A 109,936-nucleotide genomic window follows, 5' to 3' on the forward strand; every position below is an offset into this window, starting at 1 on the left:
ATAAATTTTGCTGATTACAGATTGAATCTAAGTTTTAAAAATTTATTCTTCGCTCTTCAGTAACAAAATCTCAAGGAAATTATATCCGAATTGTAGACTCTTATCTTGTTTCATATCATAATTTAATAAATTGTATAATTTATTTCTTCAATTCTCTCAGAGCAGCGCAATAGTAAAGTTTTCAAATTGTTAAACTTCATTCTAAAAAACTTAAAGTTCGGAAAATGTTTAAAACATTTATTCTAGCCTCATAAAGCAGACTTTTATAGTTTCAATAAAGCTGTGCACATAAATTAAGTATTTTTGTACAATTAAATGGGTTGTAAAATGTATAAAGCTGCTTACAATCATTAGTTCTCCAAGGAACCCCAAAGTTATCAAATAAAAACGCTTAAATATAGTTTAACATTCAATAAAGTTAGGGTGCATCCACCCTCTGAGATTCTAGAGCTTACGGACAAAATCGTATCGAAGTTTTCTCAGAGCTAATCCCAAAGACAAAACAAAGGCCTAGGCTTAGTGGCAATCCCAAGGCTTTCCCCAGCACAAAGCCCCCAACAACCCAGCGGTGTTTTCTCAATGGCTAAATCCGAGATTTCCCATTCACCTCCCCCTCTCCATGCAGTATTGAAACCGCTCGAAACTCCAGTGCAATAAGAGGAAAGAAGGCAGCGCGATGAAAAAGCAAACAAAATGTAAGCGTGATGATAATTAAAAATAAAATACCAGCAAGAAAGAAACAAAATTTACGCGTGGCTGCAGCCGTGGCCGAAACCGAAAACGACATCGAAGCAGCAGCAGAAACAGCAGCAGCAGGATCTCCCTGGATCCGAACGCAGCCAGAAGAAGCTTCTGGTGGCTGCCTGGTGGATCAACCGTGTGGCCAGAGCAGACCAAATCAATAAATAAAAACCAATTACAACAAAAACGAAAAGAAAAGAGCAAAGAACAGTGAGCGTGCGAGCGAGCGAGCGAGCTAAGAGTTGATATAAGAAAAATAATAATCAGAAGAGTAAAAATCATTCACAACGGCGACCATAACGAACTCCGCCCTAGCGATGAGCCAGCTGGGCACCGTCTACGCCACCAAGCGGAGGCGACGGAACGGCAAAAGGTGAGTCCCCCCCTCGAGTCACCAGATACCAGATACCGATTCCCCAACCGAAAGATACACACTCGTAACTGAGATACAGATATTCGTACAACAGATTGAAGACCAGCGCCCAGCGGGAGGCGGTATTCCATGGGACTGCTGTTTGCCTGTGTGTGTGTGGTGTGTGTGTGAAAGATTTCAATCAATACGAATGAGTTGCTGCACTTGCCACTTACCCACTTGCCACCTTTTGAGGCGCCACCCGCTGACGAGCTCAATGGCTGGCCCTATCAATCTCTCGCATGTATTCCCCAGACCACCTTTCAGCTACTGGTTTTTTCTTTTTCTACAATACAGAGATTATTAATGATCTCTGGGGCAATCGTTGACAAATCACTTTTGACTCCTGACTTTGGCCCTTGGGCCCTCATCTCCCATCCTCCTACCACGTCCAAGGTATTCCTTCAGTATTTCTTCAAATTGATTTGCATTATGCATGTCGGGGGCAGGGTAGCGTGAAATTACAGTAGCCACAAACAGTTCCACCAGATGATAATGATGATCATGATGATAATGATGTTGAGCCCCCCCTCGGGGCTCTCAGGGCTCTCAGGGCTGCCTGTTCGCTGGAGGAGATCGGAATCTCCAAAAGGTGCACATTTAATTTCTGATAATTTTGTGTACTTAACTCCCAGCAGCAGCAGCAGCAGCCAAGAAAGAAAGAATGGTGTTTTTCATCATATATAAATATATGAGAACACACGCATTATGCTAAAATTGTGCAGGAATTGCCACTGCAGACACGCCCACACGCTTTGCGGGTCTTTGGGCGTCTCCTTCTCCGCTTGCTCCTTCGATACGAAGTACTAGATGTACGACACCCATAATCATGAGCCACTGATCAGCTATACGGCCCTGCCTTGGCCTCGAACGGAGTACAGGTGGAGTGGAGCTACAGAAAAGGCGAAGATGTACATTCCAAATTGAATAGATGAGTTGAGCGATAAATTAGCATATGAAAAGATCTACTTGAGCTAAGGAATGTATCTTTTCCGTAACAAAACGGGTATTAAAAGTACATTTAGTAGAAATCAGTTAGTAAATGGAGATGATAACTACTTTAAATATATGTATCTTCCAATAAATGTTTACTTTTGGATATAAAGAACATGTCTGAAAATATATATATAAAATAAATATATTGGAAACATGTTTTCCATTTGAATTGGATTTAAATGTAATATTTCATAGATTCTGGGGAAAAAGTTACCGTTTCCACAATCTTTCATAGATAAATGGTAGGAATATTTGAATAATAGAGGTGCCAATTCCTAGAGAAAGAAATTCTCTTCCCGCTTCAATATTGCCTACAATTCTATCTCATTTTAAATACCTTTCGAAATGCATTAAAAACTTTTTCTAAATGCAGAAAATTCAATTGAATAGATAACTTTGCAATAAAGAATAGCCACAAACTTCACCAAGTTTTTAATTTATTTATTGAAATTGTTGGCCAGAGCCATGCGTCGTATGCGTAATATTTGCATGCGTTGCAATTATTTTTAGGGGTAGCAGATACCGAAGGGCAGCTGTCCTCTGCTGTGGCACTTATGGGCTCAATTAAAATGTTGTAAAACACAGAGCAGAAGCTCAGAGGAACACACATTCTCTGATCAGTTCATTAAAAGCATTAAAAAAATATATACGAAAAGCAAAAACTCCTATGATGGAGGGGTGCCCGGAACAGGGCACAGAACACCATAGAGAGTGAGATCGCGGAGCCCCTCTCGGACCTGCCACTCGCACGTATAATTGCAGGTGTGCATTGCAGCAGGGAGAGGCAAGGTGACAATTTTGCGTCAGTCGAGCGAGTCAGAGTCGCGCGGTGTCAGAGTCCCCAGTCCTCAGCAGTCCGCAGGGTGGGGACCTTTTGTTTTTTTCATTTTCATTTTCATTTTCGTGTTTTTTTTTGCAGTAACTGCAGTAGAGTAAAGTGTAATTGTTTTTTGAGTTTGTTCTTTATCAAGGAACAGCGAATTATGCGGCTGCCTGTCGATGGTGCAACGAATTAAGTGGAGGTTTATGTTTTTGGCAGAGTCGAGAAGTCTGCAGGGACTTCAACACAGCAAAAGAAAGGGTAACGAGCGCGTTTATAATTACAATTCAAGCTTCAAATTTGCCTTTCCTATCGAAATATCCTATAAATTCTATGAATCATTTTCTGAATGATCTAGAAATATCTGATACTCCGCTTTCCTTGCTTGCGCTGCAATCACTTCAGGTGCACTTTATAATTGGAGGCCAATGCATCGAACCATTTGCTGAGAGTTGCTGTTGGCCCTTGCCACAAGTAGTTAAAGTTCGTCTTGCCACAGACCACTGCCACCCCTTTCTTTACCCCTATATAGACGAGGGACCTCTCTCGCGCCGTTGGGTTCCACTTGTTGGTTGTTATGGATATATGAGGTCCTGCTTTTGCTTTATTGATTATCAGCTTGTTGTTTATGCTCTGCTCTCTCTCTCTCTCTCTCTGTTGTTAATGTTGCACATATATATATGTTATATATCTACAGATACAGATATATATATATGGGAGTGTGTGCTCATATTATTGATTGCGGCAGCTGCTTTCCTTTTGCAATGCTTCCTTCTTGCTGCAGTTCTTGCGGCAAGTTCTGTTTGTTGCTGGCTGAAATTGTAATTAGCCATGTTGCAGGTTGCAATTGTAATTGTTGCTGTTGCAGTTGCAGTTGTATCTATTGTTGCATTTGTTGGTGTTGCTGCTGTCGAAGCCTTTTAAATAGTGTTTAAAGTTCAAGCACTCGTACTTTATGGACTTTGATTGAGTTGCACCCCTTGATGGATGAACTTGTGGGGCAAACGGTGGAAAAGAACTCATTTCTGCGGTAAAGGAGAACCATTTTATAAGGAAAATTCATTTCAGCATGTGAGGCACATATTCTTTGGTAGTATATCGGAATAATTTAAAGACAATAGAGGGGGGATTCTTGCTACACAGAGGACAACAATTTTTAGAGTAAGGCCAAGTCATATATTTAGGTGATCCTCTCGTATTTATTTGCTATCCACAATTTTTCGCCTTTTCTTCATTGGGGCTTTTATTATGAAGTCCAAATTTTTCCTAAGACATTTTTCTTCCTTTCTGTTACTTTACTTTCCTGAGATATTCTAAAACGAATGCATTCTATAATATTCTTGATCTTTTGCTCATTGTGTGGGAACCAAAATGTTTCTACCCGCGGAAAAAAATTGTATCTTCTTTCGCTAACAATGATAGAACTCTTTAATGATAGACTACAACCTATCGGAGATCTTGTATATATAGAATGATACCTCTCTGTATCCTTTCTATATGCTCATTTCTTTCTTCTGGTCGACTTTAAATCAATTTCTAGAAACCTTTTCTTAATCTTTTTTGCCCCAGAAGCCATTGAAATTTGTAACCAAAATAATTTCTCCAAGCAACCGCTCTCCCTTGCTCTGCCAAAGATCTACTTTCAACCGACTCGTATCTGAGATCAACCCCCTCATATATCACATTCTCCCCCCCTGTCTTCATTCTGCAACAAATGCATTTTTATAATTTTTGATGAATTACCTTTCGGAGTCTATGAATTTTTGGTATTCCCACAAGGCCCACAGGCCAGAGGAGGGAGGGAGGGAGTGGGAGATCCTCGCAGTGGAAAACCACAACCCACTGCCTCTGACATATGCCGCTGCCTCTGTGCCGCAGCTAGGAGAGCAGGAGCCGCCGATGACCATATGGCCAGGACCAGGACCAGGACCTTTTGCCTACTCGTAAATTTCGAGTCGCAGCTCAATTTAATGTTGGTCAAAGAACTGACCAGCAGGCAGGATGCCAGGACACATCGATGGGCGTGGGGATGGGGGAGGCAACACATGGTGGCCCATGGTGGTGTCGGTGGTTCTGCTGCTGCTGCTCCTGGTGCCCTGTGGTGGTGGGTTGCTCATTAGTTGCGCCTGCGCCCTTCGCATGGGGTTAAAAGTATCTCTCGTATCGCCTTGAGAGCCACTAGCGGGTTATTCTATTTAGTTAATTACACTCGCCTTGCCTCTAGAAGGGTGGGGGGGTGCCACAGATCGGTAGATATCAAAAGGTTGAATGACATTTGCCGGAGGGATATTCTGTTTTAGGGGCTAAAGAATTTTTCAAGTTTGTTGGGCATATTTAATGGAAATTCTTGACAAATTTTCAGTGAAATTTCCTTGTTTTTGTTTCTCTGAATATTTATTGCCCTTTTATATTTACATTAATTGGATGCTGTTGGGATGTCTATATCTTTTTAGATTCTCTAGATAGTTCCCGAAGATTCCATTTTTATTTTGTGGTTGTTAATGCTCAATAAATGAATAGCGTATCAATCATTATAAGGACTGAAACCTCAGGCTTTCTCATCTATGTTTTATATGACACTTTCCAAGTAGAACCAAATCTTGGCATTTTCTTATCATTTCTGAATAACTAAATACTTTTATTGCTATTATTCCCCAGGGTATAAAATTCATCAATATTATTCATACGACAAATTTTCTTCTTGGTTCTTCCAAGAGATGCCCATCTGAAGGATTTATAATCGGGCGATTCAATCTATAGCTGGTATTGAGTTCCGAAGAATTTTTTCTGGAAATAGAAATTAAATTTGTATTTTTCGAGACACATTTTATAGGTCTATGCTCTAAAATTCACAACTAATCGCAAATATTCCCTTTGCAGTTGCCCTTCCCCATTTTTCTATTCATTGAATTCCTGATTTTCACTGGACGATTTTCCATTGGGGACGTGGGGGCTTTAAATGCTTTTGCTGCCGTCTTTGGTTAACCGTTTTTTCCATTGCCAACAGTCCGCCGCTTCAGTTGCTGGCGATTATCCATATCCCCCACCCCAGCCCCCATCTATCCGAGTGTGTATCCAAGTATTTCTCTTTCTCTATGAGTGGGTATCTGTGTGTGAGTGCTTGGCATGTGTGTGTGTGTGTGTGTGTGTGTTGGTAATTAACACCATTGCGTAATGCAGCGTATCGAAGCCTAAATAGTGCTGCTCCATATGCCAGTGGGGTATGGGAATGAGATTTAGGATGAGGGGCGTCACTGATATCAGCCATTAAATGTAGCTATCCATCCTTTTCGCTCTCCATCACCATCTCCCTCTCTCGCTCTCGAATGTGGCAGCAACTTTGTTGCCATTTATGGGGTTCTGTGTCTGTGGTCTCGCATCAGTCACGTTGAAGAGGTGTTGAAAAGCTTACGTCCCGCTTACAAGCGGTTTAGTCCAATCGATTGTCAGACTATCCTATCCGTCTGGTCAGGGATCAGGATCAGGCAGCCAGTCGGGATCTGGGCTAGGGTTTGGTGTCAGTGAACCGCCGCCAGGCCCAGACAAGCCCATGAAAAAGGGGCAGCTCTCACTCCCTCTTTCCTCTGTCCTCTTTCTCTCTTGGCCAGCCGCTAATCCATAAGCCACCGAAAAACTATGCTGCTTTTGACCACCTGCTTTTGGCCAACCCCGAGGACCAGCCAGGCCTAGCCCTGGTTACTCAGCGCGAAAGCAAAACAAAAGAATTTTGAATTAACCCAAAGCGTTCCATTAAAATCCACCACCGACCGCCGAAGGTGCAGTTCCAGTTCCCGGTTCCAGGAGCTGGAGTGTGGCAGGACCAAAAACCAGGACGCACTGTTGCCTGTACCCTGTTGTTGCTTTTTCTGTTTTTAGTGTGCGCTGAAGTGGAGCGCGAAGGGGTCGTGAGTGGGGCGGGGGGACCAGTGCCCAAGTCCGAGTCCGAGGCGAGTGAGGCGGTGGGTGGGGTGTCCTGCCCCGAGCAGGTGATACTTTCAATTCCCTTTGTTGTACATGATACCCTCCTGGCCATAATGGATCGTTTAACTTTGTGAGTGAGCTTACAAAAGGACGAAGGGTCTAGGGGAAAATGTTTAGGATAAGCAGTAAAGATTGTAGGTGTTAGAGTATGATCTTTCATTTAAGAACCGATGGACTTCCTACTATTATCTCAATCGTAGTCGGATCTCAATAGTCCCAAAAGGTAAAAAAAAAGGTTAAAAAAAGAGTCTTAGGTACACTTAGAGAAAAATGGCATAGTATAAAGCAAAAACACGAATATTTAAATGAAATATTCTGTTTTGAAATATAAAATATAAACATAGTGCAATGAAATATAATTTACTTTGGTTGAATTATAAATTTATTTAAAAGTCTATTTAATACGCCCCATATTTTATACAAATATAAAACGCCGTAAAATAAATATCTTATATTAAATTTATAGGAATAATATTTATGCTACATATGATTAAATCAAATCGATTTAAATCAAATAAATTTACAAGTGAAAAAACTTTTTTTTAAAATTTAATTCTTTGAGAAAATATATTGGTAAAAATATGTATAAAATTATGTATAAATAATGAACTTTCAGGACTTTTTATTCTGTTTTTATGTACATTGTACATATGAACATATCTCATAGATTCTGTGAAATAGGTTTATAGAACAGTTGAAAGCGTTGCTTATCTTTTTTAGTGAAATGCAGAGAATGATATATTGTATACTGATAGGAAGATATATATGTTTTTATATATATATTTAATCCTTATCCTTGATTAGCTCTCTCCAAAACTGACCGGAAAACATCCATCTGTCTATATCTTGAATATGTATTCTTATAATATAGATATAACTCATATTCTTTGTTCTTTATTATCCCCCTTATACCCTCCATTCCCTTGACTCCCTTGCCAGTATGGAAAAATCGAAATCAGAAATAATTTTTAATAATTATGCGCTTGTCGTGGCACACACGGGGGGGGGAAGGCAAGGGGCGGATGGGGGGAATGATAAATGATTAATGCCAAAATGCCAAATGCGCATCATTAGCGCACAGTAGCTATAGGCCGTGCCCCCCCTCTATCCACCCCTGCAAGGCCTGCTCCCCGTCCCTTCGCCTCTCCCCGTCCCCCACCCTCTTCCTCCAATCCAGCGCCCCACTAAATATAAAGGCCGCGCCCACCATAGAAAGCAGGGTGGAACCCGAACCCCGAACCCCGACAGCCAGGCAGGCAGGCAGGCAGGCTGCTTTTGCTACCTTTTTGCCTATACCTTTTCTTCTCCTTCTGTTGCTGCTGCTTCTCCTTCTTCTGTATTTGCTTCCCCTCTTTCTTCTTCTTCGCCCTCCTCCTTCTCATCATCCTTTGGGCTTTGGCGTTCGTTCGCAGCTGTCAAAAGGTTTTCAAAGTTGCCTTTGCCCGGCGCTTTGATGTCGCCCCCGACTGTCTCTCTCTTTTTGTCTTACTCACTCACTCTCTCTGTGTTAGTGCGAGTGGGTTGTGTATCTGTGTGTGTGTCAGTAGTAGATACATTTTTTTCCACACACAGCGGCTTTCAGTGGGGTGGAAGGGAGGGGGGAGCTCCAAAAGAGATTCCGCTGCGCGAATCGCAAAAATGTTTAATCGATAAAATAAATGAGTTGCCTTTTGCCACAGTTTTCTTTGGTTGTTGTTGTTTTTTGTTGATTTGTTGTTGCTGCCCCCAGTTGTTGTTGTTTTAGCTGTTGTTTTAGTTAGTTAGTCCACATATTGTTATTATTAGAGCCTGGGGGCCCCATAGGTGACGTTTATTCGGGAAGAGAACTCTTCTGAACCCAAAAGTTCATAAAACTACCAAAACAAACACACAGCTATAACTGTACTGCTTTATGCACTCAGCAAAGGACTGTATCTGACGGATACGAATTGTTTTTGCCACTAAGATCATAAAATATTTGCAAGTGAAACGGAGAATAGCTCGATATTAATATTATGGGGAATCTATGGTGGATTCAGAACAAGATATACGAATTCTAAGGGCAGGTCCTGTTAGATGCTTTATCTATTTGTGAAATACATGATTATCCGATGAAATTGTAAGCAATTTTTGTAGAGAAAAAGAAACTTAGAGGTGGAGGAGACTCAGAAGAGTCCATCAACCATAGATTTACATACCCTATAGGGTATAGAGTCCTCCTCTCTGAGCGTTACCAATCTCTCCTCGCAATCATTATACTCTCTGGATGTTTATAGCAAACAAAGAACAGCTTCATCTGTCAGTTTGGTATGCCTGGAAAATGTCACAATTAATTGAATTTACATTTTGGCATATTCGAAAATGTCAAAACAAAGACAAAGAAACCAGAGTTAAGCGCCATTTAAAGAAGCTGTCAACATGCTACCGTGTGGCAGAGAGGAACCACTTAAGGCCCAGATCCCAGTCACACACACACACACAGGCAGAAAAGGGGCCTCCTAATCTATGGACCACTTAATGGATCTGCGCCAAATTCACGCATAAATTTCAGGCCTCCAGCATCCCGAAAAAAAAGCTGTTAAAATTAACGAGGAGCACAGACAGAGATAGAGAGTGTGCAACAGAGGGAGAGGGAGAGGGAGAGAGAGAGACAGCTTCTTCACAGCTCCCAGAGCCAACTCATTAATTTTGTCAACCGAAAAGGGGAGCAACGAGAATAAGGAGAGAATGAATCGCAGTAGCTGAAACCAAAAGCGACTACAAAACGATCGCGCAACTTTGTCAAGATAAAGCCAGGGAATGAACAGCAGATGAAGGGGAGGAGTATCTGCAGAAGGAGGAGGTGTATCTGCAGGAGGAGGAGGTGTATCTGCAGGAGGAGGAGGTGTATCTACAGGAGGAGCATCTGGAGGAGGACTGCAGGACTGTTGTCTGGCAATGGGAATATCCAGATTCCCAAACAGACTCGCTCGCTCGGCAGGTTCACGGCCCGCGCTAATCGTCAGCGAAAGGCAAAGAAAAAAGGAAGAAAACACCTCTTGAATGGCCGAAGCAACCGAATTAAGTTGTTAAACGCATTATTTGCATATTTCCGAATGCAAGTGTGTGGCTGTGGATGCCGCATTAAGATGCCACAAGTGTCTCCTCTGTGCCAGCCTCATTTGCATATTAATTGTGTAAACAGAGGTCGGGGCCTCCTCTTCCTTTTCGCTTAATGAAGTGATAAATGTTATTCCGATTACTTCACAGGCGGATAGCCGCCAAGGGGCAATCGTTTTGATCTATGAAAAGAGGATTTGTATCTCTGTATCCCTGTATCCCTGTTTACCGTGTTTATTTTGGGAACTTAATGGCATTATCCCATGGTATCCCATGAATTATCCCGTATTCCTTGTCTTTCAAGCAACAAGTGCTTTTCGGGTATGCAAAATCAAAAATTTAGTTGCAACAAAAGTGAACGCTGATGACCCATACTTTGTTGTTGCTGGTGTTTTTACCATTTGTTATTTTTGTGCCTTTTTTTTTGGACACGCTACTTGGCGTTTCGGTGTTTCGGTGGCAAAAGGGTTGATTGTGTGAGAGGGGGGCAGGGCGAGGGCGAGGGCGAGGGGGCACTGCGAGAGTGGGGCATCTATCAGCTGCAATGGCGGCACGCAGCTCTCGACCAGCACGCATAGGCCAAAGTCAAAAGAGGAAGAGCGAGAGAGAGAGCGAGACAGAGACAGAGAACTGATGAATGAATGAATGAATGAATGAAACGAGTGTGTCTGAATGAGTGTCTGCCCCTGACTCTGGGTGTCTGTGTGTGTTTACAGCGATTTTGGCGCCAAATCGAGCATGCTATGCGATCAACATGGAACATGCTGCGTATGCGTAATGCCTGGCATGCAACACAGACAGAGCACAGAGCAGTGGCATGCCGTAGACAGAAGAGTCACGTGGATGCCATGAACTCCCGTGCCCCCCAAAGGATTGCGTGTCATTTCTTTATAAACACATCCAGAAACAACAACAGGCAGGGGAGTGTGTGGGGCCGGGGGGGAGGCGTATGCAAAGCAGTTGATAGAAGGGGGTGGGCGAAGGTGATTAAGCAACCATCGACACTTTTCAAATGGGGAAATATTTCAAGAGACAAGTTTGTGTTTTATGGAAAAGCTTACACAAAACTGAGGGATGCGGTAAGAGCCCATTCCAAGGGATATTCTCAGAACTAGAAGTATCTTTTATCTCTATAATGTGTCCTTGAAACCTCTACCATCTCAGAACAATAGACAGTAAAAAATACCCACTGTATCTGTGCTTTGTGAGAGCTATTGGAGCGTTCAAAGAAACCCTAAAGAACCTAAAATACTCCCTTAATGTACTCCACCTCTATGTATCTGTGGCATGTGAGGGGCGTGGCTGCGTTCTGCAGGATTTCGAGATTCTATCTTCCGTGTTGGATCTCTCTGGACTTTGCTTTGCCGCGTCCGTCTGTAGTCTAGTGGGCGGGGGGGAGGCGAGTGTGCAGCCTTGCCTTGGACCTTGCAATTTGTGTCAACCCAACACACACCTGTCTCTCCATTACCCAGTCCGACCCCCAGCCAACCCCACCGCGCCACTTAGGGGCAGGCAGACCATGGAAAAAACCCACAATCCCAATCCCAAAAGTCGTCCGCATTGTAATTTCTTTAAAAGCAATTCATTTCATAATGGGAAAAGGAAAGAAGAAATGTGAAGAAGAATGCCACGCTGGAGCAGAGAGAGAGAGAGAGAGCAAAATGAGGGTGAAGAAGGGGAGGGGGTGCAGGGGGGGTGCTACGAAAATGGCGAAAAATAATACATGGGGAAAATGTTCAGAAGGAAGGACGACGGACAATAAAAATGGCTTTTTGGGGCTGAAGTTTTCGCAAGGAGCGTACACACACACACACACACACACACACACAAAGATACACACACACACATAGCTATGCAGTTATCCTTTGTTCGCTGGGATTCCTCTCTATACTTCTCTCTCTATGCCCGTACCTTTCTCTCTATATATCTTCCTTTCGTTCTTTCTTGCCTTCTCTGTCTCTGTCTCTGCCTTGACGTTTTTATGGCCCCCAGACAAAAGGTTGAAGCCACCTTTCACCTTTCTCATTCCCCCCAAAAACTCTCCCTCAAACCTCAGCCCTCCTCCTCCTCCTGCCCTACCCTCGAAAAGTTCTTTACTTTTTGGAAAGTTGTTTATGGAATTCATTTTATTCCCATTCCGTAGTCCTCCTCCGTCTGTAGCCGTTCTCTCCTGCTCCTCCTCCTGCTCCTCCTCCTCCTCCTGCTCCTCCTCCTCCTCCTGCTCCTCCTCCTACTCCTCCTCCTGCTCCTTGCTCCTTGCTCCTTGTGTAGTCTGTATGCCCTTGCCATTTAGTTTCTTTCTTTTCGTTGTGCCCCGACGACTCCCTTTCCCGTTGTTGCCTTCTTTTTCTTATAGATAATAAGAAAATTATACATTTTATGCCGCAAACTTAGAGCGAGACAGAAAACGAGAGAGACTCTGAGAGAAAAAATCCAAAAAATAATACACCGCATTGCCCCCAATTTAGGTTTTTATGGGGCCCTCAATTTTGTTGAGCTGGAAATTATATTTCTATGTCGATTCCTTTTGCCTAATTTCGCAGTGCATTCCAATGCGTCTAACGGTTTCGCTGCCATCATCAATATAATAACCAGATCGGATCCCAGGAGACCTACGAGTATCCCACTATAACTGGCGAGATTTTGCGAGTCGTTTAAAGACCTTTTTGGGGAGCGCACCAGACACTGATCATTTTCACAAATTTCTCCGTAATTGGACATTTAATTAAATTAATTTTTGGCTTTTATTTGAGTGCTGCAGAAGGAGAGGGAGAGCGACAGAGAGAGGTATACCACGTTTAGAAACGATTTGTGTGGAGACAACTGTTTGTCCTTTAACGGAATACTTAGGGATGCCTAACCCCAGGTTTGGGGCTGGAATGCCAATAGACCTGCAAAATGGATTAAATTATTATCATTTATCATTGATTTTTGGATAGAGAGAGGAGATGGAGGCACCACATTTACCCAAGAGCGAACCAGAGAGAACTCCACTTATCCTTGAATACTTATCTTATATCCTTCTTTTATCCCGCCGTCAGGCTTGGGCGAGACATTGGCATTCCTTTAGCCGGAGGACAACACCTTAGTGGCATGATAATGGCACTGGGATTGGGGATTGCGATTGGGGCAAGGGACTGGCGATAGCGATTGCGATAGAGGAACTCGGGGATTAGCCGACAGAAACAATTTGAGGCAACATGTCGTCCAGTTTTGTGACATCAAACGGACATGCCACTGACAATTACCCGAGAGCTCAGAGCAGAGCAAAAACAACGGAACCAGCCCCCCACCCCCCCTCCATATGGATACTGGATAGAGGAGAGGGGTAGTGGCAGAGGCAGAGGCAGGGGCAGAGGAACCTTAGGAACCAATTAACTTAACGCGACAATATCCTGCAACAGTCCTGGAGCCCAGGTCCTAGTCGAAGTCCACACATACACGTAGCGTCTGTGTGTGTGTGTGTGTGTGTGTGCAGCCAAGCAAAAAGGTTTTCAAAAAAACAGCAAACAATGGAAAATGTTCAAAACAGTGACAAAAAAGCAACGCAAGAAATGTGGATGGATGGAGGGATGGATGGGGGGGGGGAAGGAAGAGTAGGGGATATGGATGGGGAGTGAAGGGGGCTGACCATGGAAGGGGTCGCCTCATAAATTACAAATATAATTACATTTAATTACCGCAATTAACTTTGTAATAATGTCAATGAAAATGATGAGACAAAATATGATTAAAAAATAACACACACCGCGATGGAAAGAGAGGAACAGCCACAGAAAGAGACGGAAATATGCAAAGAAACAACCAACGAAAGAGAGGGAAAACACACACACAAAGATACAACCAAAGAAAGAGAAGGATATACATATGTGGCTTATAAAGACAATCCTCTAGAACTGCTGGTCGGTTTATCCGCTTATGACCGGAGATAATGATGAATTAGCGGCAAAGCTTTTGTAAACCAGAACGAACCAACCATCCAACCATCCATCCAACCATCCAACCATCCATCAGGCCATCAGTCCACACACAAGCTAATCCAAACTCATCCAGATTGCTGCAACTCCCCTACCAATCCCCCTTTCCCCCCGTTTGCCACTCCTCGAGTCCCATCATAAACGGATTTTGCATTTATGAGTGTTCCCCTCCCCCCCCCCCCCCCCCGTTCCTTCGCCTTGGACGGATTGTATCCGTATCACTTTCAGTATTTGGATTTGCAGTGGTATTTTCCAGACCGCTTCGGTTTCTGGGCTGGGTTCTGTTGGGTCCTCGAACTTTTATGACATTTAATTGGAGTGCTTTCTGATTGCGGCCGACTTCTTATTCGTTGTTTATGATTTGATTCATGGAAATTATTAGAGGTAGTCTCGGTGTAGCAATGGGGGAAGATGAACTTCTTTGAATCGCATTCTGATACTTTAAATGTTTGCATATTCAGCTTTGGAGTTCTGCTTCGTTTACTATTATTAACTGATTCGAATGTAATTTGGTTAATGATCAATTTATTTGATGTTTCTTATGGTTTTTAGACATGAAAGGCTCTTAGATTTTGTGATGAAAATTGGTTTCGAATAATAATTTCGATACAGATTCGATTCGGTAGCTGTTTGTGTCCATGCGATACATTTTGGATCACCAATTGTTGAATATTAAACAGCATCCTTAAAACCATTTAATTTATGGGAGTCTAACAGCTGTTTTAAAGGAAACTATCGCTAACGCTTCGATAAAACAACTCTTGTTTATCGAATGTGTGTTTATCGAGATTTGTTATTTATCGATACCTACAGGGATACCTTTTATAATAATTAAACCCGTTTTGGTTGCTATATTGCTGGGTGTATTCAATATTCATATAGATACATTTCAGGTTTAACGATAAATATTTCGACTATTATTTCGATTAAAAGCAGATCCTTAGATAGAGATTAATTGCCCACCCTAAAAGATGATGTCTCTGGAGATGTTGTTAAACAAACGATAGCTAATCGATTGACCTTCGATTATCTCTTTCGATTAACATCCGAAAATACGTACTTTCTCACCCAATCTTAACGGTAGCAGAGGGCATGGAGTTGTGCAACCCGCAGCCACATCTGATGGTAGATCGTCTAATGAACCAGAGATCAAGTGGGCATAGCTAATCGAAATCAACCCTCGACCGAGAGTCCGTTTGTGCTTGGCAATCCTTGCCCGTCCCCGTGCCATCATCAGGGGAGGATATTCCGAGGGTCCGTCTGTCTGTCCACTATACCTATATAGTTCTAGGGTAACTGATAAGTGCAATTAATAATTTTGACCTTTTCAAGTTCGCGCCGCCGACGCCGGGCCACAGCTGACGCGCGTTCTATATTTTATGGAGAGGCAACTTTCCATTTATGCATGAAAATTGTTTTCCCGAATTTCCCTTTTGTTTTTACACCCTGCTGCTATGTATGTTCTCTGATGTTCTGTTTTCCCTCTGCTTGCAGCCTGAAGCCGCCGCCCAAGGATGGCGTCACAAAGAGCAATCCATCAAAGCGGCATCGGGAGCGCCTCAACGCGGAGCTGGATCTGTTGGCCTCCCTGCTGCCCTTCGAGCAGAACATCTTGAGCAAACTGGATCGACTGAGCATACTAAGGCTGTCCGTTAGTTATTTAAGAACCAAAAGTTATTTTCAAGGTGAGTGCGGGATGGAGGAGAAATAGAAAAGGCCAGCCCCCTCCCTCCCAGAAAAGGTGGGTTTCGCCCCAAACCCCTGGCTTTGGCTTCGATTCCATTTGCCATACGGCGCGTAACAGTTTTTGGCCTATTAAATCGATTATGCTTGGGCTCTCGGCGAGGAGACCTTCTCCTGGCTTGGGCTTGGGTTTGGCCTAGAACATGACTCATAAATGATTCAAAACTAATTTCAACGACGCGCCAGGAGGTCCTCTAGTCTGCTCTCCCGAAACAGAAGCAAGAAACAAACCCGAAAGAGAAACAGAAACAGAAATACAGACAGGACATGGAAAGGACACACGCACGTGCTGTTGACGGATTAAGGCAGACAGAACGGAAGGAAGGAAGGAAGGAAGGAACAGGAGCGGTTCGTAGAGGGGCAGGACCTCCACTAACATATGTATCTACGACTTCCCTCAGGGGTGCTTTAGACCATGCTTTAGGGATGGGACGGATGGATGGCTGAGTGGAGGGGGATCTCGAAAATATTTCGTATAATTTAAATTAATTAAAACAAATGCAATAAACTCTCGACTCTCGGGCCTTGATGGCTTGATTAACGATTCGCTCTCTCTCTTTTGAGGTCATTCACATTAAGCTTTGTTTTAATGAAAAAAAAAACAAGAGAAAGAGAGAGAGGGAAGCATATTTAATTGCTTCATTTGCCATAAAAATTGGCAAAAGACCAGAAGGGGTTCCCGCAGTCCAGAGAGAGAGAGAGGGTAGTATGACAGCTTTAATTAAGTTTAAGTGCAGAATTAAAGCGGGGTCCTGGGAGGTTCCCAGCCCCAGCCCCAGCCTAGAATAAAGACGAAGCCGACAAAAAAAGGTTACAAAACTTGAGTAAATATTTTGACAATTAGCGGTCAAGCCGTAGTTCAGCGTTAATTGCAATGGCAACAGAAAAGGAGCAGCATTTGGACATCCGCTTGCCACGTGCCACGTGCCGCATTGTGCATTGTGAAAAGTCAATATAAACATTAGTTTCCTTTTGCCAATGGCATCCCTGCTGCCAAGCCCTGCTATGCCCAATGCGCAATGCCCAATGGGAACCTCAAAGGACAACGACAGCGACAAGGACTGCAACGACGACGGGTTAATGGACCAGAACCGTTGCGGCGTGTGCCCCGGTGAGTGGCCTCTGTGTCCGTACAGCCGTACACCCCCCCCCCCCCCCCCCGCACACCTTCTGGTATGGTATATCCCTTCGACGTTCCAGAGTCTCAGTGTCCCGGGGTTGTGAGGTCAAAGTTTGTTTTCCCTTTGGTTTTCATTTGTTTGCCCTCACCCGCCGTCCCACCAAATACTAGTAGTAGATGTTTTTCGGATATTATCGGGATCATTTAATTTACAATTAGTGTTTGTTTTGCCTTCCGCACACACACACATAGTCTGGGACTCTCTCTCTCTCTCTGATCGAGGGACCAGGACCAGGACCAGGACAGGGCAATGGGTTTAATTCGGAACGTGTGCCGTTCATGGGATTACCAGGCGGAAGCACTCAAGACGATTAAAATTGATTCGATAAAGGGTATGGGAAGGATATTGAGCGCCGATGAGAACTCAAACGTGTCTCATTCTCATTAGATGCTCAAATTGATGGAAATCCAATGAGAAGAAGTTTAACCCTAGGATCTGCATCTGTAGGTACAAAAACACATGTACAATCCATATAGCAATATAGATATAGATATATCTAAGCATTAGTACGCATCTATGTATCTTTTTTATGTACTTAAACGTTTGTGGGGGATGATGATGACTCCCTTTCTGTAGTTGCTTGACCCTGACTTGCGCAAAAACCGAAAACCGAACCCCAAAAACCGAACTCCAAGTCGCTCTCTCAACGTTTGGCTTTAGTTTCAGTTCGAGGACCACGCCCTCCGCACTCCTGCCCCCATCCTTGAGGAGCGCTTGATGATTTACTAATTCTCTCTTTCGTATTTTTGTGGCTTTTTCTACTACGAGTCCGAGAGTATCTCTGCATTGGGTTTGTGCCTCCAAACTAAATAATTAAAGCGCGCTGCTAATGGCCCATTGTCTTGGCCCTCGAATGGGGCAAAGGGCCAAGGACTCCCACCTTATGGCCACTATTCTGGCAGGGCCATAATTGTTAAGACGCGCAATTTCTACATTTTTAATGCCCTTGGAGGTCGGCTTCTGCCGCTGTCTCCCGGCGCTTCGACGTCTGCCTAATTGATGAGTTGCGTAATTAAGTGGCAAGGGAAAGTCGAGAAACAATTGCTAAAAACATTAGTTGTTATGGCCCTTTTAGATATTGATAGTTCTTGCCTACACTTTTTTTTTACGATTATTATATGTACATTCTTTTCTGCGGTAGCTCTTTTGGGTCACACGCAAAGCAAGCCCCCCCCAGCACCCATTAAATGCCATTAAAATGCGCCATAAAAACCAGTTCATAGGCAAATTGTGTTCCCAAGAAGCTTCCAGTGGCTTCCAGAGAGTCAAGTACTCTTCAAAGATTCGGTAATGTGAGATGGGAACAAATTTGCATTTTCATTGCCGTCTGCTTTGGTGGGGGTCTCTTTTTTGCGTTGGTCGAAAAGCCCCCACCAGAGTTCCCACACATGATTAAAAGATGCACTGAGAGAAAAGGAAACCAAAGAAAAACTTCTTGGAAAGAAACTCTTATTAGAAGATCTTGATTGCCCAAACGCCAGCTGTTCACACTTCTTATGATAGGGTTCTGCCTAGGGTAGGAGATTTCGAAGGTTCCCCTTGCTCGATCCAAGGGAGCAAAACCGGTTTAAATTGTGTGGAAATTCGTTTCTACTTTCCTTAGAGAAACCTCAGCCAGTAGCTAATTTTTGTGGTAAACATTTTCCTGATAATTAAAGGAAGAATGGCTTATTACCACTCAAAATAGGTCTTCCTTCATCTAAACTCTACCATTGCAATACCCCAATGCATGCCAATGCCCATTCGTGTTTTGTGTCTGTGGAATTTGCATAATTTTAGCCAGGAAATGCACTGCCATATTACCATACCTTAAACATCGCTAATCATACGCTTCCTCAACAAAAACCTTCATTTCAATCAACGAATTTCCTTGTTGAACTTTCAAAAGTAAATTCCCCCCACCTGAGACTGCACATTTTCCCTCAGTGTGGTCTTGGGCATTTCATATTCGGTTAATAGATTTGCTGGCAAATCATGTCGCCATTACTTTTGACTCGGCTCTGACTGGCGGCTCTTTCTGGCCGCCTCGCGGCTGCTCGTGGGAAGTGGCAGTTGCCGCCGCAGTGTTGTGGCAACCTGCTCTAAGCATATTATGAATGAATGCATCTGTGGCGGGCCACAGTGGCGTGGGCAGGGGGGGGAGGCACCTAATGGAAGTCACCCACCGATTATCGGCCGCCACGACAAGGTCACTTGGTCACTGTCTGTCCCGTCCTTTCCCTTTGCTGGTATTTATGTTATTATCAAAATTGGCCCACAGGCAAGTGCTCCCAATAGGCCGGTGGGTGGAGGCCAAGGCTTAGTTCTTAACCTAAAAACATACTAAAAGCCAACTCCAATCTGCTGCTCTGCATGCCGCTGCCGCTGCCTCTGCCGTTGCCTCTGCCGTTGCCTTAGCCGGCATTTGGCCAATTTTTCGTACATTGTAACATGACTTTCGTGCGTTGCTCCAGTTAAGGCATTCCCCTCTGCCCCTCCTCCCTGGTATTATAGCCAGACAATGAATGGGTCGCAGGCGGACATGCAATCAGTCAGTCAGGCAGGCGATGGCGATGCACTTGCCTACCAGCTCCTCTACGATACTCTTGGTGTTGTTTCTGGTGTTTCTGTGCCCCAGAAGGCGTCGCATTGTCACGCCGGCCAACTCACAGCTGTTCCTCGCACATATGTGAGTATATAGAGGGGTAAATATGTACTATATAGCCCAGACAACATTGCGTGACTTTACGTAGGTCGACACCCCTCTTCTCCCGCCCTCTCTCTATCCCTCTCTCCCTTTTGGGCCTAGGCTCGAGTGCTACAGATACCACAATGTCTAAGGCCTAGTTCAATTTAAAGTCCATTAAACGATTCAACAACTTTAAAATGTGGAGAGCCCTCAACACCCGATTGTTGGAGTGTTGGAGAACCTTTAACTTCCTTCTCTCTCTCTTTCTCTCTCTCTCTCTCGCTCTGCGGAATGCCTTGGAATGTCAGTTACTCAGTGGAAAGGAAGGAACCTCTAACGAGCCTCCGAAAACGAATAACCATCAAAAAGAACGCCTAGGAATGCCTGGTTTTATGTGAGGAAACCGCTTAGCCCGTTTCAAGGAACTTTTTGCTGGAAAAGAAATCCACTTAAGTGGAAAATCAAGGCTTAAGGCCTACAGAGTTAACTGGAGCTAGAAAGTCTTTAGAAATAGTTCATGGGGTATCTGAGGGATACATTTAAACCATTTTCCTACCATAAATGTGTGCCTTTAAGTGTGGAATGTCCTTATTTATTGTTTTAGATCTGCTTAAAGGTATAAAACATTCAGATATCATAGAATATTGACTGTCAGTCGAAGAGCATCTTCCCTAATACTCTACCAATCGTATCTTTCTTCTTAATAATCAGTCCATCCACAAAATCTTTAGTTTTGTTAAATATCTATCAATGTTTTCATTATTTACCGCATCCTTTGTTCAACCTTTTTCATAGTTTAATCTTTTGAAAAACTTTTGCAGTAACTTTAGAAGATATCTGAAGCCATCTAATGTGTATATCTCTATATATCTATCTACATATTTATCTATCTATCCATCTATCTATCCATCAATCTATCCATCTATCTATCTATCTGTACAGACATGCATTTCTCTATCTACCTTTCTCTTTCAAGCCACATGTTCCACCTCAAGGGATCCCCATTTCTGTCAGACTTCCCATCCGTTTACCACCATTAACCCTTTTTTTTTGTTGTTTGCCCCACACCTAAGGATTGGCGATTGGGGATTGGGTATATCCATCCGAAAAGCGCTGTCAATTATGACAGCTGCCAATGGCTGAATGCCGGAATGCCTGAATGGCTGGGTTGATGGGTTGATGCTTCTGCAGGGCCCTGGCGTTGGCGCTGTCAGTTTTCCAATCAAATCCGCTGATGGGTTTGACATTTCCATGACATATTTGCTTCTGTCGGCACGGAAAATATTTGCCAAAATGTCAGAAACTTTAAACTTTATTTATTATTTTGCGCCAAGCCGTGCCACCGGCCACGGGGCCACGCCCAGACCCAGCATAATTGACGCCATTTGGATGGGAGTAGTGGGGGGGGGGGGGGATAAAAAGCACAGAGGAAAATGGAATATGAGAATGAGTGGAAAAAGAGTGGAACGACTGGAGCTGAGGTGCCGTCAGAGTGCAACGTCATTAGGGCGAGTATCTTTTGGGTCTTCTGCTTTGCCGTTTGCTGCGCACGCTTTTCCGCTCGTTCGCTTTTCCCCAGCTCCAAGCTCTTTCCCTCCCCTCGCCCCGCCGCCCAGACATGTTTTCCCTCGGGGCTCACCGTTTGGGTGGGGTCTCGACCATCGCCATCGCCATTTTTATGTACATCATCGAGAGTCGCTCCGCCCCTGTCCTGCAGCTGAGATTTTGCGCTTTTCCGGTCTTTCCCGGCCACAGATATTCATCCACCGCCTGACCATTGTACAGGGTGGATGGGGGATGGTTTTTTCGCCCCATTTAACGGCTCTCCAAGGGTTGGTTATCCCCGCCAAGATGGCAGAGAGAGAGAGAGAGAGACTGCGAGAGAGCAGGAAAAACAGCAGCTACGGAAAATGTGTCGTAAATTTGCTTTATTTCCACCATGTAATAATACAATGTAAGTGCAATAAAAGCGGACTCCCCCCCCCCCCCGGACTTGCCCCCGTTCCGCCCGTTCAGATTTTGTAACCCAAAACTGAAACTAAGCCTCAAAGGCGGCCCAACCCAAACCAAACCAAAAATCTAGCCTCGCAGGAAAATTAATTAAATGAGTTTATGCACGTAGCAAAAATTCAAATGTACAACCAGAAATATTCATAAAAAGAGCCTCGAAATGAATGTAAACTGAGCCTAATTAAATTATGAATAATTACGGCCGGCTCCCAGGCCAAGTGGCTGTAAAAGGATCACGCCAGGATTACACGCACATGATGCAATTTGTTTGGGCCCACATTAGGCTGCTCCCGCCACCGAAATGAAGAGAGGGAGTGGACTGTGGCAACTATTTGTTTTATCGCACTTTCGCTAAAATGAACAATCTTTCTCGAAAGAGAGGGAGGGAGAGAGTGGGCGGGTGGGGAAAGTGGGAGTGGGAGAAACAGAGCGGAGTCACTTTTGTTAATTTGATAAAAAGGCCACCAAAAAGGCCGAGATTAAACCGAGGCGACAAGGAGCTCCAGTTTTGCGGTTACCTCAAAGGTAGGGCCACAGAGAGGCACAGAGGGTGTGTGCTGCGCTGTGGAAGGGTGAAGGGTCAGCGTGGTTGGGGGAGTGCTTCAGGGAACCGCTAATTGAAATTGAAGCCAAACTCTGAGAGTTCATTTTGTGTACCCTTTTAAGAGGGTATAACGATTTTTGGACAGAAGGATTTCCCAACCTATAAAGTATATTTATTTGTTACCATCATAGTTATATAGAATTTCTGGTTCTACGGAAACTATTTGCTTTGTTCTATCGGTATCTGAGAGGAACTTCTTTGGGTTGAAGGATTTCCGATCCTATAAAGTATATTTTCTTTATTACCATCATAGCTATATCGAATTTCGGGTTCTATCGGTATCTGAGCGGCACTTTTTAGAGAAACTTCTTTGCGTTGAAGTGCAAGTCTCTAAAGAAGAGAACTAAGCAATATTTAAACTAAATCCACAGACTTTAAGCCATAGCCATCATCCTATAAAGTATATTTATTTATTACCATCATAGATATATCGAATTTCGGGTTCTACGGAAACTATTTCCTTTGTTCTATCGAGAGGAATGAGAGGAACTTTCTACAAAAACTTCTTTGGGTTGAAGTACAAGTCTCTAAAGAAGAGAACTAAGCAATATTTAAACTAAATCCACAGACTTTGAACCATCATCCTATAAAGTATATTTATTTATTACCATCATAGATATATCGAATTTCGGGTTCTACGGAAACTATTTCCTTTGTTCTATCGAGAGGAATGAGAGGAACTTTCTACAAAAACTTCTTTGGGTTGAAGTACAAGTCTCTAAAGAAGAGAACTAAGCAATATTTAAACTAAATCCACAGACTTTGAACCATCATCCTATAAAGTATATTTATTTATTACCATCATAGTTATATCGAATTTCGGTTCTATCGGTATCTGAGAGGAACTTTTTACAGAAACTTCCTTGAGTTGAAGTGTAAGTCTCTAAAGAAGAGATATCTATCCAAAAAGATGGTATCTATGTACGAGCCGAAACTCTGATTTCTCCTTCATAATAAAGCCTTGTCCATACATAAATCCTTCCATCTGAATCTCCTGTTATATGGCAACTATACCTTTTGTATCTGATATCATTCCACAGCACCTACTTTTACGAATATCCACTATAATTCGATATGACTTTACACCAAATATAATGACTATATCCTATAGTCAAACCCCGCAACGAAGGATCTGCCAAGGGTATCTAAATCTACGACCCCAAGGACCCTGGCTTTTCCCTCACGCTCCTTGGTTCTTGGGGGTTGCACTTGAGGCAGGAGGGGCGGCTTTAGGCGTTTTCCATGCGTAAATTAAGCATTTTCCTTTGTTTTTATTTTAGTTGCTGTTTTATTTCACTTTTATACATTTTTTATTTCACTCATTTGCGTTGATAAAAATCATAATTTATGACATCAGACATCAGCCGGCGGTGGGCATAATTTTTGGCCAACAAACACCCTCTCCACCTCCACCCTCCCTTTCGAGGGTTTACCCTCCTCTAGCCACCCCTCCCTCGTGGTAGACCCGAAAACCTTTTACTAATATTGTGAAAATATATGAAGTTCCATTTCTTTTATCGTTTATCGCGCATAAATCAATTTTTGTGACAAATTTATTATAAAAACCGCCGCCAAGAAATAAATAAACAAAAAAAAACTAAAGAAAAGAGAGTGAGAGTCGAATGGAAAAATATATGTAGAATGAGTTTTCCTCGAAGGAAAATGGCTGCCCCAGGGGTGGGTACTATCGGAGGGGTGGCACTGGGAGTGCGAGGGGGAGTGGGAGTCGGTGGGTCGAAAGTTCTCATAAAATATTACAATGACACCATAAACAATTTTTAGTACTTTTGCCAAAGCTGTAAATATTTATTGTACGAATATTTGGTGGAATTTCGGGGCTCCTACCAGGGATACAAACAAACACATCTACGGATATATATATGATATATTGGATTTTTATGAAGTTACTATGGTTATGCCGCCAGTCCCCCCCCCACTCCAGTCGGTTTATAAAACAATTGTGGGGAATATTTATGGGCAAGCAATTTCCTTCGTGCCTCCCTGCACCCGCCCCCGCCCTCGACCCCTTTTGAGTGGGGTACATAAAATATTTATGGTTAATAAAATATCCCGAAAAATTCCTACATAAATATTAAAGTTTCTCTGGCTCTCTGCCCCTCTCTTTGCAGTTGTTATGCATAAGGATAAGGAGGAGAACGGTGTCCTGCCCCACATACACGCACACGATGGCTACAGGACCCGGGAGCTGGGCGCCTTCGAGCACGGCCTGCTGGATGGTGATATGTTCCTTCAGGTGAGTAGTACCCAGGAGCCAGAACCCAGTACCCAGTAAGAGCTCCTGCTCTGGCCCTCTCCCCACCAATCACCTACATTTGTCTTCATCAGCCTTTGTTTGATGGCTTCATTGGGGCAGCCAGGATATGCTGCCACCCCCCGCATAATCAATCAGCGTCTTGTTATCCAAGAGAGAAAGAGAGAGTCTCCATTGATAAATGAGAGACACGCAATCGAAGGTTGAGTGAGGGTCAGGACAATCCGATTCCATCATTTCGAATGGTCTGCAATTAATAAGTGCTCTAATTGATTATCCTCCTTGAGGAATGCTTATCTAAGGGATGAAAGGGAGATGGAAGGGATGATATTTGCTTCGGCTCGCTGGATCCCTCTTTTAAGGCCAATCGAGTAAATAAAGGTCTTTAAACCATTTCACACACTTGAAGGTCTAAATGCTTATAAGCGATTTCCCAATCATTCCGATTTACAAACGATCTCTGATTTCTGTATAATTAATAAGCGGCTATCAGGCCGCAGAACGAGGCAACGGCAACAGCTGCACAAATGTGGAACAGCACATAAAAAGTTATGCATTTCAAGTTTATGTGCCACAAAACAGAAAAACAGAAAAAACAACAAGAGTACAACTTCAATTAAATTGTCGCAAAGCACTCCCCCAACAGCCCCCGTGCCTCACCCCCTTGGGGGGGGGGGGGGGGGGGGGGGGCAGTTGCATGTTCTTGTTGAATTAAAAGTGCATGTGTCTCTCTGCCTCACTCTCTCTCTCTCCTGCACTGTCCGAGGCGCCAACATATGCACTTGTCACAGTCATGACAGTTTAATTTAATGCCCACATAGCTCACCGGGCATTGGAGCAGCGAGCAGCGAGCAGCCGGGCCACCAGGCAAGTGCTGCCACACACACGTCTGACACTGCCACTGCCAGTGCCACAACAGCCACAACAGCCACAACCTGGCGACAGACACACACGCAATTGTGCAACAACGCGCATTGCATTGCAACAACAGCCTGCCGCCTGCCACCTGCCGCCTTCTGCCTTCCTTTTTGTTTTTTGGCACACACAATTCAATGTCAAAGTCTCTTAAACTAAAACCACCCCCCTCCTCCCCACTCGCTGCAGAATGTTGCACATTGCAGTTTCGTGTTTGCCTGCATTACGTATACGCAGGGTGGCCGGCCAGCGAAGCAAATTTGAATGCAAGCCAAAAAAGCCACTAAAGTCCCTTGGCCGGCTCCAGCTAATTGTCGAGCTCAAAAACTGCACAATTGTGCATTTCCGTGCATATTTTTAGTCTGTCTCGGAGTCAAGGAGGAAAACCCATGGAAGTGTTCTGTGGGGGAAATGGCTAAATGGGGGAGCAGGGTGTGCAGGGTGTGCATATTTAGTTTTAATACCTCAGGTATTTGTTACCTGTTGCCCCGTTGAAGTTTTACTTTTTGCAAAAGCAACAACAACAGCAGCTGTACGAGTGTGGGCCACATATTATCATTAGAAAATGGCATTTTGTCACGCAGCTCGCAGCCCCCACCCATACATATGTACATATATGGAGTATACAACGTTTAATTGTCTTCCGTTTTCACTGAAAGTAAAACACTTTCAACACTCATTTTCAACTGAACTCCGCTTCGGCTGCATGCAACAGTATTTGTTTTTTTACCTTTATTTGGGGAGGCAGGCGGTTTATCCATCCATACTAACTAGAGACACTCGCAGAGAGAGGTGGGTCCCTCGATTGGGGTGGCCCGTAGCTTTATTAAGCAATTATCCCGACGAATATGGACAAATTGGCCAAACTAGACAGACGACCGTCCTCCACCGTCTTTCCTGCATCTTGGGCTAGGAAATGGTAAAATAATCGCTGCCAACTTATCAAATCTTCAAAGTGAAATGCAAGATTTACACAGAAAACACAGTGATATACCCATAATCCCACACAGAGATGCCTCTAAAGCCACACACAGATGCATGTACCCCCATACACAGGCAAGCACACAGATACCCCATAAAAGTATCTGCTGGATGTCCCCTCCACCACGTACCCCACTCAAAAGACGGGCGTGTATTATTAAAATCGCATTAGAAGACGCCGCAGACGCAAACGCAGACGCAGACGCAGACGAGAGCTTGTCTAAATTGTAGCTGCTGGAGGGAAAGAGAGAGCCTCCTCACACACACACACACATATCCTACAGAGTGCGAGGGAGATGGCCAGAGAAACAATTAGACTGTGGGGAGAAATCTTTCATGTCCGTATAAAAACATAAAATGCCGCAAGAAATGAAACGAGAGAAGAGAAGAGAAAAAGAGTAACGTAACCAATGAATGAAAAAATAATAATAAGAAAAAATGTAAGCAAGATTTGGGTGGAATAACAGATACCCTTTTTGGGGGCCAAGAAAATAAAATATATGTTCGAGGCAAATAAAGTTTTTATTCTTTGGGTGAACAATACAAGTCTTCATAGATCTGAAATTATTTGGAGAGACAAAAGGTCTCTTCCTTGATCAACAGATTGCAGATACTTATACTCGTCTTTAGTTGTAGATAGATATTTATCTGATTGTAATCATCCTGCCTTTTCCTCGAAATTAAAGCACTTATCTAGTCAATTTATGGACTTATATTTGCCATCAAAAGAGCATCTAAAATTTCATTCCATTCCAAGTGCTTCCCTACTCCTCCTCTTGAAATCTTCCTTATATGTAATAAGTTACCCAAAAATAGTGTATTCTCCATATCCAAAACCTCCTCTCTCTCTTTCTCTTGGTATATACTTCTCTATCATTCACTGGCTACTGGTTGAGGCGGATCTTTAAGACGATTATTGATGCTCGTCGGCCACTCGTCCGATCTCATCGCAACTCATCTCCCAGCTCGGACTGATGACAATCCGTACGCCGTATGCTGGGGCCATATCCTTTGGAGGCTGTGTTGATGCGTTTTAAATGATGACGCCACTTAGCATTTATGTCGGCTAATGCCAATGCTCCACCAGCCCCATCGCTTCCCCCCAAGCTGCTTCCCGCTGTTTCAGGCTCTCAGATCAGCTCTCCTCGCCTCCTCTGATGTCGTCTCAGTTTCAGTCTCTGGCTCTTCCCTGGACCTCCTGCTCTGTAATTAGCAGCAATCGCGCACATTTTTCTCCGGCTCAAACGAGGGGGGGAGGGGACGAAGATGGCTGGTGGCTGCAAATTGATATTTAAATACGCCCGTATTAATTACGGGCCGTATTTGTGTGCCGAGTTCTGTTTTCTGTTGGAGTTCCTCCTGTCCTGGCTTTTTTTTTTTTATTAATTACCGCCGCACCGCAACAGAGGCACTAATGGAGCATTGGCAAATTTGTCTTTCGCTGCGAGGTCGGGTTTCAATTTTCATTTTCATTTCATTTCACACGTTGCACGTTGCGCGTTGCACGACGACGCCAACAGCAACACCAACACCAACACCAAACACGACGCTTAACGCTTACCGTTAGCTGGGTCCGTGTGCCGTTGTGTTCCACTTGAGATCTGCAGAAGAGAATCGCATGCGTGGCGTCCATTAGCAGTCCATAAAGCCCGACTTTAAATGCAATCTAAAACAATAATGCGGCCCCCAATAACACAACAACACAACGGAACAACAACAAAACACAACAATGAAAATTATTACAAACTTTTGCATGGCCATATTTATCGTACACTTATTTCTTGTTAGCCAAGTCTCCAGCTTTTGGCGACGACAACGCATATCCGAATAGATAATAATTACAATGGATCATCTCTGGGGCAGCCAGATGCCATAGAGAGTGGAGTTGTGGAGAATGGAAACCTGCAATTACATCCAAAAAATCTTTGCCTCCCTCTCCCTGGCTCCCCCCCCAATCCCGCTCTCTGTTCAGTTGAAACGCATTGATTTAATTGCCAGCCATTTCCTGGTTGTGTTTGATGTGGAACTCCACGCGGAGGGATCGGCCATCGGGCAGCGAGGCGGGGACTGGGGGCACTGCGACCTGTGGCTTGGATGAAATGAGCCGCTTAAGCGCTGATTACGCTTTGGTTGCGGCAAGCGCCGCCACTGCCGCCGCCATCATCGCCGGTTTCTGTTGTGGCAAGGTTCATTCGAACGCGGCATTCCCCCCCCAGCCCCAGATCCAACCAGTCATAGGCATAGGCACTGAGAGATATTATGGAGAACGGTTAATGGCGATTTCGCAGAAAGCCACAGCGAAAACGTATCCTCTGGATTCATCCGTTGAAGATAATTTCGATTGGATAGAACAATAATTTCTCGCTGTGTAGTCAAAACACCGTAGGCTTCCAAGATGGATAACATTTCATTCACGAAAATAGTATGATGAACCCCACAGCAGCTACTGTAATTACCCCTTTCCTTTCTCAGGCCCAGCCCAACCCTCATATCATTCATTCATCTATCCATCTATTGATTCCATACCTGAGGAGTCTTGCCACTTGCTACTTGTCTCTGGAGCAACATTCATGGCCCCAAAAATAAATTTTAATTCATAGTTTTGATTTAATTTTGATGCCACTCATTCTCATTCTCTTGGGTTTTCTTTGCAGGCCCTAAATGGATTTCTAATGATACTGACATGCGAAGGCGAAGTCTTCTTTGCCACGCACAGCATCGAGAGCTATTTGGGTTTCCATCAGGTAAGTGCCATCTCCTATCCGTATGTGTCTTTCTCCTCTCATCATTTTGATTGATTTTAATTGCCGAGGGTTCTCTTGTGTTTGTCTGGTTTTTTGGGTCAAACACTGGCATGCCATGCTTCCGCATGTCTCGTCTGCCAGAAAAAGGAAGGAAACGAGTTAGGACAAAGTCAAACCCACAGTCAAGAGTCGGGGGAACCAATAACCTTCAGGATACATGACTTCAAGATACCCTAAACCAAGTCCTGCGCTTCTCATACATCGGGATTCCTTTGGAAAGTGTGTGGAGCCGTCTTTTCTTGAAGTGTATTGGGACCTGTATCGATTGGGGGGAGGCTCAGTCGATCTGGCGTTGCCCTCAGACAGATCATAAATTAAAATCAGATTGCGCAATCGCTGGGAATTTCCTTCGAGAGGCAGACGAAGGATGCCGCATCGTAGATGGTTCAGTAGCAGGGCGTTTACCAGATTGATTTCGAGGCTGATGCTGGGGCTCTTCCGATTCGAGTCCAGTTCTGGGATCCTCCTTCATTGTAGTGTTTTTTGCCTACTTTATTGTCGAATGGAAATTGAAATCGCAGTTAGCTTTCGCCTCCAGCATCCCAGCATCCTTCTCCTATGGATATTCTTTCTGAATTTAGTTGTAAATGTGTAAAGCGGCACATGCCACGCCCCGTTTGGCAGCTCAATTAAAAGCGTAGCTCCCTTGGACTCGGTTGGGGATTGGGAGGCACGATTGGTGGTACGATTGGGGGCAAATCAGTTGCGTTTGTTTGCTTTTTTGCGCTAAAGAAAGTTTTGTGTGCCACAAGCCGGGAGGGGAATCCCGTACCGGACCCCATTCCTTCTGGATATCTGGATTGCGGTCCCCCCCCCTCCCCCCGAGGTAACCACCTTGCTTCTCCTCCGCCTCCTGCCCTTCTGCTCCTGGCGCGTGCAGAATTTATGTCTCAATTTGTAGCCAACATGGGGCGAATTTTCAATTTGCGCGAATTTTGATTTATACGCCCCGAAAACCCAAGGCAAAAGGGAATCAAGAGAGGGAATACAAAGGGGAAAGGGAGAAGAAACGCAGAATAAAAGAGGGAAAGAGGGAAAGAGGGGAAGAGGGGGAGAGTTACAGAGAAAAGACAAACCAAAGACGAAACAAAGTTAAAATCAATGCGAGAAATCCCTTTTAGAGTTGACTGACCTTCATCTCCCGCTCTCTTGTCCCCCCCCACCCACAGTCGGACATCGTCCATCAGTCCGTGTACGAGCTGGTCCACTCGGAGGATCGAGAGGAGCTGCAGCGGCAGCTGCTGTGGAACAGCTTCCTGCCCGCGGACATGTCCAGCATGCAGCTCTCGGAGACCCTGGCACCGGACAAGGCGCTCTATCTGGAGCGCAGCTTCACCGTTCGCTTCCGCTGCCTGCTGGACAACACGAGTGGCTTCCTGCGGCTGGACATCCGGGGTCGCATCAAGATCCTGCACGGACAGAACCGGAAGACGGAGGAGCCGCCACTGGCGCTCTTCGCCTACTGCACACCCTTTGGCCCGCCCAGTCTCCTGGAGATACCGCACAAGGAGAACATGTTCAAGTCGAAGCACAAGCTGGACTTCTCCCTGGTCTCGATGGATCAGAGGGGCAAGCACATACTGGGCTATGCGGATGCCGAGCTGGTCAACATGGGCGGATACGATCTGGTGCACTACGATGACCTGGCCTATGTGGCCAGTGCCCATCAGGAGCGTAAGTTGCAACCACTACATGGTCTTCCACAGAAGAGCCTTTTGCTGACGATCCTCCTCCGTTTCCGTTTCAGTTCTCAAGACAGGCGCCTCGGGAATGATCGCCTACCGCTACCAGAAGAAGGATGGCGAGTGGCAGTGGCTGCAGACGAGCTCCCGTCTGGTGTACAAGAACTCCAAGCCGGACTTTGTGATCTGCACGCATCGCCAGCTGATGGACGAGGAGGGCCACGATCTGCTCGGCAAGCGAACCATGGACTTCAAGGTCAGCTACCTGGACACGGGCCTGGCGTCCACCTACTTCTCGGAGGCGGACCAGCTGGTTGTGCCGCCCAGTGCCTCGCCCACGGCCCACGCCCTGCCGCCGCCGGTGACCCCGACACGACCCAACCGGCGCTACAAGACGCAGCTGAGGGACTTCCTCTCCACGTGCCGCAGCAAACGCAAGCTCCAGCAGCAGCAGCAACAGCAGCAGCAGCAGAATCAGCAGACCTCGCCGCTCGGCGGTCAGGTGGGCTCGCCGGCGCCTGCCGTGGCTGTGGAGTACCTGCCCGATCCGGCGGTGGCCGTGGCCGCCGCCTACTCCAACCTCAATCCCATGTACACGGCCTCGCCGTACGGCAGTGCGGCGGACAATCTCTACATGGGCAGCTCCATGCCGGCCAATGCCTTCTATCCGGTCAGCGAGAACCTCTTCCACCAGTACCGGCTGCAGGGAGCCGTCGGCGGGTACTACACGGACTACCCGCACTCCGGGGCGCCAGCGTCGGCGTACGTGGCCAATGGTTTCCTCTCGTACGATGGCTATGCCATTGCCTCCAAGGCGGACGAGAAGTGGCAGGAGACGGGCAAGTACTACAGTGGCTACAGCAGCGGCTACGGCAGTCCCACGTCCACGCCCCAGGTGAGTGGCATCCTTTTTGCTATGGAGCTTCCCCTGGCTAACCTTTGTGTAATCCTTGTGCAGCAAATCCCCCTAAAGACGCCCAAGTCCTCGCCACAGGTCATGGAGGTCATCTCCTGCTCCTCGGACGGACCATCGCCGGTGAGTGGTGCCACGCCCAATGGCGCGATTCCCGTGACGCCCAAAGTGGAGCTTGCCGCAACGGCAGCAACAGCCGCCTCCGCTGCAGGCGGGGATCCCTACGAGAGGCAGACGGTGCTGATGTGGGGCACCACCCACTCGAGTGGCGTTCCCCTGAATAGTCTTCAGGGCGGACGCTCCGGATCCCCCCAACGCGCCACGCCCCTCACGAATGGCCTGGGATACGCCACGAATAACAACAACAACGAGCACGAGCCGGCGACGGCGGCCAAGTGGAACGGAGCGAAGGAGCTGGCGGGGAAATCGGCCAGCGCCAGCACGCCGGAGAGCTACCAAATGCAGCACGACGATTCCGGACTGTACTCCGCCTCCTCGCACACGACCTCGCCGCAGCAGCAGCAGCAGCAGCAACAGCAACAGCAACCACAACGTGGCGTTGCTTCCAATGTTAGCGCTCCAAGTATTCCTCTCACACACCCAGTGGCCGTCACGGGCACAGGCACCAGCACGGGCACAGATCATCAGGCGGTGCACCCGTCCAGCTGCCACCAACAGCAGCAGCAGCAGCAGCAACAACAGCAGCAGCAACAACAGCAGCAACAGCATCATCATGCCCACCCGCATCCGCACTCGCATCACCACCACCATCACCATCACCATCATGAGGCAGCGCATCATCAGCATGCAGCAGCAGCAGCAGCCGCGGCAAGCAGCGAGGTATGGACGCCCGCCTCCTACACGCAGTACTCGCAGTACTTCACGTATCATCCGCATCCGCATACGCATCCGCATTCGCATTCGCACCCGCACCACCCGTCGGCGGGCAGTAGCGGACACGTTCCGGCGGCCCAGTCGCATCACCTGCACCACGGTCACGGTCACCGCTAGATAGATTGGGGATAGATTGCACCCAGTATTGAAGCACACAAATCACTGTACTCTGTACTCTGTACTCCACTGTAATCCACTCACTGTAATCTCCACTGTAAACAACACACACTCCATACACACGCACACCAGTGCACCCATGAAGAGTGCTCTGTCGCCTGACTACTAACCGTAACGATCCTCCCTAGATCATACTCACGACCCATCAGCAGCAGCAGCAGCATCAGCAGCAGCAGCAGGTTCAGCAACAACAATCTCTTGGAGGCTACCCGCTGCATCATCCACTGCAGCTGGTGGGAGGACCGTCCTCATCGCCGCCGCCGCCCACAACCCGCTCGCCAACAGCCCTGCCCGCAGTGAGCAGTATCCTCAATGGTGCCACAGGAGCAACCACAACCGATGACGTCTCCCCCTACCAGCAGCTGGCCATTGTCTCCACGCCCCTGGTGATCTGCGCCGAGGAGGTGGGTGTCGGTGGAATGTCCTTGCAGCCGCTGAGCGACAGCAGCGAGACGACGCGCATGGGACGCAAGTCAGCCAAGCAGCAGGTGCAACAGTCCTTGCAACAACAGCAGCAGCAAACGCTTTACCAGCAGCATCAGACGCATCATCATCATTCACATCCACAGCACCATCCGCAACACCATTTGCTCTATCCGGCCAACATTACGGCGCATACAGCCTTGGCCTATGCCCCGCCGACGGCTGGGGGCGCCTATGCCGATGGCAGTCCGCTGCTCTCCTTCTCGGAGGTGACCAACACGCTGCTCAACCAGTGAGAGAGGGACTAGGAGTAGCAGTAGCAGTAGCAGTAGGAGCAGGCGAGCACATTCGTGTTCAACAGTTTTGCCAAAATGTGGACTATGACTATCGTATCTTCCATAATCTGAACCCTAGCACCTAGCAACCAAGCAAACCAGCAATTTGTGGATATATCCAGCGCACACCGAGTCATTTGGCTACTCCTTGGTTAAATCCGAGCAAACAGCAAGAAAAAACGAATTCTATTTATTTTACTGTGATAATTTATAGATACAATTTATTGTATATGAAACTATATTCGTAATACGTATCCGCATCCGTATCCGTATCCGTATCCACACTTCCATAGACACACGAATGGGCAATAGGATTTGGGTACAGCAGCGTTTAACCAGCACAAAGTTAAGAGGGGAACCGAACCGCTTCCCATCCGAGGAAGATCCCTTCGACAATCAATTTCAGTTGTAGTTGCGACCAAAGATTTCTCTAACTAACTTAAACTTATCGTTTAGCATAATACGTATACCCTACGATTCATTCAGATTGCGCCCAACTTTAGTTACATTTCCGTTGAGGTTACAGAACAAAGTAGGGGGTAAATGCCTAATTAGTTGCGTTTAAGAGTGCTTAAGTAGAACCTAAGATAATACCAGATGCTTGTATCCATATTTAATTTAATTTAACCCTAGACGTAAAGCGTAATGCAAGTTAATGTAATTCATTCATGATTCCTATGGTTTAGCATGTAATTCGACTAATCCCTCAGCGGATATATGTATGTATCTGTATATTTAAAGTTTTCTTGAAATTTCTAGTCGCCCGCATAAAAAACATTTACTTATAAATTAAACAAAATACCATACTACAATATACTATCTCTACTTCGATTGTGTAAACGTTTTGCAATTCGGCAGACAATATCAGTTCTGTCCCTTGTAGTCTGTACTACGATGCCAGCACATGACATGGACTTTTGGAATAAGCTAACAAAATCATTGCATACATGTGTTGGATGATTATGTGTATCCAAATCTAAAGAAACAAAATATAAAATATGTAGATACTCTCTCAGCTAATCAACGGGAAAAAACATATCAATTTCAATTACAAATTTATTACGAAACCCGAGTGCACGTAAAGCGCCTATCCAAAACAATCAGAGCGAAATAAATCTAGAAAATAATCAAATTAATCAAACACCCAGATTTTCCATTAGTTCGATGTCTTTGGGATCCTAAGGTGAAACATCCAATCCACACAAATCGTGGATGTGTGACTTGAACTTCGCGCCTACATAACATTTGTATGCCTGAAAAGCTGACAAAAATACTTATTGCCTACTTCCAGGCTGAGTCCCCAAATTCTTCAGTACATTTCAGCAACACTACCTTCGCAACATATATGAACATCACCAAGTTGGCAACATTGTTTTATTCCGCAACATCTTCTTTGCAACATATGTTTAGCCTTCAATAGAAAACATAATTTTACTTAAATTTTTTTTTAAATTAATGCAATTTAGTCGTGCTTTTTAAATTTTTCAATTCGTATAAGAAATGTATACATTTATCGGATGAAATCATTTTTTCTTTAAAAATCGCAATGGAAATGCTCATAAGGCATAGACTGCATGCCTTCTGTCTCCTCTATATGGAGGCCGATCTAGTAAACGGCACCAATCTTCTTGAACCCTGTGAAATTTTGAAATTAACCGATTGGCCGATATATTGCCGAGATACACTACAAAGAATGTTGCACATTTTCGTACAAAAAGAAGATATTAAGAGAGATTTGAAGTTTAATTTTCAGGGATACTTCTTTTAGCTCATGGTAACTCCTTTTCACTACCTTGACTAGGAATGCACCTCGAAAAAAGTGGCCAGGCAGCATCCTCCTCAATCTGTAAGCAATTCGTGGCCCAAGGTGTAACAATCAAGCAAATCAGTATTTTCATGGAGCAATGGCAATTCAACCGCAAGCCATTACCATCTCCAGCTTAATTGGAGACTTTACTGCCTTTAATTGACAACTACACAACGCTGACTCCCCACATAACACACACAGCACCTTTTGATTGACACCTTACAATCATATTTTCCTCGTCTTTATAGATAATGGAAAAGCATTCATCAGTTGCTGGGGCGCGATTTGAAGACCAACATTACGATGTACAAAAGAATAATCATCCATCGGTGCGGGAGCGCACCCAAAACCAAAACTAACACCGAAACCCATCTTGAATAGTAAGCAATCATATGTGGGCTGCGTTGTTTACGCTCAATATTAAATGATGTATTCTACGGTCGTACTCGCACGGATTATCCCAAGACCAAACAGATTTGCGCCTCCAAAGCAAACCAATTAATCACAAAAACACAGATTCCTGTATGCATGCGATACAATTCAAGCACTGAACCAAATTTCGGTTGAATTCACATTGAAAATACTCGTATTGTCGATAGTGATGGCTTTATTGTTGAAGAGGCACTGGCTGCCGCGCAGCGCACTTGACTCGGTTGCTTCGGATGCCCTCCGGGGTACCGCAGGCCATGTGGCTGCTCCTCCTGTTCCATTGCCAAGCGAAGGTTATGTGCGGAACAATAGACGTACGTACGTATATGCTACCATTTTGGCATTTCAGAACAACCCCCTGAAAGAAAATGTGGCATCAAGTGAATGGCTTGGCACGACAAGCGAATGACTGATGCTCTAATTGCTCTTGTCTTCAATCCTTAGCTTGAGGCCGGAGCTGAGCCCCGGCTGGACTGTCCACTGAACCATTTATAGCCTTCCATCGATAGGGTATTGGCTATGAGCTGTACAAATATATCGCTTGTTAACAACAGCCTTATGGCCGAGTTATTGTCTGGCGGACGGGACGGGACGGGCCAGTTCGTGTCTTGAGTCTTTCGTTTGACGCATCTTTGAGATCATTCTCTAATAGATTGCCGCTATAACTGAAAGAGAAACACCAACAGAAACCGAAACTGAAATGGAAATGGAAATAGAAATAAATACAACAATTAACAAAGTGCGCCGTTTGTTTACTTTGATTTACTTAACGTTTTTTTTGTATTTTTTCTTTTTTTTATGGTTTTAAGTTTCATTTTTTCATTGCATTGTTACTGTTGCTTGACCTTTAATAGTCGTGTTGTACATTGTGCCATGGGCGTCTTGGTAGGTCTGCCTCTGCCCCACTCACACCGTACCGTACAGACAGTTGGATCTGGAGATGTTGGTTCAAAAGTGTAGCTGGAGCATCTCAGAAATGCCTGCACAATTGAACTTCAAATCTTTGCTTTCGGGGTGGCAGTGTGTAAGTGCAATAAATGCTGCCAAAGGTGATAATCTTGGCTTATTCATTGCTCTTCATGTTCGTCACTTAAGGTCAATGATATGACCGAGCGGGGCTGACCGCATGCCGGACGCGAACGTGATCATCGCTCAACCGCTCTGACCTTGCATCATTGTTTGTTTGACAAATTTGTAGCAGGCCACAGAAGCGGACCAAACTTGCGACCGGATGCGGCTCGAAGTATCATGGCAGAAGAGAAGCACAGACAGAGACTGGCCGAGATATCTGGCAGGGCTCGCCGAGGTGTGTCCCTTTCCTCTTAGCACCTTCTGACGTCTGTGTGCCGTATGCGCAATATTTTCCATATATAAGTATTACTTGCTGTTATCAATTATGTGCGTGGGGTGTTAAGCCGGTCCACTTTCATTTTTCATGCACAGCACGACTTCCCTCAAGCGGTACAGAAACCTCTTAATAAACGTGTGAATCTTCCATTGGTTTCTGTGTGTTGTTTGCTTCTATTTGCTAAGCCGTAAAGCTCTTGGAAGCTCATGGAAATTGAATGTGGGGGGACCTTGCCTTGCTGAGATCTACTGCCAGAAGAAGAGTCGCCCGTCGGGTCGAGTGGCGACTCTGGCTATCAACATGAATTATGTGGAATTGCACCAATTTGGCAATTAAACATGTGTAGCGTGAGAGAACGACAGAGACGGCCAGTTAGCAGCGGGGGAAAGAGTGAAAGAGCTAGTGCTAGTGAGCATAAATGGCATCTACAAATGTTGCTGCTTATTTGCGGCTGAGCGACCTTCAGTGGAATCACAGCCAGGCCACAGATGATGATGATGATGATGACACACCTATGTACACCAATATATATTGTACATACATATGTTTGCCTCTATGTGTTTGGATTGGATTGAATTTTGTGGGTCCCACACCTTCTTCTTGGTGTTCTTTTGCCATGACTAGTGAACCCCTTTGACATCGCGCTGCTAATTGCAGAAACGAGCAGAGCAGATCCCAAACAGAAATAGAAACAGAAACAGAATTCCAAATTCGTGATATGCAAGAATTAAAAGTCATGGTATGCCGTGACATCAAGACAAAAAGAACACCCAGAATTAATAAAATGATATGATGCTAATGGGTTTTTTATCGCGCCCCCCAAATTGTTCTGTAACATCATGCATTTACGAGTATTTTTACTGGAAGCTGTGTCCATAGCCTTCTCTTATCAGATCGCCACATACTCCCTTCACCAACCCGCCTGAGTCATCATCTCTGATTGCGAATCTTCAGCTTGGTCCGAGCCAATCTTCAAGTGTCGCTTGCCATTAAATTGACCTTAAAAACGGCTTTCCATTGGGATGGATGGTGTGTCAAATGGGTCTCCAGCTGGCTGCTACCACAGCTACCGATTAATGATGGTGGTTATGATGATGATGCTATCGCAAGTCATTGCTCACCCAATTTCAAAATATATTAACCCGCACACACATGTATGTATGTACGACTACGGTACATCGATAAATTGAAGGAAAAAATCGTAGAGTAAATCCGCTCTAAGACAATTCCACCTCTTGGCATTCAGTGTGTGGCTCAAATTTCACTAATAGCCAAACCTTCATACCTCCCTCCCTCCCTCACCAACTCCCCCCCACGCGGCACCCCGCTTGCGGATCAATCGAACGATCGATCGATCGAATTTGATTTTCGGCTGCCGCCGCACTGAAGGTCGAGCTCCCCATCGATTCGTCTTCAGCGCAACTCAAAGATGAATTACATTTACATTTCGTTATTGTAATTGCCAACGAATGTGACCAGCGATACCCAAAACACACGATGAATATTTTGTACACATCATGATCGGGAAAGTGGGCTCTGCTGGAAAGGTCATTTTCGATTTGACATTGTCGGAATCAAATTCGGGGTTAGTCTGAACGGACTCGGGAACAGTTGTGTAGTCAAAAAATAAAACCAAAAAATAATTCCGATTATTTTAAATCTCCCAAAAGTTTTAAATAAATATTTTGCAATGAATCATTTTGAGGAGGGGACTACCCCCATGGATTACTGCGTTGAGGAACCGGAGTCTGGTGTTACCCAGGAGTCGGAAGACACAAGCGGCGAGGACTCGGAGCCACTCCGTGTGCGTGAGATGATTAAACTGTACAACTTTGCCACAGAACAGAACAAGGAGCTGAAGCACGTCAAGTCGATGTACTTGGCTTCTGGCAAGCCCCTGGCCCCCATCTTGGAGGACGGCGAGAGCTATTACAGCGTGACCGGCAGTCTGTCAGCGGATGAGCAAATCAAGGAGATGGAGATCGAGCCCAATAAAGAGTGAGTTGGGTGCGCCCCAGTGTACCCCCAGTGTGTGACCGCATCTTCTATACTTCGGCAGGAACGATGATGTTGCTGCAACAACCTTTTGTATGACCACCAAAGAGGATCGCACATTTTTGCGTGAGTGCCTCCAGTGCAACAAGGAAAAGAAAAATTCAGTGCCCATTGGGTCCCTGGAGAAGAGCTACACCAGCAGCACTACCATTCGGCGCACAGAAAAAGGTTCGTATTCGTGACTTATACTCCTGGTTGAAGGTCGAAGGCTGAAGGATGCCCCAACGCAATATTTACAGGTATTCGCATTATCATTGACATCTTCTGCGAATCTGGTGACAATACCATCGACATGGTGGGAAGTCTCGTGCAGACAAAGATCCCATCAAGTCGCATTCTGACCGAATTCCAGAACGCCACACTAGGATTGGGCATCGAGATGAAGCCCAAGCCCAAACAGTATTAAACTAGCCCAAGAAAACCCAACCAAATTCGATGTTACATACGCACAACCAACTTTTGTGTGTATGTGTGCTATTTTCTTTCTTTCGTTTTGACAGAAAATGCAAACAAAAAGCCACACACAAAAACGAAACATCGAATGACTCCACTTCCTCCAGAGTCCGTCACGAAAACTGAAAACTGAAAACTGTAAATGAAAATGAAAATGAAAATGGCAAAGAAAAACGCCTTGCGAATATGAAACCTAGAAACTCAATGAGGCAACACACGACAGGCGGCAAGGCAAGACGGACCTCAAGCCAGCCAAAGAAAACTACAACAACAACAACAACAAATGCAACACCAACAACAACAGCCTTTGCATCTGCACCGCAGCAGCATCCCTCGCCGCTTTTTCGACTCACGACAAAAGGGCTCTCGAGAGTAAATAAACGGCATGAATTGAAAATGGAAAATGGAAATCTTCGCTTCGCTTACAAAACCTAACCAACCAACCAACCAACAGCCCAACCGCCAGAAATCTGACTGAATGATGCCGCCAAAAGAGCCAGCGAATGAACGAATCTTAGATGAGGAAAATGCTTTCGCAACTTGCCGCCCAATCTGGCTTAGATCTCCACCACTGCCACCACTGCCGCTACTCTCGATTGCTCTATTTAGCCTGCTTCGCTTCTGCTTCTGGCCCAGCATCAAGTTTCAGCCCCAAGTATCAGCGGCAAACGTTCCAATAAATTAGACAAATAAACACCCATCAGTGGGTGAAGGGTTTCCCTAAACGATGGCATTGCAAATGCTAATAACGTGCAATGAAAACTGAAAATGAAAATGAAAACTGAAACGGAGAAGCTGTTAACTGTTAACTGAAAATGAGAATGAAAATTAAGCTGCAATGTTAACGCTTTGCTGACTGAGACGGAGGCTTGCCCACTCGGCCCCAAGCCGATGACGATCCAACTTCGTTAGCTGCCAGAGAAGATGCTGCACAGTGGATGGAAAGACGACTTTAATTGTTTGTTATATTTTAAATAGTTGGTTTATTTAGTTTCTGGAATAGGTAAGTCCCTAAACGGGATCACTCCCAAGGCAGATTCTACTAATCAAATATTCTTTAGAATCCACAAAGAACATTTCTTGGAGGAAACCATCACAAAAATACGATTTTGACTTTCAACAGATCAAGAGTCGGAACAATTTCCACTTTATCGATCTTCACCTGACGTCCCCTGCAATTCAACTCAATTTGATCCAATTTTAGAGACAACAATTCCACTGAAAAGTCCTCATAAAGTCAACTTTGGGGTCTGGGCAAATCTTTAAATTGTTCCTAACCAAATCCAATCTAAACTAACTCAAAATTTGTAGCACATCTGAACTCAATTTAGCTTTTTTGGCCATAATCGAAAGCATTCTGAATATATTTCTTCACAAATTAACAGAATTTTCTCTCTTGCGTGTAGGCGGCCTAGCCATGCCATGCCATGCCATGCCACTGTCGCCCACTGTACTCGGGTGACGAAGCTCTGCTTGGCGCTTCTTTTGTGTTGTATCTGCTGCCTCCGACTGGCTCTGTCTCAGCCTCTGTCTCAGCCTCTGTCTCTGCCTCTGTCTCTGACTGTTGCGGGCGGCCTAATGTGAATTTTAAACCAAGTTGGGTGCACTCGGAGGTATCAGTTCAAAGCGCGACTTCGTGCGACTCGGTTGTGTCGTTCCGCCAAAATCCCGCCATCCCCGAGATACAAAGATACTGAAAAGCATCTGCAGACGCGCGATATTTTGAAGTTGTGTCTGGGCAGGACTGTGTGAACTTGTGTGTGTTGATGGCATGCCAGAAGCGGAATATATTGTATAATTTATGCGAACCGATTTGGTTCCAGTGTGTGAGTGCTCTTGACTTTGTTTGGAGCACTGGAAGCGAGCTGCAACTGCAGCTAGATGCACCACTCGGCACTCCAATCGGCTGCTGTCTCTGACATTTGATCTTTGCAAAGATCACATAGTTTCGTACCTCGCACCGCCTCGAATCTCGCATTGCATTGCATCGGATGTGTGACCATATGGAATATACTTTAGCCACCTACCACCACCTACAGCGGCAATTAGTTTGTTCAGTTTAAGACTGCAACGGCGACACGGGCGAAGGTGAGCCATAAGCTGTGGATCAGCATTGATGCATCTTAATAACTTCCTCTGCGATCCCGCAATCCATGGGGGTTCTGAGAGGGCGCCGAAGACAGTCAGATGCTTTGGAAAACAATTAGAAAAATGCCAGCGATGTCTGAGCCAATGCTTTTTGGCCTGGCCCTGCTATAATCAACCTGTAATGCCAGCTAATTGGCATAATTGTTGTAGTAGATGTTGTTTCTCTTCTGCTATTATTCGCTGGGAGTCTTTGAGCATCTTTGAGTTAGATTCGCAATGCTCTTTCAGTGGAAATTACTGGCAAAAATGTCAAATAGGCTTCGCCTTGCTGGCCACAAGCACAAGGCAGCCAAAAATAACCCAGCAACAAGAAAAAAAACAAAAATAAAACTTAAACCAGCATCACGAGCTCCAGAGGCCGAAGAGGATAAAGCAGTAAATATTTCCCGCTGTCGTTGTCAAAAAGGTCAAGACAAGGAAAATCCACCAAAACTAGATGCCAGTCCAATAATGTTCAAGAGGCTCTGTGCCGAGGCCTGTTGCTTCTGCCTGCCACTGCTGCCCCTGCGGCGTCTGCCGCTGCTGTTGTTGCCACACGCACTTGACTGAAATGGCGGCTGGCCTGGCCGCAACTTGCCCCAAATGTTGTGGTTAGCATTGAGATAGATGATCTCGTTAGCCAATAATATGGCTGAGATTGCATGTGATAGTTGAACTTTTGGCTAGAGCTTCAATCTTTGGATATTAATATAAACTGGGGTACTTGGGATAAATCTACACAATAATGCTCGTTGAGTTGAATCCTTGAGAGAGCTTCTTTCAAAAACAAAGCCAGTAGTCGGTACAGAGGGTGCACTACTACCCTAAGAGGCCTTTGGGATCCCAAAATGGTAGCCTCAAGGCTTCTATTTTTGCTCCGAATCCTTTCCTTGGGCGCCTGTCGAAACCGTTCTGAAGATTTGTCTATTTGAACTGACATGTTTACGATCGCATAATTCAAGTTCAACCACTCAAACCGACAGTCATCTGCCATCATCTACAAGATTATCTCGAAGCAAGATTTGACAGATTTTTCTCTGATGCAGTCATACAGAGTTAGCCAGAGTTAAGAGCGTTAGCCAGCATCAGGAATATATGTATGTGTATTGAGGAGAATGTTAGCAGAAAGATGTACTTGCTGGATGTACTATTGGATTAGTTTGGTAGCCCAAATTGGGTATCCGACATGATTAAGCAGTCAAGTTGTAGACGCTACATATCTCTCGTAATACCCACCACAAACGGACGTGCTTGACCCCATCTGGATACACAAAGTATATAGTTTACAGCATCCGACGGACAGCTCAATTTGGGCTTATTTGGCTAGAATAAATAGCCATAAAATGCATTTACAATTCGGATGGGATGCTTTGTTGGCCACTGCGCCTGACAGTTTCATTGCTGTGTGGTGTGTGCGGCTCTGGTGGTGGAGAGTATCATCTACGGGTGTGGAGATGTGTGGAGTGGAGTGGCAAGGTTGTAAAATTGAATTGTAGGTGGAGGTCGAGACGTGGCGCAGGCCCAGAGGAGATGGAAGACTCCACCACAGTACTTACTGCGAATTCTAAAGATATAACAACAGTTAAAGTTAATGTTTTATAAATTACAATTCATTACAAAACCTCAAATCGACAATAAGCAATATGAAAACGATGAAAATTGATTTCCCCCGCACAACAAAACAACAAAAAGCAACTTAACAGCATTAAGTATTTTCAATTGGAAAGAGAGATATTTTTTGGGAAAGTTACGACTAAAGTAAACAGAGTTTCTGTTACGCAAAGATTGGCAACAAAAGACTCATGTATGGCATTATTATAGGATGGATGGATGGATGGTCGGAAGGGAATGATGCGAGGCATTGTATAAGGCAATTAGCGCTTGCTTAGGGCCCTCCTGCACTTTCCCATCACTGGCACAATGTCTATTCAATAACTGCTTTATTAATGCCTTTTCAGTTGTAAGCCCTCCTCAAGCATATCACCCAACCGGAGCTCCGGAGAGAACGATCATCGAAATGTTCACGCAAGCGATCCCAAAGTATTCGCGGCTCTTGGCCCTGGCTTTGTTCTGCGCGACGCTATTTTTGGGCAGTGAGGTAAGTTTTGACATCTACCCTTAGCCTCGGGGGACTCGGTGGACTCAGGGCGCTATGCCCGATCGAGAGGGAATGTGAGAGATATGCCAGAGATAGCGATGGCGATAGCTGTGCCGATTGTGCACGTGAGACGAGCATTGAAATGCAAATTACGGAATTGTATAAATATTTAAATACTTCATATATATTTTCTGGCTGGAAAGGTGCTTATTAGCGCCTCGCCAGAGATTGTAGTAATTAATTGCTGAAACACTGTAAACACTGGTATGCTATGCCCGATGCTAATGAAGCTCGGACTAAGTATCTAAGTGAGCATTTAGGAGGGTACGAAATGTATTATAATAGTTACTGAAATTGAATACAATCACTTCCACTTGCACCCCACAACCATAAATCCATCTCCGGCCCCAAGATAACGGGCTACCATAATTCGAAACGTGACCCCGGCGCAGTGGTTCAGGGGCGTGACCAAAATGGGGATGCTATCGGAACATGTTTCCTGGGGTCACCCCTACAGAAGACAATGGAGGAGTTTTTCCAATACACATGCAAGTAGATTTGCACAGAGAAAGTCTCAAATTTTCAAGTCCCTTTTAGGAGAACTTTCCCTGCAAACTTGCAGAAAAACTGAACTTAAGCAAACACAAACCAAACTTCATCTTGGGTTCGCCCCTGGGCGGCTGACTCCATCGCCATCTTGATCGTCTTAGCCATCTAGCATTGCTTCCCAAGACACTCTTTGAGCAACGGCGGAAAGTGTTGTAATTCTGCGCTCTTTACGCTTTGTTTCGTTTTTAATTTATTCTCGTGTGTGTCTCCGTGAGTGCATCCACTATTCACACACACAAAACTCACCCACATCCACTTGGGCTCCCTGGCAAAGGTCTCCTCCGAGTATATTAAAAACAAAAGACTCGGATGACCAAGTGACCTTTTTCCCCCCCTCCCACCGAAACTCTGACACTTTTGCAGAAATGGAACAACCAGCAACAGCGAGAAAAGTGTGTTGATTGTTTTCGCTATTTGCATACAAGAAATTAAAACCAAACTCGCGATGCGGATGGAATGGGTCTGAGCCGAACCCAAGCCGAACTGAACTGAAGTGTCTGGGCTTTGGGCTGTTTTGCCACGGACGAGTGGTTAACTAGGCGCAGAATGTGTGTCTTTGCTGTGGCCCATAAATATGCCTGCAAATGAAATTGAAGACCGTTTCAAATTATGGCAAATTACCCAAATAAAAAAAACACAAGCACACGCCACACAATAAACTTCGCGAAATTGAAAACTTTAGTTGGGCCTTGGATTGCACAATCTACAAAACCGAATCAAGCTCTTCTTCCTTAAGTGCTTTTCCATCTTATTTGGTTTGATTGCCATCCAGGCTGCCTTTTTGCAGTTCCAGTAATTTGATTATCACCGTGTCGTAGATACGACCTTATAAGGTAAAGTGAAGCTCAAGCCAAGACAAATTCAGCTTCAACTTTACAAGCTTCTAGTCGGATGCAATCACATGACCTTATGGGGTGAAGAAAAGAAGAAAAAGAAGCATTAAGCGAGTCTAATTGAGTTCAAATTAAGCTGCAAATAAATACCTTTCTAGGAGAATTGAATGGGTGGATGGGATGGCCAATCATTTATAATTGAGAAAACCCTAAGCTACCTCTTACTTTTCGACATTTTGACCAGGCTTACATAAGCATTCCCTTAAGGTGTCAAAGGTGTCAAAGATTTCATAGATTGTATCGAATGGAATGCTGGGAAAATGTACTCTTATGGGTGTTTTTCATTTTTCACGGACCCTTGCGGAAGCTTCTTCTCACATCAGATGTTCGCACCTACTCCCAGACAGATCCACTGGCAGATTTCGATAAGTCATTGGGCTATAATTTGCGACTACCGACGTGAAATTTTTTCTATATAATTAAACAAAACATAAAGAAACATTCACAATATCAACAGCAAGGCAAGTGCAGCAGCAAAAAGTAAAAAACCTAAAAATAAAGTTGACATTTCACACAGCGGCAGCAGGTCGTCTGTTGCAAGCAGCCGTGGCACCATGTGCCAACTTATGACATCACTTCAATTCATCACTTCTGGGCCCGGGCCATGGCAACCTAAGAGCAAAACTTACATACATGCAGCACACAACGTACAACGTACAACGTACAGCGTACATTTTGCAGCCTGCAGCTTGCAGCCGGCAGTCACACATGACGGGGCACGAGTACGCGCAGATGATATCGATCTCTCGCCATCATTTGTTTTTGGCCAGTCTAATAGTTTGGGGCCTGAGAAAGGCCCCCGTCAGGGCTTCCAGCCAATTATGCTTGCCAGCCCTTATCTTAAGTGAGACCCCTGGGGAGTATTCACAGCGGTTCCTTTTATTGTGATGCCTATTTCGCAAAACCTATACTTACAGATATTATCTACATATGATGAAGAACCAGGGCCGAAGTGGGTGGATTATTATCTGTCTGTCTATATAGTATCTATCTGTTAAACTGATGACCCATTTGCTTTTCTCCGTGTAGGCCCAAAATGCCTTTCAGGCAACAAGTCCTGCCTCGCATCTCATGGAGAAGACTTCGTTTTCGTGCACAGGACGACCAGCTGGCTACTACGCGGACGTGGAGACGGGCTGTCAAGTGTACCATATGTGCGATGGCCTGGGCCGTCAGTTCAGCTACACGTGCCCCAACACGACGCTCTTCCAGCAGCGCATGCTCATCTGCGATCACTGGTACATGGTCAACTGCTCCAAGGCGGAGAGCAACTATGCCGCCAATCTGCTAATTGGTTGGTGCTTTTACGATCTCTCTCCAAATGCCACAGGATAATCCCATTGAATACTTTGCATAGGTCAGCGCGACAAGCCCTTTGTGAACGATGAGGAAAATAGTCTGAGAACCCCAAGACCCGACCTCCTGGATCGTCCCTATGCTCCTGACTATTCGGGCGAGTCCTTTAGAAGTCAATACAAGGTGAGTTCATGCAGTCTCGAAGAAGGACATCTAAATAATGCGAATATATCGCCTTGACAGCAACTAACTCCCAACCAGAATCAAATACGTGACGAGTCCTTCAAGGGTGCCAATGTCGGATCTGCAAAATATGATCCACAAATTTCGACGCAGACCCGTTGGCGCATCCCTCCGCCCAGTCGTACCATCCAGCCACCGGCCTACGAGCCACAGATCGAGCTGCCAAGCAGCACAGCGAGACCAAGGATCACCACGACCACCAGTCGAGCGACCACCAGTCGAGCCACCACCAGTCGAGCTACCACTAGGACGACAACAACGACTACAACTCGGAGACCTATCACTGTGAGCGTGTCCACCAAACGAACAGAGGCACTGCACACCCGCAGGCCGACAGCCCTGGCAGTGGATCATGACATGGACGATCTGGGAACCAGTCACAGCACGCGGTACAATACCTCGGCGGACTTTAATTCGGTGGAGGGACCGCTACGGGCCACAAAGAACACCAGCACGAAGCTGGTCAAGTTCGTAAAGCCGCCATCGAAGATCTACGAGCCGCCGTTCCTGTATCCCATTTACAACCAGGATGAAGAGACAAGACAACCAGCTCCAGCTGCCATTGGACCGGTGACCCTTCGCACCTCCACAGCAGCCCCATTCAGTCCGAGTGTCAGCCGGATACACATCAGCGAGACCAGCACCACTGCGCGTCCTCAAAACCGGCCCACAACCTTGGCGGGCTTGCCCTTCTCCTTTGCCTCGCCACCCACGACGACGAGCACGGCAGCAGTTCCTCCACGGAACGAGAACCGAACTCCGGCCCCGGCACAGAGTTTCCGCCTGGTCACAACCACATCCGTGCCCAACATTGCACCGCCAGCACAGCAGAAGCTGCAGCTACCGTTCAATGATCTGTTACCACCATTTGTGGACTTTGTTCCCCATGACATAGCCACCACTCAGGGACCGCCCATCTATTACGAGTGGAAAGTGCCCTCCAATGGCTTGGAACCCCCCAAGCTTGATCCTCCAATCGGCGTAGATGGACGTGAGTACCCCGAGACCACTGGCGACTATGGGGTTGTCCAGGGTAGGGGTAACGCGGACATATTTAATACCAGGCTGAACGACATAGCCAGCCATCAGCAGAAACCAGCAGATCGTGTTCAGGTCCAGGTGCCGGTACAGCAATCGAGCACCAGCAGACGCTTACCCACCTCCAGGTCCATCAAAACCACGGAGAAGTATGATCAGGCACAGCGTCGCTCGGATGTGGTGGGAAGTTCCACGGATATAACAACGCTACGAAAGCAGCTGCTCATTCCGGAGTACGCCTTTCCCCTGGAAGCGATCGGGCGGACGGGCTATGGTCCTGGGGCCGGTATCGGGGCCAGTTCCAGCTCCAGTACCGGAGATGTGTACAATTCCTTTCAGTTAAAGATACCCGAGCATCGTAGCGGATTGGGCAGCAGTTCCAGCAAATGGTTCGGCGAAAATCCCAAGTGTCCGGAGTGCCATCCATCGTTCGTCCTGCCGGGCACCTGCGAGCCATGTCTGAGGAGATAGTCCAGCTCTACATAGGTTCCAATTTATCTATAAACTGCATTCCATTATCCGCATCTGCATCTGCCCCTAGGTCCTAGTATTAGCCCTTGCTGCCCCAGAGCCAGAGAGAAGCATCTTTCACGCATTTAAATGTTAAAGTTATTGTATATCAGCAATAAAGACAATGATTATTGTTCGATTATTAAAGTTAAGCTAATTATGTTGTGAATCATGTATTTTGGATATATGCATGTATGTACATAGATACATATGGCCCCTTTTCGTATTTCAGAAGTTTTCAAATAAGTAAAGAAAAACAAAGCAGCAGGCAGGCTAGGGATCAGACAAAAATGTTATGAGCTGTCTGCCTAAATGGATTTTCAAAATTATTTATTTCCGTGTGTTTCGGGTGTACCCAAACATGGGTGAGAGGTCAAGCAAAAGCGGATACCTTGGTAGTGTAACGATTCCGCCGATAGGAAAACTGGGCGACCAGGATAACTATTGGACTTGGCGCATACTAATACGATCTTATCTGGAGGCTCTAGGACTATGGGCGGGAAACTTCCCGAGGGAGGTAAAAAATGCAAATTGGTTCAATGCGTTGCCGACACGTTGCAATAAATATTTGTACTTGTTCCAGGGCCCCCAAGCCAAGTTCATTTTGCTGAGCACAGTTGAAATTTGGATATTGAGAAGAGAATATGAACATTTCAATTGTAAACAAATTTATCAAGATCTCGAGAAACGGTTTAGTGTACCTCGACCAAAATCTGCCACAACTCTGTAACCATTTAGGAACTCGACAGAATATAATAGACTGATTTTCGATTATTTAAATGGTATATTGTTTAGTATTTGGTGCTTAGTATGTTTAGTCTATACGTATGTGTAGTTGCATTTAGCAAATTAGATGTGCGCGCTTCGCAACATGGTATTTTTAAAAAAGTTGCTCAACATTTATAAAGTTGTGCTTCATTGGTACATTTTTGAATTCAGATGCTAATTTAATTTAAGTTAACCAATCTTGTCGGAAATTGATTTAATAACTGGATAAAAATATGTGGGCAGGGTTGAGGGTTCTATCCAGCTGGTAATATTCGAAGGAATATAAAAATAATTCGTCAGTACATTATATTTTGAAAATGAGACGGTATATTTCGGTATATTTTTGTGGGTCAGACCGTATATCTTATCGGCTGTTCGCTTCTCTTCTATTTTTTTGCACAAACCACTTTTATTTTCAACGTTATATAGAAATCCAATGAAAACAAGTGTTAAAATTAAGCAAGTTAAGTAGAAAACTGATTCATCAATCGAATAAAACTATGTGGGAAAAGCTTGGAGATCTATATAGCTGGGAATATTCGACGGAAGAAAGAATAACCAGGAATTAGTCATCATAACCGGTTGACAACAATGATTACCGGCAACATTCATTGTCATACCCTAGGGAAAAGGATGTTATAGAACTGAGAAAATGTTTGTCATCCAAGGCTCCATCAAGGTATCAGGATCGAGATAAATATATACAAGATACTAAAAATATACATGAATATGTCTAAAACATATCAATTTGAGAAAAGTTCTTTATAAATTTCATATAAAGTTAATGAAATAGGGTATAAAAATGCCTATACACGCATCATGTCTTCAAATACCAGCAACACTGCGACTGTTTTTTTGTTGAGCTATTTTTTTTAAGCCTTATTTTAGCCAAAATACAATAAAAGCAAGGACTAAAAACTAGCCAATCTTGAAGAAAATTTATTCGTCAACGGCCTAAAATTATGTGAGCAGAACTAAGGGTTTTGGTTAGCCAGAATTATTCAAGGAAATATAAAAATTGAACGACTATCGTCTTTCGCTTTTTGTGCTAAATCCGTTTTTTGTATGACCATTTTCGCTAAAACCTTTTTTTACGCAAAATGCAATAAAAGCAAGTACTTAGAATAAGCCAGTTAAGCAGAAGAATTATTCATGAATCGTATAAAGTTATGTGGGCATGGCTAAATGTGCTATATAGCTGAGAATATTCCACGGAAGATCAAAAACGAGGAATATGTAAAATAGAACTTGCATTCGTCAGTATATTTTCGGTATATTTCGGTATATTTCTGTGGGTCAGACCGTATATCTTATCGCTAAATGACAACAATGCTGGCAAAATAAAAATAAAGCAACCCGCTTGAAAAAACTCAACAATTAAAATATATTCGGATTTCATATAACTAATATTTACACGTGCACGCCTTTGCGGAGCGAGATCTTTGAGCTAGAACCAGTGCTTTACGTTCATCTATAGCGACCAAAATGACACGTAAGTAGCATTGTGGCTTGTGATTTGTCCCTTCCACATTTATACTTAAATAAAGAAGTATAACCAGAAGACCGACGAAGATACATCTAGCGAAGGTTCAGGTGTGCTACAAGATATATCCTTAAGCATCTGGCTACACCAACTAGTGTAGGGTCAATTCTTCTTCCACATAAGTGGGTGTAAAATCGATGGCTGGTTTTAGGACATGCGACAGCGACCACGAAGCGTGTGCGCTTCTAACCTCTTTGCCACCGCGATTAGATCATTTAGCACGCGCGACTAAATACGGCTTAAGTTATCAACCGATCGTTTATTTTCACAGGGGGAAACCAAAGAGACCTAGCGCGCCAGAAGAACCAGAAGAAACTGTCGGACCAGACCAAGGGAAAACGTACCGATAATCTAACTGTGGAGCAGCGCAAGGCTAGGTCAGTATCGAGTAAAGTTAAAGTACTACGAGCATTATGATGATCATAACTATTCTAGGGATGCTGAGGTGATGCGTGAGAAACAAAAGAAGAAGGAAGATGCTGCAGCAGCTGGGACCAGTAAATAGAGACCGGCCAATCGACCATCAGGTAGACAGATGCAGGCGTGGGTTAAACACAAAATTGTTAGCGGATAGTCAGTCGTTGTATCCCAGGATCTAGGACCGTCAGCGCCATTGTACATGAGTAACATAATGAGAATTTAATAAATTTCAACGCTACAACTATGCAGCTATTGCTAAACCAAGCAATAACTAAGCAATTCCCTGGTCACGCAACACAAACGGTCTCAATGGATTTCGATTTCAATACCGCCCTGGTTTTCGTTCTCTTTCCTTTTTGCAGTCCGGCTGAACCATAATTAAGGAAATTGATTATTTTTCAACATACCTGATCAAATTATTTACTGTAATGTATTTAATATATAAATTTTCAAAATAAAACATAGTATGCAGCCAAAAAGCGTTGAACTAAACAATCTCAAAGTCTAGCTATTTAATATGTATTGTGTTTGACGAAAATCTATATATACAGGCAGGCTCCGTTGTTCACTTACTTTTGCGGATTACTTTTTCAGCCAAAACGTTTCGTTTTAAGGTGTTCTTGTTGTTGCCCTGGTCAATTTTTCCGAGCCAAATTTGAGGTTGGGTTAAAATAAAATTATTTATAAAGAAAAGACAAAAGTTAAATTACCCTGATACAGGTGTCAAGCTTATGTTAATGCATCAATAAGTCATCTGTTTTTTTCCTTTTGCAATTAAGGTTCGTTTCGTTGTATAAAAAGCAGTTTACTTTCTGTCGGGCCAAAGAGGTCCTGCAAGCTATTGTGCAGTCATTGACCCAATTTATTTTTATCCATTGCCTTAACAAACATCCTCCACCCCACTCAAATCTGACACGAAATTTGCATACAATAGAAGACAGATAGAAGTTCCAGCAAACAGCAAACAAAGGGAACGAAACCAGCTTAGTTGGGGCATGATTTGATAAATATGAAAGTAGCTGCATGGCCCACAAAACTCTCGCCAAGCAGTCGATCGTTGAACGGGCCCAACTGCCAATAAGTTGAATGCCAGCATTTACCATTTTAAGGCAAAATGTCCAAAAACTTGGCGACTAACACTAACGGCAGTGGCTAAGCAAGTAACCAAAAATGGCAGCAGGAGACATGGCGTGATGGCATATCTAAGGCGCATCTTGAATAGGGGGATACGCGGATGTTGGGCAGGGGTCGGTCCAGCCCAAGTAATGTGGATTGAGAACGAGCGGAGCAAGTTTTAATGATGATTTGTTTGGTTAGGATAGTGCAAAGTCTTGTAACCGAACCGTATCGCATCCATTGTTTCTCCAAGTGGTGTTTGATAACTCTATGCCGGAACAATCTGGAAAACTGGTTCTCCCTCAGAGAAAGCTTTCCCAAAAAAGCTTGTCGCTGCCTTAAACTTAGTTTAAGAACCTTGCTGCTACTAAGAGAAAGAACCAGCAGAAACGCGAGCAGTAGATGAGAGCAAAAATCGCTATGCGATCACTGGGACTGCGCTGTTTCGGCCGCTGCCAACGCTGGCGCTCTCTAGCGACAGAGACTCGTGTTCAGTGGCGCAGCGCGTTTTCAGTCGCTTCGTGAATCTCGCCGTAAACACAACAGAAACGCGCGCAAATCGAATTGAAATCGCGTCAAAACTTTCTGAAGAATAATACATGAAAATATCCAATTATACATATATATCATACGAGCACTAATCAATTGCAAGGCCATAAAGAGTCGATTGGTTCCAAATACCTATTGTAACCCTCCCATTCAGCAAAAGTAGAAAGTGTAAGTGTAATTTGGTTTATATTTGGCGATCGATCGCTGCGGGCCACTTGCCAAATGCCTGACATTATCAGCGAAAAAGTGCAGCCAAATGGCAGAACGATCTCAATCGAATGCAAATCAAGTGATAAACGATCGTTTCGAAATTAAAATAACAGGCGAACAGCTCCCCAACGGAGGTGGATATGTGCAGTAGGAGCCCCCCAGCCACAGTAGCCAGAGACCTAGAGCCAGTCCCAGTCCCAGCTGGCGACTTGATTGCTCGTCTGCCTTGGCTCTGTGTGTGTTTTCTTTATTTTTTGTTGTATTTTTTATACAAAACATATTCAATTTCATTTAGCTGCCGCGCAGCCAGCAATTTCAATATTCAAATGATCTGAGTCTGAGTCTGAGTCTGGCGCGTTACGATACGATTTTTCTGAGCGCCGGCAAATACAAATTATGACAAATGCGCTAAAAACACTCTCCACCGCAATACCGCAAAAATACAGAAAAACCGAATATAAATTAAAAAAAAAAAAATAATGCCACCGCTTGTTTTGACTTCTGATTGTCGATCCCCAGATCTCTGATCCGGCCTGACCCAAATGCTATCTCGGCATAGGCAGAAACAGTTTGCTAGCTTTGATTATTGCTTTTGCAAATTGCGATCTATATAGACACACAGCTATATATATAAGGAGCTGCTGCTGCTGATGTAAATGTGCATGATGTCAGCAAAACCAAGATGACATTGAAATCGTTTACGAACTGCCATATCATATCCCACCTTTTTGGGGACTCAGAAGGAGAGAGAGAGGTAAACAAGTCGGCGGTTGAACAGGTTGGAATAAAGGATATGTAGGTCAATAAAAAGTTCACTTCCATGCGGAGGCGTAGACGTAAATTACGTTCTCAAAATGTTAATTGAATCTTTTTAGATATTCCAGACATTGGCGATCCATAAAACTCACATTCAAGCTGAAAATTAACAGTGAGGCGGTGAATATTAAGCAGACTCTCCCATTGAGACACAATTATTAGTGGAAATGATCGAATTCGAAGATCTCCGATCAAGCAAAGTTCAGTGACGCGCATCGCATCCATTAGGAATAAATGAAAAAAAAAGAATTAACAAGATAGAGGAAAGAACAATGTGAAGGTTACAAAATACACAAGGCAACAGATAAAACAGCGACGAAAATATATGACAACAAAAAACAAAAAAAAAACAGACACACAAAAACACATTCTAGCTGAATAAATAGGAATGGCAGAAGGCGTTCGCACACCTACGCTGCCCCACAGTGGCGGCGAATAGTTAATGCCAGATGCCAGATGACGGAGGAGATTGAGGCCTACCACTTGACCACAAATCTGTGTTCCACTGTTCATTGATCGGGTATTCGCAATACAATTGGGTAATTTCCATTACAAAAAGTTCTAAGGTAGCTGCTGGTAGGCTGGCGACTAAAATATGGCATTTTATGGGTCTGTTCTGTTGTTTTTGCTAGATCTCTCAGTTGAATGCTCGCGACCTTGTGTGGCTATTTATAAGCATTTTCGTGTATTTATTTTCTATGTTCTCCTCTCATAAATGAATCATTTTAATGTGGGAGCGAAAACTTTCGCTTTGGGTGGGGAAAACGAAAGCCGAATGATACTCTAGAATTGCCTTTTTGAACGCGTTCAATGTCGCCGCCGCCTCCCTGACCATGAAGAACATTGACAGAACGTGGAAAAGTATCTCGTGGATTCATGCATATGGATCTGGGAAAGTGTCGGGGCAGTGTGGCAGTGCGTGCCGCACCATAAAGGCGCCGCCGCGTAATTGCAAAATCATGAATTGAAATTGAAAGCAAAGCCCCGTCGGCAAAGGCCACTTCAAAGGCTGCTGCGAAATGCAATTGAGTTCTGCAGCTGCAACGGGCTTAATTGATTTATATGGCAAGTCGAGCGATCGGGAACCGAGTGCTGAAAGCCAGAAACCATCGACCAAATTCAATTTGACAAAAAGCTAAGACAAAGGCCGCGCGTTCAAGTGGCAGAAACCAGCAAAATAAATAAAAGCCAAAAAATGCCGCGTGCTTGAGACTTGTCAAATTTGGTAGAACGATTTTTGACCGGTTTGAAACCCGACTTGGCGACTCATCGGAGCAGTTCCCACTTATGCTTTTAGCCTGCCTTAGATTGAGTAATTTCCAGCCACATCGCAGCTCAATTGCAGATACAGATATGCACGGCTTTGCCTTTGTCTTGCCCGAGTATCTTTTGTGTCTGGGCGCAAAAAGTAGCGCACAAGAATGTCAAACTTAATTACGCGTTGAAGCGCAAACTAATTGGTGGATTGGGTTGAACAGTGGGGGTGTGTAGAGGCGTAGAAGGGGTCGCAAAAGTTCGCCCCCTGCGACAAAGTGAACAACAAAAGAGTTGAAAATAATTGGCGCCGGCTTCGCTGGCGGCAGTACCAGATACCAGATAAATGCCAAAAACAATCATGTATCCGGCAGATACAAAAGTCAGACCCCTGGACACGCGCTCACTGCACACGAAAATTACAAAAGCCGATCGGGTTGGGCAGTTGTTGATTTAAACAATTTTCCCTGGGCTATACGATCGTACATACTCGAATAACCGAAGCAGTTGACATGATTTATATGGACAATATTTTTAGTTCGCTTGCTCTAGACAAATGGGTCACGATTTGATTAATGAATGATGATAAATGTAAATTTTACATTTTTTAATAGCTTAATGTTCAGCTTAACTTAACTGAATGTTTAGGCTTTCCTGGGAGATGGGTTTCTGTTGAGGGAACTGTTGTATGATAATCTCTCACTTGCTTTTCCCAGAAAAAGTTGTTTGGCTTTCCCCCGATTCTCGAACATCTTCTGGCTAACATTACCTTTCACATTTGCCAGCATCTGACAACTTTTACTCCCACACACAGTCAGACAGACTCTGCATCACAACCTACAAACACCGACCAAAATGCAATGACAGCCGCGTCCAGTTGCACTTGTCAAGTCTTAAACACTTTCCAACTCATAAAACCCACATCGAGTGCTGTTGGGGCAGAAATTCCTCAGAAAAAGTCGCCCACGCTGGATTTTGAACTTGACTCCGTCAGCGTCAGATCCGGAGGGGATTGCGATTATAATTCTACTTTATGGGAGCGCAGCGGAAGTCTGCGTCAACATTAGATTAACCTAACGATGAGTTCATTGGTAATATTAACGGCATTAAAATGCGAACTTGGTGAAACATCTGGGTCCCGTCCACCGATTCTTTTCAGCATGGAATTTCCCTATAGATTCTATTGCGTTGTACCCTCTGACCTGAATCAGTTTCATCTATAGCTTCATATTGCATTGCTTTGTTGTCTCAACCAGGCCAAAACGTATTAAATTCAAGATGAAATTGCACTAGAAGCCAGACAAATGTGGGGTCTGTGTCTGCGGTCAAATTCTGCTCCATTTATGGGCTAGAAAAAACGCGTGCGAAACGCGTGGAGAACGGCAAGCTAACGCGCCTTGTGTCCGTCCGGTTTATCAACGCAGCTATAAAAAGTTCTCTCTGTTCCGTTCGAGTAGAATGTGATCTTTGGGCATTAACCTGTCCTCTGTCCGTGCTCCTCTCTGCCCCGCCTCCCCTGATAATTACGTAATTCGTTTCGTATTCTTGCCGAGGTTCTTTCCTCACATCTTTGTGCTGTTTGTTTGGCTATTTCGTATTTATCGTATTTTTTTTTGTTTTCTCTTTCTGCGTGAGGTGTGAACTCAACTCAGCGGAAATGTGCTTTAAATACGAATGGTATCTGTATCCGTATGTCTCTTATGTGTATCTGTAGCTTGAACTTTAGCCGCGGATACGGGTGGGAGTCCGAGTGCGGGCTGACCATTTCCCAGGCAACCAGTTTCGGCTTAAACCATCTCAAAGTGTTTCCATGTAAGACAAGACATTTTGGCGTGTGATTATCTCATCAGAGTTGATGCCTGCCGCGGGCCACATGTACGAGTGCGATGTGGATGCCTCGGCATTCATCCGATAGATACGAGTACAGGCCAGCTGCAGCGGCATTTGCATGTGCCAACATGCGCCACATCAATCCGTAGCTGAAGTTGAAGCCGGGGTCCGGCGCAAGTTAAACGTTTGATTAATTTAATGACAATGCCCGGTGGCTGCATTTGATGAGCCATAACTCATAGATGCAGATACATGCTCCTATCTGGATCGTGTGCTCATGTGGATGATATCAACTTTCGAAAAGCTGCAGCTTGCTGGAATAACTTCCTTGCAGCCGCCACAAAGTTGTTCATTGATTAGTCATTCGAATCGTTGATTTATTTTAAAGCTTTTGTCTAATTATAAATCTTACGTTCTCTCAAGTATTCCACGATCTTTGGCTATTGTTATCTTCTCGTTTCCTTCTATTTTTAAAAACACATTTGTTCTCTAAACATTTGTTGGTTCGTTGAAGCGTCGATTGACGTCACAATTGGCCAAATTATTGGATCTTGTTTTTCGGATTGTTTATCTTTACCTCTTGCAATTGTAAAAGGGGGTCAAGGTGGTGCACAGGAATGCCATAAATATTTGCTGGTTCCTTTACAAAACAATCGTCATACATTAGCCAGAAACTTACTGTTGATAAGATAGAAACAATGGGGGAAAGGTGGATGGGTAATACTTCCACAAATTCCGAGACAACATCATCAGTTATGTGACGAAGCAGTTGAGGGAGCTTTTGAAATGTCTAGACACGAGAAGTCAAGCATTCATGAAAACCGCTTCCTCCCAAATTTCAATATAACATCTTTAATTTCCCTTTTCATTTCTAGTTTATATCATCTGTAACCCACACCTAAATTGCCAAAATGGCAAAACCTCTGTTGAACTCCTGCTGCCTGTGTCAGTCGACGCGGAATGGGTCCATTATATCAGGGATCCTGGCCATTGTCCTATCCATCATCACCATTGTGGTGATCTTCACGACGAGAGTGCATTTCAAGACGATCGTATTCGACTTTATACCCAATGACATTGTCAAGATAATACTGGTGATCAACCTGTGCATGACCATATTGATATCCCTACTGATGATCGCGGGCGTTCTCAAGGTATGATCAATCCTCCCCCGCCTGTGCTCGTTGAATACAGATTGCATCATTAATCTTTGTGTATGTTATAGCGCAATCACTACCTGATGGTGCCCTGGGTGGTGCTGGGCATCATGATTGCCATTGGACTGCTGATCTCAGTCATCTACACCGCCGTCGTCTTCTTCATTGATGGCTATGTACTGACGGGTGTTCTCTGGCTAATCTTTGGCTTAATTTGTTGCGGTAAATATGCAAAGGAGTGGAAGTGGGGTATGGGGCAGATGCATTTTGGGGGGGGCAACTGTAACTTCTCCATGTGCGGTTTTTAGCACCGGATGGCGTTTTATGCGAGCCGTTTTTACTTTATTGACGCATTTATCATGCGTTGATTGCCCCGTGTGCTGAAAGCAAAAAAGGCGGCGGCGCCCCTGCCAGGGGCCTGCACCCAACAAATGAGGCGCGAAGTGGCTGGCAAATGCAATTTGTTTAGTTGCCAAAGTGGCAGGAGATAATAAATGGGCAGATAGGCTGAGATGCAGCTAAAAATGGGCGAGACACGCCTACGAATGGCAATTCTACAAGCATTCTACATAAAACCGATTTTCGTCGACAGGTGCCTCTGTCTTGAAAAGTATCTGCTACATTCTGGTGTAGCAGAGTTCAGTAGAAACAAAGTAAAATACATCCGACAGTGGGCCCGATATGGGGAAAAAGGGACAACAGATAGCTACATTTATTAAAATTGTTTTATTTTCTCTTCCAGCGGTTCTAACATATTGCTGGTGCGTCGTATACAGCGAATACGCTAATCTCTCCGAGGAGAACGAACGTGGCCGATACAACAAGCAGCCCTACCGCCGTTAAGGATCCATAAGCTCCCACCTGAAGGTGATTTGCAGATCCCCTACTCTCATCATCACTTCCATTCTAGCAAGAAATACCCATTCTATCATCCTAGTTTATAATAATTATCCCAACTGCTTATGTTCGTATTTAGTGGATATATCTAACTAATAATTGTAATTTAATTAAGGCGAGCCAGCCTTTCGTTCAGAGATCGAATTTATGTGGCCCGCGGAAGAAAGTGCAATCGAATCGATTTAACATTTAAATAAAACTTTAATCCAGATATTTTGTGAATTTCTGTTGTAATTTGTACGTAATATTGTATGAAAAGAATTGGAAAAATTTAAAAATAATTAACACGTGGAAAACCAAAAATAAATTTGTTTATTTATCAACGGAATGAGAGCACGTTTAGGCGCATTTCACGGTATTACTGTGTGTTTCTTGGTTTCTTTTTTATTTCAAAATATCGTTTCTTTATGTATATATTATATTCAATTCTCTCAAAGTCTATCAAAATTGTAAATTAACTAAAAATACGGATGTGTAGTGGGGGTTTCTTCTATTTGAGTGGGCGTGTTCCATGTAACTACACAAGTAACTCTAGACTTTTGAGCGATTCGATCTACAGTTCGCTGCGCGCATACTTGGGCTTCAGCTCCTCGATGCGTTTGATAAAGTCAGACTTCTCCAGGCAGCCATCGCAGCTCTCATCCCAGTCGTTGAGAATCTTTTTCAGGTCGCGCACTTTTAACTTTTTCAGATCCACACTGTTCAGATCGATTTGCTTCTCTGCAGTTACATTTGTGTATGGGTTAGCTAGTTAATTTCCATACAAGTTTCTGTCTCAGTGGTACATACCATATCGCAGGTCACAGATTTGTGCATCCTTTTTCTTCAGCTTCTCACACACCTTCTCGGCCGGCATAGACCAGCTCAAGGGTTTGCTCATCTCATTCAAGATTCCAGTAGCCGATTCCTCCAGACCACCTAGGTAATAGCACTGCATGGAAAAAGCATACGTGTTAGCATACGTGTTCACTAGGCGGAAGAGAACATTGTTTGCCGGCTACTCACGAATCTGTGCTCCTTGTTCTTTTGTGTCTTGCAGAACTTCTTGAATTCAGTCTCAATTTGCTTGTAGTCGCCCTTAATGGCATCGTCAAGGGATGCAGCAAAGCGCCTAACAGTCTTGATACACACTAAAAGATTTTGGTTGAAAATCTGTTCCAAAGCATTTACCACTTACGTGGCCAACATACCTTCGCAGTCCTCCTCTTTGAGAGCCAGCGTTGTCTGTGCGACGCCGGCCAGGAAACAGAGCACAAGCACCAGATGCGTTGTCTTCATTTTGCTGCTATTCTGATTTAATTTATGTCTTTAAACTACAAATTCTTTTTATATTTATTTTATGTCGTGTTTTTTTAGAATATATGACTTATCGACTTATCGATAAGATATACCGTCTGACCCTCAGAAATATACCGAAACATACCGTCTCATTTCAAAAATGTACCGTAAATATACTTACGAATTCAAGTTATATTTTACATATTCGTCGATTTTTATGTTCCGTGGAATATTACCCTCTCTATAGAACATTTAGCCATGCCCACATAATTTTATACGTTTGTTGAATCAATTTTCTACTTGACTGGTTTGTTTTAAATACTTGCTTTTATTATATCTTGCGTAAAAAAAGGTTTTAGCGAAAATGGTCAAACAAATGTAACGTAATAAAACGTAAGAGAAAAATTATTCCAATTGCTCAATCTCTTTATTCCGTTGAATAATGATGCCTAACTAAACCATTGGCTCTACCCACATAATTTTAGGCCATTAATGAATACATTTTCTACAAGATTAGCTACTTTTAAGTACTACCATTTGTATTTTGACTACAGAAAGGTTTAAACAAAAAAGGTCAACAAAAAAACAGTGGCAACGTAAGTGAGTATCGAATGCGCTGTAAGTTAGTATGAAATGTCATGTCAACCTGAGTTTGGGCAAAGGTATACCCTTTTTCGTTAATATATATGAAGAAAATCTTTTTCCAAGCTGCATTCAAACGTAATCAATAAAGACCTTGTCTTAGATTGCATTTTTTTTTACCTATTCATTCATTTGATTAGGGTCTTGTAAATATATCTCGATCCCGATATCCATTCTTGGTTTCTGTAAGAAGACCAAAACCTTCAAAATATCAAAAACCTATCAAATACCGGTGGCCTCACCGTTGTTGAAATATGCAGGTTCGAAATGAACTTTTATCCCAGCTGCAAAATGAGATGATTCCAGATCGTAGCGCAGGGGGCCAGCCCAACCCAGTCCGATGGAGTGCTGGTTCCCAATTGTACCATCTGTTTCGAGAGCTGGGACTCGTCTTGGCCCCATCTGCATTAGAGAGTATCTTCGGAGTGGAGGGTACCATTGTCCCGTACGCCGCCAGAGTGCTATCGTCTATGTGACACAGCATATATCATGCCAGCGCAACTCTTAACGACCGCCAAAATAAATAGTAAATTAAAGCTAAATATATTTGTAAATAGTCAGATTCATATTTCTTAGAAGTCGAACCATAAAGTAAAACGGCCGAACTGACAACACTGTATGAGTCACAATGGTCGATACATATCGGATAATACTAATCGAAACGAGTAGCGCCAGAAGTTTAAATTTGAATCAAATTGGATTGTCCTCATAGCAACACTGTTGAGAGTCAAAGTAAACAAGTGCTTGCGTTTCTCAGCGGAATGCCGAGAGAAATAAATTTGCCTAACAGGTGTGAGGAATCACTCAGCTGCTGTTTGCCGCTCACCGCCTGCAGCGGCTGCTCCCCAAAATATTATTCGCCCCAGCACAGTATTGACTCAGCGAGCGCGATAGCAGGCCAGACGGAACAGCACCGCACCGCCTCACGGTTTTAAGAAATCTCGTAACGTAACCGGACAAACAAATATGTACTTTGCTTGCGTTCCCAGCCTAAAGTACTTTACCCGTGACGTCGGTGTGCGATCTTTTACTTGATATCGTTTTTCCCTTAAAATAGCAGCATTTTTGTTAACAACCAAACAGTATTGCCCGAGCCCGCCGAGTGCTAAGTACTCTGTCAACCAGTACTGGAGTTATAATCCAATTGTTACCGTTAGCAACTGCATTTACGAGGAGCCCAAAGCAAACCACTTGTCAACAATTCGCCGAATATAATTTACAATTACACACACCCGCTAAAAATAAACCCTGCAAGGCGTGTCAGAGGCAGAGATTCCGAACACAGAACACAGAACACATAAAATGCCTGATGTAAAGTTTTTAGCGGTACTGCCCGACAATTCCAATGCTTCGGTAACAAAGCTAACCATCAAAGGCACCCTGCTCCAGCAACCTCAGCAGTAAGTCCAACCTTAGTCCAAGTCCTTAGGTGCTTAAGAAAATCGATTAGCAATTTCCTGCCCCAAGGTACGGAAACTTGCTCTTTGCGTGCAGAATTTTAATATTCTCGGGAATGTGGTACATAACATATTTGACCCGATTAGAGTGAAAATTCTAACGAACTCGCGGACGATTTATGGCGCACACATGAAACAAACAAATGGGGTACAAAATTTAGAGATTCTTATAATTACCAAATACCAAAGGTAAATTATGAGTTTATGATCTAATGAGGCGATAAGCAGATGGTAGAAAATCAGTTCAACACGTACGTATGCAGTTATACAGTTCAACTTACGAGTAAACTGGACTCGGCTGGATATTGCTGTATCAATTCCACAATCAATGACATCATCAACACAAAATTAAAGCAGACACGCGCAACAGAATGGCTGAAGATGCCGGCCCGGCAAAGAAGACAACAGCAAAGAACAATCTGAAAATGAAAACAGAGCCAACAAAAAGAAACGAGCAAATCATTGAAACAATCATCGGTGTGGGCTAAGCAAATGATGTCAATAAATCAGAATACCATTTGATCTGTTACAACACAATGGATTCCGGGTTCTTGATTGGCCCAACTACAAGATAATGGGAAAACCAAGAGACCTTGAGTTCCTTATCTCTTGCCTCCCCATCGATAACATGCCGCTGATAGCCCCCAGAAATGTGTCATACAAATTATATATTGTACTATTTGCTTGTAAGGTGTGTTTACTTAGATAAGAATTCTGGCATACCAGGAACTTCGAACACAAAGTGACTAAGAAAGATTTCCAAATGACAATCCGTCAAACATCCCAATTCCGTTCCTTGAATGCTTGGCACGTTTTTCGCACCCACTCAGCCATGACGACGGGTCTGTGGCGGTCCGGTCCCCAAAAACTTGCCAAACCGCCATGTGCCATAGGAACATACATAGGTATTTAGTGACTAAGTAAGCAGCTTGGAGACGGGGTCAAATGTACAGATGGCGACGTCATTATCATACATGTGAGAGATATAAACAAATGATTTGTTAAATCAATTTTTCGCTTTGTCTCTTCCCTCCTCTCCATCTCTCTCTACAGATTCTCGGTGAACTTTGTGAACAGTCCAGTCTGTACAGACAACATCACATATCACTTCAAAGTGGTGATCCCCACACAGACGATCATCGAGAACTACAAGCGGAACGGGGAGTGGAGCAGCCTGCAGCAGGAGCACTACCTGAACATATTCGATGGTACAGGCGGGAGTGATAAGACTCTGACCCAAAGCTTTGCCAGTATTATGAACGAGATTGATGAGGCGTTCCAACTTTCATCCACAGAATCAACCTTTCGCCTAGAGTTTACATTCGATTATGATAATTCCACAATGATCGTCTACCAGGTCAGGGAAACGGGTCACAATTTCATAAGCAAATACGAGACGCTCTTCTCGCTCTCCGAAATCCAGGCGATTCAGGTGTGGGGAGATGTGCAAAAGGTCAATCAGTTTGCCCTCAGCTATGATTGATACAGGGACAGATCAGACCCCCAAGGTAGCCATCTATTTTTGGTGCACTTGCACCCTATTTAAATGCATTTGATCGCTTCGGCTTGGATTCGGTTTCGGGCACCCTTTAGTCCTAACATTGCACTGCACGACCTAATTATTTACAATTACCAGTAGTTCTAGTTCTAGTATTATTTTGTTGGCGCTTCCATCAACATTTGGTTTGCAGTAGAGGTGGACATTTTTCATGCGACTCACGATCTTTGCTGCTTTCACGCACCTACCACACAATCTTCCCTTCTCTCTGATTTCTAAGCCTACCAATTATGATCTTTTCATTAAATTATTTTACACTTGTTACGGATTATTTGTGACCTGTTCACGAGCGTTGCAGGTCACATTCAGGTCATTCACGCTCACGTCATCTCGTGCGTGTCAACATTGATTGTCTGGCGCCTGAAAGTATGTTATGTTCTCCCCCCTTGTGATGTCATTGCAACCGATATCTCAGTAGCTGCTCTGTTCTGTTCAGTTATGCTCGTTCTTCCCCAGTATTTAGTAGCCCTATTTTTGATAAATGTTAAGACCAAAGATTTGTATGTTCAAATATATTTATGCTTGCTGTAGTCTTCCATCTAGTTATTAGCATTTATTTGTAAGCTTTTTCCATGTAATTCCTCACACAAGCACATACCATACCATACCATACCATGCCAGACCATACCAAGTATTAAACATCACCATGACAAATGCATCTTCTTTGATTCAATTAAATGCGTAAACACACAACAGATTCATGGGAAATGGTTTTCTTTATTCTTAATGATTCGGATGTGGATATATTGGCTTGCTTTTGTTATTCGTTTCGTTTGCTGTTCGTTCGCATGTTAGAATTAAAATTACGAGCTCTTGCGAAATAGTTTCCATCCATGCAGCAGATCTCTGGCCTGGCCAATGGAACTAACATTATAAAATTCGTATTTTCAGTCGAACGAATCTTACCAAAAATATTCACGTAAACATTGGGGCCTGCCTCAGCCCCAGCCCAGGCCCGCCTGCCATCATCTGCTTTATAGCGCACCTGCACAAACTGAAGGCTCCAGTGTGCAATACCAAATGAAATATACATAACAGTTTTTATCCATAAATTATATATTTTATGTATTTATTTTCTCACACATCTTCCTTTCACCCAAAAAAGGTATTTTTACATTCATTTGTTTACAGCTTTTACGAGTACATAGATCGATAAATATTTACAAAGCCTTACAATACTATATATCGTAAGATCGGGGAGTTACATACAGTCGAGGGGGTGTTTATGATATAGGGGGTTCATTAGAATAAATTTGGTGGAATATCGAGAGCACAGTTCACTGGAAAGTAAAGTAATCATAATAAAAGCAATACGTTAAAAGGAAATTAAAAAAAAGAAATATTGCACCAAAAGGAAGGGGCAGAGTTTGCCCAAGTCTTATGAAATACAATTACAAATAATATGGTAAGGAACTGATGACCAGCAGTCAGATTAAACCAAACTGACTGAACCAAAGGACTAGTACGATCTAAGTTTCGTTTTGTTGACAGTCTACTTTTTACAAACTAAATGGTTAGCGGTCGAGCTGGGAAAGTTGGGGAAGCCCAGCTGAACATAGTTCAGAGATGAGGGCATATTTGAGTCGGGGGCCTGGGTAATAGTTATGGTATTCCCAGCGTGATCCTGGGTGGTGACCACATGCATTATTTGAGTCTGATGCGGTTGAGCCGGAGTTTGCTTTTGCTGCTGCGAAGTTTGCTGTTTGATTTCAAATGTAAGATCCTGCGAAAGATAGGTTACTCGTGAGAGATTGGAGTTTTTTAAACTGTCGGAAGAACCAACCTTTGACGAAGCTTGGCCATTGCTTCGCACTGTCGTGGAGGAAGTAACAGTAGAAACAGGAGCTGTCCGTGGCTTCTTGTGCATTTCCCGATGCTTCTCGTAGTGCAGCTTGGTGGCAAAGTTCTTATTGCAAACATCGCAGCAGTACAGGGTCTCGTTCGTAGGATGTGTGTGGATCCTGTTAAAAAAGGCCATTAAAATTTAAGCTCAAACTATACAATTTGTGGACCCACCTCATATGCTTGCTCAAATTGTCCTTTCGGGAGAAGGGCTTTTTACAAGCCTCGCATGTAAAGAGCTTCTTGCCCGAATGGGAGATCAGATGCCGCGACAAGTGCTCCTTGCGACTGAAGGCTTTGTCGCACTGCTCTTCGGTGCATTTGTAGGGACGCAGGCCTGCGTGCAGCTTTATATGCTGGACGAGATGCTCCCTCTTCTTGAACTCGCGATTGCACTTGGGGCAGGTCAGACCGGGAGGAGGCGCATCCGGAGACTTACCAGGCGCTGGGCAGATGGGCAGCGGCGGGCGTTGAATTTTTGATATCGGCGCTTGCTTCTCTTGTCTCTCCATCATTATTTTCTTGTGTTGCACTGCTATCGAAGGAGGGTGCGTTGGAGAAGGTTCAAGAGTCGGTTTATGAATTGCAGTGGCCGGAGATGGAGCTGGAGCAGGAGCTGGAATAGATGGTTTGGGGAGGTTCGTTTGGTTTACAGTTTGCGCGGGGATTCGACTGATTGTTATGTTCTGTTTGTTAAGAAGCGGCATATTCGAGGGAGCCTGCACTGGCTGCGGCTTGGCCACCTTGGTGATGGTTGTATTCGAGGAAAGTCGCTGCAAGGCAGCCGGATTGGACGCTGTGGTTGTTGGCGAGGGATCCACAGGCGGCAGTTGTTTCACCTGGGCCATCACGCGCTTAAGCTCTGCAGTGCGAACAGGCGATTGTTGCTGGGATACAGATGATGACGTTGGCGAAGTATTCTTTTTGGGGTTTACTGCTTGTTGCTGTAGATGCTGCTGCTGCGGGTGCATTTGCCTTTGTCTGGGCGATGGAATCGTAAAGGTCGGCTCATCTTTGATGTTCTTGGCCATGGTCGATACGGCGGGGACATTTCTTATCAGCAACTGCGGAGTTGTAGCATTCGACGGAGGCGATCTGATGATCTGCTGAGATGTCACTGTCGCTGTGTGTGATGAAAGTTGCGGATGTTTCGGCTGCTGAAACGTCTGCTGCGATTGTTGTTGTGGAGGCTGGGGCGAAATGAAAATGTTCTGAAATTGTCCGGTAGACGAGACTGCTGGGGTGGCGCCCTGGTAATTGTTTGCATTGCCCAAGGTCTGCGGCGTCAGCTGTAGTGTGGCTGGAATGGACGTGGGCGTCAACTCCATGATTGGCTGACCATCGGCGGTGGCCAGCTGTGGCTGCAGTTTCATCTGTACCTGGTAAGTGGTGGGCAGCACCAGATTTTTGGTATCAATGTGCGCCACTATCTGTTGATCGGAGTTCTCGTCGCGAATAGTTATGGGCAGGAAACATTTGTTGGGCGACAGAATATTTCCTGCCCCTGCATTCGTGCCCGTCTGCGGGCTAGACAGGCTGGAGAGCAAAGCTGTGGCATTCAACTGCGTTTGCCCCGCAGCTGCTGTACCTGCTCCCCCAACGGGCATTAACTGCAGCTGCAACTGGGGTTGGGCTCCAGCAAACTGAGGGAGCGATGTGGTAAATTGGGGTCCAGCTGGCGCGGATTGCACAAAATTGAGCTTTGGTGACTTGTTTTCGCTCGGACTTGAGCCGTCCTCTGATGCCGAGAACTGAGTGTTGGCCGCCAATAGACTGGTAAGCTGTTGGATCTGTTGCTGCAGCTGGAGTTGTTGTATCTGCTGCCAGATGGACTGCTCGCTTAGCATTGGCTGTAATTGCATCTGTGGAGTGGTGGCTGTATTTCTCATAGTTTGTGGCTGCAGAGGCGGCGGCTGTGAAGTCGGTGTCACCGACTGCTGTTGTGGCTTACTAGGGACTGCGGCAACGGGAACACTACTGGGGTCCTTCTTGCCCAAGGGAGTTATTTTGATCTCTGGCTTTAGACGTATAAACTCCTCCAAGACACTGTTTTCGGGATGGACATGGAACCTTTGTTATTTCAATTGGTGGCAAATGATTCCATTACTCACGATTGCTTGTCCGACTTGGGCTGGACCGGAGGCGGGGGCGCCTGTTGCAGAGTGTTGTCCACCGTGATGGTAAATTGCTGCTGGGGTTGCATGCCCACCGCCTGGATAATACTGCTGAGCAGATTATTGGATTGACTGCTGCTGCTACTGGCTGGAGTGGACTGTACTGAGCTGCTGCCCACCACGCTGAGACTCTTGCCTGTGTCGTCGATGGCATCTTTGATGTAGAGCTTGTCGTTGTGGCTCTGGATCGGGGGAATGTTCAGGCAGTCGTTGAGCATCGTCTGGGTCTTCTTGCAAGTGTGGCGCAGGGCATGAATCTGCTCCACTTGCTGCACGCACTGGCCGCAAACCACCTTGGGCAGCCGATCCTTTTCGTCAATCTGAAAACTCCAAAGTGAATACCTGCTGCGCAAAGACCAAGGCAACCACCCACTCACCTGCAAGGACAGGCATTCGTATATCTTTGAGCTCAGATTCTTGGCGCGTCCCTCGGCCGAGAATACGTTGGTGTTCTGGTCACTGCTGTCTGTACAGATGCGACACAGGTCGTAGTAGTTGATACACCGCACATTGCTATTCGAGTTGGCCATCTTTCCCGCCGACTGACAAGACTGCGCTTGCTTTAAGGTAGGTAAAGAATGTTTATTTTATTGCACATGCAAATATTTGTTGTTTTTTTTTCTGTCTGCTGCGACGCTCTATTGTTAGTGATGGTACTATCGATACCACTATTTATCAATGTCGTATATATATATACGTTACCGCCAAATTTGTCCCGCTTATCGTTTGTCATCTCAGGCTGCAATGAATGCAGAATATGTTTTAAAGCTATTCTGAAGAAACTCTTCAGTTTCTTGGAGAACAGAACCCATACAAATGTTTTGTTGCCGATGTCATAGCTGAATACACACCTACGTTTTTACAAAATCATGTAGTAAAATATGTAGTTAGCGCAAAGTTACGATGTAAAAAAAGGACATTTTTGTTGACCAAATATGTTTAAAGCTTATTTTACAAGAAAACTAGTAAAAGGTGGTCCCTAAAGCTAGCCAGTCTTGTAGGGAAATCGATTCATCAATCGGATAAAAATATTTTTTAAGGGCTGAGAGTCCTAGCTAGATAGTACTTTTTAGCCGAATATCAAAATGGAGGAATATGATTTCCGATCATAGACAGAAAACAATTAACCCATTGTCTACCAGTGAGTATTTCAATACACTCTACGAAAACTATGAATCTTGTGAGATATCGTAGTCATTTTTTTAAAGTAAAGATGAAAGTGGAATTATTGTCATTATTTTCTGCTGCTTAACTCAAGTTGTTCACCGGTTTATATAGAGGGGGCTTAAATGGGCTAGGTTGGATTTTTCCATCGTGTCGGTCACACTAATCTCGACGTCGGCCATCTTAAAAGTGAAAAAAATTTATTCTGAAAAAATCAGTAAAATTGTAATTATTTCTAAGTTCTGCACGTAAATAAATAACAAAAGTATGGGTTCCCGCAACGAGTGCCGAATATACGTTGGAAATCTGCCACCAGATATCCGCACCAAGGACATCCAGGATCTTTTTCACAAATTCGGCAAAGTTACATTTGTGGACTTGAAAAATCGGCGTGGTCCGCCATTTGCTTTTGTCGAATTCGAAGATGCGCGGTGAGTAATGAGAACTGGTTATATCTAAATACACACAAAGCCAGAAGCAAGCCCCCAAATAAAGCAAATCCCTATTTGGCGCCAAAAAAACAGCGATGCTGACGACGCGGTAAAGGCCCGCGACGGCTATGACTACGATGGCTATCGCCTGCGCGTCGAGTTCCCGAGGGGCGGCGGTCCCGGCAGCTACCGTGGAAATCGCAACGACCGCAACAATGGGCGTGATGGTGGTCGCATGGGCGGACGTGGTCCTCCGGCCAAACGGTCTCAATACCGTGTTATGGTAACCGGGCTGCCGCCCTCTGGCTCCTGGCAGGATCTCAAGGATCACATGCGCGAGGCTGGCGACGTCTGCTTTGCCGACACCTACAAAGACGGCTCTGGCGTGGTTGAATTCCTGCGTCACGAGGACATGAAGTACGCCATAAAGAAATTGGACGACTCGCGTTTCCGTTCGCATGAGGTAGGTGGAATTGAGAAATGCGTGAAAGCAAAAGGAGTTGAACAATCAATTGTTTCCACAGGGTGAGGTTGCCTACATTCGGGTGCGCGAGGATAGCGGCGAAAACGACCGCAGTGGCGGGAGTGGAGGAGGAGGAGGCGGTGCTGGTGGTGGCGGCGGTGGAGGAGGTGGTGGCAGCAGCGGAGGCGGTGGCCGTGACTACCGTGACAGGTAATTGTGTGCAGAAGTGTGCGCTCTGGATGTTCCCTCGATCTAATCGCTATTATCTTTTCTCTCTTGACAGGTCTCGTTCGCGCTCATTCTCATCGAGACCGCGTCGCCGCGGCACTCCGACATACTCTCCGGTGCGACGTCAATCCTATTCCAGGTCTCGCTCACGCTCTAACTATTAAACACTACCAATCATCATCCATTAATATATATTAATTCGTACGAGCCGAAAAAGCAAGATAAACACCTCCTTTCAATTTTAACCAAGCAATCAATTCACCTTGTAAATTGACTATCAAGCCACCGTGTTCCATCATTTAATCAAAGCACACATCAGTCAAACCAAATTCGGAACAGAGCATCAGAAACCAACACCACAGAAACTTGCTTTTCCAACAGAACAGTGCCACACGATTTGAGGCAGAGAAACTCTTTTTAAACTACATTTAACGCCGAACCCAATGATTTGATTTGACTAAAACTTTTCGCAAAACTAAAATTGTAACTCAAGGAACTATTTTTGGCGAGCCTCACTTGTTAAGTATTCCTTGTTTTATCGATTTTAATTGTCTGCAACTGGCTTCTATTCGCCAATATTTTATTACTTGGCTGCAAATACCAAGCATTTTTTTAGAATTTACCCTAAAAAAGCAAAAGCAACAAAAACAAAACAAGAAAAAAGAACATCGATTCCGAATAAATATGCCTGTAATGATAACGAAAATGAAACCAAAAACAAAAAAACCAGAACACAAAACGCAATGCCGCGAACATTTTATCAACAAATTATTAATATTTAATTTTTATTTTCTTCTCTTCCCCATTTTGCGCGTTTATGTTTGGAGTATAATGAGGAGGAGGATGAAGATTAATGGAGGATGAAGAAGGAAGGATATTTTGATGTTAATTTTGGATTTTGGAGTGGATTGTGGATAAATTTGGATTGAAATTAGTGGAGGCAGGACAATAGGACATAGATCTATCTCTCTCTCTCTAAATGAGTGTATCTTTGAGATGGTATCAGGATTCGATTTGGATTATCAGGATTTGGATATTAGGATTGTTCTATGACCTTCGCTAGGACAACGTGGGATACAGTTCCCCACGGCTAACTCGCTCCGTAACCTGATTAATGAACTCTGAACCCATGGAGGAGACGAACAGACACATTCCAATTGTTTCACCTATTGCTATGGCAATTCGGGACGCGGATGCGGGATGCGGATGCCCCCACATTGTGTCTGTGTCTTTTCGGTAATTGGATAATTAATGGTCTTGTGTTGAGGGCAATGGATGTGTGGAGTGGAGGTGGAGGATGATGCACTTGGACAGGACTCATGTCAAGGAATTCGGCTTCGGATTCGGCTGCTTCAGCACTCGTCTCACAATTGGGAATAGGATTTGGTTCGAGTTTCGCCTGGAACTGGACAGGTCTCAGCCCCCCCGAGTTGTTGTCGCCCTTTGTCGGATTGGGATTACTCACAGAGACACATTCAAACTCAAACACACGCACAGACACTCATTTCGTGGCCTTTGCGCCCTGTGCCCTCCATGTCGATATCGCTATCCATGTCAATCAGGAGTTGCTGTGCCACATTTGAACGTTGCTGGATAGTGGCTGGCCGTGTGGTCCTTGGTCTGGTTTGATCTCAGCCCTCTGGTCTCCCTCTCGTCTTTCAGTGGTATGTTCGATTGCAAGATCTATTTTTTACATTTTTATTTTGAGTTTATATATTTTTAATTGTACATCAAATACAATATCCTCCGTGTTCATTGGTGCTGTTGCCTCCCACACCACACACATGGCTGATAACTTTGGCCGCACGCCAAAGAGTTTTAGTTCTCCATGTTTTGACTAGAAAAGCGAAAACCAAACCCGAAATACCCCAAAATATTGCCTATAACCGTAAATCATTTGCATGAACCTTCTTTTTAGCCAACACACAATGTATTATTCACAAAAAGACCGAGAATACCCTCATTCCGAGTTCTCTGCGCTTAACGAATCACCCACAAGCCCATAGTCTTAAAATATTTTTGAAATCTAATCAAATTTTCCAATAAACATACAGAAACTGAAAGTGCAGGTATTTTTTGTTTTTTAATTTGCAGGGGGCGGGTCCTATGGGAATGATTACCTTATCAGAATTATACATATTAGCATATTTGTAACGGAATTTCAAACTCTAACCATGGTGGAACCAGTATATAGATGCGCCAGTTTATTCAGCGGAAACGTCCAAACAGAAATTGCTACGCGATCCTCCAGAGGTCTTTGGGTCTGGGATCCCTCAGCTTCGGCGAAGATTAAATTTTACTTTCTATTCCCCTAATTTACCACAACTTGATCAAGTATTTGTCATCTCATTTGTCTCTCTACAATAAATAAAGACGACAAGTCAGTCTGCTATCTGAACGAAATTTTGCAGTGCATGGTAGTTATCGGGATCGAGATATATACAGGAATGTAATTAAATGTCATTAAACATGTCAATACGAGAAAAAGTCATTATTAGGGTCATTATTATTATTATTAAAAGCAGCTTGGAAAACAGAATTTTAACATTAATTCAAGAAATTAGGGTATACCAAACTGTATGATACATAAGTGTTGGGTAAACATTGCTCATATTGGGCAAAATGTTCACTTGTTCTTTTTTAGTAAGTGAGTCAACTCACTCATATTGCTCACTTGTTCATCTAGATTGCTCAGTTGCTCACTTAGATAGCTCAGTTGCTCACTGTTCACGCACAGATCACTAAGCACCACAGGTTTTGACACAAATAAAATACGTTACATTTCAATTTTAATCAAATATTTAAAGCTAAAAAAAAAATTGCAATGATTCCAAATTTCACTGCACTTTCGAAGTATCGAATATACTTCGAATTAGCGACATACTAAATTTTCAAAAAAAAATAATAAACAGTTTTGCCGGTAATACAAAAAGTGTAAAGTAAAAGCAAATATGAGCAACAACTTCCAGAACGCAAAATGCCCTTTGAGGAGCAAAATTGCGCAAAAAGTGAGTAGAGAACAAGTGAGCAAAAATGAACAACAAAGAACAAGTGAGCAAAAAAGAACAAGTGAACAAAAAAGAACAGCTTGGAAGGAACCTGTTCAGTTCTTTTTTGTTCACTCACTAATGAGCATCACAACACTATATTACATATACATAGTATGGGTTGTTTATATGTACCAAATGTGTACTTATCGCGCAGTTACCATGTAAAAAAAGGACATTTTTGCTGACCTTTTTTGTTCAAGCCTTACTTCAAACACAATCCAATGAAAGGAAGTCCTAAAAGTTGGCCAGTCTTGTAGAAAATTGATTAGATTATGGGCTTAATTAATATGGACAGTGATGAGGGTCTTAGCCAGATAATAATATTAAACATAATATCAAAATGGGAGGAATGATAGGAATATGATGGAATTTAAAGAATTCGTCGGTATATTTACGGTATATCTTTGAGGTCAGACGGTCACACTGCTGCATCATCGAACATCGAACCTGAAGCTCAAACATGCAACGCAAAAATAGGTCGGAGAGCGTAATTTGGTTTTATCGAACCGCTGGCTAAGGAAAGGTAAGGACAATAGTCGAAAAAGCCAAGGGAAATCGCAAGGATCGTATTAACCTCACCTAGTCGTGTTTTGACGAACAATGTACCTTGAAAACAAAATTTGGATTGTCCCAATGGTATATTAGGAAAAGGGTGGATTTTACCTTGCATGCGCTGCATTTTCTGGTCCGTGTTGCCTGTTGTCCATACCCTCTTTTTCCTCATCAATTTCAAAAATACCAACGGTCGTGGCTGCTCGCGCTATAAAAACAATTTAAAGAACGGCGCGACCGGTTGCGGTTGTCAAGGAAATTAGGAAAATAAGTTCCAAAGTTGATAGTTTGTTTCCGTATTTGAATGAAACGGCTCCGAAAATTCCGTGGATAAATATCCACATGGATCAAAAATATATGAATTAAAAAGTAAATAAATATTTATATTCGATCAAATAATAAACGGTGCGGTTTACACGCACAAAAATTGATAACGATAATTTCGAATTTTGCACCCCAACGCGGCGGCTGCCGAGCCCCAAAGTGCGCCAAAAACAAAACAATATTGAATTTCAAAGCGGTGGCCGTTTAACAAACAAATTGTGATTCCGTGAGTGCGCGGCCCACGTTGAGCGGCATCCATAAATAAATATGTATACTCGTACCACCGAAAAGTGCATTGACAGCTGCTGCCGCGAGTATTGACCAATTCTCTGAGAGCGCGGAGGAAGCATTTCCGTGGGCCTCGAAATTGTGGGACCGCTTTGGTCGTCTGTCTCTTGTTGTGCCCTTGCGTTGGTGTTCCCTTTGGAGGCGGCGGCCCCCCTTGCCTTATCAGCGGCTCTTTCCCATTCTCATTTTTATTGAATCTCCCGTTTGATTGGGCGATTTATCACATTTCGGTGTTCGGTTTTCTGTTTTCTGTTTGCATTAGTCACACGCGCCAGCAGCAGCAGCAGCTGTTAATCGATCGCGTTTTTATTGTCAATTACCAAGTTTATCATTTAATTTGTAAAGTTTCAGCAACGCAACTATAAATAGAAGTGAAGTGTTGAAAAGGCGTAGACAGCTTTACAGTTTAAACTGATTCGTGATCAATGTTTTTAAGTGTCACAAACGTGTGTGTTTTATGTGTAAAATCACTTGAACAGCAAAAGGTAAGACAAGCTTTATATTACAGATATTATATGTACATATATGTGTAGAATTGCTTGGATCGTTAAATTTGTCGATGGCCTCAGCAGTTCTCCACTTTCTGAACTCCACCAGTCACCTCAACAGCAAATCAACCATCACCAAGTCGTCATTGTTTAAAAGGTTTTTTTATTGATCGTAACTTGAAATCAGCTTTTACGAGCTGTTCTAAACGATCCCCCATAGGCATTAACTATTTATATACATATGTGTTACAATGTACACATTGCTGAATCTTTGTTCTAAAGATTTGTTTGTTTTTCCACTCCAATTTTGAAAGTGAAAGTGCGTGCTTCGCAGGGTGTTCTGTGCACAGTGGTGGTAATGTGACCCACTTAGGGTCAACATTTTTAGCCCGACACTTGGCTGCTTCCTAGGGTGCCTTCGGCAATGTAATTCGATATGTCAACCTAAACCCAGAAGGTGTTGCTTCCTTGCGGCAAATACTACCTAAGTACACGGTCTACCTGGCGGCCTGCCCTTCCATTCAAGGTCTCTCCCTCTCTCTCGCTCTGTCGAAGGCGGCTTCCGTGTATCTGCTTGATGGCAGTGCGTTGTGTGTGTGTGTGTGTGTGTGTGTGTGTGTGGGCCTGTACATCTCTAATCGGAGGCATGTCTGTCCATCTGTTCCGGCGTGTTAATCTTTTTGTTAAGATGCGATGCTTATCGCACCTACCGCGCCGACGGGCCAAACTGTTTGTCATTGCGACAGGTGCATTTGGCTGAGAAGCCAGGTTTCCGTTGCGTCAAGGCACTGGGAGCTGGGAGCTGGGAACTACGAACAGAAAACAGAGAACTGGGAAACCCTTTCAGCTCAGAGCCAGTGTCAGAGTTCATTTGTGCGAATGATTGACGGGACAGCCGGCAACTCTGACCCCACTCAATGAGCCGCAGCGAGTACGCAATTTATGTTAATTGTTTGCTTGGTGTATACCCTTTCATTGGGTTGAGGGTATATCAGTTAAAGTACTGCTTGCTTAATTATCCTTAAGGGGGTTTTTCTTCGGAGTAACTAAATACAAGTATGATACTCCTTAAGAGTATCCCACCTTCGGTTCACTTTCCTTCCTTCAGGTGCCTATCCTCTCGTCGCCATTCGTTTTGTTCCGTTTCGCTTGTCGCTTTTCCCTGGGGTACGCGGTACGTACCCGGCCAAGCATTTAATTAGACACTTTTTACTTTTCCCAGCGCCAGACGGAAACTTCTGTCCGCCAAGTCTGTGGTGTGGTGCGGCTTGTACTGGCGGCAACAAGTTGAAGCCGCAGCCAAAGTCGAGCCGGGAGGCTGTCGCCGTCTAATTGTTTTGACTGTGGCAATTTCTCCTGGCCTTTTTTGGATTCTGGCGCGCCTGCAGCCGGGGAGCATCAGTTTGGGGAAACGGACGGATAGAGTGGGAAACTGGTTTTCTCCTTTGGCTTCTCTCACAGCGCAATCCGAGAAGAATAATTCGGTCAGCAGCGGGTTAAGGCTCATCGGCAGCCACTGCCTTTCAGCCATCCGAGGGAATGGGAAAGAGAGAGAAGGGGTCGCCCCAGGCACTGACCAAAGAGAACGATCCGTTTTGGCCTTTTACCGTAATCAGGTTTGGGGTTTTCTCGTACGTCAACAGTCGAACAACCCAAATGAATGAATGAATGAATGAATGAAAGAATGAATGAGTGGATGGATGGAGTGAATGAATGACGCCTGAATGAGCGATAGGCGGCTGGCTGGCAATCCATCAAACTGTCCTCGGAACTGGTTGACCAACACCACTTAATGAGTGGCTCCGTCTCCGTCTCCGTCTCCGTCCACCCATTTGCATCCGCCCCTCGCGGTTTCTGTTCAGATCCACTCGATGGATGGCGGAGTCATTAGCCACAAGCCATGCATACTCGTATGGTGATGGAACGCATAAAATACAGCCATAAAATCGCCCCAAGAGGCGGAGCACGCGTTTTGGAGCGCCGTTTAATTGCGCCGCGCGATCTGTGCGCCTCAATTTGCATTTTCCTTCGTGCTGGCTGGCACTCTGCGAATGAGGAAAACTGCACGTCTAATGCAGTGGTCCAGCAGCTAGCTGGTTATGCATGTTATTCTAGAAACAAGTGTAAATTACACACGCTCTGCCCAACAGGCCGACGACGCTTTCCACACTCTCGCTAATTAGTCGGAAATCAATTTCAATTTTCTGACGCCCCAAGCCCATTCCCATTCGAATTTGCATTCTCATTCTTGAAGGCAATTGATAAGAGAGAGGACCCCAGAGGGCAGATCCAGGCTATCTGGGGTTAATTGTGTGAATAGCAATTGAAATGTTATAGAAACTATTCCAAATAGAGGCGCCAACTGGGGGCTAAAGATCCCTCAACAGAGAGACAGCTGATCGGAGCATGCTTTGGCTATTTTGAAATATTCTTATTACTTTATTCAGTGCCAAAGATTTTATTCTATTTCTTTAAAGTTTTTTCTATTTTCGTGTAGCTTTTTATCCCCCTTTTCATAGCCCTAGTGTATTTCTTGGACCAGAACCGCACCGCCCTACGCATATCCAGCCCCAGGGAGCGTTTAAAAGCGCTAGAGCAAATCGCGCAAAACATAAAAAAGATTACGACGGTGGGGGGCAGGGCCGGACTCTGATAGGGGGTTGGTGCTGGTAATTGTAAGCGGCTATTAAAATAATTTAACCTCGCCTCCGTTCGTTCCCCCGGTGCGGGGAAAGGGATCTGGGGAGAAAGGATTACTCGGAGCCAGGAGTACTCGCCGCCGTACTCGCAGAGGGATTAACATAATTTTCGCTAATATTTTGAGCATAAGTCTCAGAGAGCATAATGCGCTTAGAAATATGAATAAAGGCGGCATTAACCTGAATGGTGGTCGAAGCGGCAGCGGCAGCGGCAGCTGCAGGGGCCGCAGGATTGCAGGCAGCCAGCAAACGAAATGCAGGAGGCATGCAGCAGGCGGCAGGAGGCAGGAGGCAGGCGGCAGGCGGCTCACAGCCATGATGAGCTGTGCGGCAGAAAACGCGCCAAAAAGCAGCGACGGCAAACGTTGCGGCGACTGCATTAAAGTGGAAAATCCTGTCTGACAACATTTAAACTAAAAAAAGATATATATGTATGTACAGAAACCCATAGTAAATATGTAGAAAAAACCAACAACAACAGCAAAAACAACACATAATAAGCGTGAAAAAAGGCAAAACGAGAGCAAAACCAACCCAGAGAGTCCCAGTCCCAGTCCCAGTCCCTGTTCCTGTAAAAGAGTAACTCCATACCATACCATGCCGGAGCCAGAGACAGACCAGAGCCAGAGCAGAATGAAGCCAGGCAATGCGAAGCTAGAAAAATCAACAAGATAGCTTAAACATATATTCGAAGAAGGGGATACCCTGTACTTCTAAGATTACATACATATTTGCACACCAAGAACTCGTGTTCTATGTATTTTCAGGATTCACATATTTAATCCAACTCCCAAAGGTACATTTTTAACCTGTGAGATGTATTTGATGTTCACGATGCTATCTATATTTAATCGTTCAGGATACATGTCTTTCGAATGCACTTAAGGTTCCAGGATGCAGCCCACCTTTATATGGCCTCATCTACCCTCTATAGAGATATTGCAAATGTAGACAGCCAGACAAATTACAATGAAAATAAAACTAAATGATGAGGAGAGAGAGAGAGGGAGAGGGGGGGAAAAAGGGAAGTATTGTGGGAGTAATAAAGGGGCTACCAAGAATAATTATAGTAGATGCGGGCAAATGGGTAATTACGAGAGGAAAAATAAAGTATTTCATTAATTTTCAGTTTTTCCCAAAAGAAGACATACAAATATCAGACGAAGATGGCTCAGTATCTCACACATAATTTCTTAAAACCCCATTAGCGCTCTACTAACCATATAATATCTTCATATAATACCTGTTCCCAAGGCTAAATCAGTGCCAAAAAACCATCCCACATTGGGAATTCTCCGTTCTCCCTCCGCTCTCCTCTCCCGCTTAAACAAACAAACAACCGGCAATCAGAATCACATTCATAACATCAATATAACAAGTTCGTGCTTGTTTATCGTGGGGAAAAGCAAATTAATGAACGAAAACCCCATGTGGATTTTCCCACACAACGCCACGCAGGCCAAAACGAAACTCAAACTCAAAAATCGAACGATGCACACACATCACACAGAAATCAAAGATTTGTATTGTCGAATTCTGTTCTTATGTTTTCGTATGTGTGCCCTGAGATATCATCCAAAAATGGGCGCCCATATCTGGACGTTGAAAGGCCAGAACTTACAGATTGGGCATCGCAGGCTAAATGATCTTGAAACTGGCTGAAAACCGATGATTAATGATGCTACATATGCGTACATATTTTTCGAAATATTAAACAGAACATAGAGCGCGTGCCGCTTCTAAACTTCTGAATAATCTTTCCAAGTGTTAATTGAAAATATTTCCGAGAATTGTGAGTGCTTTTTGCGGTTTCCAAAGTCGATTTGTAAGGCTGTCAACGAATGTGAGTGCAATTTATCAGGTAGTACGTACAAATGAAGCTGGCAGAATGGTTATAAATAAACCAACTATGGATTGGAAACCATTCATTCGTATTAGCTTTAGTTGCTGTTCTCAATCAGCTCCTAGTTCCCACAGAAACACTCTCAAAACGACTCCACTCCATCCATGCCCATTGTGGCATTTCCGTTTCAAGTCAAGCCAAAAACGATTCAACCACATGCCTTCGCCAGTGACAAATTGAAATAAATATCTCATACGCATTCTGGGACGTTAAGTCTTTGTTTCCTGTGGAATGATACATAAATATGGCCTTCGTTTTGTCAAAGTCATAGGCAGAAAGAGGAAAAGGTAAGAGCTGGAGCCGAGGCAAACGTCTTTTGGGTAAGAAAAGGTCCGAGAGTAAAGGTATTTCTGCCTACTTTCTTGTCCCAAGAATGTCAAACGACCCTGCCGCCTCCGCCCGCTCTCCATCCGACACTTGACAGCGGCACACACAAGACAAAGGATCCACATCCCGGCCAGAAACTGCTGGCATCGATATTCATAAATAATTTGTTTGCCCAGAATGTCCAATCAATTGTTGAATAATTGATTCGGTTACAGCCTCTGCAGCAGAGTCAATCAATTAATAACCATTTTTTTCACAAATGCAATGGCAAATCATTACGATGTAAAAATGCTGTATCCATAAAGCACAATAAAATGATTCCTAATTGCGATTTACATGCGCCATTTCCCACATTTCCCATTACCATTTCCATTTGCAGCTTCAATCAGACCTCAGATATCGCTGTAGGCGTTTATGACTTTTTTGTTTGATGGCTTGTCGGTTTTGTTTGTTTTTTGTGTTTTGCATGTGATTTGAGCTATTTCTCTGTGCCATAAAAATGATTTTTTCATTTGATTGGTGACAGATTTACGGCTAAGCCCATTTGCGATGGTAATTGGTTATGTTATGGGCAGATTATAGGCATTGGGTCTAGGCATTCCATTCTATGGAAAGGTGTGCATGAGATGATCTCCTCGGTTGAGTTATCTTTTGCTGGGAAAAGTTTCCCACACTGCCTCCCGCAATCCATTCCTCCCTCCACGCTCTCCATTCAATCGACAGCAATTGGTGCGGAACTTGCTCCTTCTCTCGAAGTCGTTCAGGCGTTACCGAAAGCATTATTGCCATACGAATTGTTTGTCTGTTTGCACTGTTCAGTGGGTATTTTGTATAGGTTCTCTCTATGAAATCATCGTGCGACTACCTGTTCCCCAGTCGCCAGTCCCAGTCCCCGTGGATGTACTATTTATAGGCAAATGCGCAATATGCCCACGGCACAAGTCATCCCCAAAGTCATTCCGTGTTCCCCCCCGAAGATCAATGACATTGAAGGGGAGTTGGGGCGGAGAGGAAGGAGTGGAAGGAAGGAGAGTGCACGCTTATCAGCAGGTTCTGGTCTGTTGATAAAGAAGCGATGGCAAGTGACGAGCGGCACGATAAATAGAATGGACAGCAATCAATAATGAAGAGTTGGCAGAGCTGGGCTGGGGCTGCTTCCTCAGTCAGTCAGTCATTCAGTCAGTCTGTCAGTCAGTCCGTCAGTCTGTAAGCGAGTGTCAGGGGGGCTTGTGTCTGTTGTATTTACCTGCAATCAAAGCAGTTTATGTTTTACCTTTTTATCCTGTTTGTCAGTCTTGTATGTAAATACAAACAACCACTTGAGGGAAGAGTACAGCGAACCAAGGTACATTCTAGATGGGGTAAGCCAGTCCAGGTAATTCGGTGGCCAAAATTAATGCGGATCAAACCTCTCAGACGCTAAATCGGAAGGAAGGAACCCTACCACTCCAGCATTCAGTTAATCGCTTTGTTTGCATTGGAGTTTTTTTCCAGTGTGGATTGGATTCGAGTTGGATTCGTTCAAGGTTTCCCCCCCCCCGCTGCTGCCAGAGGAGTTCTCTCTATCCCTCTCTCTCTCTCTCTCTCTCTCTCTCCCACTACCGCTTGCATGTCAAATGAACACTTTGAGCGAAAGGTGTTAATAATAACAGAAAATACCAACTAGCAACTGCCTGGTGCAAAACTGGGTTAAAAGGTCTCTTCCCCAATGGGCTGGGGGTGGGGGCATTGCGCATACGCAGCGTTGCAGTAAAGTCGTAAAAAAAATACAAACTACAAATCCAGTAAGGCGGCAGCTGTTTGTTCAATAAAAGCCAAACAAGGCTAGCCTTAAAAAGGAACACAGTGGTGGCCAGACAACGACCCGTGATTGCTCTTTAAGAGAGGGATTGTTCAGGGGAAGAACAATGAATAATTTCAGAACACTTCTTGAAGCAAATGATAGACTTTCTCTGTCTTGAACACCGCTCTGAGACTCCTTCTCTTCCGAGTGTATGAGTATATGACAAACAAATCCCATTAACTCGCACAATTCACATTCACACTGCAGTCAGTCAGTCATTTACACGATTTCTGTGCACTCAATTAAAATGCCAAGTTCAGCGCCTGCCAACATTCGAAAACTGACAGCTGACAGATGGAAATTTACTGCTCAAAGGCTTAAAGGAAGCTAAGGAAAAGCTCCCACCCGACTTGGGTCATGGACTCTGCACTCCAAGCTCCACGCTCCACGCTCCACAGTTGAACTATCAATCATTCAGTGTTCATTTCGCTTTGAAGCAGGTGCTAAATGTGTCAGTTTTAAACGAGCAGAAACCAGAAAGTTCCTCAAGAGTTCCTCAAGGCAGGGAGGCAGCTTCTTCTACCATTTCACAAGTGTCAACGATTTGAGCTGGGAATATGAGAATTATTAATGAGAAATACTTACAGATTACAGAAATAGATTACAGTTTGATGGGGAATGATTTGTTCTATACTTAACCCTTTATTTGTTGGCCTTTTCTGTGCATATAATATTGTTCTTAATAGGGCTTTATCTTTCCTTTCACTTACAGATTTATTTAGCTAAGAAGGAAGTCAACGATTTTGCAAACGAAGGTAAGTTTTTGCCCTAAAATCAATGGGAATACACCTGGGGATAAGGGTGCTGAGCACAAACAACTGTCCTTCTTTGGAACTCTGAATCTAACTGACGAGAGGGCGTTTCAGTTATTCCTACCTGCGGCCTCGATGAAGAGTTTCAGTCTATAATCATACGTAGTAAAAGTTTAAAGTTTCCCATAAGGAATTTCCAATAAAATGCTCCTCTTCTTTTCTGTTGTGAAATACACTGCATACATTTTGGCGTCCCTTAAAAGCAATTTCGCAATTTTCTTTCTCGAAAGTAATTAACGAAATGTACGGATACGAGTATATATTTTCCTTTACACTCAGTTCCCTTTATTCAGTTTCATGGACGCACTCCATGCCTGGGGATTGAACTCTCACCTCGCGAAGAAATGGACGAAATCAGCTGCAGAAGAGAGACGGCCACTGGCTGGAGCCTCCTCTTAATTAATGTGCAAAATCACGCGTCTGCATTTAATTCACTTTGTTGCCTGGGAAAGAGCCCCGCAGAGAACTGCAGAGATGTTGGGGAAAGCCACTCGAGAAATGTGGCAACATTTTTGCACGCATTTGACGGCCTGTCCAAGCGATTGGGCCGCCAGATTGAGCCCCGGCCCCCATCTTGGCCAGGTTCGTCTATTTAAGGGCATTTGCCAGCTTTTTCCCAGCCGTCGCAACTGGCAATTGTCCTTTATGGCCATTCCTTCATTAGGCCCACATCTTTGATGGCATTTTAATGCAATTTTTATGCGCATTTCTGTGCTCTGTAATGGCGCTCTGTCCTGCCCAATCTCTCCTCTCTTCCGCCGATGTGTCACTCTTGCGAGCATGTAAGATGTAATTTCAATTGTAATTCATATAATTCGCTTTATTGTTGTCTCGATGGGCCTTTGTTGTGGCTCTTGGAAGGGAAAGGGAGCGAGTCGAAAGATACAAGTGCTGGGCTTTCGTTTCTATTGTACGGGAAGGTTGCCAAACTTCAGCTGCTGGATAAATGCTTTATAGGTCTCGTCTCTAAAGAAGCTGTGGGAAGGCTTTTTGAAATTGAAAGCAGTCCAACAACATAAAGAAAACACCTTATCAGCGAAACTCGTCTCGAGCACCCGACGTTTTGGTTGGTTTGGAAATTCCAGGGTATTCTCTCTTGCCGCCTTCGTCGAGCCGAACCTTAATGTGCCGTGTCAGGCACACGCCATGTATGTTGCCTAGACTCGAGACCAAAGACAAAGTATAAGGAACTGTGGGTGTATTGCTGGAAATATTGTCAATATTCGCGGTGTTTCGTAAAGGAATATTTTACCATATGCACTACATTAGGAAACAATTCAATTTGGATTAGTTTACATACCGAATTCCTATTCATATATTCCTTTAGAGCAGTAAATTCCACATCAAATGCAATGACAGAACCCAGAAACTTCATTTAGAGTACTCCCCGAATAATATTGCATCTGTTTGCCATCCGGATACTATGCTTAATTAGGCGTGAGGCCCAATTTGATCCATAAAAGCGCATTAAAGACACATAAACTGTTGGCAAGAAGCTAAACAAACATGTGAAAGCGCCATCAAAGTGTCAAAAATGGAACAGACCAAACTAAGGGATCTCTATCTGTGTCTGCATCTGTATCTCATAGTACAAGTATGGTATACGCCCTGGCATGATCCGTTTAGGGGGTTTAGGGATCGGGGGAAAGTCTGCGCCAGACTCCGATGTACATAAATTAGCTCATAATAAAGTTCAAAATAAACTGCGGCGAGGCGACCAGCGGCAAGCCTATAAAAATAGTCTCCAGTGGCAGGGAGTGGGAAAATTAACCGCATTAAACATTTGAGAAGGCATAAATATTCATAAAAAGAAAAGTCTGAATGCAGCTGCCACAAGTCGCCGGCTGGGGGCAGGACCGTGGACTGTGGACTGTGGACTTTTTGCATTTTTCAGGCCGTGCGGAAGTCGACGTGGCGTATGAGTAATGTCCCCCCTCCACCAGGCAAAAAGTGGATACGAAATACATATTGTCAACTGTTTCGGGGGACCCGAATTTATTGAATTTGAGTGATAGTCGCCAACTAGTAGGCCATGACATCGTGGACTCGTCGGAAGCGCTCGCCCGCCTTCCGCAGCGTCGTGCCACGCGTCTCCGGCATGAGGATGGCAAAGGCCACCAATCCCACGACCAGGAGAATACCCACGACCACGAAATACTTGTAGAAGTACTCCGCCGAGATGGAGCCGAAGGTGGCGATCACAACGATGTGGATCACCTGCTCGACGCACACGATCAGGCCAATCAGGAAGGGCTTCACGCGCAGCGGAAACGCCTCCCCCAGATAGGCCGACGAGCTGCAGACATAGACGCCCGCGAACAGCTGGAAGCCCATGCCCAGATTGGCCACCTGCCGCATGTAGTAGGGGCTCAGGATGTTCGAGTAGTCGCCGTAGATCCCGGCCATGCCCAGCATCAGTCCAGCCATGCACATGAGTGCCAGCAGCGAGACGAACTTGCGTCCGACTGTGTCCAGAACGGCCATCGTGATGAGGGAGCCCAGCAGGCGGAGCGCGCCGAACACGATGCTCGGCCAGGCGTAGAAGGTGTTCTCGAACATGTAGGTGCTCGTCTCTATCGACCAGGAGAGCGGCAGCGAGATGGTGAAGGCCACAAAGCCCCGGAAGAAGAGCATCTTGATGAAGGGCATCATGGATTCGGCGATCTGCTCGCCCACGTTCTGGCTGGTGCCCTCCACCACATACAGCTTGGCCTCCTCGTACGCCTTATTGCCCCTCTCGACGGTCCACCAGCTGTCCATCAGCTGCCGGATACTGGCCCGGGCCCTGTCCTCCTGGTTCTGACGGATGTAGAAGATGGGCGACTCGATCGCCATGGCCACACTGCCGATGGCGAAGGCGGAGAAGACAATGCCGAAGATGCCGTGCACCCGATTCACGGCCATGCCCAGGTCGCCCGCCCACTGCGAGTCGTAGATCACCTGAATGGCGATGCCCAGGCTGAGGCCGTACTGCTCCAAGGCCGAGCAGGTGCCGCGACTATTGCTGGTGGAGATTTCCGCACTGTGGATGATGAAGGGTACCGTGATCAGGCCGATGCCCACGCCCCCCACGTAGCGGGCGGCCAGAATGGGCTCGTACTCATACGGAGCACTCACAAAGATAATGGCATCGATCAGGTTCATAATACTGCCCAGACCCTGGAGAAACATTACGGGTTAGAGGGGCATCTATCTATCTATCTGTTTGCACACTTACATAGAAGATCTTTTTTGGGAGAAAGGACACCGCCACAGCGGAAACAAGAGCTCCGATGATGAATCCGATGAACCAACTGAACTGGAACTCCGTGGTGGTGGGAACATTCGCGTTCAGATTCCAGCCAAGGCCTTGGGCCATGTCCATACCGGCATAAACAAAGGCAAAGGTGGCTAAATGGTGGAGAGGTTGGAGTGGATTAGTTGGCTTTGTTGCGGCTTTGTTGTGCTTCGTTTCTATAGATTTAACCCAAATAGGCAGCCATTCAGTTCTAGAATCTACAGCAACACCTGGCGATGTTTAGGGACCTGTTTATGGTGGAACTTGAGATCGAAATGGAATCTGAGATATGGCTAACCTTCTATTATTTTGGTCTGTCGAGTGTCAATCCAACCACAGATCGAACCAAGACCTCTATGAATTCACATGCTACCCCGCAGAAGGAATCTTGTTGGTTGGCTTAAAAGGCTTTGTGTTTTGGTAACACTTTTATCAGAAGAAGGAGGGTGTCTTTTAAATATAATACATTCCAGCTACCGAAAATGATAAGGAGCTACTGATAAGCACTGCGATACTCGTATTTGTTCGGTTATGGGTCGTAACCCTGAGTTCCTGAGGAACTTTTGGGCACTCTCTCAAGCTGCTCTCCCTGCTGGCCCACCTGCTGTTCCAGTTTTCGTGGCCGTCTTGCTCCAGCGACTCCCCTGATTGACGACCACCACATTGACCACATTGGGTGGCGGTGGCGGTGGAGCCCGTCCTGTGGTGATGTACGTGGTCTGCGTTTGTTGTCCTGGGACGTAGTTGGTCACCGGCACCGCGGTCACATACGTCGTGGTCGACATGTTTCTTCGTTATATAAGAAAAATGCGTTTGCAAATTGAATTTCCGCTTCAAGACCCGTTCGATTCGTTTGATTTGGCGCCTATGGACGTACTGGGCGCGTATTTATAATTTTATTGTACTCAACCTACAAGTGAATACTATCAGCATTATAGATATCTGACCAAGAGATACTCGTAATTGATATAGTATTTTATCAGCTGCTAGATACACGCGTATCGTACACTCCCCCAGCTACTTCTCCTCGACCGTGATTCATGGAAATTAAGCCTTGATAAGTCTCCCTAAAGAGTGGTAACTTGAGGCCAAGCCACTGACTCACTCACTGCCTGCTGGCTGCCGTCTGCCGTCTGGTGTCCTAGTCGTTTTGGTTAAATTGATCGTTCCAGCTGGGCCAAAGTTCACCTTTCACTGGGGTGAGACATTCGTAGTGTGTGTACCATAGGGGGTATCCCCAATTAATTGGGGTCCCTGGGAAAGCCTAGGTACCAGCTACTGGAGGGTGACTGGCTGGCTGATTTTTCCAGGGGTACACGAGCTCGATTCCTACAAGTGTTGAGATCTTAAAGGCAAAGTCCACACTTTTTGGGTTCAGAGTTGAGTTGAGACCCACGAAAAGGATATATAGTTACTCCAATCCAGCCAGTAGTACTCGATAAGGGTTTTTCTCCTCTTGTGTTTTGCTGTCGTACTTTTGAATGGCCTTACAGATCTTTTCTCCCCTCACACCCAATCAGTCATAAATTATTGAAATTTTTCACTTAAATTTAGGAATCGTGTTTGTGTTACTTAAGTGTATAGAAGACTATTCTGAGCTATTCTGATTACCAACAAAATGCTAAAAAATATGGTATATTTCATCAAAATATAATCAGTTATAAGCTACTAAGCCTTTTTAATATCTGTTGCGAACTGTTCAAATGAATTAGGTGTTTTCATTTGAATGTACAAACATATGTAGAATTTCAAGCGTTCCCAACGAGTCTTTCTAGGGAATGTCACACCAAAGACTGATCTAAATCTAAGTACATTTATTCGAAAAACAGCTGTTTCTTTATTTATTTTCCATATTGATATGATCCTTAGCTGAAAAGAAAATTTCCTAGAACTTCTAAGAGTCTTCCCCCGCGCAGACCTCACTTTTTTAAGGAAACTACGAGGGCTGGCCTGTTCATTTCCCTACTCCAATTTAAAAATTTGGAATTTTTCCCCCCTTTTTCTTTGGCTCGAAACAAAAATGCTGTTATCGACGGTATGGGTATTTTATAGCGATTCAAATGCCACCAAAAGTTAGGAACCTTTTAGAAACTGTTCTTTTTTTGCTAGAGAAAAGTAGGAAGATCAATTCTGAGTAGGACATAACCCTTTTATGGACGGACAAATACGGATTTTACCCCACTCAACAGACTTTTTGAGAGCCAGCAAAACCAAATGAAAAATTCATATTTCCTTTTGTATTTCTAATAGTTTTATTCAACATTGATCCTCCATCGATCCAACCATTCTTAACGGTCTAGTAGGGGTCTAGTAGGGGCTTACATTATGCACTCGCTGGAACCGCTCGCCAGCTTTCCGAAGTGTCAGTTTCTTGGTCTCCGGCATGACGATGGCGAAGAATATCACGCCCAGCAGCATGATAATGCCCACGATCAGGAAGTACTGGAAGAGGTAGTCCGTTGTGGGCTTGAAGGCGACTATCACGATGATGTGGATCACCTGCTCGCAGGCAACGATCAGGCCGACGAAGAAGGGCTTGACCCTCATGGGAAACGCCTCGCCCAGATAGGGGCTGGAGCTGCAGATGAAGAGCCCGGCGAAGGCCTGGAAGGCCAGTCCCAGGTTGCACACCTGCCCCATGTTGTACCAGCTGTAGATGTTGGCCGGTGTAGCATATATCCCTGCCATGCCCAGCATCAGGCCGGCCATGCAGAGCAGGCCCACCAGCGAGACGCCCTTGCGTCCCAGCGTGTCCAGGGCGCAGACGGTGAAAAGGGTGCTGATGAGACGTAGCGCGCTCCAGACATAGAGTGGCCAGGCGAAGATGGAGCCCTCGGAGATCGCAGTGCTTCCCACGATGGACCATGTCAGGGGCAGGGCGAGGGTGAACGCCACGAAGCAGCGGAAAAAGAAGAGCTTGCAGAAGGGCATCACGGAAGCGGACAGCTCCTCGCCGAGGCTCCTGCTCTCGCTCTCCACCACATAGAGCCTGGCCTCCTCGAACAGCGCGTTGACGGTCTTCGGAACGTTGCCGGCCACAAGCATTTGCTGGCACTGGCGGGCCTTCTCCTCCTGATTCCGGCGTATATAAAAGACGGGCGACTCCACGGACACCAGGACAAACAACAGGCCAAACACCGAGAATATAATCCCTAAAATGCCGTGCAGCAGGTTCGCGGATATATCCAATGACCTCGACCATTCTGTGTCGTAAGTGACTTGGATGCAAAGGCCCATGGCCAGGGCGACCTGCTCCATCGCTGAGTCAACGCCGCGTGTCTGGGTGGATATCTCGCCGATGTGCAGGAGGAAGGGCACTGTGATCAGGCCAATGCCCACTCCGCCCACATAGCGGGCGGCCAGAATGGCCGTGTACTCGTAGGGGGCACTCGTGAAGATAATGGCACCCGTCAGCTGCATAATGCCACCCAGGAGCTGCACGAGAATGAGGACAGAGAGAGAGAGAGAGAGAGAGTGTGTGTCAGGATCCAGCCGATCGTAGTGGATCGTAGTGGATCGTAGCTTACTCACATAATAGGCGATCTTTGGGATGAACGTCATTGTCAGAGCAGACACACAGGCTCCAATGATGACACCGATAAACCAGCTGTATTGGTATTCGGGCGATACGAGAATAACGCTAACGGGCTGATTCCAGCCGACACTTTGGGCCAAGTCCATGCCTCCGTAAACCAGAAACCAGAAAACTGAAAATCAACAAGGAATTTTCCACACATTCCATGCGATCCATGATTGATTATGGACTCACTTGCTGATGACAGGAGCGATCTCCGATTGGTATTCCGCAAGAATCGCGTTTGTGTCACAGTCACAGTCACCGTTTGTTGGGGTTGGGGCGCACATCCTGTGTTGCCGCATGGGGCGGATGGTGCATAGATGGCGTCCGTCTTGAGGTCGGGAGCCGTTGTTGCATATATGGTCGTCATTCCGCTCACTTTTCACGGATAGCCAAAAAGCGGAGCAGTTGAAACGACGTCTTCGGGGGTTCGTTCGAAACTGGGGCTTGCTTTTGGCCATTTCTTCGCATTTAAATGTGACACCCGCGATACCTGGTATCTGGCTATCATTACAGATAATGCGTGTGATAGATAATTGCCAATGTAATCAGTTTATTTTTCGATTCCTTTTGATTCGATTAGGTGGGGTGTGTACCTGGAATTGGTTGCCTGTTCACTGAATCACCGTCAAACAGCAACAGGGTTCTTTTTTTAGTGCCCTTCCTATTCTATAAATACAGTACATTGGTATCCGACAAGTCTGATAAGTCTTCTACTGGTTCCCGAAAAGTTGCACCACTCTCTCGATTAATTTGGTGCTAAGCTTTTGAAACTATCTTTTAAGTATTACTAAACCTTTTAATTCCATTTATGCCTAGTATTCTTTGCTTTTTGTGGGGTATCTATGTATCTATTGCCTGGTCTGTGGGACTCCTCTCCCATTGGCTTGTGACACAGCGCCTGTCTGGCGGTCTGGGTGTTGCAACAACCGTCAAGAGATTAGCAGGCAGCGGCAGCATCATCTTCATAATTATTCCATCGGGACGGGGCAACACTCAAGTGCTTGCTTGAGTTGTCTCAAATTGCGTAATGTCTGAACTGACATTGCCATTTCCATCCACTGCTCCATCCACTCCACTCCATGGCATACCATCAGCCAGCCAGCATCTTCATGGGCCAATCTATCTTGTTGCGCCTCAAACTGTCAAATCTGCCTGCCTTTGGGGGGGACTAGAGAGTGCCGAGAGCTTAGAGTGTCGACTGGGTGCTGGAGAAAAGCGAAGACAGACAGACTGTTGCCTGTTTCTTGTCATTTGTCGCTGCTCCTCGACAAATTAGCCAAATGCGACGCCAGTTCCAGTCACACATCCCCAATCTGCAAACCCATTTCTGAGAGATTCAAGTACATTTTAATGAGTTTATGCATAAAGTTGTCTAATGGCGCACAAATTATGAACGCCACCAGCATGTAGGGACACACAGATATGGCTGTAGATGGAGATACAAATGGATATAGAGATGCGAGATGCCAATGGAGCACATGGCACATGAGAGCACTTTGCCTTTGCCTTCAGGAGAAACTCTGTGCGGATTCTGGATTCTGGTGGCTGATGGCTGGAGGCTGATGGCTGGAGGCTGATGGCTCGAGGCTGATGGCTGGTGTCTGCTGTGCCAACTAATGGAGTCTAATTACTCTGGCCGACAGACAGTACCCGTCAAGCGCGACGCGAATCTCTGGGCTAATAAAAATGTATTAAGGCAGCGAATAGACACAAGACACATTCTTGGACAGTCATTTATTCTTTGTCAAATAAACCATATGCTGCTGCTAAGCCTTTGCCTTGCGGTTCCCTATTTGGGCCCTGTTAAGCGGCTGGCCAGCCGTCTCTGCATATTCATGCGGTGTAAGTTCTGGCAGCACTTGACCACCAGAATGAAATACACGCATTTCATGGATGCCCACAGCACTTGCTTCCAGTGGCGGAGGTACGTGAGAGGCGGGGGCCTGGCGGCTGCTGGTGGGGGGGGCATGCTGGCAGTCAGACAGGAATTTAGTTTACCGAGAATCGAAACATCAGTGTTGGGTTTGTGTTACACAAAAATCATTTCCCCAAATCGATCAAATAAAATATAAACAAAACTTTTGGTTTTTTGCCGAGCCAAATATGATTTATTAGCTTTGGAGCGTGAATCATTTTCTAAATATAAAAAGTAATAAGTAAATTCATTTGAAAATTCACAGTGGAAGTAGAGCAAAAAAAAATTTTCCTATGTTTCCGCCCGGGATTGAACCGGGGGCCTTCCGCGTGTTAGGCGGATGTGATAACCACTACACCACGGAAACATCCTCGAGGGTGGCCACAAAAATTGCGATTTTCAAGGCGAATCATAGGGAATCCAAGAAAGCTCTGTGGAAATCATGGAAAGTTATGTAAAATTAGAAATAGTCCCATGAAAACTTCTAGAAAAAAGCCCGGAAACATCCTCGAATTCTAGCCCTGAGAATAATTGAAATATTTAAATTAGTAAAATAATTAAAAATAAAATTAATTTTATATTAATAATTATTAAAATTTAATTTATTAATTAATTAAATAAAATTAAATTCGAGTAGATCAAATATTAAAATTGCAAAAACATTAAAAATAATCAAAACACCAAAAGAATTAAAATAAAATAACATTTAAAATAAATAAAATATAAATATAATAAGTATCTCTCCCTTCAATGCTGTTCAATTTTTGTCCGGGGAAAAAAAGAGGAGTCTTGCCGAAACCCGGGATTGAACCGGGGACCTTTAGATCTTCAGTCTAACGCTCTCCCAACTGAGCTATTTCGGCTGTTGCATCTCCTTCAACATCCAAAGCATCGAAAGCTAAGGGATCCCCATCCACTCTACCTACATATATGTATCTATTGAATACCTTTTATAAAGGAAACGCAATCTTGAAACTTGGACTGCGCGTAAAAATAGGTTCACAGTAAAGTTCATTTAATTTTTCTGTTTTGCTATTTATAAATCGGCATTTCTGCGGGCCATGCCAATTTTTTGGGCTGTCACAATTTTTGACAGTCGCAAAGATTTACGTTGACACTTGCAACGTCTTAAAAGCTCCACAAACAACAATCGGGGCGGGGGAAAGTCTCTATGCAGCTGCGGATTTTTTTATAGCGGAAATTTCAGTGAAAATTCGTTCGAAATTACGTTAATTGTTGCATTTGTAACATTTTATGAGCCCACGGAACGAAATCTACAGCGAAACGAGGCGTGACTTCTGACGGGCAGGGCAAGGCTAGGCTGAAATTAATTTTCGTTGATTTTTGTGTGTTTTCTTTTTGTTTCTTTGGCAAACTGTCAGAATGTGTATGCTCGTTCTTTGAACTTTCGAGGAAATGGCAAGCAAACAGTTTTCAATGGCAACCGAATCGGTAGAATATGAAAAATGGTCTATATATGGGGAAATTCATGGAGAGTCATTCAGTAATCAGCAAATTTGTATATTGATTGGCACTTCCTGCCTGCTAAAATTCAGAAATTTCCCTCAAGTGAGTTACGACAAATGAAACAGAAAACTGTATGCGAAAAGTTTCAAGAAAATATCATTTTGATTCAGTGAATCGAATGAGTCAGTAGGACAAGGAAACAAACAATATAATCGCCTATATCGTGGAATAAATGTTTCCCTGTCAAGATCCAACCCTTTTCTGCATTCCTCAGAGTATGGAAAGTGCCGCAGTAACCTGATAAATTCATTCGAAATCAAAGTGCCAGGCCCAATGCCTCTGGCTGGGGCAGGGCTCGTGCTCGTGTCCCTCAAAAGCTGTGGCCTTGTGCTCGCCTGGACATAACCTGATCCCTCTCTATATGTATGTATATATGGCCTGTCTGAGGCGAGCACCTTTTGTGCTCAGTGTATCTGTGGCAGCCTGTGTGTGTGTGTGTGTGTGGTGTGTTTGTGCAACTAATGCGGCTTCCGTTTGACGCCCGGCGCTGAAAACTGAGCCTCCAAACGTACCTTTTGGCCCGGGATCGGATCGTCATTGTCTGCGGCCTCTGCTGCTTTTTGGGGGCTCTGTTAATGATTCACATTCTTGAAAACCGATCGTGTGGCAGACCGAAATTCCTCTGAAAACCAAGCCATGCCCCCACGTCCACGCCCCGTTGTCGATTTATGATTTATGGCCAGTCGCCTGCCCACAGATTTCATATTTTTTGCCTGTGTTTTTGACCACTGTCCACCATTTAGTCCAAGGCGAGCAGGTTTTTATTATTCTTCTCTTTTTTTTTTCTTGCATTTGTTAATATTAATTTAATTGTGATACTTTTTTTCGTGTGTCATCGCCGCGAAAAATTTCAAAATTTCAGACAGTCTGGAGGCAGCAATTAATTGTGTTTTATTTTCAGCGGCGAGCAAACAATGACAACAACAGCATTCCTCTGATATGTCAAGAGAATGCTTAACATTTTCGCTAGAATTTCTATTTTCGCTCGGTCACAACTTTGGATGGGGTCCCCCCTCTGAGGGGCCCGTCTGCTGAGGGACCAGACCTTGAGAACCCTTTAAAGACGGGAATTCAAGGGAGAGATCTATAGCAAAAGGTGAACTTTCATTTGAACAGATCCCCCAGGGGGTACAAGTGCAAATTGTGCCAGAAATCGATATCTGGCACTACCCAAGCCTTACTCGTACGACATTCGGCCTGGCTAAAACTGATATGTAAATGTCAGGCAACCAAACCAAAGGGAAGTCCTTTACAGCCCAAGCCCCTTTCCAGTTGGGGACACTTTTTGCTGGCGCAAGTCGCCTTTTTATCCAGCAGTTTATGGCAATTGCATTTCCACCATTTCCATCGCTAAGTGGGTCACAATTTGATTTGATTTGTTTATGGCATAACAACAGGAACAACAACCAAAGAACTGAATGGGAATGGTGAAGGCTCAGGAGAAGGGGGATTTATTTATGATATAGGTAGACTCCACTCCCCTGGGTAATTGCCTTATTAGGGCAATTGTTGGGGAATACTGCAGAAGGAGTTCTCTATTGCCACTGGAAGCTCTCTGCAGTTCACTTTTAACCTTTACCAGCGATTTCGAATACGAGGGGGACGAAAGGGCCAGGGGAGGCCTTCTTGGCCATAGCTTGTAATTGAGTTAATTGCACAAATTCTTGTTTTTTTCCTTATAGTGTTTTTATTATGAATTGCCTTGGCAAAACTCCGCCAGCAGCTGCAAAATAAATTACCCAAAAATGTGTAAAACAAATTGCCAAAGACAGGTATTAAATATGAACAGAAGTTTGTTTGTGGTTTTCTTTCGCGTTGATTAAGAATGAATAAATTTCCACTTGGCAGTGCAAGGGAAGTCGACTCTGTTGAATACTCGTAAACCGCTGACTGAATGATATCTCTGGTTTCTGGTCATTCGCCTCTGCCTGGGAACTGGCCATAAATTGAGTGGACAGCCAAACTGAAATCTCAGCCACTCTCCCAGGTCACTCTCCTTATTATAATTCCGACAACAACAAAAAAAAAGGCACAAACCACAAGATTTACTGAAAGACATTCCCCCAAACAATTTGTTGCCATTGAAATTTATTGTTGAGTCGTCAGATCCGACGGCGGAACCGACATTTCGGTTGTTTTCTGTTTTATTTCTATTTACAAATTGGTCTCTGCTTCGCCCTGCAACATATTACATATTTATATAGGTTTTGGGCTTACCTCCTGATACACTTTCAAGGGGGTATTATGATCCCCTAAGGGTTTTAGCTATCTGTTTCTATATAGGTTATATTTGCCCTTTATTTGAAGCTTTTCTTTTCCTTTCCCTTCTTTTAGAAAGTACAAATGCAAGAATGCTCCATTTTCTTGTGCTTTATTCATAAGAAATGCAAAATGTATTCCAAATGGAATGTATTTTGAATTTGGGGCACTGCAACAACAAGATCAAAAGAGAAACAACCAACGCTGTATGTATTTTGTTTTTGCATTCTCGGTCGCACTCTCTGGCACTCTCTGTTGCCTCGATCGACTGATCTGCAAAGCGAAGGGTATTCGGGTAGCCTTCTATAATTTTTCTCGATCTTCAGCGCGTGTCTCACACTTCCCATGGCCTCTCTCGCCTCTCTGCCTGCCTTGACTTTTATATTTCTTTAAAAAAAACATATCCATCTGTTATATTTTTGTACATTTTTCATAATTTTCCTTCTGGTGTTTGAATGAATTTAATTGGTTTGACAGTTGCTTTTAGGGGGAGGGCAGGCGGCGTTTTATGAGCTTGGCCAATGGACTAACGACTGGCGGGAAAATAGAAACATTTTTTAATGATATTCCACCCAATTTGTCGTGCACACAGCCCGTGCCCCGCCCCCCTTCCCCTCAGGGGTCTGAAAACTAAACTTTCTCGAGTGTTGGGCCAAAAGGGAACGACTTAAATATTTCAAGTCCATTACAGAACTGTCACAACATGTACAGGTTTCACTCGGCTGAGGCAAGTTGAGTGAGCAAAACGCAAATTGGCTCTGCCACAAAGTAGGGGCTCGACTCGACACGACTCTCCTCTCCTGGCCCTCAGCCGCGTGGGGCCTGTCCAACCCACTTAAGTGACATTTGCCACATGTTTCGGGGCCCGAGTTCTCGGGTTTGGGGCTTGGGGGTACCATTAAATATGCATAAATCGAACTGAAAAAGCCGCCAGCCGCAAGTAACGAAGATGTTGCATGGACTTTATGTGTTCGTGTGTGTGGGAGTGCTAGTGGGAGTGGGTGTTGCATTGCCCTGCCCCTGCCCCTGCCTCTGCCCCTGGCCCATGTCACACTGCGGTCCGCGCATGAGTTAGCTTTTAAATAGTTAGTTAAGCGTTAAATTGACTTGGCAAAGCCATCAACTGGTCACATGTCAAACCCAATCCCCTGCCAGTCGCAGTCGCAGTCCCAGTCGCAGTCGCCTGCCTTGTTAATTGCATAATTAAGCGCAAAGTTGGACTTGGACTGGCAGGGGCTACGCCACGGATTGCAGCCTACGCAGAAACTGCTCCACATTTGCAGACCCAGTGACGTCTGGAAGATTGCTTGCTCCGACTCCACCGACTGCCTGCTGCTGCTCCTCCTATTTACCCACTTGAGTCGTTGACATCCACGCTAATGAGTCGCGAATCGCGAATCGCGAGTCCCCTTCTCCAGACAGCTTCGAGTTCCTGGCAATCCGATGCGATAAGGCGGAATTTATCATCTCTGTCTCGGGACGCTGTCAGATTAGTCGACTCCAGTCTATTTGCATATTCATAAATCTGCAATTCAGGCAGAAAGTGGAAAGTGGAGACCAGGAGCATGGACTTCGAGTGGACTTCGACTCTGAGCTAATTGAAATCTGTATTTACTTTTAATTGAATGCCCCTCTGGCCAGCTCCCAGCTCTATCTGATCTATCTGTCTGTCGGCCCTGCTGCTGGTCCCCTTCCCCCTCCTGTTGTGCAATCATTTTGTCTGCGAATCGCATTATTTTACATGCATTTTGTTTGTCACTCGATGGCAGCATTTGGTTTATTGCGAACGAATTGCAGACTCGACAGAACTCTGGTTCTGTGACTCACAGATGAGACTCTTAGGGTTCCTGGAAGGAAGGAACCCCCACAAAGGGACGCCCCTGACCAAAAGGCAGACCCATAAAAATACCGAAAGGGAGAAAACAAAGCAAGAAATGCAGCTTTGGAGCCCTTACAAAAGAAAAAGAAGGAGACCAAGAAGCATCGCATCCTTCAAGTAAATGTTGCTGTAATAAAATTTTACGATCGCCTAGCAACAGGCACGATTTTTCAGTCCGTAGATCGGGAATGAGGAATGGTGGTGTGGGGGCCTGGGGCATGGGGCATGGGGCATGGGGCATGGGGGATCGCAGCAGAAGGACACAAAACAAAAGTCATGAAATTCATGAATGAATCAGGAAATCGTGTTGGCGTTCGTACTCCTCCAACCGATGCTCTCTCCCCCTCTCTTCAGCTGTGTGGTTTTTGCTTTTGGCAGGGGACAAGTTTTGTGTTCTGTTTGTTGCCAGGCCGAGAACACGTTCCCTGTGGTCCAGGTCCAGGTCCAAGCCAGGTCCAGGTCCAGGCCAGGTCCAGGCCAGGTCTCCCCTGCTCTTTCTGGCCAGTCTGCGCATGCGTGACGTCTGTCAGCAGGCGACAGGAAGATGCCGCACACACAAAAAAGGAGAGAGCCAGTTCCAGAGCCCCTTTCGGCTGTGGTTTTTGTTTGGTTTTGTTTGCCAAGAAACATGTTTGTTTCCCTTTTAGGTCCATGGACGGTTGGGTCATGCTGGGCCCAAACTCGTTCCCAGTCGCCGGGTTTCGCTGGACTGCAGGGAACAGGGAACAGCCTTGGGGAAATAAGGAAGTTTCGTCTGTCAAGTGGCTGGAGGGGCTGGGGTGGCAGGCGGCTGTTTCCAGCTGCTTTCTGCCACTTCAGCTTTCTTTCTCTGTCTGCCGTTCAGTTCTGATTGATTCGATTCGACGGCAATCGGTGGCAGAAACTGCAACATAATTGAGCAGAAATAAATAAAATGCCTGGCAAAACAGAGCCTGGGACTCCCACTCAGCCATTGTGCCACGTTCAAGTGGCTGCCATCCATCCACCGCCGCCGGATGTTGGTGGCATCTTCAACTACCAGCTATTTCTGTTTGCAACTTGCAACCTGCAACCTGCCTCGTCTCTTTGTTTTTTCTCTTGGCTTATTTTTGCTTGTCTTTTGGACTCCACACCCAAAAAGTCTTCCGAGGAAGCATTTTTTTTGTGTGCGATTATGCAACACAACTGCCTTCGAAACTGGGTTTTTTTTTGGGTTGGGCTTCGTTCAGATTCAGATTTAAGAGATATTCGCTTAGATGAAGTCTTCAGAGAGTGGTCTGAAGAGTCAATTACGGAGGTAATGTCTTTGGAGAAGCACAGAGAGCGGCAAAGAGTCAATTGTTAAGCGAAGATCAAAGAGCATTCCAAAAGAGAGAATTATCTACTCGAAGTCAAAGTTTTTAGGAAGCTTTCAAGATTTCAAGATGTATCTAATGTGTGTTTCAGATGATTCTCCATTGCGTGACGACGAGTCGCTGACCACGCCAAGGCCATGTCAAATGGTTGAGTGCCCTCATGGTAGAAGTAGAAGTAGAAGGTCGCCTCCTGATGGGCCTTTAAGACTCTGTTTAAGTGGGAACTTGCTGGAAGTATACGCTACCATTTCTGGCAATTACAATGCAACAAAACGGGACACTGCGACCACATAAATCACACTTGAGGCGACCCCACTCCGAGCACTTTTTATAGCCTCCAACTTCCACTCAATGAAATGCAGGTTGCTCGAGTGTGGCGGTGGGACGATGGCTGCCAGTCGAGTTCCGGCTCAATGCCAAGTGAGCATAAAACTGCACAAGAAAATGTACGTGGATTTGGCCACGCCACAGGATGAGGGATAAGGGACAAGGGACAAGGGAATGACTGTGGCACAGCCATCCAGCGAATGCAGTTTTCACTTAACGGCAAGTGGCACATAAATTTCAGCAAGGACGAAAATACACTTGGTTGTGGGTGTGGGTGTGCAGGCACAGCCGTTGACAGTCGCGTCGCCGACATTTTCTGATAAGTGGACAAAATGTGCATCGCTCTGTTCTGATTTTTCGGTTCCCTCTCCCTTTTGCTTCTCTCTGCCTCTGCCTCTGACACTGTCTCTGCCTCTGCCTCTGCCCTGCCACGCTTTGGGGCAAACAATCTTGGCAAATATTTGGTGGCAAGGGCACTCGAGTCGAGGCACCGTCGAGGTCAACTGGTGCATGAAATTTCGCAGAGGCAAGCAGCAGCTGCAAAAGAGAAGCCCCAAATTCAAAGCAGCTGCAACTGGAATCGGATTCGGGATCCCCTGAGATGGTTTCTGGCCAAAATCTCAATTAAAACATCTCTGAATACAGTCAAGACGAAACAAAAATCAACTAAGCTGAAATCTCCTTTTCCAGGTCAGAAAACCATGAGACACTCTGCAGGCGACTGCTGCGCGGTTTGAGCGCGTCTTTAGACGCGCGGTCCTTCCTCGCCAATACTACAATGATGATGATGGGGCACTGCAGCAAGCACCTGGCCCTTGGCTGCCTGATACTCTTCCTTTTTGTGCTCCATGTCCTCAGCAAAGAGCAGTCGCCTTCCGGCGAGCCATCGCCATCGGCATCGCATCACCGACAGCATCAGCAGCAGCACCATCGCAGCCGTTCGGGAAAGCGTTTCTCCCGCGACTCAAACGGACCGCGCGAACGACGACCGAATATCATACTGATCCTCACCGACGACCAGGATGTGGAGCTGGGATCGCTGAACTTTATGCCGCGCACCCTGCGCCTCCTGAGGGACGGGGGGGCCGAGTTCCGGCACGCCTACACAACCACGCCCATGTGCTGTCCGGCACGGTCGTCGCTGCTGACGGGCATGTACGTGCACAACCACATGGTGTTCACCAACAACGACAACTGCTCGAGTCCCCAGTGGCAGGCCACGCACGAGACCCGCTCCTACGCCACGTATCTGTCGAACGCCGGCTACCGCACCGGGTACTTTGGCAAGTATCTGAACAAGTACAACGGCTCGTACATACCCCCGGGGTGGCGCGAGTGGGGCGGGCTGATCATGAACTCCAAGTACTACAACTACAGCATCAACCTGAACGGGCAGAAGATCAAGCACGGCTTCGACTACGCCAAGGACTACTACCCGGATCTGATAGCCAACGACTCGATTGCATTCCTGCGCTCCTCGAAGCAGCAGAACCAGAGAAAGCCCGTCCTGCTCACGATGAGCTTCCCAGCGCCGCATGGCCCGGAGGACTCGGCACCGCAGTACAGTCATCTGTTCTTCAATGTGACCACCCATCAGTGAGTACCCAGATCCTTCTCCCCCTGACATTTCCAACTCTGACGTACTGTGTGGGTTCTCGCAGCACTCCCTCGTACGATCACGCACCGAATCCGGACAAGCAGTGGATCCTCAGGGTCACCGATCCCATGCAGCCCGTGCACAAGCGTTTCACCAATCTCCTGATGACCAAGCGCCTGCAGACGCTCCAGAGCGTGGATGTGGCCGTCGAGCGGGTGTACAACGAGCTGCGGGATCTCGGAGAGCTGGACAACACGTACATTGTGTACACCTCGGACCATGGCTACCATCTGGGACAGTTTGGCCTGATCAAGGGCAAGAGCTTTCCCTTCGAGTTCGACGTGCGAGTGCCGTTCCTCATCCGTGGCCCGGGCATACAGGCCTCCAAGGTGTAAGTGCTTGACGGCAGAACCTCCTGAGAGATCTTTCCGCTAATGACACTGATTTCTGATATTCTCTGGCAGGGTCAATGAGATCGTGTTGAATGTGGATCTGGCTCCCACTTTCCTGGACATGGGGGGAGTGCCGACGCCCCAGCACATGGATGGACGCAGCATCCTGCCCCTGCTGCTCAGCAGGAACCGCGCTGTGCGGGACAACTGGCCCGACAGCTTCCTGATCGAGAGCTCTGGGCGCCGGGAGACGGCCGATCAGATTGCCGAGTCGCGGGCACGGCTCCAGGCCGAGCGCCGCAGCATGAAGCTGGCTAACAGCTCGCTGCTCGAGGACTTTCTGGGCGGCGGCACAGGAACCACACCCGGCAGTACTGCTGCAACGCTAATGAGCTCCAGCACCACCCTGCAGCAGCAGCAGCAGCAGCAGCAGCAGCAGCAGGATGACTTCGAGGAGGACACGGATGTCGAAGAGGATGACCTGGATGGAGATGGAGCCATGGACAGTTCAGCGGCTGCCTTGGAGGACGAGGATCTGGAGGATGCCGCTGCCGAGGAAGAAGACGACGAGCTGGAGGAGCAAGAGCTACTCCAGCAGCAGGACAACAATCTGCCAGTGGCCCCGTACATAACCAAAATGATGCGTCTCAACTCGGAGTGCTCCGATCCGGCGCTGCTAAAGAACTGCCTGCCCGGACAGAAGTGGAAGTGCGTCAACGAGGATGGACGCTGGCGGAAGCACAAGTGCAAGTTCCACGTAAGTACATTGCCGAACAGATTCCTAAATATGAAGTTCATTCGTTGCTCCTACTCAGCTCCAGCTGGAGCACCAGTTGGCGGCCATGCCCCGAAAGCAGTACCAGCGCAATTGTGCCTGCTTCACCTCGGACGGGCTGGTGTACACCAAGATCCGAGCACCGTCCGCCAACGGCGGCCACCGCCTGAACAAACGCACGAACCATGGCCAGGGCAAGCGCAGGAACAAGCGGGCGGTCGTCTACCACACGGAAATGCCCTACGAAATGGAGGAACTGCTGGATCTGCACCAGAAAATCGATCTGCTGGCAGTGGCAGAGACAGAGGCTGAGCCCAGCCATCGCAGCAAGCGGGAGGTGGCCGCCAGCGCCAATGCCAGCGCCAGCTCGAACGAAACGATTGCCCAGGTCATCCAGCAGATACAGACCACCCTGGAAACCCTGGAGCACAAGTTCAACGAGCACGACCTGCACAGTCCGAACGGAAACTCCAGTGCCAGTTCCTTTGTGCGTGGCGGAAAGTTCCCCAAGACTGGGGGCCGTGTTGGCCACCGCTGCTTTGTGGATGCGAACACGGGCAAGGTTAACTGCTCGGATGTGATCTACGATGACGAGAAGACGTGGCGCACCTCACGCAACCAGATCGATATGCTGATCAAGCTGCTGAAGGACAAGATCGGCAGACTGAAGGAGATGAAGAAACAGCTGAGGGAGAGCAACAAGCAGGCCCTGGCCGCTGGCCGACGCAACGAGAGCCGCAGGCGCAACGAGGCCAATCTTTTGGGCGAGACTGGAGCCGGGCCTGAGTTCAACATGAGCTACTTTACGGGAGTGAGCAGCACGCCCCGGACCAATGCCAATGGTGTGGGACAAAAGGAGATCTTCCGTGGCTTTGGCAGTGCCGCCGTCTTTGACTCCGTGGAACAGCAGCAGCCCCAGACGCCGCGCTATGCCTCGCGCGCCGAATGCTACTGCGAGCCAGATGCGGGAGAGAAGTAAGCCAGAGTTTGCCTTAGAACTAGCTCACATAACTAATCTCCTGCAATCTCAATCCCCTTCAGCTATGCGGACTCGAAGGAAATGGCCCGGGAGGCGCGTCGAAAGCTTAAAGAGGAGCGTCAGCGGAAGAAGGAGCGCAAGCGCATCAAGAAGGCCCGCCTGGAGAAGGAGTGCCTGTCCGAGAAGATGAACTGCTTCTCGCACGACAACCAGCACTGGCGCACGGCTCCCTTGTGGAACGACAGCCCCTTCTGTTTCTGCATGAATGCCAACAACAACACGTACTCCTGCCTGAGGACCATCAATGCCACCCACAACTATCTCTACTGCGAGTTCACCACGGGCCTGATTACCTTCTACAACCTGACCATAGGTACGTCGGAGTGTCCTCTGGAATACCTCCTGAAGCTAATCATGGACTCCTGTCCGACTCCCTTTAGATCGCTTTGAGACCACGAATCGTGCTGCCAGCCTGACGGCCGCCGACAGAGCCCACATGCATGATGCCCTGGAGCAGCTAAAGGGCTGCCGCGGACGCAACTGCAGCGTACGCAGACATCAAGCGCACCTGGAGTCTGGCTCTGCTCCACATTTGCCCGCAGTCATCAATCAAGTTCAGCGCAACAACAAACGCAAACACTGTAAGCAGCAGTTTCTTGATTTCAGCTTACAAATGTTAACCATTTCCTGTTCCTAAAACCATTCACAATGCAGCTCCTCTGTCGGGCAGTGTGGGCAACTTTGGTTTTGTGGGCAGTCGACTGGACATGGACGGGCTGCCGCCCTTCAAGCGTCGCAAGCTATCCAAATACCACAGGTGAGCGAGTCTCTGTCAACTGGAGTGATTCCTGGAACTAACATTCGTTCTTCAGATGGACTGGCTCGCAGCAGACGCATATGAAGAGGCGCCCCTGGAAGCAGCAGCAGCAGCAGCAGCAGCAGCAGCAGCCACAGCAGCAGCAGTCCACACAGCAGTCCACCCGATTACTGCCCACGCAGGCTGTGACCGCAGCAGCGGCCTAGACAGAGATGTAGACGCAGTTGGAGATGGGGATGGAAAGTTGGAGTTAGAGTCTCCCCAGTGAATACACATATCCTATGCGTACCTTGCTTGCCACTTGCCACCTGCCACCTGCCACCTGCCACCTCCTCCTCCTACCCAGCCCCTCTTTGGTTAGCCCCCACATTGGATTTCTTCATACATAAATAAGACTGTGTTTTTTTTTTTAATCCATCTACTTACGTTTAGTCTCGTTTAACCAGAACTGTTTGTGGTCCTACGACTGCATTCGTCTTGCAATATTTACTCTGTACTGTACTCGTACAGTGCCCTACAGTTTACGACTTTTAATTAGCTCTTAGGCCCCTTAATTTGTATATAAATTTAGACGGAACCGCTAACAGTTATCGAATACGCATACGAACTATACTAAATAAATTATTTAGCGAAATTGGTTACAAGTTAAATTAGTTGAGTAAAACCTAGCAAAGAAATCGATTAACTGTAGCGAACGAATCCAAATCAATCTGTATTTATTGGCCATCCTTGCTAAAGGAACGAAACGCTATGCAAGTATAACAATTTGTTGCCACCGTGTATTAGAGAACTAAAACCATATTTATGCCCGACTAGTTACGTTCTAGGTGTTAAGACCCCCGCCCCTCCACAGAGCCTCGAAAGGCGTTTTTGCAGCTGCCGCCGCGCTTCGCCTACGAACAAACATACAGAATATTGTATCTGCCACGTTAATAATGTCATAAAATTAACTTTAAACACACGTACATGCATATTCAAATTCAACTTGATAACGAAACAAAGTAAAAACAAATAAAGTTGCAAATTATAAACATTTAACGGACATTTTTTTATTTATTACTACACCTTCCTGCTGTTAACCACGGTAAATGTAGCCTGGGAGTCAGGACACTGGAAATAAGGTCCTTCGCCAATCTGTATGGAACCCGAAGCTTTTGCTTGTGAACGTGGCTTTGCGTTCGGGTGAATCCTGAAAATCGATCGGCGCATGAACGCAGCCTGAAAGTATGCTGTAATTTAAATCGCTTTAGATTCGTAGCCTACTTTTGGGCATACGTGTAAAATTAATTTGAAAAGTAGAGAAAGCGCGATGATCAACGGTTTTTTGCCAGGTTTTTCGTAGTTTTTGCAGCTCATGGGTTCCAGGGTTTTCAGGAAGAAGTTCTCGTCCATCATCAGGACTTGTATCATCAGCGGATTACCGAGCATTACTCGGGGCTGGGACGGTGGGTACGTGCGACCCCGGTACTGAGTAGGTAGGTTGCCACTGATCAAGATTATATATAGCTTCACATTGCAGATTGCGCATATCTTTGATCAGATTTTGCGTTTGTGTGCGGTGTCTTTATGCATAGAACTTGGAACACACTCTCCGAGTTGATTTAGTTCGAGCACTTGGGAGGAAGAGGTTCAAGTGGATAATGGCGTAATCTGCCAAGTATACTCGTATCAGAGATTAGGTGTTCCGCTTGCTGTACAGCTTTTGGGCTACTTATATGGTTTTGCAACATTTTAAGGTGTGTGCAGCTCTGAAAGATAGCCATAATGTTAATGATACCAACAACTGGAAAGAGCAAGAGAAACTGGGAAAGACCCTCTGTTCTGATAAGAATAAGAGATTCAACGCGATGCCGTTAGGAAAAGCACCGCATGAGGGAACGGTGACGGAGACGGAGACTCGAGCGAACATCATCAGATGTAAATAAGATCGGGCCGCACCGCTAATTAAGTTGCGGAGATGTTTTCAGTCGCTGTCAAATATTGTTACCGCCTGCCTGACAATTCACACTTGACACTTGACGCGCTAATTTCCGCTGCAATCGGCGGGGCGGCGCTGCGGGTTGGGCGGGCCAGGTGCTGCCGCTGAGGCTGACAGCCAGTTTTGGGGCATAGGCGGTGTACACTTATCGTCACCGAAACAAAACAACACAAAGAGAGATAGTGGCAGCGAGAGAGCCAAGCGCTGAGCAGAGCGAAGTCGAAACCAGTCTACCATTTTGTGGAGATATCGTGTTAAAATTGTACGCAAGCAACAAAGTTATCAGCTTGAAATTGTACTCGGATTTATTGTGGTCTATGCGACAAAATGCCACCCGATCACATGATGCAGAGCGCAGAGGCCTGGCAACAAGGCCTCGTTCATTAGCCCTGCCCTGCCCTGCCCTGTCCAGGCCACTTTACGATTTGCACACTTCAGTCGAGAGATATCGTGCTGAAATTTCACAATGCTTAGAATTCTGTTTTGCTGTTTTGCTGCTTTGCTGCTTTGCTACCTTGCTCCGAGCGGGGCCTGGCTTCGGTCGGTTCGATCTCGATCTTGATGAGGGGAACTTTGTGCCTTGTCTGGGCACGTACTGGGCCATAATCCAGGCGTTCTGTTGAAATTCACAGAGCAAAAATAACTTTCAAGTTTACTACACATTTTATGGGCCGTATTAGAATTTTGAAATGTTTCCCATGATCAGAAGAAGTCATTACGGGCCTGATTGTACATATATAATTTCTCACAAGTTAGTTTATTTTTGTAATTTGCCTTTGAAGATATCCACCTGAAAATTGTAAAACTTGTACCCACCAAGATCGTATAAATTACAGCCATACAAATAAATGCACGAGTCTCGGTAGGAAAAACTTTCATGTGTTATACTCGCAATTTAGAAAAAGTCTCAGTCCAAAGAACGCGTCATAAAGTTTACACCATTGTGCTAATTAATGTCAAATTGGGACTAATAATTTGAAATGTCTATATTGAATAGGAATGATATTATAGGTCGTACGAGACGTCGGGTTTGTGTGACAAACCTTGCTGTTTGTTTAGCAAATTCCACTCAAACAAATCAAAGTTTTCTTTCAAAAGGTGCCCACAGATCCGACGAAAGTTCTCGACGTGTATCAGAAATCTGATCAGAATCGGACTAATGTACCTCTAATGAAAATTCAAAGATATGTATATACTCGGAAATATTTTTACTTATGTACTCTTTATTTTCTACATAAATATACAAAAATTATAAATATATAAACATACTGCTATGCAGCTTATGCCCTAAACGTCCTTCTTGGGGTGTGCTCCTTCAAGAAGTTTTTGGGTCACCTGCCGCAGGACCTGCAGCTGCTGCTCGTAATTGTGGACAGCGGCCAGCTCCTCGGCATGGTTGTGATGTGGGGGCAGGTGGGCGTGGGCGTGATCATGGTCGTGCTCGTGGTCATGTGAGTGACCTCCCGAGCCCGACCTGGTCTCAGTCTCTTGGTGATCATCTGTGCTGGCCGAGCAGCTGCTGTGGCTATGGCTGTGGCCGTGTCCTCCACTGGCGCCTGGAAAAAGGGAGGGCAGGGATTGCGGTTAGTTATCACGAACTGACCAATCTCAAAAGTGTGTCGACTCTAATCTGGGGCACCCAATTTCTAGCCTGATATAAAACCGATTAGAAAACCGATATTCCATTCAGTTTCGGAAGTAGTAGCTCTATTGCGACGGGTACAAAGCAAATTGCAGGCCTATCCATAAACAATTACCCTTCAGAAGATGATTTATGGGCCCCTTCATCGGGCCCCCGCCCTTATCTAGAGTAATACTGTTTACGTATCCAACTTATAGGAAACTTGTTCCAGTTGGAGTGAATCTCACAGACTGGTGCCATCAAATTGTACGTGTAAATATATCTATGGCTCATCTCATCCGATGGACGGAGGGCTGGGCTGTCGTTATTGCTGTGGTTTTGATCGCTCCTCGGGTACTTTTTTCATGGGCAACCCCCGTCGATTGGATAACAGAGATGACTTCATGGCTGGGCCGGGATTTTTTGATCCACCTGTTTGCAAGGTACACAGACAAACAGAGACGTGTGTACGATATGCAAAATAAACCGCAGCAAGGTCTCTTACAAGGTCAACCACGCAGCGGCGGATAAATCTTGGGGCAGAGCTGTGTAGAACCTGTTCCCTAATCGGCCGAATCGATTCCGGTTGAAGAATTGCGTTTGACATCTGATGGCGCGCCGACTAATTACCACTCGATCACGGGATGGAATTAAATGGGAGGGAGAGATGGTTCGTTCTACTTCTATAGTGAAGTGGAGATACTCACTGATCTGCTGGAGGCCGAACATGACGAGGAAGCCCACAAATAGGGCCAGGTAGGCGCGCAGTCCGGACCGGTTCTTCGACAGGATCTCGAAGAACACCACATAGATGAGGGTGCCGCAGGCAAAACCCTGCAGAATGGCCGACGCCAGATTGGGACCCGTCCCCTGGCCATTGCTGATCAAGATACCAATGCCAATGCCCAGGGGACTGACAACGGCGAATGTCAGCACGTACAGGATGGCGAGGGTGAAGCGAGTGCGGGCCACAATCAGCTCCACGCCCACACAGAAGGCCAGCACCAGTTTGTGGGCGGACACGGCTCCGAACATGAACCACACGGAGCTGGCGGAGCTCTCCAGGCCAATGGCCATGCCCTCGAAGAGTTCGTGAAGGGACAAGGCGGAGACGATGAAGAGTCCGCGCAGGGAGGATGTCAGCATGTCCGCCGAGGAGGCATCGTCCATTACGACAGGCAGGTGGCTGTGTCCGTGCCCGTGGCCATGGCTGTGGCCATGGTGGTGCATGTGGCTGTCATGGGGGAGGGCCTGCTGCTGTTTGGCCCCAAACTTCTGCTGCTCGAGATCGTTCTGCAGAAGATTCTGCACGGAGAGGGTTCCCATCTCGGATGTCGCATTGCTGCCTCCATTTGCTGGCGGAGCACTGGGCTCATTTGCCTTGAGCAGATGGCTGTTGCGGATGCTGTGTCCCCGCTCGAAGGCCGCTCCGGCAGGATCCTGCTGGTGCCTGTCCACATACGTGTGCATGGCCTCCTCGATGAAGTACATCAGGAAGAAGCCGCAGCACATGAGAAGCTCCGCCAGCGGGAAGGTGAGCTCCCCGATGACGCCGCACTCCTGAAGTTCCTCCACCACCTCCTGGACTTCTGGCAACAGGTGAAGGAAGGTGGTGGCCAGCAGGACTCCTCCGCCAAAGTACAGGAGGCACTTGACCACTATCGCCGATCGGGCATTCGTCTGGTTCTCCGTCCAGCGGTAGCAGCGATTGAGCAGGAAGGGTATGGATCCGCAGATGGTGCTGGCAAAGCACAGCACCACCATCGCGGTCACCTTGGCTATGAGCACTCCACTCGTGTCATCGTCGTGCTCGTGATCGTGCTCCTCGTCGTGCTCGTGCTCGTGATCGTGATCAGCCTCCCCATCCTCGTCGTGACGCGCCGTCCAGTGGCTGTTGCTGCCATCAATTTGCAGGAAGCATTTCAGAAAATTATTCACTTGCGTTTGATTCATTTTCGCGGCTTCTTTTGTATTGCCTCGTTTTGTTTGGGATATTTCGTTTTGTTTGGCTTTTCCGCTCTCTGCAGCCCACTACGCTCTGCCCTCGTCTCTCTGCTCTTGTCCAGACTGGTCTCTTCTAGACGTTCAATTCTCTTGGCTAAAATGTGCCCAGCAGCATGTGGTGGCGGTTCTGTGCTCGGAATGTCAATGTTGGGTTGGGTTGTGGTTTACCATTTAGTTGTTTACACTTCGACTCTGATTTAAACTTCTTCAATTGCATGCCGCTTCAGCAGTACTGACTTTTTCGTGTTCACTTTTCGTGTTAATGGGAAACTTTTCCTTCACAGCATTTGAATAAACTGCTTTAAAGGGGGTTTATTGGCTGGTTGGACTGCTTTTCTTCGAGTCGCACAGGTGTGGTGTGGTGTTTAACGCTGCAAGCAGTCTCGGCGACGACTGTTTTGTTGGATTGGATTGGGTTGAGGAGTCAAGTTTTGGTAGTTTATTTGAAGCTTTCTTGCGCGCCTCTCTCTCTCTATATCTCTCTCAGCAGACGTGAGCAGCAGGTTAAACAGTTAATACAACACTCTTAAAGCTCTCACTGCTGGCGCTCTTTCTTCCGATCTCTACCCACTCCATCTCGAACGTTCACCCGTTGAATGTTGCTGTTGTTTCTCCGTAATAATAATAATTGTCTTGGGCTCAGCATAAAACACACATCCACACACACACACACACTGACTCATTGCCGATTGGCACAATGCACAAAGGCCAGATGGAGCTTAAGCTTGCGCCCGCGCCTGCGCCCGCGGCCCCATTGAGTAATTGCATCCGTTCACTTTGGCTAGCATTAAAAGGCGCCTGACCTTAGCCAAGATTTAGGATCACCTGAGCTGAACGCGACTTTTACTTAAAGCCAACCGGCAACAATTACAACTGCTACTCACAGCAGCTTTGCGCCGGAAATGAAAGCTTTGCGGTGGCTGTCCCGGCTATGGCGTGAGCTCGTGTAACTCTAACGGTAATTATGTTCAACTTGTAAATTTCTTGTAATTAATGTGTCAACTAGCAAGCAGTTGCGCGAAGTAACTGTAATCGTCATTATTGTACACAGCTTATAATCAGGAATGTGATACCCCCCA

At 45.4% G+C, this 109,936-nt stretch overlaps 14 protein-coding genes and 2 non-coding genes across 17 annotated transcripts; 9 read left to right on the forward strand and 7 right to left on the reverse strand.

Annotated features, from left to right (window-relative positions):
• Nucleotides 1–952: 952 nt before the first annotated feature.
• Nucleotides 953–34,246, forward strand: LOC6591940 (circadian locomoter output cycles protein kaput). Its single transcript, XM_026993100.1, has 8 exons — nucleotides 953–1,114; nucleotides 15,500–15,690; nucleotides 24,341–24,465; nucleotides 29,034–29,123; nucleotides 30,353–30,857; nucleotides 30,931–31,760; nucleotides 31,824–32,594; nucleotides 32,978–34,246. The coding sequence occupies exons 1-8, from the start codon at nucleotides 1,059–1,061 to the stop codon at nucleotides 33,566–33,568; spliced, it is 3,159 nt and encodes a 1,052-aa protein (XP_026848901.1). The 5' UTR covers nucleotides 953–1,058; the 3' UTR covers nucleotides 33,569–34,246.
• Nucleotides 34,247–38,820: 4,574 nt separating this feature from the next.
• Nucleotides 38,821–40,801, forward strand: LOC6591941. Its single transcript, XM_002017272.2, has 4 exons — nucleotides 38,821–39,189; nucleotides 39,251–39,414; nucleotides 39,486–40,702; nucleotides 40,761–40,801. Exons 1-3 carry the CDS (start codon nucleotides 38,882–38,884, stop codon nucleotides 39,650–39,652), a joined length of 639 nt encoding a protein of 212 aa, XP_002017308.2. The 5' UTR covers nucleotides 38,821–38,881; the 3' UTR covers nucleotides 39,653–40,702; nucleotides 40,761–40,801.
• A 555-nt stretch (nucleotides 40,802–41,356) lies between these two features.
• LOC6591942 lies at nucleotides 41,357–48,665 on the forward strand. The gene is made up of 5 exons (XM_002017273.2): nucleotides 41,357–41,787; nucleotides 43,785–43,924; nucleotides 46,456–46,720; nucleotides 46,784–46,905; nucleotides 46,966–48,665. The coding sequence occupies exons 2-5, from the start codon at nucleotides 43,844–43,846 to the stop codon at nucleotides 48,472–48,474; spliced, it is 1,977 nt and encodes a 658-aa protein (XP_002017309.1). The 5' UTR covers nucleotides 41,357–41,787; nucleotides 43,785–43,843; the 3' UTR covers nucleotides 48,475–48,665.
• Nucleotides 48,666–48,801: 136 nt separating this feature from the next.
• LOC113567442 lies at nucleotides 48,802–49,293 on the forward strand. The gene is made up of 2 exons (XM_026995309.1): nucleotides 48,802–49,030; nucleotides 49,097–49,293. Exons 1-2 carry the CDS (start codon nucleotides 48,809–48,811, stop codon nucleotides 49,241–49,243), a joined length of 369 nt encoding a protein of 122 aa, XP_026851110.1. The 5' UTR covers nucleotides 48,802–48,808; the 3' UTR covers nucleotides 49,244–49,293.
• Nucleotides 49,294–50,667: 1,374 nt separating this feature from the next.
• On the forward strand, nucleotides 50,668–51,723 carry LOC6591943 (putative SERF-like protein). Its single transcript, XM_002017274.2, has 3 exons — nucleotides 50,668–50,773; nucleotides 51,096–51,201; nucleotides 51,260–51,723. The coding sequence occupies exons 1-3, from the start codon at nucleotides 50,767–50,769 to the stop codon at nucleotides 51,327–51,329; spliced, it is 183 nt and encodes a 60-aa protein (XP_002017310.1). The 5' UTR covers nucleotides 50,668–50,766; the 3' UTR covers nucleotides 51,330–51,723.
• A 1,207-nt stretch (nucleotides 51,724–52,930) lies between these two features.
• On the forward strand, nucleotides 52,931–59,295 carry LOC6591944. The gene is made up of 4 exons (XM_002017275.2): nucleotides 52,931–53,077; nucleotides 57,895–58,173; nucleotides 58,245–58,398; nucleotides 58,919–59,295. Exons 2-4 carry the CDS (start codon nucleotides 57,931–57,933, stop codon nucleotides 59,017–59,019), a joined length of 498 nt encoding a protein of 165 aa, XP_002017311.1. The 5' UTR covers nucleotides 52,931–53,077; nucleotides 57,895–57,930; the 3' UTR covers nucleotides 59,020–59,295.
• A 67-nt stretch (nucleotides 59,296–59,362) lies between these two features.
• On the reverse strand, nucleotides 59,363–60,370 carry LOC6591945 (mesencephalic astrocyte-derived neurotrophic factor homolog). The gene is made up of 4 exons (XM_002017276.2): nucleotides 60,264–60,370; nucleotides 60,079–60,203; nucleotides 59,863–60,004; nucleotides 59,363–59,793 (listed from the first exon to the last, which is right to left on the reverse strand). Exons 1-4 carry the CDS (start codon nucleotides 60,349–60,351, stop codon nucleotides 59,627–59,629), a joined length of 522 nt encoding a protein of 173 aa, XP_002017312.1. The 5' UTR covers nucleotides 60,352–60,370; the 3' UTR covers nucleotides 59,363–59,626.
• A 1,523-nt stretch (nucleotides 60,371–61,893) lies between these two features.
• LOC6591527 lies at nucleotides 61,894–65,060 on the forward strand. Of its 2 annotated transcripts, XM_002017277.2 has the most exons (4): nucleotides 61,897–62,393; nucleotides 63,504–63,658; nucleotides 63,746–63,958; nucleotides 64,900–65,060. In XM_002017277.2, exons 1-3 carry the CDS (start codon nucleotides 62,296–62,298, stop codon nucleotides 63,931–63,933), a joined length of 441 nt encoding a protein of 146 aa, XP_002017313.1. In that variant the 5' UTR covers nucleotides 61,897–62,295; the 3' UTR covers nucleotides 63,934–63,958; nucleotides 64,900–65,060. The 2 variants fall into 2 exon arrangements, with proteins under 2 accessions (XP_026850516.1, XP_002017313.1); XM_026994715.1 differs by having other exon boundaries at nucleotides 61,894–62,393; nucleotides 63,504–63,958.
• A 79-nt stretch (nucleotides 65,061–65,139) lies between these two features.
• Nucleotides 65,140–68,610, reverse strand: LOC6591528 (transcription factor Sp2). Its single transcript, XM_026994714.1, has 5 exons — nucleotides 68,402–68,610; nucleotides 67,962–68,344; nucleotides 66,025–67,896; nucleotides 65,792–65,969; nucleotides 65,140–65,731 (listed from the first exon to the last, which is right to left on the reverse strand). Exons 1-5 carry the CDS (start codon nucleotides 68,552–68,554, stop codon nucleotides 65,501–65,503), a joined length of 2,817 nt encoding a protein of 938 aa, XP_026850515.1. The 5' UTR covers nucleotides 68,555–68,610; the 3' UTR covers nucleotides 65,140–65,500.
• A 797-nt stretch (nucleotides 68,611–69,407) lies between these two features.
• LOC6591529 (serine/arginine-rich splicing factor 1B) lies at nucleotides 69,408–70,563 on the forward strand. Its single transcript, XM_002017279.2, has 4 exons — nucleotides 69,408–69,619; nucleotides 69,713–70,082; nucleotides 70,144–70,292; nucleotides 70,366–70,563. Exons 1-4 carry the CDS (start codon nucleotides 69,456–69,458, stop codon nucleotides 70,472–70,474), a joined length of 792 nt encoding a protein of 263 aa, XP_002017315.1. The 5' UTR covers nucleotides 69,408–69,455; the 3' UTR covers nucleotides 70,475–70,563.
• Nucleotides 70,564–74,171: 3,608 nt separating this feature from the next.
• Nucleotides 74,172–103,773, forward strand: LOC6591534 (extracellular sulfatase SULF-1 homolog). Its single transcript, XM_002017282.2, has 11 exons — nucleotides 74,172–74,281; nucleotides 74,870–75,009; nucleotides 82,497–82,539; nucleotides 99,385–100,290; nucleotides 100,356–100,682; nucleotides 100,756–101,440; nucleotides 101,499–102,433; nucleotides 102,500–102,810; nucleotides 102,878–103,078; nucleotides 103,152–103,254; nucleotides 103,310–103,773. Exons 4-11 carry the CDS (start codon nucleotides 99,473–99,475, stop codon nucleotides 103,458–103,460), a joined length of 3,531 nt encoding a protein of 1,176 aa, XP_002017318.2. The 5' UTR covers nucleotides 74,172–74,281; nucleotides 74,870–75,009; nucleotides 82,497–82,539; nucleotides 99,385–99,472; the 3' UTR covers nucleotides 103,461–103,773.
• LOC6591530 (probable plastidic glucose transporter 2) lies at nucleotides 84,559–86,703 on the reverse strand. The gene is made up of 3 exons (XM_002017280.2): nucleotides 86,475–86,703; nucleotides 85,814–85,986; nucleotides 84,559–85,755 (listed from the first exon to the last, which is right to left on the reverse strand). The coding sequence occupies exons 1-3, from the start codon at nucleotides 86,656–86,658 to the stop codon at nucleotides 84,619–84,621; spliced, it is 1,494 nt and encodes a 497-aa protein (XP_002017316.1). The 5' UTR covers nucleotides 86,659–86,703; the 3' UTR covers nucleotides 84,559–84,618.
• Nucleotides 88,102–89,873, reverse strand: LOC6591531 (facilitated trehalose transporter Tret1). Its single transcript, XM_002017281.2, has 3 exons — nucleotides 89,643–89,873; nucleotides 89,405–89,580; nucleotides 88,102–89,308 (listed from the first exon to the last, which is right to left on the reverse strand). The coding sequence occupies exons 1-3, from the start codon at nucleotides 89,818–89,820 to the stop codon at nucleotides 88,181–88,183; spliced, it is 1,482 nt and encodes a 493-aa protein (XP_002017317.1). The 5' UTR covers nucleotides 89,821–89,873; the 3' UTR covers nucleotides 88,102–88,180.
• On the reverse strand, nucleotides 91,663–91,735 carry Trnav-aac. Its single transcript has one exon. It is a non-coding gene; the product is annotated as a tRNA-Val (tRNA).
• Trnaf-gaa lies at nucleotides 92,159–92,231 on the reverse strand. Its single transcript has one exon. It is a non-coding gene; the product is annotated as a tRNA-Phe (tRNA).
• Nucleotides 103,774–106,435: 2,662 nt separating the features above from the next.
• On the reverse strand, nucleotides 106,436–109,224 carry LOC6591535 (zinc transporter ZIP1). Its single transcript, XM_002017283.2, has 2 exons — nucleotides 107,561–109,224; nucleotides 106,436–106,788 (listed from the first exon to the last, which is right to left on the reverse strand). Exons 1-2 carry the CDS (start codon nucleotides 108,804–108,806, stop codon nucleotides 106,520–106,522), a joined length of 1,515 nt encoding a protein of 504 aa, XP_002017319.2. The 5' UTR covers nucleotides 108,807–109,224; the 3' UTR covers nucleotides 106,436–106,519.
• Nucleotides 109,225–109,936: the final 712 nt, after the last annotated feature.

Source organism: Drosophila persimilis, unplaced genomic scaffold (genome assembly GCF_003286085.1).
Source record: "Drosophila persimilis strain 14011-0111.01,24,50 unplaced genomic scaffold, DperRS2 tig00000000-arrow-pilon, whole genome shotgun sequence".
NCBI classification, from domain to species: Eukaryota; Metazoa; Arthropoda; class Insecta; order Diptera; family Drosophilidae; genus Drosophila; species Drosophila persimilis.

What these genes read in the sequence shown, in the direction of transcription:
- LOC113567442 (XM_026995309.1), top strand. Translation starts at nt 48,809, where the DNA reads ATGAGCTGTCTGCCTAAATGGATTTTCAAAATTATTTATTTCCGTGTG. An exon ending in CGGGAAACTTCCCGAGGGAG is followed by an intron (nt 49,031 to 49,096) that starts GTAAAAAATGCA and finishes TACTTGTTCCAG; the next exon opens with GGCCCCCAAGCCAAGTTCAT.
- LOC6591940 (XM_026993100.1), top strand. Translation starts at nt 1,059, where the DNA reads ATGAGCCAGCTGGGCACCGTCTACGCCACCAAGCGGAGGCGACGGAAC. An exon ending in GGCCAGTGCCCATCAGGAGC is followed by an intron (nt 30,858 to 30,930) that starts GTAAGTTGCAAC and finishes TTTCCGTTTCAG; the next exon opens with TTCTCAAGACAGGCGCCTCG. An exon ending in GTCCCACGTCCACGCCCCAG is followed by an intron (nt 31,761 to 31,823) that starts GTGAGTGGCATC and finishes ATCCTTGTGCAG; the next exon opens with CAAATCCCCCTAAAGACGCC.
- LOC6591531 (XM_002017281.2), bottom strand. Translation starts at nt 89,820, where the DNA reads ATGACGACCATATATGCAACAACGGCTCCCGACCTCAAGACGGACGCC. An exon ending in ATCGCTCCTGTCATCAGCAA is followed by an intron (nt 89,581 to 89,642) that starts GTGAGTCCATAA and finishes GTTGATTTTCAG; the next exon opens with TTTTCTGGTTTCTGGTTTAC. An exon ending in TCCCAAAGATCGCCTATTAT is followed by an intron (nt 89,309 to 89,404) that starts GTGAGTAAGCTA and finishes ATTCTCGTGCAG; the next exon opens with CTCCTGGGTGGCATTATGCA.
- LOC6591945 (XM_002017276.2), bottom strand. Translation starts at nt 60,351, where the DNA reads ATGAAGACAACGCATCTGGTGCTTGTGCTCTGTTTCCTGGCCGGCGTC. An exon ending in CAAAGAGGAGGACTGCGAAG is followed by an intron (nt 60,204 to 60,263) that starts GTATGTTGGCCA and finishes AAAATCTTTTAG; the next exon opens with TGTGTATCAAGACTGTTAGG. An exon ending in AATCTGTGACCTGCGATATG is followed by an intron (nt 59,794 to 59,862) that starts GTATGTACCACT and finishes ATGTAACTGCAG; the next exon opens with AGAAGCAAATCGATCTGAAC.
- LOC6591943 (XM_002017274.2), top strand. An exon ending in GTGGAGCAGCGCAAGGCTAG is followed by an intron (nt 51,202 to 51,259) that starts GTCAGTATCGAG and finishes TAACTATTCTAG; the next exon opens with GGATGCTGAGGTGATGCGTG.
- LOC6591530 (XM_002017280.2), bottom strand. Translation starts at nt 86,658, where the DNA reads ATGTCGACCACGACGTATGTGACCGCGGTGCCGGTGACCAACTACGTC. An exon ending in CACGAAAACTGGAACAGCAG is followed by an intron (nt 85,987 to 86,474) that starts GTGGGCCAGCAG and finishes TCCACCATTTAG; the next exon opens with CCACCTTTGCCTTTGTTTAT. An exon ending in TCCCAAAAAAGATCTTCTAT is followed by an intron (nt 85,756 to 85,813) that starts GTAAGTGTGCAA and finishes ATGTTTCTCCAG; the next exon opens with GGTCTGGGCAGTATTATGAA.
- LOC6591942 (XM_002017273.2), top strand. Translation starts at nt 43,844, where the DNA reads ATGTTCACGCAAGCGATCCCAAAGTATTCGCGGCTCTTGGCCCTGGCT. An exon ending in TGCCGCCAATCTGCTAATTG is followed by an intron (nt 46,721 to 46,783) that starts GTTGGTGCTTTT and finishes TACTTTGCATAG; the next exon opens with GTCAGCGCGACAAGCCCTTT. An exon ending in CCTTTAGAAGTCAATACAAG is followed by an intron (nt 46,906 to 46,965) that starts GTGAGTTCATGC and finishes TCGCCTTGACAG; the next exon opens with CAACTAACTCCCAACCAGAA.
- LOC6591944 (XM_002017275.2), top strand. Translation starts at nt 57,931, where the DNA reads ATGGCAAAACCTCTGTTGAACTCCTGCTGCCTGTGTCAGTCGACGCGG. An exon ending in TGATCGCGGGCGTTCTCAAG is followed by an intron (nt 58,174 to 58,244) that starts GTATGATCAATC and finishes TGTATGTTATAG; the next exon opens with CGCAATCACTACCTGATGGT. An exon ending in CTTTGGCTTAATTTGTTGCG is followed by an intron (nt 58,399 to 58,918) that starts GTAAATATGCAA and finishes TTTCTCTTCCAG; the next exon opens with CGGTTCTAACATATTGCTGG.
- LOC6591529 (XM_002017279.2), top strand. Translation starts at nt 69,456, where the DNA reads ATGGGTTCCCGCAACGAGTGCCGAATATACGTTGGAAATCTGCCACCA. An exon ending in CGCGTTTCCGTTCGCATGAG is followed by an intron (nt 70,083 to 70,143) that starts GTAGGTGGAATT and finishes TTGTTTCCACAG; the next exon opens with GGTGAGGTTGCCTACATTCG. An exon ending in GGCCGTGACTACCGTGACAG is followed by an intron (nt 70,293 to 70,365) that starts GTAATTGTGTGC and finishes CTCTCTTGACAG; the next exon opens with GTCTCGTTCGCGCTCATTCT.
- LOC6591535 (XM_002017283.2), bottom strand. Translation starts at nt 108,806, where the DNA reads ATGAATCAAACGCAAGTGAATAATTTTCTGAAATGCTTCCTGCAAATT. An exon ending in GTTCGGCCTCCAGCAGATCA is followed by an intron (nt 106,789 to 107,560) that starts GTGAGTATCTCC and finishes CCCTTTTTCCAG; the next exon opens with GCGCCAGTGGAGGACACGGC.
- LOC6591528 (XM_026994714.1), bottom strand. Translation starts at nt 68,554, where the DNA reads ATGGCCAACTCGAATAGCAATGTGCGGTGTATCAACTACTACGACCTG. An exon ending in ACGAATGCCTGTCCTTGCAG is followed by an intron (nt 68,345 to 68,401) that starts GTGAGTGGGTGG and finishes TGGAGTTTTCAG; the next exon opens with ATTGACGAAAAGGATCGGCT. An exon ending in CCCAAGTCGGACAAGCAATC is followed by an intron (nt 67,897 to 67,961) that starts GTGAGTAATGGA and finishes TCCCGAAAACAG; the next exon opens with TGTCTTGGAGGAGTTTATAC.
- LOC6591527 (XM_026994715.1), top strand. Translation starts at nt 62,296, where the DNA reads ATGCCTGATGTAAAGTTTTTAGCGGTACTGCCCGACAATTCCAATGCT. An exon ending in CTGCTCCAGCAACCTCAGCA is followed by an intron (nt 62,394 to 63,503) that starts GTAAGTCCAACC and finishes CTCTCTCTACAG; the next exon opens with ATTCTCGGTGAACTTTGTGA.
- LOC6591534 (XM_002017282.2), top strand. Translation starts at nt 99,473, where the DNA reads ATGATGATGATGGGGCACTGCAGCAAGCACCTGGCCCTTGGCTGCCTG. An exon ending in TTCAATGTGACCACCCATCA is followed by an intron (nt 100,291 to 100,355) that starts GTGAGTACCCAG and finishes GGGTTCTCGCAG; the next exon opens with CACTCCCTCGTACGATCACG. An exon ending in GGCATACAGGCCTCCAAGGT is followed by an intron (nt 100,683 to 100,755) that starts GTAAGTGCTTGA and finishes ATTCTCTGGCAG; the next exon opens with GGTCAATGAGATCGTGTTGA.
- LOC6591941 (XM_002017272.2), top strand. Translation starts at nt 38,882, where the DNA reads ATGAATCATTTTGAGGAGGGGACTACCCCCATGGATTACTGCGTTGAG. An exon ending in GAGATCGAGCCCAATAAAGA is followed by an intron (nt 39,190 to 39,250) that starts GTGAGTTGGGTG and finishes ATACTTCGGCAG; the next exon opens with GAACGATGATGTTGCTGCAA. An exon ending in CATTCGGCGCACAGAAAAAG is followed by an intron (nt 39,415 to 39,485) that starts GTTCGTATTCGT and finishes CAATATTTACAG; the next exon opens with GTATTCGCATTATCATTGAC.